General features: G+C 36.5%; 1 protein-coding gene across 2 annotated transcripts; it reads right to left on the minus strand.

The window, feature by feature from the left end:
• Nucleotides 1-801: 801 nt before the first annotated feature.
• Nucleotides 802-114,693, minus strand: NDUFS4 (NADH:ubiquinone oxidoreductase subunit S4). 2 transcript variants are annotated; one of them, XM_008692541.2, is made up of 6 exons: nt 114,545-114,693; nt 69,286-69,364; nt 38,563-38,735; nt 25,889-25,962; nt 6,285-6,388; nt 802-1,129 (listed from the first exon to the last, which is right to left on the minus strand). In XM_008692541.2, the coding sequence occupies exons 1-5, from the start codon at nt 114,640-114,642 to the stop codon at nt 6,285-6,287; spliced, it is 528 nt and encodes a 175-aa protein (XP_008690763.1). In that variant the 5' UTR covers nt 114,643-114,693; the 3' UTR covers nt 802-1,129. The 2 variants fall into 2 exon arrangements, with proteins under 2 accessions (XP_008690763.1, XP_008690765.1); XM_008692543.2 differs by lacking the exon at nt 802-1,129 and adding an exon at nt 1,995-2,149.
• Nucleotides 114,694-144,179: the final 29,486 nt, after the last annotated feature.

Raw genomic sequence — 144,179 nt, forward strand, 5'->3', positions numbered from 1 at the left:
AAAAAAAAAAAAAAAAAACATGAAGTGGGGTGCAAAGTTCAGAGGAAGAACTCTGAGCTACAGATGAATAGGAAGTTATCATGATGATGGTCTCTGTGTGTGTGTGTGTGTGTGTATGTATGCATGTTGGACAGTGATCTTATGTGCCTCCAGAAGTGATTGAGACTATAAAATCACTAATTACTGGTTAGTGATTGGTTATTGATCACTTGGTTCAAGTGGTATATATCAGACTTTTCCATCATAAAAGTACTTTTATCTCTTTTGGTTAGTATGTAATTTATGGGTTGATATTTGAAATTGCAACAATTCTGTTTTCCCACAAAGTTTCACCAAATTGTTTTAGCGTTCTTTGGATTGTTACCAGAATGTTTAACCTGAGTCTCATCATGAGGAAAAAATGAGAGAAATCCAAATTGTGAAACATTGTATGAAATGACTAGCCTGGATTCTTCAAAATTGCCCAGTGTCAAAACAGCAGGTGAACTGTTCAAGATTAAAGGAGACTAAATTCAGGATTATTGACTGGGTCCTGGATTTTAAGAAAAGCAGTGCAAAGAACAATATCGGAGCAACCTCACAAATCTGAATATTGTTAAAACTGTACCAGTGATCAGTTTTTTTTTTACTGTGACAATGTTATTGTGGTATATAGAAGAACGATGTCTTTTTTCAAGAGAGACACACCCCAAAGTATTTAGAATTGACATCATGATCTATGCACCTTACTTTTGAATAAAAGTTATGTGCAGGAAAGGAAGGAAAACACATGTGACAAAATGTTAACCAGAAAATTTAAGTGAAGGGTATATGAATGTTTATTTTCAACCTTTATTTTAATAATAAAAATTTAGGGAAAATTCCAGAGAAAAGAAAGGACTTTAAAAATATTACCAGTGACCTTTAGATAAGGAGAAAACCTATTAAGTTATAATACATTATAATAAGTTATAATCACATATCTTTGTTAGCAAACTTTATTATCAAAATCAGCAAAATCAGCATGATGTTCTTCCTACCATAATGAAATCTCCTGGACTTCTTTTTGTTAAATTGGTAACTGGAGACAGTGAAGCTTTTCATCAGGTTCCCAGAGTTGCCACAAATTCCAGCATTCAGTTTCCTCAGCCTAAACGTAGCCCAACCAAGATCCAAAGCACAGATGTAATTATTTCTATATTTATGGGTGATCAATTACATCACAATTTAGAATCTATTTTTTTTTCTATTTTGGGATTTAATTTTCATTATCCATGAAGATTTCATATTTATCTTTCAAAGAAATCCACTGTAATGTACAATTAATTTTTTCCCAGTTTTTGAGAATTTATGGCAGATTATTTAGGATAAAACATAAAACTGTTTAAAAAAAACCTGACTCCTAAAACTTAAAGAAAAATAACATTTAAAAACAACTCTTTAGAAACACTTGCCTAGCTTTGTTGGTGGAGCATACGACTCTTAATCTCGGGGTTGTGGGTTTGAGCCCCACGTTAGGAGTAGAGATTACCTAAAATCTTTAAAAGTAATAACTCTTTAGTGCCTGGTGCAATTTTTAGCTGAGTATAAACATCATCGACTCAAGTGGCTATTGACTAGAGTTCCAGTAAATATCCACTAACAATTTCAAAGGCCTATCAACTGAAAACTAAAAGAGAGTGGGACATAATCAGCTTTGGTTTATATTCAGAATCCTCTAAATAATCAAACTAAGCATTGTTTATTGAGTTTTCTCATGAATGAGCCTTTGTGGAAGACACTGAGAAAGAAACTACAATTCTTACTCTTCTCATTTACAGTATGGCTGGAGAGATAAGTTCTATTTGTAAAAATATAAAAGCAACAAATTAGAAAAATCATGTTGAAAAGTTCAGTTGACCATTTAATATCATGTTATAGAAAAATGTCATGGGAAAACATATACTCAGTTAAAAACTGACACCAATTCAATTTTGTTTTAAAAAATGTATGTACAATACAATATTATTACAATTTGTTTTATAAAAGCAACATACGTATATGTAGAGAATAGAAAAAAACTGGAAACATAGACACCAATTATATAATAATGGTTTCTTGGAATGGGAGGAATTTGTGATTATATTCATCTTTATGACTTCTATGTAGATCAGGTATTTCTGCAACACTTCTGTAATCAGAGTACAAATATTTTATTAGATTTTATTTATTTGAGAGAGAGAGAGAGCTGGGGGAGAAGCAGAGGAGGAGAAAGAATCTCAAGCAGACTCTACGCTGGGCATGGAGCCTCACTCAGGGCTGGATGTCACCACCCTGAGATCATGACCTGCACCAAAACCAAGAGTCAGAAACTCAACCAACTGAGCCACCTAGGCGTCCCCAGAGTACAAATATTTTAAAGAAAGAATTCTAAAACATAGTTTAAAATACAAAGCAGTATTTGCTAAGCACCAAATTGTTCTGTCATTGAGTTCTTTTAAGACCAGTCTCATAGGACTGGAGTCCTCAAAGATGTCTTCCTACAAGAGACAGAATTCCTACACAAGGGGTTGCAGTTTCCTGTACATGACACAGTAAGTGCTCAGCAAGCAGTTACTCCGATTATATCATTTGATGCTCACTTATCCCGTTAGGTAGGTACCTCCATTTTGGAGATGAGGAAATGGAGATTTAGAGAAATTTAATTAACTTTATAAGGACCACTGAGTTAGTTAAGTGGTTGAACTAGAATTCAAGCCCAAGTAGCCTAAATCAGTCTTTACTCATACAAAATGACTAGCAATTGCTGGCAGAATATAAGCTCCTACTTTAGGTCTACAAGTAACATGACAGCAGGGACCTTGTCAGTCTTGTTCCACTGTGACCCCAGGGTGTAACGTAGTATATAACGTAGTATATAACACATAGTAGTCATCAAGTAAAAAGTTACATTAATGAACAGATCACCTTTTGTCACTATGGTTTACAACCAAAACTAGGTAACTGAGAGGTTCAGATTCAGTCAATAAAGGCAATACCTTGATATCCACAATCAGAATGATAGCACCAAAATTTTTAGATTAACATAGTGGGAAAAAGTAAGACAAATTTGTGTTGATAGTACACTTTAGGACTATTGGTAGACTGTTTTTTGTAAATTTACATACAAAATCCCTTAGCATAAGACATAGACTATAAAAATGAGAGATGTCCAGGTAATTCTTTTCAGATTTGTCATACTTACCCCAAAAGGAAAAAATCTAGAAAACAACAAATGGGGGCCCTTTGGTGCTAGAAATAAATTATAAATTATACTAAATATGAACATAAAAGTCACTGCATCAGCAGCACCTATAGAGAAATGAGAAAGATGGAAACAACCCAGAAAGAGAGGTGCATTGATTTATTATGCAAATAAGGACCAGATATTACAAAAGAAAAGAACAATACTGAATTTTTCAGCCAATGCACGAGGTTGCCTAGGAAGTTAGTTCTACCGAGTAACAGAAATAAAGAGTGCTATGTTATATTAAAAACCAAAGTGAAAGTGGAATGCTAGGGGCGCCTGGGTGGCACAGCGGTTAAGCGTCTGCCTTCGGCTCAGGGCGTGATCCCGGCGTTATGGGATCGAGCCCCACATCAGGCTCCTCCGCTATGAGCCTGCTTCTTCCTCTCCCACTCCACCTGCCTGTGTTCCCTCTCTCGCTCGCTGTCTCTATCTCTGTCGAATAAATAAATAAAATCTTTAAAAAAAAAAAAAAAAAAAGTGGAATGCTAAATCTCTTTTAGAAGAAAACCTGCTTGTATTGCCTTACTGTATGGGATACAAACAGGTTTCTTTTACTGTGCTATTGAAGTATCTGTGGAATTTCTTAATAGCTATATTTTAACATTTTGCAGAGTTTACTTGAAATAAAATTCTAATTAAAGTTAAGTAGAAGTTAAAAAATATGTATAATTTTCAAGCTTAAGATGGAAGGTATGAATTGTAGTGTATAAATATTTATAGTTATGTATATTTGATTATACAAATAATATATCCTTATAGTAATATATTCAAACACCGTATTAAAAGTTGAAACACCCAGGGTGCCTGGGTGGCTTAGTTGATTGTCTGCTTTCCACTCAGGTCCTGATCCCAGGGTCCTGCTCAGTGGGGAGTCCTGCTTCTTCTCCCTCTATCCTTTCCCCCAACCCCCGACCCCCATCCCTATGCGTGTTCTCTCAAATAAATAAAATCTTTAAAAAAAGAAAAGAAAAAGTTGAAGGGGGGCGCCTGGGTGGCTTAGATAGTTGAGCATCTGCCTTCAGCTCAGGTCATGATCCCAGCGTCCTGGTATCGAGCCCTGCATCAGTTAGGGAGCCTGCTTCTCCCTCTCCCTGCCACTCCCCCGACTGTGCTCTCTTTCTGTTTCAAATAAATAAAATCTCTAAAAATAAAAAATTTTAGAAAGTTGAAAGACCCAAGACTCTCCTCCTCCCAATCGGTGGTAAAATCACGTTACTAGTTTCTTACGTATCTTGCCTGAAATATTCCAGCTGCAGGTGTGTGTGAGCACCTGCTGCCACACCTCACCCCCAGATGTTATCTACTATTTCTCTATTTTTCTACTTAGCAGTATATCTTGAACATCATTCCAAACTGCTCGTAGATATTTCTTGTTCTTTATAATAGCTCTGTAATACTCCATTTAACTCCATTCCTCTTCTAATGAACATTTAGACTGTTCCAACTTATTAGCTATTAGAAACCATTCTGTAATATATTTGTACATTCACCTCTGTGTATATCTATGGGCTATTTGTCAGGATGAGGATTTTTAGAACTAAATGGAATACACAGTTTTTGAAAAGAGACTGCTCTTCAAAACAATATTACACAAATTTACACTTTGATGTGTTTTCTTTGTTGGGCTAAGTCAATGTGCTATTAATGTTTTTATGAAATGTCATTGTGAGAAAGTAAATAATTAGTATGTAACTCTTGTAACATAAAGAATTATTAGCAATCCAAAGAAATCATCTGCCATCAATCTTATAACTGAAGTAATTAAAAGTATGGGATGTGAAGACAAACATGGGTTCAAGTCCCAGCTTTGATACTTAGGATCTGTGTGATTTTGAGTAGGTTATTTAGTTCTTTTAAGCCTTGATTTATGTGCTTGCAAAATGGGGGAAATAACAGTGCCTACTTAACAAAATTATGATGAAGATTAGTGTACAGAATGATTACTGAAGAGACAGACAGGAGTATGTGCTTGATAACTCATACTGGATGACCTAAGAGATTAAGATGTAACAAGAACCTATATCCATGTCTATTTTACAAAAACAACAGTGAATACAAAAAGATCTCTAATAACGAACTGATTATTTTCTTGGAGTCTTTCAATTCATAAGAATATAAAATTTTCATCTGAACCCTTCAGAGTCATAAATGTCAATTTCTGGGCAGAATTTAGTATGGAACACAATTCATTCAGATTCAGACTCAAACTCAGAGAATATAAAGTTCTAATTAGAGAACCTCAGAGGCTCCTGGGTGGCTCAGTTAAGCGCCTGACTCTCGATTTTGGCTCAGGTCATGATCTCAGGATTGTGAGATCGAGCCCCATGTTGGGCTGGGTGTGAAGCCTGTTTAAGAGTCTCTCTCTCCTTCTTCTTCTCCTCCCCAACCCCCCAAAATTAGAAGAGAACCTCACTATTAAGGAGATTGGGTTTATTAGATAGCAGTGTAATCTTGAACTTCTCTAACCTCAGATAAAACAAGAGAATTTCTAAGATAGCATTATAAATAATGATGGCTGGTAATTTATAAACACTATTAACTTGAGAATGGCTATAAAGAACGAAGTGCAAAACTTCAATGTTGCAGCTGATGTCAAGCATTCCTTTTAATAGATTTTTTTTTTAATATTTTATTTATTTATTCGACAGAGATAGAGACAGCCAGCGAGAGAGGGAACACAAGCAGGGGGAGTGGGAGAGGAAGAAGCAGGCTCATAGCAGAAGAGCCTGATGTGGGGATCACGCCCTGAGCCGAAGGTAGACGCTTAACAGCTGTGCCACCCAGGCGCCCCACCTTTTAACAGATTTTAAGCTGAAATTTCCTAGAGGTATGATCACCTCAAATCTCCTCTATAAATAAGAAATTGAAACATGTTCACTTTGAGACATCAAAAAACATTTAAAAAAAGGCACCACAAAATGTATTTGTGGTTAAAGGTCAAATTTATTAGGAGATTGAGATGTATTATACATGGACTATAAATACTGCACAGCTGACTTTATTCACAGTCAAGCACAGAGATATAGTCAGTGCCAACCTATTTTGTGGATACTCTTGTTCTTTTGTTCCAAGAAAAATTTGCACCATAAGACTTGGACTTGGGTTTTGGAACCTTCCTCTCTTCAATGTCATAGCTCCACCCTAGAAAACAAAAACAAACCCACAGAAACAAAATTAAGGAGGATACCTCAAGAGCACAGCAAGCAGAAGCTTTCATAAATTTAATGTTCATTTATCATGAGGAATACATGTTGGCACATCTGAAATATAAATACTTAGTAATACTTCCCCTTATAATCCTGTGTGACAAGGGGGTCCAAAATATTGCCTGAAGATGATTTACTATATCTCAAAAGTGTAACCCATGATGTGACTTCTCCCTACTCAATATTCCTTATTCAATTACTGATGCTCACATATTCATGTAAAATTTTCTGTTTCTCTATGTGGTTTAATATGTGTCGTCTTTAATAACTGCAGTGGGAACACTGAGCAATATATAACCTCACTGTTCTCTAAAAGCTCACGCCTTCACAACAGTTTAGATCTCACTCAAAGCAATACAGAAAAGCATACATGGGTATATGTACATATCCATGTACAGTTACCTATATAAATGACACAGTCAGAGCAGGCCTGAAAGATAATTTGGTTTACCTCTCTGGGCTTTGACAGGCTACTGATTAAATTAAAACACTTTTTCAGCATTTGCTTCAAGGGCTATCTACTTAGAATCCCATGGAAGTACTTGATAACAACGCACATTCTTCAGCCTGACCAAAGGCTCATTGGATCTAATTTGTGGTAGGGGCTTGGGAATCTGTACTTTTAACTATTGATCCTAGGAGATTTTTATGCATAGAAAGTTGAGAACTACTGGCCTAAACTGTCTGCTTCTGAAAGTCTTTGTATCTTCTCTCCAAAGCCCTTCTCAGTGTTTTATAATTTTAATGGATTTATTCACGTCCATGTCTTCTGCTTTAAGTTCAGTTTCTCAGTTCTTCTAAGGTATAGAGAACAACCCTTTAACACCCTCCTCGTTGAAAATATAATTAAGTCATCGTTCTATTCCCTAGTCCAAGCAACCTCTGTAACTTTTCTTCATAAGATTCATTTTCCATCCCTGTAATTTATCATTCTATCTGAGGACTTTCTTCAAATAACTCATCTTGAAACGTTTGATCCATGGCTGTTGAATCATGCAATCATGTATAAAATGTCCAAACTATTACATGTCTCATTAAGTAAACTTCTTGATCTTGTGAGTTGTTATGAGTTCTAGTGCCTCTTGGTGGGTATAGTATTTGCTGCCACAAAAGCTTATATTTCAATAGCCCCTTAGAATGCAATTTTGCCACAAAGTGAAGCCTGTAAAAATCAAGTCATCAAAGTATACTGCTACTACTGCTTATTTTAGTGTCCAGAAGAGGAAATAATTAATAATTCCATTGCTAGAACTCCATCTTCAAAGAAAGTCCAAGTGCTATGAGGAAATTGAGAAGCAGGAAAGCAAATGAAACAAATGGTTTAAAAATACAAACGAAACATCAGAATCCAGCAGAGAAAATATTGATTCAATTTACTTGCTTAAACATAACCTTACTTCCTTTCATGGAGTACAGTTTTGACTACTTTCTAATCCATTAAAATAGAAAAAAAATCAGAAACCTATGTCTGACTTTAAGAGGACCTGAACTCATAAAATAAGTACATTAACAAGCGGCTATTTGCATTTCAAAAACTTTACTAACGGGCCTAAGAATAGTACCTACTTCATAGGTTGTCATGAGGATTAAACAAGCTTGTTAGTGTGAATTGCTGAGAAAACACGTGGCACTTAACAATCATTTACTGAGTTCTAGGAAAAAGGTACTTTTCTAAAACCTTTATATGAATTAATATTTCCTTTATGTAACTGAGGAAACTAAGGCAGCAAGCGGTTAGGTAACTCACACAAACTAACTCGGCTAGGAAGGGACAGAATCAAGATTTAAACAAAGAATCTGATTCTGGAGCCTCTGCCTTAACTAATGTTGTGTCTCTTGTGGTTTACAGCAAGCACTTGATAAGCTATTCTTTCTGTCTCAAATTTGATTTGCAACTTTCTAGTAACACATCTTCTATATGAAGTGAAGCATTAATGTAAATAAAATTTCCATCACACTGAAACCCATTAATTTTGAATTAATTACAGAAAGGGATTTTGGTAAGCAAATTAATACTGTGAACTGAACATGATAACTTTAACATTATAAACTTCTCAAGCATTTCCTACGTTAACCAGCAAATGATGCTGTTAATTATTAAAAAAATAACAAAGCAGGTATAGCAATATTTACTGAGCATTTGCTATTCCTTTAATAAATATTACTGACTGCATACTCTGTGTCACGACTGCTGAGACACCAGAGGTAAAGCAGTGAATAAATTCCCGAACTTCAAGTTAGCAGAAGAGAAATTGGTAAGTAAATGCATGGTATATTAGGTGCCAATACAGTAATACCTATGATTAAAAATACATATTTTATGCTAATGAGCACTAAAGAAAAAACATTTTAAAGAGGATACACAAGGAAGCCCTCCCTCCTTGAGAAGGTCACATTCGACTGAAGACCTGAAGGAGATCAGAGTTAGCCGTGCGGATGCCTGGGAAAAGAGCTTGAGGCATGTTCTAAGTCCTCTGCTAAGTGCTTTAAATGTATTTGTATAGAATTTTAAAACTGAGATCATAGGTTGCTTGGCTTATGAAGTAGCCATTATATATATATATATACCCCAATTTTATATTTAATTATTTAGGAAAAATAAAGCACAGAGAAGGTAAATATGCAGCATAAAGCTACATGGCTAAGTGGCAAAGTCAGGGTTTTAACCGAGGTTGACTTTAAAGCTATGTACCTAGCTACCTCATAAACTGCATTTCTTTAAAAGCATCTTATAATTGCAATTTTTATTTATTTCACCCATTTCCTTTCAATCTTTGTGATTTTGTAACTTCCCCTCCTTTATTTTTATAAATGTGTTGAAAAGACTGTTTCAAGAATGCCTGGAAAGTAAGACTATGTCTGCCATATGTCCAGCCACCCCCACCCCAGTTGTGGAGAAAGGAAAAGGTTTCTAGTGTAGATTCTACGTCTGGTTATAATGATTGTTGGTAAGTTATCCAAGGCCTCCATGATCTCTTCTTGCCAAGTGATGGGTGAGAAAACCTATGCTCCCTTTCCATCCCTACTTCTAAACACACACTCTCCAGTCCAATAAAAGAGGAACTGAAGAAGAAATGAGAAAGTACTTGGTCATATTTAGGAATTGGTATTATACACAAACACATACCTGATAATCACTCTCTCATTTACATGGTTAATCTGTTTTTCAATCACCAGGGAGAAAAAAATTTTTTTACTGTGTCAGAATGCAGACATAGCTCTATTACCTGTTTTGTTCATGGAGTCTCAAAATGCTGTCAGGGTCACTGCAATGTGAGAAGACTGGGATTTTGTACACATAAAAGAACAACTGGTTTGGGTTTTCTCCTGGTAACAAAGGAGTGACCTGGCTCTTGGGAATCGTGAGCCAGATTATAGTTGCTGTTGATGGTGATAACAATAAATAGAAGTATCATTCTAGGGACAGGAATGTGGATGGGCAAAGGACCTTGGGAAAACAAAAACACACATGGAAGAAACTAACATTTGCTAACAGTACCCATCTCTATATTATTGCTCTACCACAGCCACCCAGGATTATTAGGATGTATGGGGGAAAAAATCTCTTTTCCTCACATTTTTCTGTGGGAAACAACTTTGTTGCCAAAGCTGCACAAGCAACTAACACGCTTCTCTGATTAAGTAAAAGGAAAAGAGGGGTATGAGGAAGTCTAATGAGAACTCACAAGAGACTGAAACTCACCTCAGAGTCTACATAAATCTCCTTTGGATTTTCTATCCATCACTGAGAAAACTTTTCTACTATGTAGGACTGATGCTAGGATGAAAATTTGCTTTTTTGGGGGAAACTCTGTTAAGAATCTGACCACATTTCTAAGCATCCTTCTCCAAAGTGTTTACCTTACAATGCGTGGATAAACGATTTTATTGGTTGCACTATACTTCATACCACAATCTTTCCCAAGTTATTTTTTGTAATATTGTGGCAATACAAAGGCTACTGGAGCAAGTAGTGAGCTTTAGCTAAAAAGACAAAATAACCATAAGAATAATAACACTTAAACATCTGTACTTAATGGATAAGTTCTGTGAATTGTGCTTATCTTTTCTACTTCCTATGTGAAAGTTGTTCTTAAAAAGAAAGAACCTAATATAACTTGCAAGAAATAGAACATAAAAATTTAAGAATGGAATTTTGTGAAATGTTGAGTTTCTGTAAGAATTTTTTCAACACTAAGTTTTTTTTTAAAAAACTTAAGTTTCTGAATGAGATCACGGAAGTGAAAACACCTGCATTCTCTGAAGACTCTTATACAAAATCAAGGTGTAGTCTATGACAGTGGTCCCAATATGTCGTTCTATTAGGACACTGAAAACCAGCCTTTACTCTTCTCAGCTGTGCAACAGAAGAAGATCAAAACAACTGAGTCCAAAGCAGCTGCCCCAGGGATGGGGAAAGCTCCTAGGGCTGCCTTCGCTTCCCACTGAGGAGAGCAGCCATATGGCACGGATTAACCACAAATCCAACCACCAGCACCTAAATGATGAGAAGCTGACTCCCTTTGCTGTTTCACACACTGGAATGCTTTCACAAAGATATTTTGATCTTTAAGCCCTAGTATCAGAGAAGTACCTCTGGCAAATACTGTAGTAAACTTGAAATGTGACCTATAACATATCACGCTCAATTTCTTTTTTGGAAAGATGCCCGTTTGTTTTGTTGATCTCTAGACTGTGGCTGAGATATTCTACTTCCTATGATATGAATGTTTGGTGTGATCTTTCAAAGGCGCCCAAAAAAGCCCAAAACTCAAAAATCAAAGAGCGAAAAGCATCCACAAAAGGCCTCTGAACAAAACCTGATCATGACAATTAACTTGTGAATTCTATGTATGGGACAGAAAAATTAATTCCACTCACTTTTATTTACAGAACTACTTTATTTATGGTTCAGTAATGCAAAAATATAGAGAAATGTTCATCAGTGCTTTTACTGCTTGTGAAATGTGACCTCTAGTAACCTTGGTTCAAGTCCTATAAAATGTCTTTCTCCTGTAATAATCTAATCTCAAACCCTGACATTAGTTCAGAAGTGAACAGTTTAATGGTTTTTCCTACTGTCCATCTGTGTACAAAGCAAGAAGCACTGCATAATTTGGCACAAACTGACATAACTGGCAGTCACTGCTAACAAACAGAGGCATAGGATCAGAATAGAAAAGACTTTGGGAAGCCAAAGCAAGGTATGTGGATACTTGGGAGGTTTCAAGGGTTTTCACCAGTCTATGCACCCATATTATGCCTGGGTAAAAGCAAAGCATAAACTTTTAAAATATAATTTAAAGGGGGCTGGGAGGCTGTGACGGTCTTTGAGGAATTTCATTTTAGAAGTCCCTTTACTCGGGAATTCCCAAGTACCTAATATTTGGCAGGGGAGGGGGTTCAGATTAATTTGAAAGTATCTTAGATCTTCTTTTAGAAAATATTATGGAGAAATAATGGGTTAGGATACACTGGCAAAGCAACTCTTTCCACGAAAATTATATAAAATTATTTAAACAAGCAAATACAGTGAAAATGTGAGGCACCTGAAATATTTATTAGATTAGTAACACCCTACACCTGCCACAGCTGCAACACCTCAAAAAAAATCCCACCTTTGATGTGATAGTCAATGGCCCCCTTAAATTTTATCTTTTCAAATAATATAGTTGCTATACAGTATTATTTTTATTTCCAAAGCAGTAATTGGAATCACATTATTCAGAATTTGCCACAAAATAAAATGGTTTGTGTTCCAAAAGTACATGTGAAAATCAGTCATTAGAAATTGAGAACACATTTTTTTCTAGAGAAAGAGACTATACAACAGTGGTAAATGTCCAAAAATCACTCTCAGAGATTTTGATGTAATTGGTTTGGGTGTGGTCTGTGCATGGGATTTCCAAATCCCATTTAACCCATAATACACTAGGAACCTCACTAAGTTACCATGTATAACATTATCTCTACGAGAAAAATTATTTCAGACCTCCAATAGGGAATCTAAATATCTCTTCCCCACCCCAACATGTCTGTCTATCTCTGTCTCTCAGGAGTCTCAGCAGTTCAGGAGTCAAGCTGAACATTTCTCTGGCCACAAAGACAGCCAGTACCTTGGACTGGGCACTGAGAAGAAAGAATGACAAAGAAAAAAAACTGGGGCTTCAAAAGAAAATTATGCAGTGTCTACAGCACACCAGATCTTAGCCCTGATCATGGTCTTTGAGTTATTTTGAAACCCTGTAAGATGTAGGTACAAACAGTCCTCATAACTTGTGGATTCTGTATTTGTGAATTTGCCTGTTCACTAAAATTTACTTGTACCCCCAAATCAATATTCACAATGCTTCCGTGGTCATTAGTGACATGCACAGAGCAATGAAAATTTGAGTCACTCAACATACATGTTCCCAGATAGGGTCAAGCAAGGTAATAATGCTCTGTGCCTTCTTGTTTAAGATCTCATACTGTAAACAAATGTCCTTTTCATGGTCTATTTACAGCGGCATTTTTGGCATTTTTGTTCTTCTTGTGGATGATTTTGCTGTTTACAATAGCCCCACAAGTGTAGTGCTCCAGCACTTCCTAGTGTTTCTTAAAGGCAGGAAGGCATGATGTACCAATATATATGTTAGATAAGATTAATTCCAGCCTAAGTTACGGTGCTGCTAGCTATGAGTTCAATGTTCATGAATCAACAATACACATTAAATAAGGTGTTTTTAAACATTTGAACAGAATCATATTTTAAAAAGATTACATATGTATTGATTGGTTGACGAAATTTTGTGATCATAGTCTCAAAAGAATCTAACTTTGTATTTTTCTTAGGAGCAATATTTCAGTACTCGTTAATTTCATGTTTTTGGTGACTTTAGAGATCATAACTACCCTTGAGTAACAAGAACCAACTGTAAGAGATATATAAATTCTGTCCTGCCTGATTACTTCCCTGCCCCCTCTGGAAAAACCAGTTTTGTCTCCATTTGTAATTCATCTCAATGTTCCTTTACTCTATATAAATTTGTGCCGGACTGACTTTTCCTTTGAACTGCTTATAACATTTGCCTGGTTCCCTCATTTCATGAGTAAAATAAATTCTTAAAAATGTGTTCATCTATATCTATATTAGAGTCATGATTTTATCTTTTTCAGGAAATATTCTTTTCACAATTTTGGAAGTCCCACTGAGACACCTAATAGATTCACCAAAGCCTGGCAAACTTCTTCACCAGAAGTGGTGCATCTTATTTTAAGCTCAGGTATGTCTTTTCTTGGCCCCAAGAGGCAAACACAAGAGAATTTTGCTGACTCCCTGTTTTTCTAATTTTAACTTTGTACTAAGTTTGGGAATTGGTTTTAGAAATCTATTCTCTAAATAGGATGAAAAGAGACCGAAAATCTGGTCTATTGGTCTTTGTGGTCTACTTGAGCTCAAACAAATGAATAATTTGTACTCACTGTGAAGAGAATAGCTCTTTAGTATGGACCAGTGAATTTCTTAATTCACTGTTAACTGTTAACCCAAGCCTGAAATTTTAGAACTGAAATTATAAACTGTGACTACTGGTTTGTCTACATGTCTGTTAATTCAGAAGGGTCTTTACTTCTCATTATATATGTATGGGTAATGTTTTTCTACCACGGTATGTTATTAATGAATTAGATCGTAAAACTCTGTTTTGATTGGCTTATAGAAAAAATAAGTGCTTATATAAGAATACCCAAAATTCTTAGAAAACAAGGAAACTCAACTTCTAAATATTCTTAATGTGCTAGATTTTAAAAAGATATTCTTGGGGTGCCTGGGTGGCTCAGTCAGTTAGGCATCTGACTCTTGATTTTGGCTTAGGTCATGATCTCAGGGTCGTGAGATTGAGGCCCAGTGGGCTCTAGGCTCAACAGGGAGTCTGCTTGAGATTCTCTCCCTCTCCTTTTGCCCACCCCCATCCTCACCTCTGCTGAGGAACTCTCTCTCTCTGGGGGGCAGGTAAGCATTCTTATAGACCTACGGAACTTTTAAGAATTCAAGATCAAATAACATAGGTGAATCTTGGGGCACCTGGCTGGCTTAGTCAGAAGAGCATTCAACTTTCGATCTCAGGGTTGTGAGTTCGAGCCCCACACTGGGTATATAGATTATTTAAATGAATAAATAAAAACTTAAAAATATTCTTTCTAAACATATATAAATTTACTGATCAAATAAGCTAGCATTACTTCTGTTTAATGTTTATAATCCTAAAAAATATAAATTTCTTTTTATCCAAAATGATTCTTTATTCTGGTCATTTTAACTAATTGGTAACTAAGTTTTATAGTATGTCACCTTGAAAATTAATTTCTAAGATCTTAGATTAACTTAAAACCTTAGATGATGTTAATGGGTATTTATTAGACACTTAAGCACCTAGATCATTTCTAAGAATACTGAACTACTGATTACTAAGCAAAAATTTAAGTTTATATACTTTTGGAGGTTTTATCTTTGGGTTTGTTAATGGACACATTCATTTTTGCTGCTTGGAGAAGTTCGACTATAAGACTACAACTACATGGTTGTAGAAAGTTGTTATGTGAATTTATAAGTTTTGCTAGTTTACTTAAATATTAGCGTGTAACGGTTTTCAAGGATCTCAGTTTTCTCTATGAAATCAGAGTAACTTTGGTTAAAAGATACAATTAAAACATATGAAATTCTCCTAAGAGCAATAGTGGCAAAGAGGTATATAACTTTGTATGCAAGGTAATGAGATGTGTTTTTGTTTACCAATGGAAAAAGAGAATAGTTAGTATAGAGGCCTCTTTTAGGCAACCAACTTGAATGACAGAAACTTGATCAAGGCAAAGGGGCCCACAGTGACCACCAAGCTGAATGCAAAGAGGCTTTCACTAAGCGACCCACCTGGAATAGCCATAGGCCTTAACTGACCAATTATAACCAGGCACAGTTCCAAAAATTACCAAAAAAGGGAAAATTCCATACTCTCTCACTCTGCCCAATAACTGTGGTCCCTCACCACCCCCTTATCCCAATCTTTCCTTTGCTATCTTGCCCACCGTTTGTTCTGCCTTGGGTGAATTCTTACACCTCCCACACTGCAGCCACCATCCTATCAGGTCGGGTCACCCCACAGTTAGGTCCTAAAGTAAATGTTCAGAATGAGAAAGAGAATGGTGAAGGACAAAACCTGCATGGATGCTGAAAATTATATAAGATTTGCAAAAAGAAAGCTTTATTTGCCTTACAGTATGTCCAAAAAGTCTGAGAAGTTATGACATGTATTAAAATCCTAGCAAAGTTTGCTCAGTTTAGGTGGGCTTATTTCATTAGTTCACTATTTACTGCCTCTACCTACAACATGAAGGGTTATTCCTTTTGTTTAATCTGCCTAGATTTCAAAGTTTCTGCCGCTTACCAGAATAACCTCATATGCCCACTTTAAGTCCTTAATGACTTCCTTACGAGCTCAGGATCTTTACAGTCATGTTACCTTTTATGTTTGTAAGTTTTATCATCCCTTTGAAAAGAGCAGTCAAGTACTGTTTGTCTCACACCCACGATCCTATTCCTATCCTAAGTGTGCAAATCCACTGACATTTTTAAATTTTTGCCTCCCCAAAATAACAGCCTAAATGTAAAATAAAAGATTCAGAATATCTTTGTACCTAAAACTATTTTCAAGATTCCCCAGAAGGCCTCTGGACTATCACAAGGATGTATTCTTTCAACCTCGTGAAAAGAGAGATACTGGAAATAATTAGGTTTCTTTGACACGATACTATTGATGAGTGGACTGTAAGAGTTATCAGAAGAGATGCTTAACCCTCCTGAGGTTAAATCTATATGGGTAAAATGTTATTAATATAAATATTTCAGAAATTTATGCTATATGCTAAGTATAGATTCTCAGTGCCCTCACTGTCCATGTTTTATTTATCAGGCTCTGGTACCGCTTTGTCTGATATTAATACAGGTTATCAGAAACAATTTCAGTTATCTTTAAAAACATCAACTTGGTTGCATCTTCTGTAGTTTGGATCTCATATCTCCCAGGCCAGTTTGTGTAAACTGGGAATCCGTATCACATATCAACGGAGTTTGATCAATATACAAATGTTTAGGACCTTCCTCAGACTTACGGAATCTCTTCACTTGATTTTCTTGACATATTCCTGGTAATATTCTTACTACATGCTTGGCACATTAAGGGTATATTACATCTCAGGATTATTATTCTCTGTAAATATTCATCCATTTTTATAAGTTAGATGCACATTCACTGTCTTCTTTGAAACCAGGCTTTAATACTGATTACAGATATTTTGTATATAACATTTCTGGTATGACTTTAAGTTGCTTTATTCTTGTTATGAATGCTTATATTTCATTTCTGAAATTCACCAGTAATGTCAATTACGGCCATCTTAAATCTTTTATTACTTAGGGATAAATTTTTTTGTTTTACTCTGATGCTACCCTGAAAGCTCCTGAAATCAGTTACAGGCCAGAGTGCTTTGTCTTCAAAGACAGACAGCCTCAGAGCTCCATGGAGAAGGACTGTTAGGTATTCTTGGGTACAGACTTATGATGGCATAAATAATTATAAGACCATACCAGTGGACTGAGTCAGGATTTCCAGAACTCTAGTTGAGCTGCAGATGAATTTATGATCCAGTGAAACAAGAATTAATTATATAGGACTGAATGCACTGATGAGGGCTGAATGTAGTTTCTGTTTGGAGTATTTCTGATATTGTTTCAGTGTTCTATTTTCTGGGCATTTAAGGAATCCTTTCCCTTTTCTCCTGAGGTATCTACAATTTAGTAGATAGTGTTCTGTAAACTAAAATTTGTATCATTTGTAAATGATATTAGTCTCCCTGCATGACCCCTACAGAATTCGGGAACTCTTGTTGAATATTCTTATATTCATGGCAATACGGTTATTTGTACATGTTCAATATGTCCTCCTTTCTATGAGAAAATTAGTGTAAACAATGGTTATGTAACAAAGGCCATACCTAGATTGACATATTTGACAATGATACTAATATAATCAGATACGCCCAGACACTATTAAGAAACTAAAGTTGAAAAAATCCTTCTAGGAAAGTGGCATGGCATCAGGCTAACAAATTGCAAAGTTCCCCAAGGTGGTAAGGAACATTTTTTGAGGATCTTAGGATATTTTAGGGACCCTGAGAAGGGAGGAAAAATATGCCCAAATTAATAGGCATCACAGAAGAAATCTGGTGCCAAGTTAATAGTTGTGAAAAGTCTAATCTGAGATTCCCTATGAAAAATTTCAGCAAACTTAAGAAAGCATATAAGGTAAAGAGCAGCAGAACTGCTGCCCCCGAAAATGCCTTTTGGCATAAGGATTTTGAGCTGGTTAGTTTTAAAAAACAGTAAACACAGGGAAATCTCTGAAAATGAAGAAATTGCCCTTTTATGAGGGACATTTACATTTATAAGGGAAATCTCCATTTGTAAAGGTGTCTCCCACTCTGTACTAGGAAGGGGAGGATGACTAAAACTCTGGAAATTCACCAATGGAGAAGCTGTGGAATTAAATCTGCATAACAATTATATCCTTGTTTATGGTTCTTTGCCTGATAACCTCCCAATGCTCTCCCCAGCGCCTGCTCCCCAAATCTTTTGTCTTCAGCTGGAGATGGTATTTAAGGTGGTGGCAAGGGCCATTTTGGAGTTAACAGTTCTCCCTGGTATACAGGAGGTATACATGTTATTAAACTTGTTTGTTTTCCTCTGTTAATCTTTTAATTATAGAGGGCAGGGGGTCTCAGCCAAGAACTATAAAGTTAAAGGGAAACTTATTTATCCTCTCCTACAGTTGCAAATTATTCATTCTTGCTATACCTAAATAAATGCTCAGGCCAAATATTAGCCCAATATTTTGTGATCATAAATAATCTTTGAGATTTTTTTTAAATCACAAAAGAGGAAGAGTGGGAACAAATTGTTTCAGTAGAAAACTGCATTATCTTATAGTATGCCCTTTCCCCGTCCAGGTTATCAGATTTCAGCTTAACTCCTTGTCTTTCAGCTATTTTACTTCTTTTTAAGTTGTATGACTGATAGATATGCAAATTATGTCCTGTGTCCTACTGATAGTGATTTAATTAACTACCCCTCCCCCACAAACCTCCATCTGTCTCCATTTGCATTCCTTTTTTCCACATACATTTGTGTTTTGACTTTTACTTTCAACTGGTTATAACATCTACCTAGTTCCTTATAACACATGGATAAAATAAATCCTTTAACACAAATTTTTATATCTGTAGGAGTCCTGCTTCTTAGCTTTCGAAACAAAGCTGTCTTTTTAACAGATGAGTGAATGTGAGGTTGAGCCCTCATTAGAAGGTTTAAGTTAGGTGGAAATCCAGACTTAGTTGATGGGTCTACTTCTGGAATAATTCTAAAACCTGGGCTGCAGCTCCAATTACCTCCTTATTTTCCAGAATCCAGGGCTCGACCTGTCTGCTTCCTCCCCTGCCTCTACCTTCTTTTACTTCAGAGGCGGGTTTTCCTCCCCAATAGACCCAGTATGGACAGAATGCAGTTTCACAGTTTATCCTCTGTCCTCCTACTCCTGAAAGAAACCCTCCTCTATTTTGAGAATTTCAAAGAGTTTTTACAGCTAACAACAATGAGAAAAACACAGGGGGTAAAATGACCTACCAAAGGAAAGTCACAAAGTTTCAAATCAGATCAAACGGGGAAAAGGCCATTTCTGGTTTTCATTAGCATGTAAATGGTAGTAGATCCTAGCCTTCTACCAACGACATTTTTTCCACAACTATCTTACTCCTCCTCTCTCCGTGATGCGGCTTCCTTCTCCACCCCGCCCTCAACTCTATCATGAAACAGTAGGAAAGACAAAAGCCACAATGGGTGAGAAAGGTGGGTCTTTTCAGTACACAAAGAACTAAAGTGAGGTTGATCTACATTTCAGAGGAAACCCCAGATACTCTTTTCTCTTTTTACAAAGAAAGGTTATCTTTGAAGAGTTCCTCTGGAATATTTGCTGAGCTCAAAGAGAGACCTTCAGGATGAGGCCCTGGGGTTAAAGCCAAAAGACTCAGGGGTATTTATATTTTCTTTACTTAGTGTGTATGTTGGGGGAGGTTGAAAAGTAAGATTTGGGGGAGTGGAAGGTAGGGAGCAGGGGGGGGGAGCCACAGGGAGGGCATTCAGTCTTTTCTTTCCCACTCCCTAGTTTCACAGAACCAGCCCTCTGATGAAGCGAGATATGGTGAGAAGAGAGACCCAAGCAAAACAGAAGCAGGGGGGTAGTTACAGGAGTTATTAATAGCAGGAAGAAGAGAACTACTTTTAGTCTCAGAAATTATATATTCTTACATAAAATTCTTATGTAAAAAGATGAACCTGCACAATACCTTATATGGTTAAGAAATGAAAAATGGGTGATTAATGGGATCTTGTGGTATAACATAGTTCTCTTTTAGCTATTCTATTTCATTATTGTATTACATGTAACATAAGAGTTTCCACTTATCCTTGATTCATACTGGGTAAGAATAGAGAATAGAACTATATTTCTCAAAAATATAAAAGTGAAGTTTTCAAAGTTGGATAAGGTTTTCATATTTCCTACATTCATACAGAATATATATTAGTGAAATATTTAGAATATGTATAGAATGTATATTCTGTGCGTTGCTAAGTACTATATAGATCAGTGCTATCCAATAGAAACATAATGTGAATCACATATAACTTTAAATTTTCTTTACTTTTTTAAAGTTTATCTATTTATTTATTTAAGTAATCTCTACACCCACCAAGGGGCTCAAACTCACAAGCCCAAGATCAAGAGCTGCTCTTCTGACTGAACCAGACACGTGCCTCAGTATAATTTTAAATTTTCTAGTAGCCACTTTAAAGAAATATGTAACATCTATTTTAATCATATTTTTCTAGCCCAATATAGATTTAAAATATTATCACTTAAATATGTAATCAATACAGAAACTTTAGATAATTTTTATACCAAGTCTTTGAAATACAGTGTATATTTTACACTTACAGCACATTTCAGTATGAACTAGGCACATTTCAAGTTCTATACAGTCACATGTGGGTACCATATTTGACAGTGCTGACCTAACTAAGGCAAAAGAAAAAAATTAAATTTCCTTGAAACAGGCAGAGTGACCCTCCTCGGGGAGCTTAGCTACCTCGATGTTGACACTTTGCTAAGGGCGAATGGCAATCTTATCCCGACCCCCCAGGATCCTGTAAGTCTTCTTTAAGATGTAAAAATTCCTTTGAAAACTTCCTTTATCTCTACCCCCCAAGATACTCAGCAATCATCCTCCAAGCATATGGCCCACTGATACACATCTGAAGGGTCTCAGGACTGAGTTTTTATCAAACAGTAATAAATGACCTTTTCCTAACAATAGCTAGCCCCCTCAGGATCCTGGAAACCTTGTTTCCAAAATTCCTTGGAGGCTTGTGCTGTCCCTAACCCCCTCCCAACTTAAAAGTATATAATCAGTCATCCATCACAACCCCAATGCAGCTCTTTCTGCCCAAAGGTCCTGTCCCCATGCTTTAATAAAACCACCCTTTTTACACAGAAGACATCTCAAGAATTCTTTCTTGGCCGTGACTTTGAACCCCAACCATTTCTTGTATCATAATCAATTTTTTAAGATCTACTAGCAGCATAGTATCATATAAAAAATACTGAACTTGGAATCTAGGAACTTGGGCCTTATCAATTAAGAGCTATGTGATTGATCTGGGTCTTTTATTAATTTCTAGGCCTCTGTATCCTTAAAAAAAAAAAGTTTAGAACAAATAACACCTTGGAAAACAGCTCTAACGTTACGAAATAATCATCTTACGTACACTGGAATATACTTAAGTTTATCGGTTAAACTCAGGATAAGCTCCACATTAGAGAAACACTGGTTGTATTTTACGAACACACTAAAATATAAGAAATTGCTAATCATTCTATAATTTTCTTTCTCCTGATTACTAGAGGGAAGTAACAGTTCTTCTGAAAGACCGAACAAGTAGCCAAATTAATTTAAAGTGATTTTTAAAACATGATTTGGAGAATAATTTATAACATCACTAAATGTACAGTTCAAACTCACCAAATATTTACTGAGCACATTAAAAGATGAGTGGGACTGGGTGTTTATTTTTTCCGTGTAGGTGCTTATAATCCAGTAGGCAGAATAAATTATTACAGTTTGAGTACAAGGACATGCCTTATTTAACTACGGATCCCCAAAGCCTAGCCACCACTGCCAGCAACAATAGTGTCTGATGGAATGAAATGTAATAAATACAAAACCGTACTATAAAAGCTGTAAGAAAGGAAAAAAATTATTGTGTATGTTAAAAGAAAGAGAAAGCACATCCAGTAAGGGGTGGGAGATGGAAGTGGGAAAGGGGAATAAGAAAAGGGAGCCGGAAAGAGTTAATGTTTAAACTGTATTCTTTATAAAGGTTAGATTGTAGTTCTTGGCAGGAATAAGGATGAGAAAGGGAACAACAGCATGAGTAAGTTGTAGATGTAAGAAAATATATAAGAAGCCTGGGGATAAGGGCAGAACAAAGAGTTGGGACAGAGTAAAATAAAGCTAGGTCAGTGCTTCAGTGATGTGTTTATATTCTGAAGAACTGTGGTTTTTGTTGTTGTTTAGATTTTAAGTAATCCCCACACTCAACGTGGTGCTTGAACTCACAACCCCAAGATCAAGAGTTGCATGCTCTACCAAGCCAGCCAGGTGCTCTTGTGAAGAACTCTGATTATCAGTTGAGAGTATATCTCTTAAGCAGAAGCCCTTTAAGATGTTTTAATAAAGAGTAGTTTGGATTTAGAAAAATGTCACAGAAGCAGGGGTCTTGCTATTAAGACTGTGTGTATATGTGTATTTTTATACAATGGTTTAGATCCTGGGTTAATAAACATTTTCTGTAAATGGCCAAATAGAAAATATTTTTAGACTTTGGGGGCCTTATGGTCTCTATTACAACTATTTAATTTTACTATTGCAGTTGAAGAGCAGTTACAGACAATATATAAATGAATGAATACAACTGTGTTCAAATAAAACTTGTTCATTCACTTACAGGTAATGACCTTGTTAGCTAATGTTACTTAATGTCTCTAAAACCTCAGTTTCTTTGATCTACAAAATGGGGATAATAACTGTTCCTGCTTCACAGAGTTGCAGTGAGGATTAAATAGGACGAATGAAAAGCACTTAGCAGAGTGACAAACTCATGCCTTAATGCTTATGAATGTTAACTTTGTGGTGATGATACTCATTACCTGAGTCTGAAATATAATTAGAAGGCATTAAAAATTTCTAGGAAGAAAATGAATCTGAAAATCTTGTTCTTTATTATACTGATTCTCTATAATACAATCTTTTATGTCAAGGAAACTGATGGTCATGACTTTTTTAAAAAACCATTTAAAAGTAAGGAAAACAAGAAACCCAAAAAGGGGATGAAATGTGTATGTTGTTCACTTTCAGAATAGTCCCTGAGTATACAAAATATCTTTTTTTTGAGGCAAGGCAAAGATAAATATCTTTTTTATCCTAACCTCCTGTTTCTTGACACTAGTGAAAGGCAAACATTTAATACTCCTAAATGGATAACTTTTGCCAGATATTTTGTTTATTATCAACACAGAAACATCTTTATTAACAAAAACATATTTTCCCTCTAGACCATATAATGAATAAGTTAAATAAGTTACTGGGCTAGAAAATAAAGAAATAAAACTATATGAGTTGGCCCATGAGCTTAATATCCTTAAGTGTACTTAGTTTTTGAGTATTACCCAATCCAATTTCTCATTTCAAAGAGGAAGGAACTTGACTTGCTCAAGATCTCCTGTAAACAGTTATGGAATGAGAATCCTAGTCTCTGAATCCAATAGTTGTCAATATTAGTAACAACTTCTAAACCATTTCTTTCTAATGCTTTCACTAACCAGAATATTGGTTTCACCCAACCTTCCATTAGCTCACAACAAAATGATGTTAGGTGTGGGGGGAGAGGAAAACCTTTAGAATGTCCCCACCACTATCTACCTACCCAAGAGAGGCAAATCAGAATGGATAAGATGTGGGTAATTTGGAAAAGATCCTCCACCCCATGATTCTGTACCATTTCAAAGATTTGCTTAGACTGGCTGCCTCAATAACTAGAGAAACAGGACGTTTATATATATAAAGTCTCTTTACATATAATGATATATAATGCTGAAGGTTAGATAAATGAGGCAGATCATAAGTATTATAATGAATTCAAGAGTGGAATAATCAGTGAGAACTCTCCCAAGAGATGAGACCAGCTTCAAATTCCTGAGTAGAGGAATGTGTTTTAGAAAGTAATTTTACCACATTATCACATGTCCATTATATAGATATTATGCTAGGTGCTGGGGACAAGGCAGTGACTAAGATGGATGTGGTTCCTACTACCTTGTAGGTTAAAATTCCTGATCCACTGTTAGCCTATAGTATTATACTATCCACTAAGCTTTTTCAAGTTATACTGCCTATTGACTTTGATAATGTTCCTCAATTTTCTTTTCCAGGGAGGCAGAAATCAGAGTGGGAAAGGACGTGATTTCAACAGCAGCAGTGGCTAGTTCACACCTGCATTTCACATGGCAACTGTAGTCATGCAGTCCTGGTGACCACTTAGACATTAACCAGAGATTTAACAATTTAATTAGATTTCCTGTTATTAAACTCACATTACAGACCTCGAATAATTTTCAAGGTGTCAGACATGAAATATGGCAGGCTGCAAAGATGGAAAACATTAATAGAACTGTTTATGATAAGCTATATTACAGTGTAATTAAAAAACAATTTGATTTAAATCAAAATAATATTTTAAAGACTATGACCACTTTGAGAATAATTATGTAATTAAGAAATTTCGAAACTGCCAAGAACATGTTTTAATAAGGAGCTTCACTTAAAAATTTTTTTAGATTTTATAAAGTCTAAAACGAATAGGATAAACTTATATACAATAATAACTATGTTCTTAACTATGTTCTAAACACTTCTATTAACTAATTCAATCCTCATAACAATGCCATTGTACATAGGAGAAAATGGAAGTACAAAGACATACAAATAGTAAGAGACCAACATGGATCCAAGCCCAGGCAGTTTGGCTTCACACTCTTAATCATAAGCTATATAATACTAAGGGTAAAATATTTAAAAAGCAAATATCTTAGATAATAACCTTTATAGTGCTTTCACTTTTATATGTCAAATATGCTATAAAATACTAATAATCTTTTACATATATTGCCTTAAAGTAAAAATATACTTAGACATTATGTCATTCAAATAGATAACTCAGATTCAACTTCAACTGACCACTTAGAACAGAAGAATGCATTAGGTACAATACACAGTAGTGCTTGCAAATCCAAGAGAGAAAAACAGCAGAAATAGCAGATGGAGAGAGGTAAGGGGAAGAATGCATAGTTACTAAGCATGTATTATGTATCAGGTACTAGACTAGGTACACTATGAGTTAAGTATCATGACTTCAACAATGAGAAAATGTTAAGTCCATTATGAAATTAATTCAAAATCATGTAGCTTCCGAGTGGCATAATAAGGATCAGAATTCAGACTGCACTGACTCCAAAGCCTCTCTTCACTACCATGTTGCATGGCTTAATAGAAAATGAGAAAAAAAAATTTGTATTTTTGTTGTATCAATATAAGTAATAGTTTTAGGTGGCTATCTCAAAAACTAATACCCTCTTAGGCTGCATTAACCTAATTGTAGAGTTGAGATTACGCTCGGTACTATACCCACCATATCTAGAAAAGTGGCCCACAGACATCAGGCTTACGTGAAATTTTAAGGTACTTTATGGAATTTTAAGGTAATTTAAGGAAAATTTAAGAATAAGGTAATAACTATTATCCAAGTAATCAAAGAGCTATTAGGTAGAATTATAGATTTGAGATTTTAAATCAAAGTAAGAAAGAATAAACAGGTCTCAAAACTGGAATAGGCTGCCTTATGAGATGTTCAAGTAGAGTTTAAAAACCAAATATAAGTGATTTTGCGGAGTGGGCCATGAACAAGGAGGCGCAGAAATAGTTTTACTCCCTGCCTCTATTTCTAATTAGAGCATTTTGGCTTTGTTTACATGTTATGTGGGCATTCCATTTTAGATATTTTTTTGGAGGGGGGAGGTGTTCTGATGGTATAAAAAAATCTAAAAACCAATGGATTAGACATACTATAAGATTTCTTTCAACTCAAATTCTATATTCCTGACTGGTTTTGATTAAGGTCATAAAATCATATCTTGATTTCATTTGTCAAAGCAAAACAAAAATAGACCAAACATACCATTTTTTTCTGCAAAGGCAGCTGCGTCTTCTTTAGTACTGAAGGTTAGAACCATGTTGGACAAGGGATCAGCCCTGTAAGAAACAATTTTTTTCCAGAATTTAATATTAAGCTTTGGGGGGGGGGGGAAGAATTTATTTAAATAAAGTAAAATGTTTAGAAAATAAATAGTTGCTATAATATAAGGTAAGTATACTACTGATGAAATACCATATTTTAAAACTGTTAACTCTTTGAATATCTTTTTCCTGTATTAAACTGAGATTTTCTAACCTGTACTGTCAAATTTAAAAATTTGTAACTGCAAAGACATTTGGTAATTTTTAGTCCTTAATATTCAACTCTTCAAAAAAAAAGAAAAAATTAAATTGAATTAAAAAATCCCAACAATTCTCAAATTGACCTTATAAATTCAATATCAAGAAATTTACTGGTGAGGGGCGCCTGGGTGGCACAGCGGTTAAGCATCTGCCTTCGGCTCAGGGCATGATCCCGGCGTTATGGGATGGAGCCCCACATCAGGCTCCTCTGCTATGAGCCTGCTTCTTCCTCTCCCACTCCCCCTGCTTGTGTTCCCTCTCTCGCTGACTGTCTCTGTCTCTGTCGAATAAATAAATAAAATGTTAAAAAAAAAAAATTTACTGGTGAGTGCAATTGTCAATACCATCATTACCCCAAAAAATAGATGGCAATAACATATAAATGAATCTTCCATCATTATGGACAATTAAGCATATGGCCCCTTCATAAAATAAAGCCCCAAGTATTAACATTTGAGTTCTTCAATCTAGGATAGTGATGTTTACAAATCTACACAGAACCTTCACAAAATACCACATAATTTCAGAAATATCACTCTTATTAGTACATTTATAAGAAGGTAGAACACTGTTTGCTACAAAAGTTTATTATGAATCTCTCAAAGATGAATACAGCATTCTGTGAGACATCGTTTAGAAATGTGGAAGTAATGGGGTGCCTGGGTGGCTCAGGGCGTGATCCCAGGGTCCTGGGATCGAGCCCCACATCGGGCTCCCTGCTGGGAGCCTGCTTCTTCCTCTCCCACTCCCCCTGCTTGTGTTCCCTCTCTCACTGGCTGTCTGTCAAATAAATAAATAAAATCTTTAAAAAAAAAATGTGGAAGTAAAAAAGAAGACTTAGGAAGTAATATGGATAATGGGAAGATATGAGATATGCAGAGGAAAGAATATACAGGAAGTAGCCCTCACTGAAATGAAGATCCACAAATTAATGCTGATGAAATTCTAGTCCTCTACTGGGGTTACTGTTCTGAGCTCCTATGAGATCCCTATAATGATATGTATTCTTACCATACCCCCTCCTCCACCTTGTAAGAAAAAGAGCTTCAGAATGGTTAGTTGTATTAGTACCAACAACAAATAATTTTATACTTATCCCTCCTTTTACAAAGCACATGATCTCTCAGTTGATAGTTTAGATAAACTATACTGAGAACAGAAATGTCAACATAAATATGATCCAGTAATTTTAAGATTTATTTGACAGAGAGCCCCCCCCCCCCGCTTTTTTTAAAGATTTATTTATTTGAGAGAAAATGAGCAGGAAGGTGAGAGGAAGAGGGAGAGAGAACTTCCAGCACATTCCCCACTGAGTACGGAGTCCAACACAGGGCTGGATCCCACAACCTCAGATTGGGACCTGAGCTGAAACCAAGAGTCAGATGCTTAACTGTGCCATCCAGAGCCCCTGATCCCATAATTTGATGAGTGTTGACATTCATGTTAGCTTAGCTGAGACCAGGAAACACAACAGAAAAACTGTAGGAAAAACTCAGGAGCCAAGAGCTCTATAATCTGCAAAGGTGGTACAGCCTTTATTATTCTCTATTTAGGAAGAATTACATAGGTTGAACAGTTAACCTGTATCAATAAGCCACCATTTTTCCAGCCACTCCACTTCTATCCTTCTCATTCTCCATCTCCTATGTTTTGAAGTTCTTTTCTAAGCCACAACCAGCTTTCACTTTCTTATCCTTCCCCAAACTACTATAGTTTTCTAACTAATCTTTCCTTCTCCTCGACTCCGATCTACCTTCAGCATGTTGCCAGATTAATTTTCCTAAAGTTTGACTCTCAAACTCACTGTCCAACTTTAAAACTTAGAAGTTTTCACTGTCTACCAAATGAATTTCAAAATCTCCTACACTTTAGCATTTGAGCACTTCTACAATATGATCAGAACCCACTTTGCAATCTTCTTTTTAATTATTTCCCTTGGAAGTAACCAACTCGTCAAACAGATTGCTGAGTGCTCCTCTAAATGCAGCCTATACGTTCCCACCAGCTCAATCTGTTCCTTCCACTAGGAATATAGAGAGAGGCCACTGTATCAACATATAGAAGTCCATCCCAACCATCTCTCGTGATTTACAATGAATACTAATCTTTTCCACGAAGTCTTTTACATCCTATCCTCCTCCAATTATAAATAATCTCTCTTTTCAATCTTTAGTAAATATAATTTGTACTTATATTTTTAAACTCTGTTTTGCTCACTTCCCAATTACTGAGGTTCCAATTTGGGTAATGGCAGATTTACCTGCCATTAAAATCAGATTTATCTGCCTAATAATTCCATAATAAACTACAGACAGAATAAAAAAGCCCACTGTTTGAAGGGAACAGAGTAACCAAAAGCAGGAATGAAAATGGGAGACAATTCAACTTTTGAAGGAAGGGAACCACATTGGATTAGATCCAGTTGAGAGTTTTTCCCCTAAAGGTACTCTCTAGTCCAGACATTAGGACCATCAAGAACTCAAGCAGAAAGATAGTCATCAGCACAAGGAATCTGGAGAAGGGGGTTTAGTATTGCCAGAGCAGCTGGAAAGTTAGGGGAGGAAAGAGTGAAAAGGAGGCACGTGCAGAGAAGAGAACTACTGAACCGCACACAAATGCACAAGGCTCTAAAAACAATAACTGAGAAGGCTGAAAGAACAAAGCAGAGATTTCAGCAGCTGTTTTTTGCTACAGGAGAGACTGAGTTTGGAGTCTCCAGTTAGAAGGACTTAAGAACCTTGTGCTTTCCACCGAAACCTCAAAAGGGCCATGCCTTTTTATTATTTTATTTTTTTAAGTAGGTTCCATGCCCAGCCAGCATGGAGCCCAACCTGGGGCTTGAACTCATGACCCTGAGATCAAGACCTGAGCTAATATCAAGAGTGAGACACTCCACCAACTGAGCCACCCAAGCGCCCCCATGCCTTGTTATTTTTAACACTACGTTCTAGGACTAAGACCAGGGTAAAACCGAAATGCACCCAACCTAACAAAGCATAAAATAAATCCTCCAGAAATTCAAGGTAATCTATTCATATTTTAACTGTCTTCTGGAACACAACTCATCACATTATCAATGTCATTAAGTGGATAGGCATAAGGATAGAAAATTAATGGAATGGTACTTTTTTTTTTCTTTTCCTTTTTTTCAGAATGAAACTTCTTAATAGAAATTGACTTGATCAGGGGTTAGTTATGCATATTAATATGAAGTCACAGGTTCACCAAAGATATGTACAAGAATCTTCATTTTACTATTATGCATAATAACCCCAACTGAAGACTGTTACAAAAAGACAACAGGCCCAAAATGGAGTCATTTGTACTTAGCCCCAGATCAGCAAATCAAGACTTCACAAGACTCCACTTTAACCTAACTGCAATTTCAATTTCTCTCAGGAATGCAATCTTAAACTAGTCAGTCTGGAATACCAATCAGAGAGGAAAAATAATCTGCTCTTTCCTTGTCCTTGCCCCCTTTTGCCTGTAAGTCTTTCATTTCCCACAGCATTGAGAAGCTTCTATTTGCTAGACAGAATGCTGCCGGATTCATGAATCATTGAATAAAGCCAATTTAATCTTTATATTTACTCAGCTGAATTTTGTTTTTAACCAATTTAGTGGCAGTAGTGGGATGTGAAGCAACTTTTTGACGGCAGAGACAATCAGCAACAGGTGTGGCACCCACAAACCTTTTTGAGTTGAGTTCTTGGTCTTTTTCACCATTTCCAAGAGCCATGGGTAAGTTCTTTTTGATTCTGAGCTCCACTTTCTTTGCATCAATCCCAATCTAACTGGCATACCAGTCAGTTCCAGGTTGGGAGCTGCTGGTAGTTCACGCCACAATTCTGGAATTCTGGTTTAATTGGTGGAAACCTGCAGTCCTTGATTCTGTCCCAAGACCCATGTGGGAACCGTTAGTGGCAGCTGCAGTTTCCCACTGATGTGGAGCCTCCAGTCCCCATTTGTTTGGTGTTTGCTAGTTCAATCCTTTCCCCAGTCCAAGATTCCATGATGGAAATTATTGGTGGTACACACAGGACTATCTCATGGCCAGGACACAGTAACATCTCTTGGTTACTGCCAGTATATTAAGGTATACATGTTTGTTTTGTGTTGTGTAAAGGTTAATGCTAATGTGGATCTTGGAAGCCAGCAAGCTGCAAAAATTGGTGGGAACATGCTGAGCACTCAAAAACTGCTACAGCACTCACCACCTAACTCAAAGATTCCCATGTTAGCATAAGTTGATTGCAGAATGGGTTAGATGGACGCTATATCACTGCCAAACTCAAGAAAATTTCTGTGCAATGAGAGACACTGCAAAATACCACAAAATCCCCAATGCAGCAGCACATCGGGTTTTAGTTTGGCTCTGAGAGACCCAAAGGCTTAGCTTGGGGGGGGAAAAAAAAAGGAAAAAAAGATCTTTAAATTCTAAAAAGTTAAGCATGCCACCTTCTGGCACACCTGCATATTTTGTCTAAGAATTATAGTCGCAGATGCTATAAGTATCTACAAAAATGTCAAAATTTTGTTAGAGACAACCTAGAATTACAATAGCCATTATGGGAAATGTTCCAATTAGATGAGATCATTAATTTAAGAAATGCACTTAAAAACAAGGGTTCCTGAACTGAACAAATAGAATGGGATACATATTTTAATTGGTATTCAGAAGCTTGCAAAATGCATCAAATTGCTTCATTAAAAAAATGAAGCAAAAGGCTAATGAAAAATTAAAGACACTTAAAAAAAGACAATAAAACTGACATGATTCCTATTGCTCCCCTCTAATCTTCCTTTACCTGAGTATTCAACATTCTACTAATCCTTTATCTGAACTGCCTTTCCACTCTGAAGAGACTATTAAAAGGTTACCTTTTATGATAAAATCACCCAAGGCTGCAGGGTGACTCACTCCTTGGTCAAAGACCAAACTAAAAACCATAGTTAAAGAGTTTCTTAAACCCAAGGAGGACCCCCAAAGTTTTCTGAAGAATTTATTAAGAGTCATTATGAGGGCCTATGTCCCCAGGCTGCCAGATCTTGTCAGTTTGTGCACATGCCGGTGGGACCTGGTGAAGCCCAAAAATGGATGCAGGAAGCAGGATGGTGTAACTCCAAGGATGATATCCAAGATCCTTAATCCTCAACCTGCTCCCTTTGTGGACTAGGAAAGGTCTACAGAACAGCCAACTGATCTTAAGAAGCCATGCCTAGAATCTTCCCTGTTCACAATGATTGGTAAATTATTCAAAGATGAATCTGCTGCAGACTTTAAGTCCACTTGGAAGCTCTCTTCTATAGCATTCCAGGGCTCCACATAATAAATGAGGTCACCCAATTTGCTCTAGCTGCCCTATTTGTAAATGGATTATCTCCTGAGATTAGTGGATTGATAAACAAGCAGAAAACAGGATGGGAGACAACTGACTGAACTTGTGATCATAGCTGAGTACTTTGAAAGGACTTGGGAACAACACCACAAACAAAAGTCTGCCAAGCTACTGGCCTTACAGCTACAATAGCTCCAAGGTCAGGCACCTAAAATAATATCTGGGTCCCCAATCAAAACAATGGCCCAAGGGTTGATGCTTCATTTGTAATCAACTGGGACACTGGAAAAAAAGTATCCTCAAAGCTCCTATGCAAATCTGTCAATATCAGCTCAAGTGAAGCAAATGTTTCCTCCAGAAATATTAGTAAAAAGCTTTAGCCAACTGAGGAGGCAATCTTATTCCATTTACTAGAAAAACAACTTAGATCCAACTTCTTCTATAACTAGTGAGTTTTGTATTACTGTACCTGATTCATGGGAGTAATTTTAAAATAGAAGTTATAAATTCTCCATTACATCTCTCTGTATGTCTACGTGGGTCTAAATATTTGTGTTGCAGATAGATTATTTTTTTTAATAATTTTTTAAAGATTTTATTTATTTATTCGACAGAGATAGAGACAGCCAGCGAGAGAGGGAACACAAGCAGGGGAAGTGGGAGAGGAAGAAGCAGGCTCATAGCGGAGGAGCCTGATGTGGGGCCCGATCCCATAACGCCGGGATCACGCCCTGAGCCGAAGGCAGACGCTTAACTGCTGTGCCACCCAGGCGCCCCAGATTATTATTTTTTATCTCTAGATGGTATTGGTAAAATTAATTTGTAAAAGAGGTCTATTTAACTGGTTTAAAGAAAATTAAGCACCTTTTTGAATTAAGGTATTCCTAAAATTCTCAGATATACAATAGAAACTAACCCAAATGCTTTTCATATTCATGTGATCTGGGAAAATATTCAGCATCAAAGCTAATTTAAGTTTGTTTGTGTAATTAAAATAGGTCTTTAGAGTTACCAATAGTGAATATAATGCAGATATACAACTTTTATTCTACTTGGATTTAGTAGTCAAATATGTTCACATTATCGCTGTTACAAAACTTGTCAGCAAGAAAAATAATATGATGAATTTTCATAAGTTATCTAAACATACTTATTGAGAATGAGTGAATTAAAAATTTATTTTAGAGCACGCACATGCATGAGAGGGGGGAAGGGCAGAGGGAGAGACAAAATCCCAAGCAGACTCCTCACTGATTTTGGATACTTGGGGCTTGATTCATGACCCTAGGATCACGAATGGAGCCAAAACCAAGAGTTGGACACCTAACTGACTTGAGCCACTCAGGTGTCCCGAGAACGAGTGAATTAAATAGATGTAAGCAGGATAAAGGTTTTCAGATGAATTTTTAAAATAGCTTCTCCAAATCTTTTTGTTAACCTGAAACCTTTAAAGTTGTGCTAGGTTAAGTGATGGAGGATCATTAAATATATAGATCATTTATAAATAAGATAAAAAATTAAAAAATACTGAATATAGGTTTATCTGCTTTTGGCTTCCTATTAGAGGAACTAAAAGTACCTGGATCTATCAGTAAACATGTTTTGTGCCTGAGAAATCTACTATGAGAAAACATGCATTTCCAGAAATAATAAGTATTTAAGAGTCTGCCAGGGGCGCCTGGGTGGCACAGTGGTTAAGCGTCTGCCTTCGGCTCAGGGCGTGATCCCAGCGTTATGGGATGGAGCCCCACATCAGGCTCCTCTGCTATGAGCCTGCTTCTTCCTCTCCCACTCCCCCTGCTTGTGTTCCCTCTCTCGCTGGCTGTCTCTATCTCTGTAGAATAAATAAATAAAATCTTTAAAAAAAAAAAAAAAAAAAAAGAGTCTGCCAATCCACAGAGTGCTAGAGTAAGAGACAATTCATAACGGTTTACTTCTTTATTTTCATTAAAAATTAAGATTTTTAGGAGCACTTGTCTGGCTCAATCAGTAGAGCATGCCAACTCTTGATCTCAGGGTCATGAGTTCAAGCCCCACGATGGGCATGGATCTTACATTATTTTAAGGTTTCTAGAGTTAAAAATTCTAATATATGTAATTAAAGCCACTAAATTTTGTGGAAAAGGAAATCTGGACAGGAACATTAGGCATGGTCAAGATTGGCTAAGATTAGAATGAATTTAAGTGAATGTGTTTTATACTAAACTAGTGTAGGGGAGCCTGGGTGACTCAGTCCGTTAAGCATCTGACTCGTGATTTTGGTTCAGGTCATGATCTCAGAATCATGAGATGAGAGCCTGTGTCAGGCTCCACGCTGAGCATGAAACCTGCTTAAGACTCTCTCTCTAAATGTAAACTAGTGCTAAATTAGAATGTGGTTCTCCCTCTGTTAAACTGACAAAGTTTTCTTGGACTACTGGTCTGCTTTTGATAAGAGACTAAAAAATTCTTTTTTTCTTTACCTTTTTAAGTAATCTGCCTAGAAAACAAAGATTTTATCTTCTCAAAATAATTTCCTGTGTCTCATGTTGTTTTTATCAGGTCTTTAATTACTTAAGAATACTGAATCTTCCCTATTAAAACAGCTAAGGTTATTGTTTTATAATGACTTAACTTTTTCTATTTGCCTTCCAAGTCTTTAATTGTCACTATGGTTAACTGGATAACTGTTGTTTCACAGTTACCTATGATCCTACTTGACCAAGTGTTTTCTAACCTATGATATTTTTGATCAACTTCCCACAAATCAAACTCCAAATGAAGTATTTTTGACCTTGAACTAAATTTAGGATTTTCTAGAGGGTCCCGGAAAAACTGGAAAAGATTTGTATTCTCTCCTTATAAAAAGAGAGATGTTAAACTAATTAGGCTTATTTGGGATGTTAAATGACAGGAGATGCACTGTCAAAGTATAAAGTCTTCTTTATGTTGTATTTATATAGGTATGTATTGTTAAGTGTTCTAAAAATTATACAAAATTCTTAGAAATCTGATGTCCTGGTATAATGTTATCATTTTTTAAAAGATTTTAGTTATTTATTTGAGATAAAGCAACAGTGAGAGAGCAAGTGAGAAAGAGAGCATGAGCGGAGCAGGGAGAGGCAGAAAGAGAAGCAGGCTCTCTGCCAGGCAGGGAGCTCGATGTGGGGCTCGATCCCAGGACCCAGGGATCATGACCTGAGCCGAAGGCAGCCACTTAACCAAATGAGCCACCAAGGCGCCCCTAATGTTATTATTCATAATTTCACTTATTATCTTAAAATGTTGTGTAACACAGAAATAACCAAATTTCCTTGTCAATTCCATTATAAGAGACTCTTCTCAGATCTTTAACCACAGAAATACTTTAAAGTCCTACGTCATTCAGCGAGATTGTTTTACTCTGATGCTTAAGTGTTCCTGCAAAAGTGCTACATTTTTAAGGAGATTCATGGAAAGGATTTTGACAAGGACGGGTTTCGTTTTTTTTAAGATTTTTATTTTTTTAAGTAATCTCTATACCCAATGTGGGTCTCAAACTTACAACCCCAAGATCAAAAGTTGTATACTCTACTGACTGAGCCAGCCAGGTGCCCTGACAAGTACAAGTTTCTGATAACTAAAATCATAAAACTGAACTGGGTAGGAATTTCCACATCTATTTATTAGAAAAAACTGGATTCGAGAATTACTAACATGGCAGGCCTCACAGGCAACTTTCAGGGCCTTGAGTTCAAGCCCCATGTTGGGCATAGAGCCTACTTAAAAAATAAAGAATTAGTAACATGGGACTGATTGAGGAAAATTTAATTTTTATCATTTCTTGTTTGAAATATTGCTGGTTCTTTAATGTTTTGTTTTTCCCGGTTTGGCAAAACTTTTTATCTTAAACAATTTATGACTTACAACAATTTGGTAAAGTACACCTTTGTAAATAAAGATGAAATTCTTGAGTATTCTTTTTTTTTAAGTAGGCTCCATGCCGAATGTGCAGCCCAAAGCAGGACTTAAACAAACAACCCTGACATCAAGACCTGATCTGAGATCATGAGTTGGCTGCTTAACCAACTGAGCCACCCAGGCACCCCATGAATATTTTTTTCATAGTAATATAGTTTTTTACATAACTTAAAATCTGTTCTCCTTATAACAAGACACGATTGGAAATATTGGCTATGTCACCAAGCCTTTGACTGGAATGGTTTTCAAGTAAAATCTGATGGCCTGTCCCTCAGAAGCTTCTGAGAGCTCAAAGATTCCTTATGAAAAGTTCCAGGAAAGCAGTCTTCAAAAAGAGCTTATATGATCAGTCACTATTCTCACTGCACTTATATCAACAATCAGGCCAAGTTTACTGCAAATAAATTAGTTTTACTATTATCTTTGGTTTAAAAAAAAAAGTGGAGCTCATTGTATAGGGTAAGATAATGTTTGCACCTTTTAAACGTTAGATTCTGGTCCTATTAACTGTTTTTGAGGTTTTATATGCCTGTAAACTGGACTACATCCTGAATTTTTTTAGTTCCCTCAAATATCTGGCTATGCTCTCTCTCTCTCTCTCATGCTCTCTCTCTCAAATAAATAAAATCTTAAAAAAAAAAAAACAAAAGCTGTGAGAACTTCAAAGTGGTAGCTGGGAATAATGCTAATGCCTTAAATTTTAATCATCTCTCTCAGTTAAACTGAGAGTCTAATCCAAACGGGGGATGGGAGGGGATTGTTAAAAAAAAAAAAAAAAAATCAGCCCAAAATGGAGTCACTTGTGCTAAGCCTCACATCAAAAAAACAAGACTTCATACCTAAACTAACTGTAGTTTCAACCTCTCCCAGAAATGTAATCTTAAACTACTCAATCCTAGAATTTCCTAGTCAACAATAGTATGGTAATCGACCCAAAAGACCCCTTCTGTCCCCAAGAAAGACGAGGTGATCGTGCTTTCCTTGTCTCTACCCCTTCTGCCAATAAAAGTCTTCCATTTGGGGGTGCCTGGCTGGCCTAATCAGTAGAGAATGTGACTGACTTTTGATTGCAGGGTTGTGAGTTCAAGTGCCATGCCGGGTGTAGAGACTAATTAAAAATAAAATTAAAACAAACAAACAAACGAAAAACCCCCAGTCTTCCATTTTGTATAGTTCTTTAGAGCTCCTTTCTATTAGCTAGATGGGATCCTGCCTGATTTATAAATCACTGAATAAAGCCAATTTGATTGTTAAATTTATCAACAAAACTACCCAAATGCCATTAATAAACAGTACAATGGATGAGTCTTGCATATAGAAGAAAACACTAAATCTCATGTGACGGAAAGAGTAATCACGACATTTCAGGGGCGCCTGGGTGGCTCAGTTGGTTAAGCATCTGCCTTCAGCTCACGTCATGATCCCAGGTCCTGGAATAGAGCCCTTTCCTGCTTCAGGCTCCCTGTTCAGCCAGGAGAGTCTGCTTCTCCCTCTCCCTTTGCTCCTCCCCCCGCTCTTGCTCTCTCTCACACTCTCAAATAAATAAAATTTTTTAAGAAATGAGTAATCATGGGGGCGCCTGGGTGGCACAGCGGTTGGGCGTCTGCCTTCGGCTCAGGGCGTGATCCTGGCGTTACAGGATCGAGCCCCACGTCAGGCTCCTCCACTGTGAGCCTGCTTCTTCCTCTCCCACTCCCCCTGCTTGTGTTCCCTCTCTCGCTGGCTGTCTCTATCTCTGTCGAATAAATAAATAAAATCTTTAAAATAAAAAAATAAATGAGTAATCATGGCATTTCAAACACTGAGTATGGACACCTAAAGAACTATGCCTACATACTATTTTGCCAAATAAAATATAATTCTATTTTTTAAAAGATTTTTATTTATTTGAGAGAGAGAACACGCTCCAGCAAGCAAGAGTGGCGGTGGAGGGAAAGGGAGAAGCAGATTCCCTGCTGAGCAGGGAGCCTAACACGGGGCACAATCCCAGGGCCCTGGGGCCATGACCTGAGCCAAAGGCAGGGGCTGAACCAATTAAACCACCCAGGCGCCCCTATAATTTTATTTAAATTGGAACATGGCACATGTTTTTAACAAAAACTCTCCCAGGTACTTTGATAAGAAAAGATGTTAAATATCATCCTTTTCTAAAATAGACATAATTTAAATGGATAACCACTTTCAACTGCAGACTGGACACATACAGTGTTCTAAGAGTCTCAATAAGACTGATAATTTTCTATCTTATCTGGCTATTTTCTCTAGTAGCAGCAGCTTTTAATCAGCTAGAGGCAGTCCTGCTATTTAACATTTGAGTTTTATTCCACCACAGAGATTTAGGTCACTGCTTCACTGGTGCCACAGAATTTATAACCACTTTATTCCAATGTTCTGTAAATGCATTTGTTAATCACAAGATCGCAAGAACTTATAAGTTTCCCTCAAAACAGTTAATTTCTTTTTTTTTTTTTTTAAGATTATTTATTTATTTATTTGAAAAGAGAGAGACAGCCAGGGAGAGCAGGAACACAAGCAGGGTGAGTTGGAGAGGAAGAAGCAGGCTCCCAGTGGAGCAGGGAGCCTGATGCGCGGCTCAATCCCAGGACCCTGGGATCATGCCCTGAGCTGAAGGCAGACGCTTAACGACTGAGCCACTCAGGTGCCCCAAAACAGATAATTTCTAAACTATTCTCCTTACAAACAAATGACAAAAAAATTAAAAATAAACAAAAGTGTTATTAAATTATTAACACGATTCATACATCATATCAAACTAATATACATCATTTGGGACCATGCTAACAGTGCTCACACTGTCAGCCATTTGATCCAATAAACAGTACTCTGAAAAGACTGTTTCTAGAATTTATTGTGTTGGGCCACACTTACATGAATACTAAATATATACACATGTAAATGTAATATATGTCTGTCACTGAACATGGCACCTATACAAATGGTCTCAAAAAGTACTATCAAAGCATACTCTACATGAAAAAGTTTACACTTCAATATATGTACAAGGAAAATTTACAAAGAGCAGAAAACAATATTCACATTAAACCAAAGTACTCACGTTGATGCCCAACCCATCAAAGGATTTTCCCATCGCTCCCTGGTATCAAACTCCATCTTCCATTTCTTTGTGTTATTTACTCCAGACTGCATGTTATTGCGAGCAGGAACAAAGATCCTGACTTTTCTAGTTTTGATATGCTCTTCTGGAACACCAGTTAAAGTAGTGATATCCTACAGAAAAACAAGCAAACACATTTCTAACAGCCCATATACACTCTGATGTACTTTTGCTGCTTTGTATATTCATGCAATTCTATTCAGATTTATAAACTGGGGGTTTTGTTTTGTTTTTTTTTAGATTTTATTTTTATTTATTTGAAGAGATAGAGACAGCCATCGAGAGAGGGAACACAAGCAGGGGGAGTGGGAGAGGAAGAAGCAGGCTCATAGCGGAGGAGCCTGATGTGGGGCTCGATCCCATAACACCGGGATCATGCCCTGAGCAGAAGGCAGATGCTTAACGACTGCGCCACCCAGGCGCCCCTGGGGTTTTAGCTTTCTGACTTCACTACTCTTTTACCCTATAAATTGTTATTTTGATATCCGGAAAAGGTATATTGGGAGGAGTGTTAGGGTACAGTGGGAAAGGGTTCATGAAAAAATTTAGGTCCCTTCTGTCCAACAAAGCATTGGTAATTTCTGAAGAGTTTGCTGGTAGAAGAGCCTGTCATCAGTAGATTCTTATTTCTTGAGCTGGTGTAACTAGTAAGCAGAGAAAAAATGTGAATGGATATTAAAAGGAGATATAAAAAATTAATAACTTTTAAATAGGAAAAAATCTATTACCAGTGATTTCTGTGTCAAACTGCTTACAACGCATTTCCTTTAGAGGAAGGCCTAAGCCTTTTGGTAAACAAAACCAATTAACAACTTTAATTAGGATTTTATTTCCCTTTGGTGAAATCTACTGAAAAGAAAATAATACATCAAATCTATTCTGAAAAAGTAAGCCAAAAAAGTCACACAATTTTTGCAGAAATGTGAAATGAAAACAATGGTAACTTTCTTGACTCTTCTTAAAATAATTTTATCCAGTAACAAATGCTCAAATGATAAATGCATGTAATTTTGATGCCCCAGATTAGACCTATTTATCAAATATAGTAGCAATCAGGACACAAAACAGTAAAGTAATTCAGAGTTTAGGTCTCCATTCAGTAATGGCAGAAATACTTTATTTGATCAAAGTAAGATCATATCAGCGTTAACCATATTCTTATAAACAAAGCATAATAACATCATGGTTCCCTTAACTTTAAATAACTGGTTAAAAACAACACAGTTAATATGAAAATGATACCAAATTTGTGAAAACCAGAAAATTTTGTGAATTTCAATTTCATTGTAACATATCCGCTAAAGAAGACTAATGTTTATTTATAGTTCCACTCTAAATGCTATGGGCCAAGTAGTGTTAATACTTGGTACTGCAATATGTACTGGGAAAATACTAAGTGTATTTCTGACTGCACTCATCTTCCTACTCACAGATTTTTAAAAATTGTTTAAAGTTATTTTAGCTGGCATCCAATCTTCTGCTTAACATAATACCTTTCCACCTGCACCAATAATTAATGAGGTGGGGTTACTTTGTCACAGCTTGTCTGTTCGGAGAAACTACCAAAATAATCCATATAAATATTTATACAAATATGCACTTCAAGGATGTACCTACATTTTAAAAGTTTCTTTGCATACAGGATAAAATAAAAGCAAAATAAGTGCAACTGGTTCATAATTTTTAAACGTATGAATGTTAAGTTTTAACTGATAAACTTTGTCAAGTTCAATTTCAAAGAAATTTCAGGAATGATTATACTTGATGACTTTCTGAAGCGTATTTCTCTACTCAAGAGCTGAAAGAGACTCCTGGGAAGTCCTAAAAAATCTGTCACATTAATTTATTATTTAATATTATGTATCTTTATATTAAAGTCATATTTCCTCAGCTAGAGTTGAAGTGGGATATAAACAAACAATGTAAGTGTGTTACAAAATTACAGGGTGAGGCATCAGTTCCAAATTCCACAGCAAACCCTCTATAGCGAGTTCATAAAAACTAAAGCTATAAGTTAGCTACTCTTTAAGACTTTCAGGAAAGGAAACATATTAAACTCAACACTAATTAGCTCAGGAAGATGAGATTATAGGAAACATTTACTTTTTCTTTATAACTGTGATGTATATATGCCAAAATAAGAAAAAAGCAATAAAACTTTTTAAAAAGGAAATAGCATTTCTTGATTTGTACTATTAACATAAAAAAGGACAATGATTTTTTTTTTTTTAAGGATGGAAAATCTCTCTTAAGTGGCTATAAAATGTTGCTAAGCTCTTTTTATTTTGAACAACTATCTATCAGTGCTTCCATGGCTTCTGAAAGAATGGCATTTTTTTATTTATTGATACCATTCCCCAATTTAAAGTTGGCACTGGCACAAATAAGTTCCTGAATTTTGAAGCCTAAGTTGTCCTGACACAGAATCCCTGTTTTTGCCTGCAGAAGACATGTAAGGTACTGCAGCCGAGTTGAGCTGCTGCCAGAGACTGAGGATGAAAAGGCTTGGCATCTCTCACATACTTGACACCTAAAGGGCACAGAAGCTCTAAAATTCCTAGTCCCTGTAGGCACACTCTTAGTCTAGACAAACTGATTTCTCACACTTTTAAAATGCATTACGACACTATTGTTATCATTTCATCCACACAGCTTCAGCTAGTGACAGAAGAACCTGTCCTTTAAGCCACATTTCAATGGGCTAAAAGCTCCCACTCCAAGATTCCATTAAAACAATGTAATACTTGAAAAGAACTATGAGGCACTATGTTGAAATCTTTACTTGTGTTTTGAATTCTTTGCTCTCCCTCAAAATAAATAATAAAACATCTGCAAACTAAACTATATTGAACCAAAGACATTATCTCTAGATTTCTACTTTGGTATTGCAATATGGATCACCTGTGGTTTAAAAAAAAAAAAAAACACTTATAAAAGATACAAATGCTTTGAAGATGTCAATATTGTCTTTTACAGATTTCTCACTTTATTGGTAAAATATTTATAAATAATAATTCATAATTTTCTATTACTACAAAAAAGCTAAATCACATTGGATGAGTAAGAAGCCTTCAAGTTTTTACTTGAAGAAACTCAAGACTCATCAGCTAATAATTACCTATAAATCAAGTTACCCTTTGGATAATATACACTAATTTACTGAATTTTAAAACTTTTAATTTTTAAACAGATTAAAGCATAAAAATTATTAAAGAATGTCACTATCTTAAGTTTCACAAACACCATCTTAGGTACAATAATGTGATTTTAAGAAACAGTAATGATTTGTAGACTGAAGGGCAATCAAATATTTGCTACTGAAAAGATGCGTATCATAATTCTGAAGTTCCACTCTTTCAGCACCATCTCTTCCACAGTTTTAAATTCTGGAAGAGCTTACAGCTGACTTTCTATTTCACAGGTCTAGTTAGATGGAAGAAGAATTAAAAAAATCATTAAGAAAGTATATGCCAGCATATGTAAATGACCTTTATTCTTTCAAATACCAATTTCCATTATAAAATATTAGTTTTCCATATAAAAACTGTATGATTCGGTTATCAACTGTCCCCATTTATGTTGTGTGAATTCAACTTTTTTTTTTTTTAACAAAGGAAGCAGGGAACAAGCAATGGGAAGTTGGTGTCAAAATGCAGAAAAACCTCCCAGCAAGCTTCTTGCAACCACCCAGGATTTAGAGTCTTGCTGGTCGCTCTCTTTTCAATACCAGAATTTCACACATTTCAATGACTATTATGACTTCAAAGAATCAAATTTTCATCATTGTCCGTCATCTGCCGGTTGATTTGTATAAAGGAGTTCTTCTGCATGCACTCCAAACAAAAGCCTCCTTACTTTTGTGGCTATATATCAAGTTTAAAAGTTTTGTTTGTGACAGTTGTGTCTTTGGTAAATTAGGGTAACACTGAAGGAGTGCAGCTGCTCTGCAGGAACCTCCTTTTTGGCACCATTTCACTTAAATAAAAACTGAATAATTAGCTTCTGCCTTTATTAAACCACAAAAATGCCACTGGCCTTAGTAATTACTTCCAGTTGCCCCACCCACTTAACCTTAATAGTTTACACTTGTCATAAACAGAAATAAATGAAAAAGGTTTTTGCGACTTTGGGGAATTTTTGATACATCTCCCAGTACATCCAGAAGAGCCAAAATTTTAACCAGGCTTTTTGGTAATAAGTTCACTAAATTGCATGTATGGATCAAGACTGAAAAGTTTTAATAGAGCACATACTGGAACATTAAGTACAAATATTGTCATAGAAACTTGTTCTACTGCAAGCTTTTAGTTACCAATTATGTATTTAAATTTATTCCAGGGCTAAAACTGATCTAAATTTGAAGACTGCGTTTATATTCTACTTCAACCATGAAAGATTTTAAAAAGAAAACAATTTTAGATCTGTAATAAAAACTTCCTTTCAAGTACCCTACAGATACTTAGCACAAGAAACTCATTAAATGGTCTCATAAATAATGAAGGACATTTTACGAAATAAATTTTACAATTCGAAAAATATAGAGTTGACAGCATAACCAAATGTATTTACTTATCACAGAAGAACTTTAAGCACTTCCAAAAAGTCAGTAGCCATAAAAATTGAGATACAAATAAAAATTGCAAAAATACATTGATGTGGTAATCCAACCAGGTGATGAAACTAGTGTTGGAATGTAACATTACATTTTGCATGCTGGGCAAGGCTATCATGAAACCAAAAGTTAAGTTTTAAATAAAATGTTAAGATAGAAATAGTAACATGCAAATGACTGAAAATCATAAAACAAGTTAAAAACTAAGAATTAGAGACGTTTCTCTATCTCAACCTATTTTCATTACCTTCTGAGCAGGAGCAATGGTTAAAAGCAAAGGGCTGAGTCAAACTGGGTTAGAAGAATCCCAACCTTCAACTGTGGGCAAATTAATAAACTTTTCTTAATTCACCATCTATAAAATCAACTAAATGAGGTAAAATGATGACTAACGTCTCAGACAATAAAAAGAATGTATTATCTCATTTACTCAACATATTTTTCAGCACCTCCTATGTATTAGTTACTGGACACAATGCTCAAAACAATACAAACATCATTTCTATCTTCATGAAAATTAATACTGAACTTTTTAAAAAGGACAGGGTGAATAAATAATAGGAAGCTGGCGTTAAGATGCAGAAAAATCTATCTTCCTTGAAAACTGAGTTAGTAACCAAATTACAACAAAGGGTTTTATAATTAAAGTCAGTAAGTTGCTTCAAGTCTGGAGAGAAAAATGCAGCTTTTTAAAAGAGCTGAATATCCCATTTGTTGTCTACATCAAAAATACTGAGTAAAATATATGTTAAATTGGTTTTATTAAGTATGAAAACATACTGGTAAGCCTATGACATTCATAAAATAGAATAAGATATAATTTACCTTTATTTGTTTAACTCCAAATCAAAGATCCTACTATGCCAAGTTAATTATGCCAGAGGCTGCAGAGCATGTAAAGACACAATTTTTTCCTGAATAAAGTTTACAATTTGTGCACCCATGGTGGGGGTTATGTGTGGGGAAATAACTAAATAATCATACTGTGAAATACAATATTGGTTAAGAGGAAGGAAGTATAACTCAGATAAATCTGGAGGAACCCCAGCCACCATTTGCTACCTGTGCAGTACTGACAAGCTGTTTAAACTCTGTATGTCAGTTTCCTACTTTAAAAACTGTATCATAGAGCCTATGTCGTAGAACTGTTTGGAAGGATTGTATCAGGTTTTAAAGGTGAAAAAGTATCAGAAAATACCTGACCAAAGAGGGACAAAGAAGGTGATTCCTTCAGGATACTTATGATTTTAAAGATACTGGTGAACATAGTACCAGTATTAAAGAGAAATTTATAAAAATATATCCGTATGCTTAAAACCCTAGCAACTGTTTTCTTAACTGGTTTACCTACCAATAATTATCTATATACATATCCACTTTACATAGTTATAATATTTTGCATTGATTATTTTTAAGTATCACATCACTACCTTTTTTTTTTTTAAGATTTTTTTTTATTATTTATTTATTTGACAGAGATAGAGACAGCCAGCGAGAGAGGGAACACAAGCAGGGGGAGTGGGAGAGGAAGAAGCAGGCTCCCAGCAGAAGAGCCTGATGTGGGGCTCGATCCCATAACGCCAGGATCACGCCCTGAGCCGAAGGCAGACGCTTAACCGCTGTGCCACCCAGGCGCCCCACATCACTACCTTTTTTTACATGTAGTTACCCAGTGTTCATATTTGTTTTAATGGTCTCATTAAAAATCTATGAAGTTGATATGTCACACTGTCTTAGCCAATTGTGTCAGTCAGCCCTCTTGCTAAACTATAGACACCAACAGTTAATCAGAAATAGACAAGACCACTTAACTCATTTTCTAACTAAAATGCATTGTGCTTATTTCTTATTGCACTTTCCTGAGTCACTGACAAAGACATTTTGTAATGACTGAAACATTCCAACCACCAGACCAGAGAAGCCCAGATAGCAAAGGGAATACCTAGAAGACCACTCCCCACACATCCCCTTCCCAGCCCAGACAGGATCATGGGCTAAACACATACTGACTGCTACCCAGGATCGTATACTCTATGCTTGCTTTCTTGAATGGAACCCCCACCCCCAAACTCTCCCATTTTGCCAGCAGAGAGGCTGTTAAGGCTTGGGCCTGCCACTTCCAAAGGCTGCTGGCACCTAAATTAAATTTCTCCCTTTCTCTTTCCCAAACCCTTGTCTCTTGAGTTACTGGCTTCTCTTGCAACAAGTTTGTTCAGTAATAGTGTTGGCAAACCCAGCCAGAAGTCATGCTCTGATTTGTCCAGCCCCCTCAGGAATCCCTGGGACGGAGCAGTTCGCTGAGGCAGTGCATGAGGACACACCCATTTATTTCCTGAGTTAGTGGCTATGATAAATCAATCAGCAACAATTCCTCATTACTGAAAAATCAAATTATTTCATTATTATTACCTTTCAAGTATACTACAATGAAAATCCCAGTAAACTAATTCCTTTAATTGTCGCTGACGGCAGACTTGACAAAGTCGAAGGTTTTAAGAATTTTCATGCTCCCTGAAATGTTATCAAATTACTTTCCAAAATTGTGATCAAATTTTATATTGCCACCAACAAGGTAAGCCAACCTCTACTTACTCTCTCAAGGTACAGAAACACAGGTATATATTAATTGCCTTGAATTTATTTAGTGTGTGTTTTCACACAAAAGTATAAAGGAGAGGATGAGTTTGGTGTTTGACGCATAAAAACATACCAAAAAATTAGCAAAATTTCCTCTAAATTACCCCAAATGATGTTATGTTACTTTATAAGAGCAGCTACCAGAAGAAACCAGAATGAGAAGGTAACACTCACCTAAAATCTAATTAACTGCCCCAAATATAACTGGAATATCATACAAATATATAATCTCTTTGTAATTATAAGGACCAATGGCAGGCCACCTCAAGATAGGCCAGTTTGGCATGAACATTATTTTGAACTAAAAGCAATTAAAACTCAGCAGATTTAGGAAAAGTTCTTTATTTTCCCCTTAACTGCCTGCTTATACCCGAAAGAGAGCTATTAATGGATTCTTCTTTACCCAAGAACCTTATCTATATAATGAGGCAACTCTGGGGTTTTTTTTAAACATCTCTTCTTACATTCCCGCTAATGGTCTTTCTCCCCATTGTATCCTCAGACTCCTACCCTCTCCTTAGCTCATATAAGCATCACATTGCTCCATGTCTTTGGAATTCCATGTCTATGTGAATTGCCATGTGTACCCTACTAAATTTGATTTTCTCCTGTTAATCTGTCTCATGTCATCTTCATTCTTAGTTCATCTAGAAGGACCTTGAAGGGCAGAATAAATTCTTCGTACCCAACATAATAGTGCAAAGATGGCAAATATTTTCAGATTTGTATTGTACATAGTTCTATTCTGTAGTACATGATTTGACATATGGCATAGCCAAAGCAAGTCTACTAAGCTGCTGTTTTATGACAGAATGCTACAATCTTTTTTCAGAATGCTAGAATTTTTAAAAAATGATATAGAAATAAACTTCTCTCCCTCAAATCAGGAAAATTCATTGGAACACTCAATCACTTTTATAAGAAAACACTTGAAACAATCTTTGTTTTCTATTAACTTTGAAACAATTGAAAGTTACTAAAAAAATCATGCTTCACAAATAAATGATCAATACTGCCTCAGTGAAGACCAGTATGCTTCACTGAAGCATTCTGCGTTATTAAACTAACATTTTTTAAGTTAACAAGAAGAAAGTTATAATAATAATGATCCACTTTTTAGTAATGAAAAAGACTTTTTTGTTGTTGTTGCTTTTTAATCCAGTGCTCCAGAAGACTTTGGATTTTAAATCACTAAGTCATGTAGCTATATCGGGCATGTAGGAGCTTTTTAAATAATATTTTAAATAATATTTAATAATAAATAATATTTATATATTAATATCATATATTTAATAATATTGTTAATATCATTAATAATATATTTTATTAAATATATTCCTTAATAAATATATCATTAAAATTAATAAATATATTAATAAAATATATAACAATATATTACTAAAATAATAAAAGGACAAAATTAATTAATTAATTAATTAAAGGACAAAAAAGTATAACCACAATATACTTGGAACTCACATAACATATCACAGTTTGTAAAGATCCAATTTGTTATTTTTTAATCAAATAGTCCTCCTCATACCCTGGTAACAAATTAAAAGGTTGACATACATACAACATACATTAAAAATTATTACAAAAGCCATGGCAGCAAAGAACTAAATAGGAAATAACTGTTGAATAAATATCAAGGCAAAGCAATAGAAGGTAAATAAACTTCTTAAAATCAAGAGATGTCTTAAGCAATAAATGAAATTAATTAAATCTGGAAAGGAAGCTGGAAATAACAGAAAATAATGAATCCAAAGATAAATGCTTCTGGTTTAATAAAGCAACATTCAAGAGGCAATGATGTGAAAGCCAAACTAGATTGTGAAGAGGCACATAAACTGTGTAAGACAATTCCTTGTTAATTTACTGTAAGAATAAAAGTGAAAGTACCCAACAGAAGTCTCCTTTCTGACTTAGGAAATGATAGTCAGTCAACTGACAATATTAGTGACGACAGGGACCCCTAAGAAAATAAATACATATGTGCACATGTGTTTACATGTGCCTACATATACATTCACCCTTAAACATTGTGTTGTAACTCAAAAAGCATATATGCACATTCTTTTAATAAACTGATAATAGGGCCAGTGCATTTTCTTTGAGTATAGGTCCAATGATTAAATTCCAAGTGTCGTTTCTTCCACAAGCTACCAAGAAAATATGTCACCTGCAATTTATAGTTTTGGTTTCTTAAATGTGAAGTTAGAAAATAAAGACATTTGTGAAACACTCTGAGTCCAAAATCTGTTCAGAATTTTGTTATTTCCTTTTACATGACAATTTTTTATAATTGTTTCACCTCCACCTAATTTGATCGAAATTGTTTATTAGAAATTCATCATTGTCTTTTCAAAGTATTCAACAGAACTGTCACAGAAAGAACTCTTTGTCCCCTATATAGCAATCAGATCATAGTATTCAATTAAATTATGTAATTACAATTTCAAGTAAGACTGGCGTAGAAACTTGCGGAAACAAACACAACTGAGTCTTGGTAAGCATATGACTCAATTACTGAGAGCTGAAGTCTGGTACTATACTAAAATGAAACCTAAATTAAGCCATGGTATGTGGTGTGTTGGGGTGTCAGTATGTTTTAAAGAAAGAATTGAGAGAATCAGTAACTGAACAAATTGTTAAAGGTAGGTTAAAAAAAGTAAAAGATTCATTAACGAAGCCATTATTGTAAAAGAATTGTCACAATGTAGTAAGTACATGGACTTTCACTGCTATACATGATGAAGTAATTGTTACCAGACTTGCTCTTGCATATAAAACTAGGAAAGTTTTTTTTTTAAGCTTTTATTTGTTTGTCAGAGAGAGAGAGCAAGCGAGCGTGAGAGCACAAGCAGGGGGAGTGGCAGGCAGAGGGAGAAGCAGGCTCCCCCGTCGAGCAAGGAGCCCAATGTGGGGCTCGATCCCCTGGGATCACGACCTGAGCCAAGGGCGTCCCAAAACTGGAAAAGTTATTTTAAGCAAATTTTCAGATATTGGACAACTGTATAGTAGGCAGAATCATACTGTAATCCCTGAAAGAAGAATTCATGATGTAGTCCTTAACTGTCTCAGCTTTATGCCTGGAAGCGCATGGCAGACAACTGTGAAGCCCAAGCAGAACATAGTGGTCTCAAAGCAGAGAAGGTAATCAGAGTTTAGGGCTGGTGAGGTAACAAACATTTGTGAAGCAAAGTTCTGAAGAGCAGCAATCAGGCAAGGTAAAAGGTATCCAAATTAGAAATGAAGTAAAATTATCTCTGTTCACAAATTTACAGGACTCCATATACACCCACAAAACCTGTTAGAGCTAATGTACAAGTTCAGCAAAGTGGCAGGATAAAAAAAATAATACACAAAACCTGGTTGTGTTTCTAAATGCTACCAATAAACAATATGAAAAGAAAATTAAGAAAAAAAATCCATTTACAATTGTATCAAAAAGAATAAAATACCTGGGAATAAATTTAACCAAGAAGGTGATAGACATGTACACTGAAAACTACAAAACACTGCTTAAATAAATTAAAGAAGACAAAAATAAATGGAGGGAGATGAAAAGGCTGCGGCGCCTGGGTGGCTCAGTCGTTAAGCATCTGCCTTTTGGCTCAGGGCGTGATCCCGGCATTCTGGGATCGAGCCCCAGTCAGGCTCCTACGCTGGGAGCCTGCTTCTTCCTCTCCCACGCCCCCTGCTTGTGTTCCCTCTCTCGCTGGCTGTCTCTCAGATAGATAGATAGATAGATAGATAGATAGATAGATAGATAAATGGAAAAACATGCCATATTCATGGACTGGAAGACTTTATTAATAAGATGATAGCACTACCCAAAACAATCTACAGATTCAATGCAAACTCTATCAAAATCTCAGTGATGTTTTCTGCAGAAACAAAAAAATTCATCACAAAATTCATATGAAATTTCTGCTTCAAAACAAAAAAAGAACAAAGTTGGAGGATTAAAATGTTTTGATTTCAGAACTTACTACAAAGCTGTAGTATTTGAAATAGTGTGGTAATAAGGACAGTTATGGGCCAAGGAAAGAGAATAGACAGCCTCCAAATAAACTGCTGCATATATGGTCAACTGATTTTCAACAAGACTACCAACACCAGTTTCCTTCAAGGTTTATTAACAGTGAAGGGAGAACACCAAAGCAGAAAGGAGACTTTGGGTACCTTCCAGAGTGTGAGACTCAGCACCCCTCTTCCGCTCCCTGAAGACCTTTCTCCCCTTCGACAAATATTGTATGATTCTACTCATTAAGAAGAACCAACGATAAGCCCACTCACAGAGACAGATAGTATAATAAAGGTTATCAGAGACGTGGGGAAGTAGGTCATGGGGAGTTATTATTTAATGGGTTCAGAGTTTCTGTCTGGGATCACGAAAAAGTTCTGGTAATAGATAGGTGATGGTTGCACATTTTAAATGAGCTTAAGGCCACTGAACTGTACACTTAAAAATGGCTAAAATGTTATGTATATCTACCACAATTAAAAAAAAAAAAGAAAATGGAATGGCATCTTTAAAGTGTTAAAATAAAAACCTTCAACCTAGAAGAATAATGAGAAGGTTTTATGGACAGAACGTCCATAACATTCAGTGTCCCCTAGCCCCATAAATTCATGTATTAAAGGCTGAACCCCAAATATGATGGTATTTGGAGACATGATGGGCCTTTGGGAAGTAATTTGGGTTAGATGAGTGATGTCAGGTCCTTATAATGAGATTAATACCCAAATAAGGAGAGAAACCTGAGCACCTGTTTGCTCACGCCCATCCACATGCTCACATTCACTCGCATTCTCTCTTCTCTCTCCCCTTCCCCTACCCTCTGCCATGTGAGGACAAGGTAAGAAAGCAGCCATCTCCAAGCTTTGGAGAGTGTCCTAACCAGAAAGCAACCAAGCTGGCATTTGGAGTTTAGACTTCTAGCCTCCAGAGCTATGAGAAAATAAATTTCTGTTATATATACCACTCAGTCTATGGTATTTTGTAATGGCAGCCTGAGTAAGGTCTTTCAAAAGCAGAGGCAAAATGAAGGAATTTCCAGATACACAGTGTTCAGAGATTTTGTCCCAATAGATCTGCACCATAAGAAGTGTTAAAATGAAGTTCTTCAGACTGAAAGATACCAGATAGACATCTGTATCTATATGGAGGAATGAAGAACATCAAAAATAGTAAATTAGTGGGTAAATATAAAAGATTTTTCTCCTTGTTTCTTAGTTTCTTTAAAGATACTAAGATTGTTTAAAGCAATATTAATAATTTACTATGAGGCCTGCAACACATTTGGAAATAAGATGTATGTAAACATTAACACAAAGGACTAGTGTTAACAGATGGAGGCAGTATTTCAAGGTTATGTCACATGTAAAGTGACATATTACTAGTTCATGCAGAATGCAAAAACTTAAGAATGCATATTGTAATCCCTAAAGGAACCACTAAAAAAAAAAAAGAGGTACAGATAGAACATTGATACAGGAGATAAAATAGGTTTCTAAAAATGTATTGAATCTAAAATACAATGGAAAAAGGAAAGGTGGGGAAATCAGATGGGAATTAAAAGGCAGAGATCACACATTGACAGAGATATACTACATCAACAAAATGAAGGATAAAAGTTGTATGATCAACTCAATAGATGCAAAAAAGGCATTTAAAAACTCTCAACAAGTGAGTATAGAGGGAATATATCTCAACATAATAAAAGCCATGTGACAAGCCCACAGCTAACATCATACTCAATGGTGGAAAGCTGAAAGCTTTTCCTTTAAGATCAGAAACAAGACAATGATGCCCACTCTTGCCACTTCTGTTCAACATAGTACTGGAAGTCCTAGCCAGAGCAATTAGGCAAGAAAAAGATATAAAAGGCATCCCAACAGGAAAGGAAAAAGTAAAATGGTCACTGGTGATTGTCAGAGATGGGGACTGGAGTGAAAGAAATGGGTGAAGTTGTCCCTCCCTCACAAAAAAAGAAAGAAAAGAGAAATCACATGGAAATTAAAAGGCAGAGATTGTCAAGCTAGGTAAAATAAAAGCAAGAGCCAAATATATACATATGCAAGTGACAAACTTTATTTATTTTTAAAGACTTTGCTTATTTGAGAGAGAGCACAAGTGATGGGGAGGATCAGAGAGAGAGAAGCAAATTCTCCGCTGAACAGTGAGCGTAACGCAGGGCTTGATCCCAGGACTCCAAGATCATGATCTGAGCCTAAGTTAGATGCTTAACCGACTGAGCCACCCAGGCATCCCTACGTGTGCAAGAGACAAACTTGAAATATAAGCTCACAAACAGGTTAAAAGTAAAGGGTTGAAATATGATGCACCATGCAAAACGGGAGCAGTTACATTAGTATCATCAAAGTAGACTCCAGAATAAGGATTAGTACCAGGAAAAGAGGAACGTTACATAAGGGATAAAAACATCAATTCATCAAATACACATAACAGTTTTCAATGTTTATGCATCTAATAGTAGAGCTTCAAAATAAGTGAAACAAAAAAGTGACCAACATAAGAAACACACAAATTATAGGTTGAAATGTTAACACTACTCTCAGTAACTGAAAGAAGATATAGATAAATTAGGAAGGATGAAAAAAATTTGAATACTATTAACCCAACTTAAAACTCAACTGAAATTTATAGAATATAGAAAATTATAGAATATAGTTCCAAGTATACATGGAACATTCATCAAGGTAGGCCACACTTTGAACCATAAAAAAAAAAGTCTCAGGAAATTTCAAAACTGAATTCAGAGTGTGTTTTTGACTACAACAAAGCTAAATTAAATCAGAATCAATAATAATGTAGTTCACCAAATAAATGACAAAGAGAAGTACTATAGAAATTTTTAAGGATGATCACCCTGCAGTGTTCTGGAAAGGTGCTGTAACAAGAATGAGAAAGAATATAGACTGACATATAAAATAGGGAGAATGTTTCATATATAACATATATGAACATATATGAATTTCATATATAACAAACTCTGTTAAAATGTATTATAATAGTAATAGCAGTAGTACTGTTATGCATTTTATATATATATATTTATGATAGAAATCTCATCAACTTGCATATCCAGAAACTGATAGTACAATGATAGCTAACTTCATAACGTTGATCCTCAGAACGTACTAAACTCTAAAGTACTTTCAATGCATTTAAGTATTATGTGCTTTTCTTGTTTTCTAATTCTTAGACATATTAGGTAGAATCTGTTATACCCATGTGCCAGCGTCTGAAAGGCATCCATAGAACTGGACCACGTATGCTAGGAAAACAGCACAGGCTATGAAGAGGCATAACCCTAAAATTATATAGAGTTAATTAGTAAAAACCTCTAGAAGTATTCTGTATCAATTATCTTTAGGTATTAAAAAATATTTGAAGTATTAAAGATACTAGATTTAGTAATCCCACTCAAAGAATCAATCCTAAAAAAAAGATGTTATCAAAGATTAAACTTAGGTATGAAGTTGTTCATTCTAGCATTGTGTATAATTGTGAAAATTTTTAAATAATGGGAAGTGTAACAATAGATGTTATTATTGTATAGCCATACAATGGGAGACTATATATCCATTACAGTTATACCTTTGAATAATTTTAGAGATATTCACAATATAATGCAAATAAAATGAAAAAATAGGACATCAAACTATAAAGCATGATTTGTGTTATATATAAATACACTGAATGTTGGTGTATTTAAATATTCATATAAAAATGGAGCAATATCACCAAGACTGAAATTAAAGACAATTTTAATTTTCTTTGTACTTTTACATTTCCAGGTTGATATTTCTACAATGTACATATTTTACTGCTAAAATCAGTAAAGTTTTTAAATTACATACAGTTTAATGACTGAATTTAATGTACAATAAAATGAATAAGGCCTTTAAAAACTTTTTTGGAATAATACTGTTTAAAATTCCCATTAAAAAATAGGTTATAAAAGACTAAAGAAATTTCTCATTGAAATGATAATTATATATCAATACATCTACACAACTGATTGTTAGAAACTATGTACTGAGACAGTAATATCAAAGATGATTAAGTAAAAATGCCACAGGCTGTTAGAAAAAGGCAAGTTACACAACAAAAATTATTAAATACACATACACATACACACACAAATAAACACAACTGATATATTAACCTAAGACCATTGTAACTGAGGTCAATATTTTGCTCCAAGATCCCCTAGCACTCAGTGTCTGAGTAGAAATGTGACTCAGAATAATACTCCAAATTACTTCAGATTCAGTTATGGATAACAATCATTAATTCCAGTTTGCTTCTCTCTTCATACAACTCCACATGGGGGGAGAGGGAAGAAAAGACCTTTCGTTGAATGATAAAATAAATAAGATATTGTATCTCTTCTTGTTTAATGTAGATATTCTCAATAAACTTCCAAAACAAATCCGAAAAGGTGTTTTCATTTTATAAGATGAGGACATGGAAGTTAAATAACTTGCTCAAAGTCTTAGAGCTAAAAGAAGGGATTTAAAGATCTAATGTTGTATCTATAAATCAGTCCACAGTCTTTCCAGTCTCTCACTAGGGTGAAAATGTCAAATAATATAATGTACAAATCATGGTGTTTCTTTTCCCAGTTAGTAAATGTCTTCAAAAATCTTATACATTCTCAAAGGGGGAAATAAGGCAATGAGAGAAGAAAAGCTATTAGAGGGTAGGGCCATCTCTGTCTCTCCTTTCTAGGTCTGGTTTAGCTCTCCCAGCATTTTGGGAGAAGGAAAGAAGAAAGAAGTAGGAAGAAAAAGGACAAAAGTAACAGAAATGTAGAAGAAAGGAGAGAAAGAGAGGAAGAACAGGAAGAGTAGAAGAGACATAAAGGACTGGAAAAAGGGAAAGAATGATAATGTCCATAGCCGTATTTCTTTATAGCCAGTTGCTGAAAAGGGAAAATGACAGTGGTGAAGGAGAAACACAAGCAGTCAGAAAGACAGAGAGATGACTGCCAGCTTCAGAGACAGCAAAAATGAACAGAGAGTCACAAAGACAGAGGGAAATAGCTATACAAACACTGGAGAGAGAAACAAATCGCAAAAAGCAGAGAGAAAGAGGGAGAAAGGAAGGGCAGAGAGAGAGAGAGAGAGAGAGAGAGAAGTAGAGTCAAAGTTAAGATGAAGACAGACAACCATCACCACTGGCCCACACCATCAGGTGAAGCAAGGCACGGAAGCTTAAATGTATTTGGGGCTTTGTCAGCACCTACTTGGTGGACAGCAGCTCAGTTAATTTATCTTCCTTCACAGTGATAACAGATCTCCACTTTCTCTCTCTTTTTTGGGGGGTAAGGGGAGGGAGAGTGTGGCAGGGCCAGAGAGAGTGGAGAATTAGAAGAAAGAGATAAATTTATTATTTCAGGTCCCAATATGATCTTTAACAAAAAACATTTCAAATTCAGAAGATTCTTTTTAATAGGAAGAATCACTGAATTGTTAAACCATATGTAAAAAAATCTAAAATGCAAAGACAAAAACAAGGATCTTTTTTTAAGTGGATGTTAAAAATTCAATCAGTTGTAGAAAACTTCATGTAGGAAACTTTATGAAAACTATAAAAATTATTTCATGAACATCCAAAAAAAAGGCATAGGAGTGAATAAAAATGGGAACAAATGAACCACTTCCTTTGAGCTTCTCTGATCTTTAAGCATTACACCTAAGTAATTCTCAAGCTTTTTTGATCAATAAATCAGATCAAATCACTTTCCTACTTAAAACCCTAAAATGGCTTCCCATTATAATTAAGATAAAAATTCAAACTTCTTGCCACCAACCTAAAAATTGTACCTGATCCGGGGCGCCTGGGTGGCACAGCGGTTAAGTGTCTGCCTTCGGCTCGGGGCGTGATCCCGGCGTTCTGGGATCAAGCCCCACATCAGGCTCCTCCGCTATGAGCCTGCTTCTTCCTCTCCCACTCCCCCTGCTTGTGTTCCCTCTCTCGCTGGCTGTCTCTATCTCTGTCAAATGGATTAAAAAAAAAAAAATTTAAAAAAAAATTGTACCTGATCCAATCCCTGCCTACCTCTTTGACCTCATTTTGTTTCACCTCCCTCTTCTCATTACGTCACTGCTTTCCCTCTCTTGACTACTACCAGCTGGTTTACACTTTGGAGCACGAGCTTCTTCCTCTGCCTGGTATGTTCTTCTTGGATTCTCACTTAGCCAACTCTTTCTCATCATTCAGATCTTTGTTCAAATATCGTACCTTCTCAAAATGGCTTGCTTTGATTGCCCTATAAATAACCCCTATTCTACCCAAACCCCCAGTTACTCTCTATCCCATCACCTTGCTTTTTTTTATATAACATTCATTAATCTATACATACATTAATTATTTAGAAAGTTGGCATATGCTTACACATGAGAATACAAGCTTTAAGGGCAACAATGTTGTTCCATATTTATATCTATATAGATGCTCAAATAATATATATAGGTGCTTAATAACGGTGCCATAGACATACATATATACATACATACATACACACACACATTCAAAAAATGGAATAAACAAATGATAAAGTACAGTAAGATTTTAAGCTATAAATAAGAGAGAAGTAAAAAAAAAAAAAAATCCCTTGCAGGATCTTCACAAACAACTACAGATTGTCATAGTTAAAAATTCCTAGCCCTAGGGGCGCCTGCGTGCTCAGTTGGTTAAGTGCTCAACTCTTGATTTCGGCTCAAGTCATGATCTCAGGGTTGTGAGATTGAGCCCTCTGGGGCTCTGTGCTGGAGGTGTAGCCTACTTAAGATTCTCTGTCTCCCTCTCCCTTTGCCCCTCCCCCTGCCTCCCTCTCTTAAAAAAAATCATAAATATAAATAAATAAAAAGAAAACTAGCCCTAGAGTAGTTTTACTCTCTAAACACTCCAGGCACAGGCCTCATCAGCCGTATTTGAATGTTTAATATATTATGATGCTTATTGAACTAGGAACCTTATTTTAATTTCTTAGATGTCAAATCTCAAACTACTCAATTAGGTCTAAAAATCTTTTTAACTGACAGATTTTAATTATAATATACACTTAGTAGTCATTGTAATAGATGCAAATCTGTACACTAATCAGATCCTCAGTTCTTGAAATTACATTAGCGTTCTCAGGCCAACATATGTCCCATGTGTTGCTTAGAGAAAGCCAAGATCATTTTTTATACCTATTTTAGTGGAAGCATTAAAATTTAAAAAACCCACTCAGTTACTAATATGCAATATACTCAAAGCTGAAAGAAGTATTAAACATGAAACAGGAATGGAACAAAAAGCCTATTCATACACTCTTGAAAGTATGCCTTATGAAGAAGCAGAGTTTTGTGAAGACAGTACACTGCATACCATAAGGGTTCCATATCACTATCCTTTTTCAAACTTCCTCATCTTGTAAAACATGAATGATATTTGCAAGCTTGCAGTGGTATTTTAAAGAGTTAGAATCAGCACAGACTAAGTCATATAAAATTAAAAAGCCTGAACATAGAAACAGAATAGTTTGCTAGTCTCAAATTCTGAGGTCTGCATTCTCTTTTCCTTTGCTCTAATTCTATTCCCTGAGATATATGAGATAAAGAGAAAAAAGTAACTACTATCAAAAGATGTTACTATTTTCTTCACTTCCTCTCACTTCTGCATTCTTTAAGAACTTACTATAATATGATGAACATCAGGCCTTAACAAGTTTGAAGCAGATATTTGGAGAAATTCTTGAGTTCTGCAATTATCTGGGTAAGCTGGACAATTAAAAAAGCAATAACTCTAAAAACAAAATACTCTTTCTACTACCAAATAAGCAACAATCAAACAACCCACCTATATTCAAACACAAAACATCATGTATCTACATATTCTGATACAAACACTGATGATTCTCCTCAATTATATTCAGTCAAATGAATTCCAAGGAGATAACATACAGCTTATGTACCTTGAATTCATTATAGAAAAACAGATAATGCATTTTCACATATAAATTGTATAATCTCTAAAATATGACCAAAAAATCTTAATCAAAATCCAAACAAGTAAAATATTATCAATTCTACTTTATTGAGAGCCAAAGCTCCTACATAATAACATGCAAGAATTTTAAATTCGTGAAAGCAAGTGTCAAGTACTACACACAATTTCCATACACAGCAGGTAGTAAAGCAAGAAAAGAACTGACACAGTAACTCTCCTTAAAAGAGACATACAATGGAGAACTGTTATACAGCCCTAGCATACTACAGATCTATGCATTAAAGATGTTGTGGCTATTAACAGTTTAAACCTTTACTGTATTTTGCTAATTGGTACATAGAACTTTAAAGCTTTTGAAAGATAAAACAGTCCAGTCAGTTCAATTCTCCAGCATTGTTCAAGTATTCCAAGTAGGAACAAAGAGGAAAATAAATCTGCTTTAATTGCTGAAGAATCACAGATAATAGAGATGGCTGAATACTGTAGAGGAAAGATCTTTTGTTCCTTAAACAATTTTAATATAGAAAGATCATTCTCTATTTTAAATTAAATGGTTCCTGCCTGCATAAAAATTATTAACATCCATTTCCTCTGTAAGCATGTAATAAGTACAAGTTTTATATAATGTGATAATATGTGAAAGTAACTTATTTTAATTAGGAGTGTTTCAGACAACAAAATTACATACATAATTTTATTTAAAATAACTATATAATAAATGATTTGACTTGTTTTAATCAATATTAAATGTAAGAGTTAACTGAAGTTGTTTTAAAATTGATATGTTATTAACGAGAGTAGAAGTATTTCTATTTTAAATGATCAATTTACTCTATTTAGATAAATTTTCAGTAATTTAAGAGCATGTTTCATCTGTAAACATAAAAATAAGCTATTTTAACATCAGCCCATATGCTTAGGTATGTATGTCCTGTGACAGAAATATTAAATGCAATTTAATAACCTTCTAAACATATAAACAATCACTTAGTTGATTAATATTATTGGTACAAAATACATTTACTGATTAACTTATCTCAAATGTGTAGGAAGAACATTTACCTCTAAGCCCTACCGAATCTACATTTTTCATTACTTCACAGTTTTTTTTTTCACAGCTTTTGATATTTTCCAAAATCAGTATCTCTTCCCCCTCCCTTCCCTTTCTCTCTCTCTCTCTCCGTCTCTCCCACCCTCTCTCTCTCTCTCTCTCTCTCTCACACACACACACACACACACACACACACACACACACAGTGCCTAAAAAAAGGCCAATTAAAGAATGGCCATTTCACTATATAATTTACACTTCTAAATCATTAGTCATTACTTCTTTAGAATTTTAAGCAGTAGTATTGCTACAATTTTAAAGGCTATTCAACAATTTTTTTCAGTAGCTAAGGGGTAGTGTAAAACCATAGAAGTACATTGTAAAAAAAAAAAACTATAGTTGTTTTTAAAACATAAAACTATATTGCAAACTAACATTTATATTTAGTCAATGCTTTTTCTCTTTTTATTTTAATAGTCTCATCTGAATTACAAGAATATAAATAAGCATCTGTAGACTGAAAAACACGAAGAAACATTATTCCATATTTAGTGAAAGTCTTAGAGAAAAAAAAAACCCCACATGCTAAACTGCCACCATGGAAGGTTCTCAAAGACTGCTATTCTTTGATGTAAAATGAAATACTACTTAGTGAATAAAACATAAAAAACTCCTGTCTACCCTTCAAAGAGACATATCCTTTGACCCAGTGCTCCAGACTAAAGCCTTGAAATTTTTGCACAAGAATGCCGCGTGAGGAAAGTCCAGACAAAACAGACACTTGAGATGCTAGAAGGCTGTATAACCCCAAATGCAGACACTAGTCCTTCCAATAATCTAGCAGAGATAGCGCTGCCATGCACCAAAAGTAATCTCACCAAAAGAAAACTGACCCTCCCACCCCCACCCAAAAAGCAAGCAGTCAAAGCAAATCTAAGCCTTTAACTTAGGTTTATCTTTTCGTGCTGGTCACCTCTTAAGGACTGATTTTTATTTCAAGTTTGCAGACTTATAAAAAGTTTTCATCTATAAACTTTTAATACATTAGGAAGAAACCAACATAAAACATAAAACAAATACTTGTGTAGCAAACATAATTGTTTCATTTCTGAAGGCTTGCAAACATCATTCATTTTTACAAATTTCTTAAAGCAAGTTCAAGCAATGAAAAAATTCTAAACCTATTAAAGTGACAAAAAAATTCTATTAAACAACTTCTTGCTGCTGACAGACACTTCTAAAACAGCAATATTATCACCCAGTTGACTGAGTGTGCTACTAATACCATGTACTTAATCAAACGGCAATTATATACAGCAAATTATCAGCAAGTAACAAAGCTTTAACTGCTGTGTTACTGCTCTTTGGAAGAAAATGTCAAGTAGTAAACAAATTTGTAACATTCAAAACATTGACTCTATTTTACATACACACCTTATTTTTAGAGATATAAATACAGACTACTTAAAATCTCCAAAATATATTAGGATCTTTCATTAATAGTGTATATTGCAATTTCTCAAGAAAAAGCTTTAAAATGATACCCATTCCACACACCCCCGCAACTTGAGTTGTATTACAGACTGCTAAATAAAGTTTCCTTTTTCATATGCATTTGTGTTAAGGATGCATGGGTAACCATAATACTTTTGTTAAGATTTAAAACAGGTAGTACTTAATAGATTTTAAACAAAATAACTAAGCACCTAAAAGAAAACAAGCCATTCAAACTCACATATGTGCCTGGCACACACAAGTGCCCAAATATTTATTGAATAAATAAATGAAAAATGAAGAAAATATGTCAGCCAACATAATTTTACAAAATATACTAATGTACAAGCTATTAAAGCTCATTTCACATTTTTTATTAATAAACTGAAACAATTCTTACATATTATGAGGGTATTTTTCTACTTTTGTATATAGTTAATATAAGGTAAATAAAGAGGTAATAAAAATGATTAAAAACAAACAAAAAAACAAATCAAAGACATACCTACGGAGGTTTAATGTATGCTTTGGCTGTTTTGTGGGGGAGCACCTACACAAAATCTTTAAAGAGTACTGAAAATTTAACTTCTTTTTTACATGTTCATGGGACTTTGGTTTTCATCAAATGCACTGAAAGGAGATGAAGGTAAGGTGGCATAAAAGAAGAAAAGTTACTCTCTTAATAAAGCACAAATGCAAAGACATTCTTTACCCAACCTCCATGGCACAGCAACTTCGGAAACAAAAACTAAGGACCAAAAAACCATTTGCAAGCTTCACTTACTATTTTTAGGAAGTATTTCATATTTGGAAATAATAATGGTGTAACCCACAAAAAGCTTTTTTTTTTTAACACTGAGCTTCTACATAAATGGACAAGATTATTTTAAAACGCTGTCATCTACTTTTGATATTTAAAATTTTACTAGTTCTTTTATCAGTAAATGAAAAAGTTTATGCAAAAGAGAAGACATTCTTAAGACTGACCGATTAGAAATTTACCATGTACTCTAACAAAAAATGTATTATTAACAGTAATCCAGGAAATAGAATTTTATTCTCTAAAGATTTTTTCTCTAGTATGTCAACACTGTATATAGTTCTAAAATTAGGGAACAGATTCTTTACATTAGAAAATGTCAGGCAGATTTACCCCCTCCACATTCTATGTCTTAAAAAGAAACGAGAAAACATGTTATCAATATACAACTGATGCCCAGAACAAAACATTTTATTAAATTTGGCCTGTCAGATGTGATAGCAGAAAAAAAAAAAAATTAAGCTTCATTTGATTAACATGCTGTTTGAGCTAATCTAAAAGTTAAAAACAGCATATATTTAAGATGAAAGAAACAAAATACGACTTGATAATAGTACAAATAAAAAAGGATCTTAGGTTTTAGCTCTCCATGAAATCCACACTAAGAAGTATGAGAACCTAAATTTTAAGTTGCTTTACTAGAACTGCTGAGATTAAAAGGAATAGAGGTAATAATTCCTCCCATACCCTGCACCATACATCTGGAGTATCATAAGAAATCCTGGCTACAACATTTAAAAAGGATTCAGTCAAACTGGGAAGTAATCAAGATAAAGAATTAACTGGAATTCATGTGAAATGAATCAAAGCCCTAGGGATGTTTAACTCAGAAAAGAGAAGACTTAGGATAATAACTATCAAACATTTTGGCCTCAGCACTCCCTTATATGCTTAAAAATTATTGAGACCCCAATGAGGTTTTATTTATAAGAGATATATCTATAGATACTTACCGTATAAGAAATTAAAATGGAAAAAATTTAAATATATACTTAAAATAAACTGATTATATATCTATATAAATAATATTATAATGAAAAGTAACTCTATTTTCAAAAACTAAGAGTGGCAATGATTTGCATTTTTGAAAATCTTTAATATCTACCTTAATAAAAGACAGCTGAATTCTAACATCTGTTCCTGAATTCAGACTGTTGTGCTAAGTTGTCTTGGTTTCAATAGATGAAGAAAATCCACCCTCAGATATGTAATTAGAAGAGAGCAATATTTTAATAGCCTCAATATTTTCTTTTTTTTTTTTAAGATTTTTATTTATTTATTTATTTATTTGACAGCGAGAGACAGACAGCCAGTGAGAGAGGGAACACAAGCAGGGGGAGTAGGAGAGGAAGAAGCAGGCTCCAGCAGGAGAGCCCGATGTGGGGCTCAATCCCAGAACTGCAGGATCACACCCTGAGCCGAAGGCAGACGCTTAACAACTGAGCCACCCAGGCGCCCCTAGCCTCAATATTTTCATACCCCGTTACATTAAGTCCATTGTTCTTTCTTGCACTTTAAATGAAATTTTACCAATGCATGATTTTATAATATCATACACTGGTCATATGGAAAATACTATTTCATAGAGGTATGCACATCTTCCAATTGTTAGCATATTTCATTACACAATATTTTAAAAATTTAATACCACCACCAATCCTATTAGAACAGTCTTTAAGTATTGGAAAGATGTCAAGCTCAATCAGATTAAATGGTAGAATCAAGTTCTACAAAAATTCTGATTTTCACTTGAAAGCTTGCAGTTTACCACTGGCAACACTTCTTGAAATTAGTTTTTGAGAAAATGTCTTCCATGTACTGAAAATTGAATAACCATCATTTGCCTGTCATCTGTTACTGTTTTTTCACTTAAAAGGTGTTCCATGAAAAATGTGACTAAGTTCAGTTTCCAACAGCAACTCAACCATACAGGTGCTCTGCTTGAGACAACAGTAGTACTTTAGTATGCACCAGAAGTGTTTTATGCATATGACTTCTGTTTTGTTACATGGAACATAAAAAGATGTTTATGCAGCACTGAAATTTTTTAAAGTAATAATTTTTGCTGTGATTCATCAAGGACATTAAGTGAAACTGGGTTTTTTTTAATCATGAATGCAAGAAAGCAAAGAATAAAATGACTAGTAGCACAGATGTACGAAAATTGCTTTTGTACCTTAAATGTCAATGTCAACACATCTTTGTATAACTTTTAAAACAGTCTGATTTGTGGACTCTTATGAGGGTCTTGGGCCACCCCCCACCTCTACCCTGCCCAGACCATTCTTTGAGAACCACTGAGTTAGGATGACCAAAGAGCTGTTTTCAAATACACAGAAGGCTGTCATGTAGAAAATGGCATGCCCTGTATATTAGGGCAGACCTTGAACCAATGGATATTAGTTATAAAGAAGCAGATTAGTGGGGCACCTGGGTGGCTCAGTTGGTTAAGCGTCTGCCTTCGGCTCATGTCAGATCCCAGGGCCCTGGGATACAGCCCCGCATCGGGCTCCTTGCTTGGCCGGGAGCCTGCTTCTTTCTCCCTCTCCTCCCCACTCATGCTTTCTCTCACTATCTCTCTCTCTCAAATAAATAAAATCTTAAAAGGGGGGGGAGCAGATTAACACCAAATTAAGAAACAATCTTTTCCCCTTTTAAAAAAGTGAGATGTAGTTTATAAACAAAAAAAAATTTATCCTTTAAAGCTTACAGTTCTATGGTTTTTTTAAACAAATGAATATAAATGAGGGTTTTATGGGGCCCCTGGGTGGCTCAGTCAATAAAGCATCTGCTTTCGGCTCAGGTCATGATCCCAGGATCCTGGGATCTAGTCCTGTATGGTATCGGGCTCCCTGCTCAGCAGGGGGTGCTTCTCCTTCACCCTCTGTGCTCTCTCTCTCAAGTAAATACATAAAATCTTGAAAAAACAAAAACAAATAAGAATTTTGAAAAAAGAATCAATGCATAATCAAGAAACAGAACAGTTCCATCACCTCCCCCCCAAATTTCCTAATGCCCTTTTTAGTATATTCTGCCTCCTACATCCAACCTTGACAAAGTGATCAATTTTCTATCCCTAGAGTTCTGCCTGTCCTAGAATGTCAAATAAATGGAATCACACAGTAGGTAGCCTGTGAGGCTTCTTTTACTTAATATATGCACTGGAGATTCATCCAGGTTTGTTATTAACTGGTAAGTAAAAGTTTATTGTCTAGAGGTACTGAAGTATAGCTGGGGTGTTTCCAGTTATTGGAATTATGAATAAAGCTATTAAAAACACTTGTGTGCAGGATTCTGTGTGAACACAAGATTTCATTTCACTTGAGTAAATATTGAGAAGTGAGACTGCTAGCTTATATGGTAAGTGTATATTTAACTCTATAATAAACTACCGCACTGTATTCCAAAATGGCTGTCATTTTGCATTCCCATCAGCACTGTATGAGAGTTGCAGTAGGTCTGCGTCCTTGTCAGTATTCGGTATGGTCAATATTTTTAAGCCACTCAGATAAATGTACAGTGGTATCTCTGCAGTTTTAATATTCATTTCCATGATTACTAATGAAGTGGAACATCTTTTTTTACGCTCATTTGCCATCTGAATATTTTCTGGGTAAAGTGCTCATTTTTATTTGAGTTAATGTATTATTTAGTTGTAGTGTTGTTGATTTTCTGGATACAACTCCTTTATCAGAAATGTGTTTCATAAATATTTTCTCCCAATCTGTGCGTTGTCTTTTCATTCTCTTAACAATCTCTTTCAAAGACCAGAAATTTTTGACTGTAAGGAAACCCAACTTCATAATTTTTTTTTTAAAGTAGGCTCCACACCCAGCATGGAGCCCAATGTGGGGCTTGAACTCATGACCCTGCCATGAAGACCTGAGCTGAGATCAAGAGTCAGACACTTAACCAATTGCACTTAGGTTTGTATCTATAAAATATGGGGCGCCTGGGTGGCTCAGTCGGTTAAGTGTCTGGTTAAGTGTCTGCCTTCGACTCAAGTCAGGACCCCAGGGTTCCAGGATCAAGGCCCACGTTGGGCTCCCTGCTCAGCAGGGAGTCTGCTTCTCCCTCCCTTTCTGCCCCTCCCCCAGCTTGCGCTCTCGCTCGCTCACTCACTCTCTGTCTCTCAAATAAAATCTTTAAAAATAAATAAATAAAATATATGTCTAACCCAAAATTACAAAGAGTTTGTCCTACATTCTCTTCTAGAAGTATTATAATTTTTAGTTTTACATTTAGAACTATGAGTTTACATTTAGAACTCTGAGTTAATTTTTGCATATGGTACAAAGTATGGACGAAGGGTTTTTTGTTTTGTTTTGCATTTGACTATATAATTGTTCCATCTTCATTTGTTGAAAAGACTATTTTTTTCTCAGTAAGAAATAGCTTTCTAATAATTATGGCTGATTAATAATATAAAGAGTAGCCTCAAGAGAAATGAGTACCAGTTAACTGGAAATTTTTTGAACAGAAGTTTGAGAACAAGTTGTTCAGTCTAATAAAAAAGGATAGAAAATTAAATTATTTTTCCAAATCTCACTCTATGAAGTCCCCCAAGAAAACTGTCTTGGAGAAGGCTTACAAGTCTTCCTTCATGTTCCTAACCCTTACCCTCCAGCAATTCAGCTTTTATCTAGTTAATCACTTACCGGATTTCCCCATAAAATTTCTCTTGAATAAAAAGCTGAACAATCTTTTAAATGAAAAATAACCGGATTCAGTAATATAACTAGGTAACATCTAATGTTATCCTCTGGTTTTAAACTCCTAGGACCCATTTTCCAAAAACCACAAAACTTTATCCCCAACTAAGTTTAGTCCATGTGCTTAAGCCCTGGGCTATAACAGGAATCACCTATATTAATTTTAATGTATTATGTAAGAATATCCCATAGAAATCATGATAATGGCCAATTCTCTTACCTTACAATTAAGATTCTTTCTTTTATCCAATATCAGGTACAAATATAATAGTAATCTAGTGCTGAGTAGTTAATTAAAATGGTATACTTGGGGGGCGCCTGGGTAGCGCAGTCGTTAAGCGTCTGCCTTCAGCTCAGGGCGTGATCCCGGCGTTCCGGGATCGAGTCCCACATCGGGCTCCTCCGCTGGGAGCCTGCTTCTTCCTCTCCCACTCCCCCTGCTTGTGTTCCCTCTCTCGCTGGCTGTCTCTATGTCAAATAAATAAATAAAATCTTTAAAAAAAAAAAATAAATAAAAATAAAAAAAAATAAAATAAAATGGTATACTTGGCTAATAAATTGGTTTACATTACATAATATCGATGTGAAAATGCTGTTTCCACATCTCCTTCTAAAATACTTATATTCACTTCACATTTTGAAATATTTTTATCATTAATGTTGATATACAGTAGATCCCCCACTCCTGCACCACCCCATCCACAGTTTTGCTTTCTGCAGTTTTGGTTACCCATAGTCAACCACCGTCTGGAAACTAATGATTCTCCTTCTAACATATCTATCTGAAGGTCAATAGTAGCCTAACACTAGTTCACAATGCTTACATCATTCACCTGACTTCATCTTATCACGTAGGCATTTTACATCACAAGGGTGAGTACAGTCCAATAAAACATTTTGAGAGAGATCACATTCACATAACTTTTATTAGAGTATATTGTTATAATTATTCCATTTTATTGTTGTTAATCTCTTACTGTGCCTAATTCGTAAATTAAACTTTATCATAGATATGTATATATAGATAAAACATAGCATATATAGTACTATCCGTGGCTTCAGGCATCCACTGGGGGTCTTGGAACATACCCCTGTGGATAAGGGCTGGGGGGGTTACTATATATTTTTATAATAATTTTTGTTCAAAATGCAAACATAATCAACTCCAATTGCTCAATATTTCTGGAAGTACCCTTCAGCCATTTGTCTTGTCATTATGCTATCAACTGAACCTTTCATCAAGTAGGTAGTGTGTGGAAACAAAAAGACCTGAAACCCCTATCAACATTATGTTACCTATTTGATTATCTAATATTTGCATTTTAATATAAACCTAAACGAATGGTTAAAACTCATGTTTGAAAATTACCTATGGGTTTCAGTTATCTGTTTAAATATTACTTCAGTAGCTATGAATAATTTATAAGTAAGACTTGAACTGATTTCAGCTGGAACAGACATTTTGACTAATACACTTCAAGAAAGACATAACAAAGCTGGAAAAAATCTAAACAGGGCAACAAAATTCACTGAAAGTATGCAACTGATTTAATGAGATAAAAAACAAAACTCAAAGCAGTCTGTATACCTCTCTGGTATGATTCACACCACCTTGTTTAGAGAACTAGATTGCTACCTCGCTTATTCCTCAAACTAGAAAGAAGAGAACTTAAAAGCATTACTAATTCTACAAAACTTGAAAATCTTATAAAGAGTAAACCCCACAATATTAGAACAAGAAGAAAATTTCTTGGGGTTTAAAAGATGGTCACTGGAAAAATTAAAATAGTACCCTCATTAATTAATCAATGCATGGCATGTGTAAATCATCCTCCTCTTACACTCAAACCTGTCTCACTTCTTTTATACTTGACTAAGTAAGCACGTGTTGTTTGATTAATATTTGAAGAAGAAGTAGAGGGTCCCTGGATAAGAGCTAGGGGATTGGTGAAAAGCATCTAGGCAGAGTGAACTGGAATGTGAATGCCCTGAAGCAGGGAAAGGAACAGCAAGTTCCAGGCTCAGTGTGGCTGGAGCACAGTGTATATAGCACAGTGGTACAAGATAAACCCTAGAGAGGAAGGCAGGACTTTAATCACGCAAGACCTCAAAACCCATGTAAGGATTTTAATGTTTACTTTTAGGTCAGTAAGAAAACCAATGGATCATACACAAGAAGTGACAAAACCAGTGTTTAAATGACAATTCTGTTTATCCTTTGGAAAATGAATTAAAGGAAGATTAAAGTATCTATAGAGATCAATTTAAAAACTACTGCAGCAATCTAGGTGAAAGATGATGGTAGCCTAGACTAGGATGATGCCAATGTCAGCAAGCAGATCTAAGAGACAGTTTAAAGATAAAACTAACCAGCTTTAAGCATAAGATCGGAGTTTTCCAAACTACCTATCCATTGTCTGTCTGTTTACTCACCTATTTATATATCTGTTTATATCTTTAGTGGTATAAACAGTGTTTAGATCTTTAAGTGTGATCTATTAAATTATGCTTACAGAGTCAAAACTGAGTGATAAAAGAATGTACAACCAGAAGAAGAGTAGTTAAGAAACATACCCATCCATCTGATAATGGTAAACCAGATAAAAAAATGAAAAAGCACGTTTATACTATTACACATTTTTACAAGTCTTAGACATTACAAAATTTATGCTATTTTACAATATAAACATAAATAATAAGTTACCTCTAAAGTAACATCACACATAGAAAAAATGTTTAAGTGATGGTTACCATAATTCTATCCACTACTGATTAACAGAATATTATTTATTTGTTGCTAGTTGTAATCTCTCATGCATAATGTAGAAATGTAACATGTGTGTGTATACACACATATATCCATACAGTAACAACAACAATTGGTTCCATAGAAACCCAATATACTTAAGTTTAGGTACTACCTGGTTAAGTGTCTTACAACTTAATTAAACAGGAGTATAGTGAGAAAAAAAACTATACATATTCATTTATATTTATATTAATATTCATGTTCAATTCATATTCATTAATTTAAAATGTTCTGATTGCTACTTATCAACACCACAAAAATGAAGCTTTTTGTAATTTTAATCTCTTAATATCTGCATATGACTTAATATTGTGTATAATGCTTAACCAAATTATATTTTTGTAATGAATATTTTCTCTTATAATTACATACAATCTAGAAATTCAAATTCAAATCACTCTCCTGGAAGAACCCAAAACACCATTCTGAAAAGCTATTGTACAAAAAGAACCCTGAAGGCAGAATCATAGCCGTGTATAATAGAAAATTCTTACCAATTTTTCATCAACTGTTATGAGTTGCATGTCTCGAGCTTGGTCCTGGGCCAACCTCCATGTGGAAGTGCTTAGCAACCTGCAGTGCAAGACTTTAAGTTAAAAAATGATCCATGCAATGAGAAAAGAGAGGCAGACAAATCTTACATAAATGAGCTACTTTAACAATATCTGTCTTATAAAACAAAAAAGAATAGAAAGAAAGAGAAGAGGGCACAAAAATCCTTTTTCTCCCCAATTAGTTCTGTCTGCTGAGTTTTTGGCAGACTCACTTAGGAGTTCACAACAGGCTGCACTTCATGTCAGTCTATAGGCTCTCTGTCACAGAAAGGCCATCAGTGACAAGTACCATCTCCATGAGTGTACAGTAGCTAGTCTGCCACTACCAGGAAGAAAAATGCAAAGCTGTATCAACCCTTCAGAAATGCAAAGCTATATCAATCCTTCTGGAATGCTGATTCCTAAATGACCACATCAGAAAGAAAAAGAAAACTCTCAATCATATTCTTCATGGCCGAAAATAATATTATAGAATTTAATTATATAATGTTAACAAAGTTTCTTCACTCTAATTTCAAAACGAAAGTAGTTTAAATAGAAATGATTTCTACGATCATGTTAACTAATGTTATTAGTTTAGTCCTGTATCCCATTCACAGAATTGAAGAAAGTCTAAAGAGTGAAAAACAGAAATATTAAGTAAGAAATAAAATGGTCACTGAATCTAGCTCCTTTATATTAGCATCATCTGACCCTCATTCCAAAGAAATTACTTAAAGCTATCAGGTTTGTTTGTCTGACGTCATATAAACACCATACTCTATACTAATTAAAAGTCATACTGTCACTGTTTGTTAAATTTAACATTTTACATTTTCCAAATTATTAAGCCAACCTAAGTAGATTTCTCTTTAGAAAATTAGCTTATACAATCATGACTCAAACTTCAAAACCAACAGAATATACAGTATTAAGTTCTTTCTTCTCTATTTCCTTTAAAGAATTTATTTATTTATATGAGAGAAAGAGAGAACAAACACAAGCTGGGGGAAAGGGCAGAGGGAGAGCAATCCCAGGACTCTAGGATCAGGACCTGAGCCGAAGGCAGACGCTTAACCAACTGAGCCACACAGGTGTCCCAAGTGCGTTCTTCTTGAAATGAAGTAAAACCTCTATCATAATTTTGACACAACATGAACACTAATATTTGATGCAAAACCTCAAGCAAAAGTTCAACTTTCAACAGCTGTGGTGTACACAGCTTTAGAGAAAGTCTACCTACTAATGGCATAATTTAAAGATAACTGATAATACAAAAGGCTTTTTTGCTTATATATATTTTTTAAAAATCTGTCAGTTATTTCCCCAAATTAATATAATTCCTTACTACTTTAAATACCCTGCTCAGAAATACATATACACAAAATACATCTATATGGAAATTATTTTAAATTATTTATACAAACAGTTAAAATACATGTGTTGGTTGTTATATTAAAGGAGTATAATTAGCACTTTTTAAAATCTATTTACTCTGGAAATCATTAAGACCAATAATATGACAATAAAAACATTCTGAATACTCTTCACCAAATCAATATATTATAAGAAAAAAATCAGGCAATGATAAGGGAACTCAGGAGAACTTCAAATATGGAAATATTAAAAAACGTACTACATTTCAAGAAAATGAAGCTGTAGGGTTCCTCTCATGAAGAGAAGTGCTAGATTAAAACTTCAAAGTTTTCTACATAGATTAAAACTCTATAATCCATGAAGTGTGTAACTTCGGATTACACAGTGAATATGATTTAAACAATTTTCTCTTAAATTGTACAATAAAATCTTATTGTATATTAGTCATAAACTAAAGCAAATTTTTAGAAGCATATATAAAGATGTATTTTTAAAGTTTTAGATTTATCTCCAACTAATCAGAAGAATGAAGCTATATATCACTTTCTGAAAACAGATAACTTTTATAAACAGATACATAGATGAAAAACCATCTCATATTTTTATCATGCTGTATATAAAAGACAACACAATAAAAAAGTGACAAAAGATGTTAAGTAAAACAATCCTATGAGAAAGAGTTAAAAATCACAAAACTTTTTGTAAGAAAAAACTTTAAAGATAGGCTAGATTGCAAAGTAATCATAAATAGAAATTTTTATTATTTGAAAATATATATTCATAGAATTTATCACAGAAAATTTTGCCTAAGAACGCACACATAATACGTGCATATATATATGTGTATATGTGTGTGTAGGTTTCACTGGGTCATGTGCAAAGTAACTGCTCCCTAATCACGGAAACAGCAATTATTTTTAAAAAACCAAATCTCGGATGTAGAGAAAAATTTTCCTCCGATTATAAATAGTTAAGGTAGCAACAGAGATCTAGAGTCAATTACAAACACAGCATTTAATTAATTATACCTACAAAATATAAGCTACAGTTAATTTTAGATTAAATGTAAATTATATAGCAAATATCTATTTGCTGATTAGCCTTTAAAGAATGTTACATCAGTAAATTGGTAGCAGTAAATGAAGTGTTTATTAATAATATAAGAATATAAAAACATTAAACAAGAAATAAAACCTAGAAAGTATACAGGAAAAAATGACAGAAAATATAAAAACTTCTAAACCAAAGATACTATAAAAGAAGATGAAAGATAACGAACAAGGAGAAAATATTTACAATATAAAACAGTAAGGACCAAAATACAGGTAAAAGAACTCCTAGAAATCAGTAAGTAGGGATAATTCTTTATTTTTTTTTTAAGTAATCTCTACACCCAACATGGGGCTAGAACTCTTGACCCCAAGATCAAGATTCACAATGCTCTACTGACTAAATTAGCCAAAGTAGAGATACATCTTAAATTTCAAGAGGGAGTCACACAACCAAAAAACCAATTGCCTAATTAAAACTGGGTAAAGGATGGAAAAGGACTTGAATGACGTTTACCCAAAGATCTATATGTAGCCAATAGTACATAAAGAGATGCTCGACATTACTAATTGTTAGAGAAATGTAAATCAAAACTACAATGAGATATGACTTCATACCTATTAGGATGGTTATCAAAAAAATAAGTGTTGGTGGGATGTAAAAAAGGAGAAAATAGTGCATTTCTGATGGGAATGTAAAATCATGCAGTGTGGCTATGGAAAGTTCCTTAAAAAATTTTAGGCAGTTCCTTAAAAAAATTACACATAGAATTACATGATTCAGCAATTCCACTTCTGGATATATACCCAAAAGAATTAAAAACAGGAACTCAAATAGGTATTTGTACACCCATGTTCCTAATAGCACAATTCCCAATAGCTAAAGACAAAAATTGCCAAAATATTAATAATCTTATGTTATTGGGCAATGTATTACAACACTTAAAAGTATACATGTAGAAATGATTAATACGTAATCATCAGTAAATAAGTAGCAATTTGAACTTTGCTATTTGGTACCTATTTTTTGGAAATTAGAAATTTTATTTGCCTCATAAACTTGCCTTTCTGTCTACCCACCTGTTGTCTTAAGTGGCCTTTTCACATTTCCAGGTTTCTTAGGGGTCAACTTTAATTCTGAGCCCAAAGGATAAACTATGAGGGCTGTGATTATTATTATCAATTACCATTAAACTGAGCAAGCCATTTATTATATCTAGTTTTTCTGTACAAGTTTCCCATAAGAAAATGAGATATCCTGGAAATGGAAAACAAGAGATCTTATTTCTTTTTTTTTTTTTTTAAAGATTTCATTTACTTATTCAACAGAGATAGAGAAAGCCAGTGAGAGAGGGAACACAAGCAGGGGGAGTGGGAGAGGAAGAAGCAGGCTCATAACGGAGGAGCATGATGTGGGACTCGATCCCAGAACGCCAGGATCACGCCCTGAGCCGAAGGCAGGCGCTTAACCGCTGTGCCACCCAGGCGCCCCAAGAGATCTTATTTCTAACTCTGGTTTTAGTACCTACTATTTCTGTCTATGAGCAAATCACTTACCCTTTCTGCACCTCAATTTCATTCTTTGTAAATTTGTAAAATGAGGACTTGTTGCTCTGAAGTTTCTTTTACTGATGAGTCTCGGTGATTCTAACAAGTGGAACTGAGTATAGTTCTACTTCGTTTTAATAATCCCTTATGGAAGTGCTATGTAATAATAACTCATAATCTGTTTTTCTTTAAAACCTCAAAGAGTTAAAACTTTCAAAATCATATATACCACATTTGTTTATCCATTTATCTGTTGATGAACATTAAGGTTGTTTCTGGTAATGACATTCATGTGCACGTTTTTGTGGGGACATAAGCTTGCAACTCATTTAGGTAACCACTTAGGAACACAACTGCTGAACTGTATACTGAGACCATGTTTAGCTTTGTAAGAAACTGCCAAACTGTATTCCAAAGTGGCTGTACCACTTGTGTTCCCACTAGCGTGAATGAGACTCTCTGTTGCTCCACATCCTTGTCAGTATTTTGGTGTTGTTGGTTTTTTCTATTTTAGCCATTCTAATAGGTGTGTCGTGGCATCTCACTGTTTTGAGTTTTCAATTCCCTGATGAAATATGATGTGGAAAACCTTTTCATATGCTTATTTGCCATCTGTATATCATCTTTGGTGAGGTGTCTGTTCAGACCTTTTGCCTATTTTTTAAATGGGTTGTTTTCTTGTTGAGTATGAAGAGTTCTTTGTATATTGTAGATACAAGTTCTTCATCAGATATGTGTTTTGCAAATATTTTCCTCCAGTCTGTGCTTGTCTTTTCATTGTTTTAAAGTATCCTCCACAGAGCAGAAGCTTTTTAATTTTAATGAAGTCCAACTCATCTATTTTTTCCTTCATAGACTTTGCTTTTGGTGTTGTATCTTAAAACTCAGAAGCAAACCAAGGTACCTAGAGTTTTATGTTACTTTCTAGAAGCTTGATAGTTTTGCTTCTTACTTACGTTTAGGTCTGTGATCCATTTTGAGTCAATTTTTGTGAAAGGTGTAAGGTCAGTGTATAAATTTGTTTTTTTGCATGTGGATATATTCCAGTTCCACTTAATGAAAAGATTATTCTTTCTCCACTGGATTGTCTTGTTCCTATCTCAGAGATCAGTTGACTATATTTGAGTTGTCTGTTTCTGGGCTATTGGTTATGTTCTATTGATCTATTTGTCTATTCTTCACCAATTCCACACTGTCTTGATTACCATAGCTGTGTACTAAAGTCAGTACCATTCCTCTGACTTTGTTACTCTTCTTCACTACTACATTGAATATTTGGGGTCTTTTGCCTTTCTATATAAGCTTAGAATCAGTTTCTTGACATCCACAAAGTAGTTTGCTGAGGTTCTGACTGAGACTGTTGAATTAAGTTTGGAAGAACTGGCATCTTAACAATATTGAGTTTTCCTGTCTATATATATTCATGAGGATCTTTGACTTCTTTGACTGGCGTTTTATTTTCCTCGTATACATCTTGCAAATACTGTTTGTACTACTTCAAAATACACTCTTAAAAAAGTCTTAATGGTGAAAAGAGAAAAAGAAACCATTTGCAATGGAAAATAGTAGATAAGAATAAGAATGAACTGTACTGATTCAAGGTACTAACACTATTCTCCCTTTGAAGCAAACTAACTATCAACTAAGGAGAATAAAATTCCCATATCCCTTGTAGCAGTTTGAAACATGGCTCCAAATTTTTTTGACCCTCATCCCTCCCATCAAGAGCTGCAGGTCCCCTATTCCTAGAATCTGAGCCCTGTGACTGCCTGATCAATATAATATAGAACTGAGGCTATGTGTATTTCCAGGCTCAGGCCTTTAAAAACTAGCAATTTCCATTTCCTGTCTCTTAGAACATTGCTTCTTGGGATATTCATTCTTGGAACCCACCTACCATGTTGTAAGGAAGTCCAAGGTGCCCCACAGAGAGATCCACATGAGGAGAAGCAATAACTAACATCGCTTTGCCGGCCATGTGAATGATCCTCTAGCCCAAGTTGAGCCATCCCAGCAGACACCATGTGGAGCAGAGACAAACTTCCCTGCCAAAACCTGCCCAAAATGCAGATTTGTGAGCAAAATAAATGACTGTTGTTGTTTTAAGCAACTGATATTGGGGTAGCTTGTGTCCAACAATAGATAATAAAAACATCCCTACAAATAAGTGAAGATGATTTTATAAACATTAAAATTGAACCAGTAACTTCAAAAGACCAGAAATGAACTGATCAACTTCTACACAGAGTAAAATTCCTAATCCTATATAAATTATTAAGGAATCTGGGGCACCTGGGTGGCTCAGTTGTTAAGCGTCTGCCTTCGGATCGGGTCATGGTTCCAGGGTCCTGGGATAGAGCCGAGCATCAGGGTCCCTGCTCAGCAGGGAGCCTGCTTCTCCCTCTCTCACCCCCCCCCCCCCCCCGCTTGTGTTCCCTCTCTCGGTGTCTCTCTGTCAAATAAATAAATAAAATCTTTTAAAAAATTAAGGAATCAATTAATCCTCAACCTTTCGATTAAAACCAATTATGTCTATTGTTAATTTATTGGAAATTGAATTATAATCCAAATTCACATTAAATCAGAAAGTGTTTTTAGTTCCATAGAGAAGTGTTAAACCTCCAGAAAATATTACTAAGAGTTCTAACTGAAATATTAAAATAAAAACATACACATTCTCCATGTCACAATAATTATCTCAGGCTTAAAATATGCTAGCATTTGGGTCAATCACCTTCAAGTTAATGATCTTGAAGCTTTTCAAGATCTTGAATCAATAGAGAAAACTTAAACTGTCGTAATACTCTACTCCCTAGACAGAAGCAAGAAAGAGGTAATTGTTAATGGAAAAAATAAAGATGAGGGGTCAAGGGACCATTTTATTTACTTATTTTTAGATTTTATTTATTTGACAGAGAGAGAGAGCACAAGCAGCGGGAGCAGGTGGCAGAGGGAAAGGGAGAAGCAGGCTCCCCACTGAGCAAAGAGCCTGATGCTAGGCTCAATCCCAGTACCCTGGGATCAGGACCCAAGCTGAAGGCAGATGCTTAACCAACGGAGCCACCCAGGTGCCCCCAAGGGACCATTTTAATATTCTGTGAAAATACGTGGAGTGAAAGGAAAGGCAAGGATGTTACAAATACTCTGGTTAAGTTCAGTAGAAATAACAATGAAAATAACATAATCTATTCACAAATAAGTTCCTTGATTCTAATTCAGATTTACTACAGAATTTCTAATCTTTACCTACAGGACTTAATATTATCTTAAAGTCTTCCACTGGTCAGGTGAGTAAAAATTAACAATCTCCTGTTCATAGGTATCCTTTTCCCCATTCTTCTGAGCCAGGTGGAACTTGTAGCACAGACTAATAGCAGTCATGCCTCTGGACCCAACTCGGCCAAAAACTTAAACTAATCCTTTGAGTGCCATCCAACAGATAAAGGAAAGATTTGTGCAAGAGGGATAAGGGTAATTATGCTTATATAACAGACTTTGGAATGAAACTGAGGAGTAAAAGAAGGAGAATGTGGGCAAGGTTTTGGAGAGTGATAATGAAGAAATTGGGAGGGCATGACAGAAAAGGTAAGGGAAAGGAGAAACAGATCTACCCAAATTTGTAACAACAGGTCATCAAAATAAATAGAAATAAGGAGAAAATTAAGGGAATAAGAAACAGGTATCATGCTGATGATAGCAATTATATTACAAAACACAATGAATACATGGAAAGTTCACATTTAGGAAGGTCAAATCATTGAGCTATACTGGCCAATAAAAAATAACTACTGGTTTGGAATCCCTTAAAGGAAGGAACTGAGTTGCTGTACTTCAGAATATCTTGTAAATAACTGGAAGCAAATTTACCATAAAGATTTCAATTACTGATCTACAAGTTAAATATAATAATAATTCTAACAGAATTTTTATAAAATTAGATAATTCTCATTGGAAAGAAAAAGTCACAAAAATAACCAAGAATGTTTTGAAAAACAACTAGAAGGCAGGATCTGCCTTGCCAACTAATACGCTACAATAATTAAAATATGGTATTAACACAGGCACAGACACACAGATCAAATAAACAGTACAGATGAAAGTACAAAAACAGATAATATAGATTTGTAAATCTATTATATAATAAAAGAGCAATTTCACATTAGCGGTGAAAGGATGGACTATTTAATAAGTGATACCGAAACAACTGGGTAGCATTTCATGGAAGAAAAATGTTTGACTCCTGTTATAAAATAGTTATATCATCTACCAAAGAATTCCAGATGGATACACACACACACACACACACTGTGTTGTATGCAAATTACTAAAATAAAATATAAGGGTTTTTAAAATAACATTTGGATGGAAAAGTTTTCTTAACCAAGACATAAGGCACAATACCCATAAACTGTGAAAGAAAAATAACTTCTGAACAACAAAGGGTACTACAAACTAAAGGAAATATCAGAGATAATAAGTACAGCCTACCTAGTGGTTAAAACACTAATATCTAGAATATACAAAGGACTCTTAGAAACTAAGGCAAAAAATCACCTAAGAAAGGGAGAAAGAGAACAGAGGATATATGATATATACATGGCACATATTAATACCAACTCTATCAATAATCACTTTAAGAATAGTCTAAAAACACCAACTGAAAGAGAATACATGTCAGAATGGATTAAAAAAACCAAGAACCAATGATATGTTCCCTAAGAGAAACTCATTTTAAATATACACAGACAGATTAAAGGTGAAGAAATGGAAAAAGATATACCATGCGAACAGTAATCAAATCTTACTGCAATAGCAATATTAATCTCAAAGTAGACTTCACAACAAGGAAAATTATCAGGAATGGGGCGCCTGGCTGGCTCAGTCGGTAGAGCAAATGACTCTTGATCTCGGGGTCATGAGTCTGAGCACCATAGTGGGTGTAGGGATCACTTTGAAAAAATTATCAGGAATAAGAAGGGGTATTACATCCTGAGAAAGCAGTCAATTCTCCAAGAAGACATTAACAACCCTTAAGGTATATATGCCCAACAAGAGAATGTCAAAATATGTGGGGAAAAAATCAAAAGAGCTACAGGGGAGAAACAGATATTCATTATTATACCTGGGAGACTTCAAAGCTCTTCTTTAAAATAAAATAAAATAAAAGATTTTATTTTCAAGTAATCTATACTAATAGTAACTGACAGAGTCAGCCAACAGAACACCAGTAAGGATACAGTTGAAATGAAGACCATCAATCAAGTAGATTTAACTGACATTTACACAATACTTCACCCAAAAACAGCAGCATATACATTCTTCTGAGATCACATGGAACATTCACCAAAATAGGTCACATTCTGAGCCATAAAACACACTTTAAAAATTTTAAACAACAGAAATCACACAATGTATGCTCTTAGTCAACAATGGAATTAAACGAGAAACCAATAACGGAAAACTGGAAAATCCCTAATTATTTGGAGATTAAACAACATACTTGTAAAGAAATTATGGGTCAAAAGAAGTCTCAGAAATTTTAAAATATTTTGAACCAAATGAAAATGAAAATACAGCTTTTCAAAATCTGTGGGATGCAGCAAATGCAGTGTTTAGATACTTAGCAATTAATACATACATCAGAAAAGAAAAGGTATAAATTCAATAATCCAAGGTTCTACCAAAGGAAACTATAGAAAAGTACAATATAAATCTAAGGCAAGCTGAAGAAAAAATTAATAAAAATTATAGCAGAAATCAATGAAATTGTAAAAAGGAAATTGGTAAAGAAAAATCAACAAAACCAGGGCGCCTGGGTGGCACAGCGGTTAAGCGTCTGCCTTCGGCTCAGGGCGTGATCCCGGCGTTCCGGGATCGAGCCCCACATCAGGCTCCTCCACTATGAGCCTGCTTCTTCCTCTCCCACTCCCCCTGCTTGTGTTCCCTCTCTCGCTGGCTGTCTCTATCTCTGTCAAATAAATAAATAAAATCTTTAAAAAAAAAAAAAAGAAAGAAAAATCAACAAAACCATAACCTGTTCTTTGAAAAGATCAGAGGAAGCCATAAATCTCTGGCCAGGATAACCAAGAAAAAAGAGAGAAAATTACCATATCAAAAACAAAAAAAAAGTGTCATCACTATTGACACTATACACATTAAAGGGATAATAAAAAGTATTAAAAATACCTGTATGCCCACAAATGTGGTAACTTAGAGGAAATAAACTAATTATTTGAAAAAATACAAAATACCAAAACTCATACAAGAAGAAACAATCTGAATAGGCCTACAGCTATTAAAGAAATTGAATCAGTAATTAATGACCTTCCCCCCCCCAAAAAAAAAGAAAAAAAGAAAGCACCTAGCCCAGACAGTGCTTCTGCCAAACATTTAAGAAGAAATGATACTAATTCTCTACAATCTCTTCCAGAAGGGAACATGTCTTAACTTATTTGATGAAAGCAGCATTACCTTAACCACCAACACCAAAAAAAAAGGGGGGGGGGGGACCACAGACCATTATCTCTTATAAACATAGATGCAAAAATCCTCAACAAAATAAAAAGATTTATACAACATGACCAAATGGAATTTATTCCAGGTATGCAAGGCAGGATCAATATTTGAAAATCAATTAATGTAATCCAGTACATCAACAAGCAAAAAAAAAAAAAAATCACATGTTCACATTGTCACATAAAAGGCATTTGACAATGAGGCGCCTCGGTGGCTCAGTCAGTTAAGCATCTGGCTTTGGCTCAGGTCATGATCCCAGGGTCCTGGGACTGAGCCCCACATCAGGCTTCCTGCTCAACGGGGAGCCTGCTGAGCAGGGAGCCTGCTTCTCTCTCTCCCTCTGCCTGCCACTCTCCCTGTTTGTGTTCTCTGTGTGTCAAATAAATAAATAAAATCTTAAAAAAAAAAAAAAGGCATCTGACAAGATCCAATACCCATTCATACTAAAAACTCTCAGCAACCTAGGAATAGAGGGGAACTTCCAAAACTGATAAAGAACATATACATGAAACCTACAACTAACATACTTAATGGTGAGTAACTACTCCTAAACTGGGTAAAGGCAGGATATCCCCTCTTGTTACTCCTATTTAACACTGTAGTATAAGTCTTAGCTAATAGTAGTAAGACAAGAAAATGAAATGATAAGTAAGCATGTTAGGAAAGAAGATATAACACTGTCCTAGGTTACAGAGGACAACACCGTCTATAAAGAAAAATCCTAAATAATTAACAAAAAACAACCTAGAACTAAAAAGTAATTATAAGAGCAATTTGTGAGATATGTTAATATACAAAACCAACTGCTTTCTTAAATCACCAGCAATGAGTAACTGGAATTTGATATTAAAAATGCAATACCATTTGCATTACCACCAATAAATAAATAAATATATGGAAGTAAATGTAACAAAATACATACAAAATCTATATAAAAAACTAGAAAATTGATGAAAGAAATCACAAAGTATCTAAATAAATGAAGGTACATCCCATGTTCGTGGATAGGAAGACTCAATATTAGTAAGATGTCAATTCTTCCCAACTTGATCTACAGATCTAACACATAACAAAATTAGAGGATTAAACACTGATTTCAGTCTCACTACACATTATCAGTAACCCAGATAGTGTGGCACTAGCAGAAGAATAAACAAACAGATCAGTAGAACAAAACCAATAGCCCAGAAACAGACAACTCAAATATAGTCAACTGATCTCTGAGATAGGAACAAGACAATCCAGTGGAGAAAGAATAATCTTTTCATTAAGTGGAACTGGAATATATCCACATGCAAAAAAACAAATTTATACACTGACCTTACACCTTTCACAAAAATTGACTCAAAATGGATCACAGACCTAAACGTAAGTAAGAAGCAAAACTATCAAGCTTCTAGAAAGTAACATAAAACTCTAGGTACCTTGGTTTGCTTCTGAGTTTTAAGATACAACACCAAAAGCAAAGTCTATGAAGGAAAAAATAGATGAGTTGGACTTCATTAAAATTAAAAAGCTTCTGCTCTGTGGAGGATACTTTAAAACAATGAAAAGACAAGCACAGACTGGAGGAAAATATTTGCAAAACACATATCTGATGAAGAACTTGTATCTACAATATACAAAGAACTCTTCATACTCAACAAGAAAACAACCCATTTAAAAAATAGGCAAAAGGTCTGAACAGACACCTCACCAAAGATGATATACAGATGGCAAATAAGCATATGAAAAGGTTTTCCACATCATATTTCATCAGGGAATTGAAAACTCAAAACAGTGAGATGCCACGACACACCTATTAGAATGGCTAAAATAGAAAAAACCAACAACACCAAAATACTGACAAGGATGTGGAGCAACAGAGAGTCTCATTCACGCTAGTGGGAACACAAGTGGTACAGCCACTTTGGAATACAGTTTGGCAGTTTCTTACAAAGCTAAAACATGGTCTTAACATACAATCCAGCAATTGTGCTACTAGGTATTTACCCAACTGAACTAAAAGCATATGTCCACACAAAAATCTGTACAAGAATATTTATCACAGCATTATTCATAATTGCCAAAAACTGGAAGCAACCAAGATGTCCTTCTATAGGTGAACTGATAAACTGTGGTAGAGCCATACAATGGAATATAATTCAGTGAGAAAAAGAAACTGGCTAAAGAAAGTATTTGCAAAATACATAATCTGACAAGGGATATTCAGAATATAGAGAGAACCACTAAAATTCAACAACAAAATAACAACTAACCCAATTCAAAAATGAGCAGAGGACTTGAAGAGACATTTCTCAAAGGGAGATAAACAAATAGCCAATAAACACATGCACAGCTGTTCAACACAACACTAGTTATCAGGGAAATGCAAATCAAAACCAAAAGACACAACATGATACTCATTAGGATGATGAAGGGGAAGGGAAGGGAAGGGAAGGGAAGGGAAGGGAAGGGAAGGGAAGGGAAGGGAGCAAGTGCTAATAAGCAAGGATGTGAAGAAAATGGAATCACTGGAGGGAAATGTAAAATGGTATAGATGCTGTGGAAAACAGTATGGCAATTCATTAAAAAATTAACAATTACCATATGATCAAGCAAGTCTACTTCTAGATACATATCCTGAAGAACAGAGCAGGAACCTGACTAGATATTTGTTCACTAATGTTTATAGCAGCATTATTCACAGTAGCCAAAAGGGGGAGGAAACCCACAGATGGATGGATTTAAAATAATTTAGTATATATATACAATAAAATATTAGCCAGCCTTAAAAAGGAAGGAAATTCTGATACATGCTACAACACAGATGAACCTTGAAGAAATGATAGGTGATATAAGTCAGTCACAAAAAGACAGTGTATGATTCCACTCATAAGAAATACCTAGAGTAGTGAAATTCATAAAAACAAAAAGTACAATGGTGGTTGCCAGGGACTGGGGGGAGAGAAGAATAAAGAGTTATTGTTTAATGAGTAGAGAGTTTCAGTTCTAAAAGACAAAAAAAACGATCTGGAGATGTATGGTAGTGATGGTTGCACAGCAATATGAATATACTTAATGTCCCTGAACTACACTTAAAAATGGTTAAAATCGTAAATTTTGCATTATGAGTATTTTACAATATTTTAAAAAGAATATGCCTTGTAAAGAAACTGTTGACATGTTTACAACCACTAATAAGGAGGAATACACACATACAAGTTTGTCAAAGCCAAAGATTTATACCTATGCCTAGAAAAAGCTTCTTCATGTATGTATAAGTATATATAATCATATAATCAATTAATGTAGATCTATATATATATAATCAATTAATGTAGATCTATATATATATATATATATAATCAATCACTTCTTCACAAATTTTTAGAAGATCAAATTGAACTTTAATATAATCACTCTCTATACTGCCTCAGGTAGCATAGTTTCCAAAAAGACTCTCTAGTATATGTCTCTGTAACACAAAATAAGTTACTTTACTAATATACTTAATACCAATTACTATCCTAGTGATTTTTCAGACCATTGCTTTAGTACCACTTTTCAACACGTTTTACATAATAGACTACACTTATGTTATCAATAGATAGTGGTTAAAAGCAAAACTTCTTAATGTATTTGTGAAGTTATAAAGAACAAAACACAAGGAAAAGTAAGCCCAGATGAACGAATTAACTGTCAAATAAGTAACTACTAGCCATTTTCAGTTCTCTACCTTGTTTAACTTTTAGCATCAAGATCCTTAATTTATCACAATAGTATCACTTCATAGGTATTATCTTTAAAAAAAAAATAGATCCTACTAATCAACCACACAAAATTCTCTATGTTCGGGATGCCTGGGTGGCTCAGTCGGTTAAGCATCTGCCTTTGGCTCAGTCATAGGCTCAGGTCATGATCCCAGGGTCCTGGAATCAAGTTCTGCATGAGATTCCTTGCTCCCTCTCCCTCTGCCTGCTGCTCCCCCAGCTTGTGCATGCATGCACGTTTTCTGACAAACAAAATCTTTAAAAAGTTTTTTTCTATGTTCCTCACAAGGCTTATGTGTTAATCATTATAGTTGTGCCCAGTAATCTAGTTCTCATTCCAAACACATGGTAAGATTACACTTCACTGCTATATCTAAAGTTTGGTGTGGGCATGTGACTTACTTCAGCCAATGAAAGAAAAAGAAGTGACACTACCTACTAGCTTTAAAAGTCAGTGTATAAATGCCTATCTCTTTTCCCCCGTCAGAGAAACCAACAGTGGTTAGTCTCAATCCCCAAGTGAGGACAAATAGTGGAGGAATAGAACTCTGGCTGTCCCACTAGGGCCATGAAACATGAACAAGAAATAAATCTTTGTTCGTTTAAGCCACAGATATTTTTGGGTTTAGTATCTTGACTGATACAGCTTGATAAGCAATTCTCTATACATGTACTTCTCTAAGGAATGCCATATGAGAACTTAAGTTGTATGATGTCTGTTTCACATTGACTGAAGTTGGGAGTATTACATATTGAGAGTTTACTATTTTCAAGTGAATCAAGATGTCACTTTTAAAAAAGCATGTCTTTAAGGACAACACGATTTATTTTCTTAGAGCTCCAAAGCTTAGACGGATGAGCTATGAGATGATTTGCTTCATACCAGCTTTAATGCTACTGTTTCATCTTGGACAGCTTACCTATTTAAAAAAACAAAACAAAACAAAACCCTATGTATTTTATCCTCATTTATCTTCACTTTGAAGTATTCCAACTTGTTGCTTATTTCCTTCAGGTTAGGAATCTTTTGGTTTAAAACTTCTAACTGCCATAAAACCATTGGGATTATGTTTGTATCATAAATATGTATTTAAAAGATAATAAACAATAAATTTGATCACAGAAAATGTGCTGAAATTACAAGACATGAAAACTGAACAGATTAGTATTCATCATCTAGCAATATTCCATCAAAAAGATAGCTAGTTGGTAGGTGCTGCTTACTCTTCAATTCAAAGATGAAGAATCTGTCCCTTAGCAAACCTGGCACTCGGGCACACAATTTCTTAGAGGCTGATGATAACATGATTAAGAATAATTACAAATACACTCAGAAGAAAAAAAATCACTAACAATTTTTTTTTAAACTTCATGAAACAATTTGGAAAACGGTCACATAGTGACTTCAGAATCAGTCAGACCCATGTTAAAATTCCAGATCTGCCATTTAAGAGCAATATAATCTTGAACAAATTACTTCACAGCTCTGCACCTCAATTTCCTCATCTGCAAAAATAAGGATAATAATACCTCACAGAATGACTGGCAGAATTAAACAGCATGTTAAGTAATTGGCATGGAGTGCCTGCTATAAAGAGAAATGTTCACTTCTTTCCCTCTAGTAACAAAATTACCAGCTCACTTACGGGAAAGAGAGGAAAGGGAACCCTACAAAAGATGAACGAACACATCTTTTCCAGAGGTTCTCAGTTTTCTTTTTCTGTCCAATTAACTACAAAGCACTACCAAATCCACTGATCCTATCCTTATTCCCTCCCACCTTGACTAATACATCAATCACTTAATTGGTCTCCCTGACTCTAGTCTTATTTCCTTAAAGGCATCTTCCACATCACCAAGTAATTATGCCCAATCATTCCACTCCTTTGCTTAAAATTCTTCATTGACTGGTGGTAATTTATCTTAAAATATGCAAGCATTTAGGGATGGAGTACCTGAACTTTGATAATTTACTTTCAAGTAGCTTAGGTAAAAAAGAATATATGTGTTTGTACATTTTGCTCATACACACACACACACACACACATGCATTTTGCTTACCAAAACATACGATAGATAAAAGCAAAATAAGCAAAAAACACCAAAATCTTAACGATGGTAAATCTAGGTGGTAGGTTTATGGATTCACTGTAGTCTAACTTTTTTATATATGTGAAGATTTTAATAAAAAGTTGAAAAATTGACGGGCACCTCGCTGACTCAGTTGGTGAAGCATGAGGGTTGCAGGTTTGAGCCACATGTTGCGTGTAAAGATTACTTAAAAAAATAAAAACTTAAAAAAAAGTTGAAAACTGAAAGAAAATGAAAAATATTAGTATGCTCTACTTATGGAAAAATGGAAAGGAGTAAAAATGTATTTGCTTGAATACACACAAACTCCAAGCATTAGAAATTAATAACAATTATTTCTTGGGGGGGTGGGAGAGCAGAGGTCAATGAGCAAACAGAAACAGAGATAAAAAAGACTCTTACAATTTACTTTACATATACAAAATTCTATGACTGCATTATCTTCAAAATATTACATTAAAAAGTCATGTTGACCATATTTTTACTCACTGCATGTGGTTACTGTGAGGATTAAATGAGACAATGTATATAAAGCTTTAGTAAGTGCTTGGCACTTGGTCAAGACTCAGTAAATGTTAGCTAGTCCAGCTGTTGAAGTAAGAAAAAATAAATCTTCAGTATTAATAGTACCATCTAATATGTACAAGTTAATTTTAATCTACACCCACAAATGGTTAGCTGTGCTCTCCAGAAGTGGCTACTTACTTATGTGGTCTGAAGTGGTGGGGTTTGGAGCTGACGGCCAAGAAGGAATTCTTGAGACATCTTCGGTGCAAAAAGGTGTTTTGTTTTGTTTTTAAGACTTTATTTATTTGAGAGAGAAAAAGAGAGAGAAAGTACAAGTGGGGGGAGGGGCAGAGGGGAAAACAGACTCTCTGCTGAACCCAAAGCAGACGCAGGGCTTGACTCCAGGACCCCGACATGACGTCATGACCTGAGCCCAAGTCAGGAGCCTCAAAAGGTGTTTTTTTAACATCTTCTCAGTAGCATGGGGGACAGGATCCGTGGGCAGAAAGAGCTGCACTGGGGTCATATGGAATGGCCGATTATATACTTTCAAGCTGGGATCGGGTCAGGGATAGCACTAAAGTCTCTAAGGAATTTTAGAAGCAAGGTTTCCAGGATGCTGATGGGGGCTAGCTATTGTTAGGAAAAGGTCACTTACTAGTGTTCAGTAAAAACTCAGTCATGAGATCCTTCAGAAATCTATCAGTGGGCCATATGCTTGAAGGATGATTACCAACCTGTATCTTGGAGAAGAGAGATAAAGGAAATTTCCAAAGGAATTTTTATATGTTAAAGAAGACATAAAAGATTCTGGGGGGTTGGGATAAGACTGCCTCTTGCCCTTAGCAAAATATTAACATCGAGGCAGCTGAGTTGCTAAAGAAAGGTCACTCTGCCTGTTTCAAGGACTGGTCAATGGGCTGTTAGTAGTAAGGAAATTTAATTTTTCTTTTGCCTTTGTTCCCATATCACTTATGAACATGAATTCCAACTATCACTATCAAAATTTATATCAAAAGATTTTTTTGACTGGTGTAAAGCAAGATTGAAATTATTTTTCTTTGGATGCCTGGGTGGCTCAGTCGGTTAAGCATCTGCCTGGGATCAAGTCCCACATCGGGCCCCTTGCTTGTTAGGGAGCCTGCTTCTCCCTCTGCCTGCTGCTCCCCCTACTTGTGTTCTCACTCTCTCTGACAAATAAATAGATAAAATCTTAAAAATATATTTTTTTCCTTGATAAAATGAGTATTTGAAATACATGATTGCTAGGAAAATTACATGGGCACCACTGAAGAAAGCTTAACAATTTAGCAAGCTCAGCAGCCTAGATTTTTAGAACACTCAAGGTCATATGGGCCTAGGATCTCCCACTTCAAAGAATACACTGTTTGGGCGCCTATGTGGCTCAGTCAGTTAAGGATCTGACTTCTGCTCAGGTCATGATCTCAGGGTCCCAGGATGGAGCCCAGGGCCCTGCTTGTCCCTCTGCCCCTCCCCCTGCTCATGCTTGTGCACTCTCTCTCCCTCTCTAATAAATAAATAAAATCTTTTAAAAAAAAGAATACACTGCTGTCTGACATAATCATTCTTACTATCAGACTACTGCTATTATCTATCTTTAGTGAACCAAGTCTCTCACCATAGGGCCTGTAACAAACCTCTTCATGGAGAACCCTGTTACCTGACTTGACAGCACACCATTCTGCTAACACACACACACACACACACACACACACACACACACACACACAAAACACACAGGCCCAAAATGGAGTCATGCTGGGCCAAGTCACCAAACTGGGGCTTAATATCCAACTACTTGCAGTTTCAACCTCCCCCAGAAAAGTGGTTTTAAAATAGTCAGTTTGGAATTTACTGGTCAGCACCAACGAGGTAATATGGGCCTCTCTCCATCCCCCAAAGGAAGATCAGATAATCAACCTAATAAGACACGCCCCCCCCAAAGGTGACCTTACCCAAAAGAATCTTTTGTTCTCTTTATAACCTCCTTGTCCTGCTTTTAAAAACCTTTCCCTGGGGCGCCTGCGTAGTGCAGTTGTTAAGCGTCTGCCTTCGGCTCAGGGCGTGATCCCAGCTTTATGGGATTGAGCCCCACATCAGGCTCCTCCGCTGGAAGCCTGCTTCTTCCTCTCTCACTCCCCCTGCTTGTGTTCCCTATCTGGCTGGCTGTCTCTCTGTCAAATAAATAAATAAAATCTTAAAAATAAAAATAAAAATAAGATAAAATAAATAAAAAATAAAAACCTTTCCCTTTCTGTACCCTCTGGAGCACCTTTCTACTTGCTGGCTGGCATGTTGCCTAATTCATGAATCAATTAATAAAGCCAATTAGATCTTTAAAATTTCCTTGAATTTTTGTCCTGTAACAATTGCTACCATCAGAAGTTGTTACCATCTACCATTAGTGAGCTAAGGTATCACCTCCCAGAGCTACTGAGAAGATTAAATCAGGTATAAATGATAACAAGCACTCAGCACAGTTCCTGATCTATTTCAAGTAACACTATTAACAATCATTATTATTTTTGAGAAACTACATTTGTTAAACTAACAATTCCATTTAGAAGTTTTAAGTTTTGAGGGCACCTGGGTGGCTGAGTCAGCTCAGTGTCTGACTCCTGATTCTGGTTCAGGTTGTGACCTCTGGGTAGTGAGATCTAGTCCCACATTGGGTTCTCCACCCAGCACAGAGTCTGCTTGTTCCTCACCCTCTGCTCTTCCCTCCCCACCCCCCGCTTGCATGTGAGCTCTCAAATACATAAATAAAGTTTTAAGTTTTTATAGATTAACCCTAAAAAGATTCATACCCACTCTAAGACACAGATTGAAATACACAAAAATTTTCAGATTATTTTAATCTGAAACAATTCATTTACCAAAATAGCTATAGTAGATGTTTGCTACTGTGTCCTGTATTAGAGCAGTAATTTTTTGAAATCAGGTAAAGAATTAGTAATAAATTACTGTAACTAACAATGAGTTGTTAATAAAAGAAAAACTGAAAATATTCTGTACTAGTTTAGCAAAAGTGCCATACTGAAATACAGTATTATTTTTAAAATAATGCATGCTTGTGTAAAGTTAACAGACCTATTAATTTGTTTAAATAAATTCAAATAAGGGCACCTGGGTGGCTGAGTCAGTTAATCCCTGCATAGAGCTCCCTGCTCAGTGGGGTGTCTGCTTCTCCCTACTCCTCTGCCACTAACCCTGCTTATGCTCTCTCACTCTCTCTGCCAAATAAATACAATGTTTTTAATTAAAAAAATTTTCAAACAGAATCTAAAATGTAACCAAAAGTGTAAAATACAATCTAGACTTACATCATTTCATAAACATAACACAACAAAATATATATGCACAAGAGCACAAAAGGCCACATAAAAAGAAAGACACACACACAACTTCATAGTGGTTAGCTTAATAAAGAAAATAGGCTGCTTATGATTCAACTAATCATTTTATAGGCCTTCATACCATTAAAAAAAAACAATCACTATAACATTTACCTAAATCCAGTCAGTAAAACTGTAGACTGATAAATCTGAACAAAGTAATTAAAAAGCCCACTGACTTCCTTGAGAAAATTATTTAGCTAAACCTGAGACCAGAGACCTAAGCGTATGATGTTTACATAAATAGTCATGTGAATATATAATTTGATTCCAATCACTAAACTAATATAATCAATAAGAAAGTGAGACATGAAACCATTACTTTTTCCACTGACTTTTCATAATTACATTCCATCTTTTAAATATATTCACCTAGGGGCACCTGGGTGGCTCAATCGGTTAAGCTTCTGACTTTGGGTCAGGTCAAGATCTAAGGGTACTAGGGACGCCTGAGAGGCTCACAATCCCAGGGTCCTGGGACTGAGTCCCGCATCAGGCTCCTTGCTCAGCAGGGAGCCTGCTTCTTCCTCTGCCTGCCGCTCCCCCTGCTGTGCTCTCTTTCTTTCTGACAAATAAAGTATTAAAAAAAAAAATCTCAGGGTCCTAGGATCTCCCCCCCCCCCCGCTCAGCGGGGAGTCTGCTTCTCTCTCTCTCTGTCCCTTCACCTATCCCTGCTCCTGTGCTCTTGCGTACTCTCTCTCAAATAAATAAAATCTTTAAAAAATAATAAAAATAAAAATATTCAACTAAAGAGGATTTTGTTTTAATTGAAGTATGACTGATATAAACTGCATATTAGTTTTAAGTGTACAACATAATGATTCAATATTTGTAAATACTGTGAAATGATGACCACAGTTAACATCTATCACCATATATTGTTACAAATTTTTTTCTTGTGATGAGAACTTTTAAGACCCATCCTTTCAGCAACTTTCAAATATGCAATACAGTGTTATTAACTGTAGTTATTATGTTATACCTTAAAAAGGTATAAAAAGGTATAAAAAGATGCCTTAATTTTAAAACATTTTTGGTTATGTTGATGAATAGCCAGGCAATGAAATATTCTTTGGAAAAAAATCTAAAAGATCTGGCAAGAGCTAGTAATACTTCAACTACAAAATAGTATATCTATGTTCAAAAAGCCCAGCTGAACTTTGTTGACTATATATATATTTAAGAATGTACATCAAGATTCTAATGCCTACTCTCAATCAAAAATCTATTGAGGGACATGTAGGTGGTGCAGTGGGTTGGGCATCCCACTTTTTTTTTTTTTAAGATTTTTTATTTATTCATTTGACAGAGATAGAGACAGCCAGCGAGAGAGTGAACACAAGCAGGGGGAGTGGGAGAGGAAGAAGCAGGCTTCCAGTGGACGAGCCTGATGTGGGGCTCCATCCCAGAACGCCAGGATCACACCCTGAGCCGAAGGCAGATGCCCAATGACTGAGCCACCCAGGCACCCCGGGTATCCCACTCTTGGTTTCCGCTCAAGTGGTGATCTTGGGGTCTTGAGATCAAGCCCCACCTTGGGATCATGATCAGCTCAGAGTTGGCCTGAGATCCTCTCCCTCTGCCTGTCCCGCCCACTTATACACGTGTGCTCGCACTCTCTCTCTCTAAAATAAATAAATCAATCTTTTTTAAAAAATCTACTTAAACATCTACTATGTCAGGGCACTTGCCTGACTCAGTTGACAGAACATACAACTCTTGATCTTGGGGTTGTAAGTTCAAGCCTCATGTTGGGTACAGAGATTACTTTAAAAAAATAAAATCTTAAAAAAAAACACACACAGGAAGGAAGAAAGAAACATCTACTATGTCTTATGCACACTGCTGGACTCAGTAGCTGGCTTTGAAGATTTTTATTGGGGAAAGGCAGACATATACACAATAATATCAATGTCACTACTTTGAAAGTTAGTGGTAATTTCTATGATAATGGTATATTTAGGTGCTTTTCTATTTATGGAAAAACAACTGTATTGAGGAGTGGTAAGTGTGATAGGATATGGAAGGACTGTCAAGAAAAACTTCCTTAACAATTTTGCCTGAGCAGTCAATGCTGCAGGATTAAGAAGGAAATTTAAAAATGTTTAGCGTATTACTTTGATTCATTCACATTTAGTGCCTATTATATATGATACAGTCTTGGAAAACATGCTCATAATTTATTTTAAAATTAGGTATAGTACCACAAAATCAGTAGTTTAAACTTTAGTTGAAAAGTCATGAATTCTTTTCCCAAAAATGCTTATTTTTCCACCACTGCTTCTTATTTTGCCTCCTCCCAACTCCCTCCCCGTAAATTAAACAATATCTACAATATTCCAAAATGCCTTAAACACTAATAGATTCCATTTTTTTTTTAAGATTTTATTTATTTCAAACAGAGAGACAGTGCACAAGTAGGGAGAGCCTGAAGTGGGGATCAGGACCCTAGAATCATGACCTGAGCCAGACGCAGACCCTTAACCGACTGAGCCACCCAGTCACCCCTAGATCCCATTTTTTAATTGATTTTATTTCTAAAATAAATAGAACTGAACAAATTTAAGTAAAATCATGTGGTCTGTTTAATGTGGACTATAACAGCAGAACGTGTAGTTCTCAACCTTAAAAGTCAGGGTAGGGGCTTCTGGGTGGCTCAGTTGTTGGGTGTCTGTCTGCCTTTGGCTCAGGTCATGATCCAGGGGTCCTGGGATCAAACCCCACATTGGGCTTTCTGCTCAGTTGGAAGCCTGCTTCTCCCTCTCCCATTCTCCCTGCTTGTGTTCCCTCTTTCTCTGTCAAATAAATAAATAAAATCTTAAAAAAAAAAAAAAAGTCAGGGTATATTCTGTTTATCAAGCATTCTGCCATTCCAAAATCTGTCGAATAATAGCTACGGAGCTATTTTTTTTTTAAGATTTTATTTATTTATTTATTTATTTATTTATTTATTTATTTGACAGAGAGAGAGACAGCCAGCGAGAGAGGGAACACAAGCAGGGGGAGTGAGAGAGGAAGAAGCAGGCCCATAGCGGAGGAGCCTGATGTGGGGCCTGATCCCTTAACGCCAGGATCACGCGCTGAGCCGAAGGCAGACACTTAACGACTGCGCCACCCAGGCGCCCCAACCCAGCTATTTTCTACAGAAAAATACTACTACTGGCCATTACTTAAATTTGCAATACATGTTCATCTTCTCCAGTCTTTCTTGAGGAAAATTCCGGAGTCCTAGTAAAAACCCAAATCACACAAAAATCTGTCTTTCTGACCAAATTCCACTTATACATTTTAGTAAATGTTGCCTTAAGATAAAGTCTGCAATATTACACAATATATGGAAGAAGCAGAATATGTCATTAACCTGTAAGTCGTCATTTTTTCAGTAATCTCTGACATCAGTGCCCATGATAGTTACATTTAAAACCCTAAACAGTTATTTCATAAGGAAAACAAAAATCTAAAATGCCATCCTGCTTAAGGAAATGCTATGAAATATTTTTAAATGTTTATACTATTCCATAATCAAATGAGCCCACAGATACTAACTGTGAGTATCTTGTTCTTTGCTAAGGACTGTGTTATGCTGTGTAAGCACAAAGGTGAAGAAACAGTTCCTGCTCTCAAAGAACTTCAGTCTACTGGGAAACAGAGACAAGGAAAAAAGCAATCATAATGAAATATAACAAGTACTAAAATAAGAGTTAAGAACAGAGGATTCTAAAACATAAGATTAGTATTATAGTCTAAGCCTGTAAATTCATAGAATGCTCCTTATAGAAAGTGATGTTTAAAGTGCCACCTGAAGGATGAATAGGACTTTAATAGGCAAAGGATCCTGAGGTAGGGTCAAGGCAGGGAGGACAGAGGTGAAAGAATAAACAGTCTAGGCAGGCAGAACCTTAATTGTGGTGGGGGGGGAAGGGGTAAGGGGGGAGAGAGAGACAGAGGGGGACAGGGCAGGAGGGGGGGCAGAGCACGAGCAGTCAGGGATTACAAGCAGTTTAGAATCACTAAAATATAGTTCATGTATGGCTGGAGATTGGGCCAGAGTGAAAATGATGAGAGGATGAATGCCAAGGAATGAAAAGAAGATACAAGCACGGAATATGAAGGACTCTGTGGCATGCTGAGAAGTATGGACTTCATAGGCAACATGGAGAACAAATTAAGACTGATGACATGGAAACCAGTTAGGAAGTAGGATGACAGTAACTACGGCTGCAGTAAGGATAGAAACTGAGAATTAGGAAAATGAATACTAGGACTGAATGACTAATTGTAAGAGGCCTAGGAGAGGAAGGAGACAAGAATGATGCATAGGTTTCTGGCTAGATAACTGGAAAGGTATTGGTAACAGTAACTAAGGCAGAAAATGAGTGGAGTGGTAGAAGAGATGATGATCATCAAATTGTTTCAGATATGCTATGATTGAGAGGCTGTGGAAAATCCAAGTGGAGACATCCTGATTAGATCTAAGGATCTAGAAGTCTAGACTTACAGAAAAGGATGTAGAATCACACCTTAATGGAAAGTAGGTCCTAAAGTCAGCATGTTAAGCAAAAACTACAAAGAGTATGGGGTGCCTGGGCAGCTCAGTCGGTTAGGCATCTGCCTTTGGCTCAGGTCATGATCCCATGGTCCTGGGACAGAGTCCTGCATTGGTCTCCCTGCTGAGCAGGGAACCTGCTTCTCCCTCTCCTGCTCCCCCTGCTTATGCCTGCTCTCTGTCAAATAAATAAATAAAATCTTTTTTTTTTTTTAAATAACTTCCAGGGGCACCTGGGTGGCTCAGCGGGTTAAGCGTCTGCCTTTGGCTCAGGTCATGGTCTCAAGGTCCTGGGACTGAGCCCCATGTCAGGCTCCCTGCTCACCAGGGAATCTGCTTCTCCCTCTGTCCCTCCCCCACCCATGCTCTCTCTCTCTCCCTCTCAAATAAAAAAAGTTTAAAAAAAAAGAACTTCCAAAAAAAAAAGTACATATGATGCAAATGAAGTACATTTAGGTTTTAGTGTAAATAGATGGTAACCGAAGTAGTGGTAGATAATCAGATACAAAGAGATCATATTAGTTTTCTACTGCTGCTGTAACAAATTACCACAAAGCTGGTGGATTAAAACATAAATTTATTCTCTTACAGGTCTGGAGGGCATTAGTCCAAAATGAGTCTCACAGATTAATAATGTGTCAATCAAAACTGGTTCCTCTGGAGACTCCAAGAGAGAATCTGTTCCTTGTCTTTTTTAGCTTTTAGAGGCTGCTGGCATTCCTTAGCATATAGTCACATCACTCCAGTTTCTGCTTCCATGGTCACATGTCCTCCTCGGACTCATTCTGAGTCCTTCTTAAGAGAACCACTGTGATTACATTGGGCCCACCGGGATTATCTCCCATCTCAAGATCCTCAACTTAATCCTATCTGCAAAATCCCTTTTGCCATCCAAGGTAACATTCACGGGTTCTGAGGATTAGGACATGGATATATTTGGGAAGAAGGGACAACTATTCAGCCTACCATAGAGAGTAAGCAAAGAATAAAGGTATTAGTAATTCTCCAGCTTTTTTTTTTTAAGATTTTATTCATTTATTTGACAGAGAGACAGCTAGCAAGAGAGGAAACACAAGCAGGGGGAGTGGGAGAGGAAGAAGCAGGCTCCCATCGGCGCAGGGAGCCCAACATGGGGCTCGATCCCAGAATGCTGGGATCACGCCCTGAGCTAAATGCAGATGCTTAACGACTGAGCCACCCAGGTGCCCCTGTAATTCTCCAGTGGGCCCACATGAATTCACTGTGCCATTATGCTTCCTAAAATATATATGTTATATATATTCAAGTGTATATAAAATATTATATAGTATAAAACATTTTTAAAAGAATAAAGAGCTATTAAATCAAATGAGAAATATTGACAGCTCAAGGAATCAGCAAAAGATGATGGGCCATTCAAAGGTAACTGAGAAGGAGGAAAGCCAAAGTATAAGTCAAAGGAAGAATCTTTCAATAATGAGAAAGGCATCTCTTTGGATTGCAAAGGTCACATAAGATAAGGACTGAGCAGAGCTTATTAATTTAGCAACAGGGTCACTGTCGACCTTGATGAAAGCTATTTCAGTGGAATGGTGGATGCCAAAAATAGATGGCTTGAGCTGAGGAGTGCATGGGAGGTCACAATCTGGAAAAAGCCAGGTGCAGATAATTCTTTTATATACTCATGAATAAAATACTGTAAATAAACAAAATCCAGGTTGCTCTCACAATCCACGAAGAAGAACTAGAATCTAGGTAAGATTTATGAAAGGAAAAAAAGAAAAGTGAGGAAGGAAGAAAGGAACAAAAAGGAAAAGAAAAAAGCCATAAAACAGTAATAATGATGATGTTGAGGGGCGCCTGGGTGGCTCAGTCCTTAAGCGTCTCCCTTCAGCTCAGGGCGTGATCCCAGCATTCTGGGATCGAGCCCCACATCAGGCTTCTCTGCTAGGAGCCTGCTTCTTCCTCTCCCACTCCCCCTGCTTGTGTTCCCTCTCTCGCTGGCTGTCTCTCTCTGTCAAATAAATAAATAAAATCCTAAAAAAAAAATAATGATGATGTTGATAATAACGTTATTGTTATAATTTATCAGGCACTTAGCATACACCAGGCACTGCCTTAAGGACTTTACACACTTTATGAAAGAGAGATTATGATGTCCATTTTATAAAACAGATACAAGGTAGGCAAAGAGCTAGAAAGTGGCATAGGTAGGACTCAAATGCAGGTGGAGCTGACTCCAAAACGTGTGCTCTGTTACGTCAGACTGAAATGTTTGACTGGACTGATACATGAAGTGAAGTAGAATAGTTCAAGTATGAGGCTAAGAATATAGCCTGGCAGCATGGTTAATATCAGGAGTTAATACGGCTATCTCTGGAAAGCAGTTTTTCCTGCAGTTTGGGTCAAGGACACTAGTAAGAGTTTATTAAGGGGACTGGCCAAATTAACAGTTTGAACTTGAAGTCGAAAGATACATTTGAAACCAAAATAAAAACTTGAGCCCTAATGAGGGGTCACTTACAAGCAGTAACTAAGATGTACTTAAACCATGAATTTCAAGCAACAGAATAACCATGTTTTAAGTCTCAAGGGAAGAGGAAACTGAAATTTGTAAAATAACCTCAGATGCATGTTATATCCATTCCACAACCAACTATGCACTGAAGTGGTAGCTGAAACACATTAATAAGATGGAAGACAAAGCTACCACCATATTAACAGTCAGAGATGACAGTGTCCCTGGGACAGGAGCAAGAGCCTAAAATGCAGCTGTAGGAAAAACATTTTAACTATCTTTGAATCATTCAGGCAGTATCAGTGAAAATATATGCTCAACCCAGAGAATGAGATTACGTAAATTACCAGCCACTAGCCTTATTTGTTGACATTCTCAAACTCAAAGGAAAATCTGTAAGTTGATCTTTGACTGTCAAACTTGGATGTCAACTACCTAGTACATAGTACAGTATTCTGCCATCATGAATTCCTCAAACATGATATTTTACAGAAGAAACCATCTCTTTCCTAGAGAACTTCTATTACTATTTAGTTAAGTGAGTTGTAAGACCTCAGTTTCCCAATCTTTTGTCATGTCCTTGAGAGTACTGGTAAATAAAGGAAATTCCATAAATGTGAATTATTTACAACCCTAGGAATAAACTATAATTGTCAACAGATCATCTAAAAAGAGATCATTCACTTTCATGACACGAAATTACATACATAAAGCAATTACCTCAGTGCTTAAGTGCTCAATAAATAATAGCTACTAGAATTCTTATTATTAGCACCCTCTAGCAAAAAATCAATTATAGAGACCCTTGAGTTATAAGGAAGCCTGTAACCAACACCTTCAGGGCTCATGTCACACCCCCTTGGCCCACGTGTCATTTGCCATAGCTACAGAAACTCAGACTCAGGTTATCCACCAATATTCCATGTGGAGTGAACCCATAAGCCTCAGGTCTTCAGGAGCACAAGTACAGCTCAAAGTACAGAAGAGTTAATACCTTCAACCACAGGTGAATGAAAACCAGTGGATAAACGTTCAAGCCCTCCATCTTTCAAAAGGACAATACTGAGGGGAACTCTAAATGCTTCTTAGGAGGTTCCAGGAGGAACTGAGCCTCTATTGCTTACAGCACCAATCTCAGTATCACGCTTTTTTCTTCCTTCCCTGTCTCCCAAACTCCTCATTCTAGTTCCTAGCTCAACTCAAATAAATCACCTACACCCATATCCCTGACCCAGACTCTACTTTAAGAAATACCAATCTAAGACAAAGTCCATCCACAGACCCAAGAAACGATCATCTAGTCTTTGCTTGAATACTTCCATCCTACACATTCATCCTAGAAGCAAATGTTCCCAGTAAAAGCCTGTAGAAATGCAGTCTTTTAAGAGTAGAAAAAAATATAAATATTTGCTGAATGGGTGAATAAACTTTAGCAAGCAAAATCCCAGAGTTCATTAAGAAAAAAGGTAAAAAGGGGCACCTGGGTAGCTCAGTCAGTTAAGTGTCTGACTTCGGCGCCGATCCCAGGGTCCAGGGTCCAGGGATTGAGCCCCATGTCAGGCTCCACACTCAGCAGGGAGTCTGCTTCTGCCTCTACACCTCCCCCTGTTCTTGTACTCTCTCTCTCATGTAAAGAAAATCATTAAAAAAAAGAAAAGAAAAGAAAAAAGGTAAGAAGTCAGCCTACACAATATATACACATATTTGTTCCCTAAAGATCCCTAAAGATACCTCAATATAAAATATTCCTATTCTTAATTTTTGTTCAGGGGGCCTAGCTTTCATTACACCTAATTTCTAGAGTTTTTATATATACATATAAGTAGAATTACAAACAATGACATAATTATTATATAAACCCTTGTCTGTTTAATATGACTCACTATTTCCCCAAGATTTTTGTTTTTTTAAAGATTTTATTTATTTATTTATTTATTTATTTATTTATTTGAGAGAGAAAGCACAAGTGGGAGGGGCAGAGGGAGATGGAGAAGTAGATTTCCCACTGAGCAGGAAGCTGGACACAACGCTCCTGGGATTGGAGCCCCACGCTGAAGGCAGATGCTTAACCCAATGAGTCACTCAGGCACCTCTCCCCAAGATTTTTAAAACTTAGTACCAAAGAAAAGGATTTTTAGTCCCTCCCTGGTGATAAAGACATGAGATATAAGCCTAAAAAAAACTTTCATCAGCTATGATACCTGCCACACAGGAAAAAAATCTGAAGTAGTAGCTGTCACTCAGAGAATGACAGAGACAAATTAGAACGAGCCTGGTAGCTGTCTAGCTCCGGTCTCTAAGACCAGTTAGCTGTACCCCTGCCCTTTCCATTGCTTGGTAATATAAACCAATTCCCTCATCTCGCATAAGCTGGTCATTTGAGTATCTAGGTTTCTGTCACTTGTAACTGATAAAGGGCTAACATAAGAGCTGGTATAAACAAAACATCACATAAGATCTAATACTCTCTATAGAACGGCTACAAAGCATGGGATCCATGAATCCCTTAAAAACAGAACTCTGATTTTATATATATATATATGTATATATGAGTATTTATTAAAGGTACTAAAATTTTCACCAGTTACTCAAAATAAATCTGACTACCATATCGTCTAAAGAAATTAAGATTTAGGGGTGCCTGGGTGGCTCAGTCATTAAGCTTCTGCCTTCGGCTCAGGTAATGATCCTAGGGTCCTGGGATCAAGCCCTGCATCAGGAAGCCTGCTTCTCCCTCCCCCACGCCCCTTGCTTGTGTCCTCTCCCTTCCTGTCAGTCTCTCTGTCAAATAAATACATAAAATCTTAAAAAAAAAAAAAAAAGAAATTAAGATTGGTTGATGGTCTAAGCCAATGACTTAATGTATATCTCTGCCTATTTATACAGGCAACAAACTTCCATCTTTTATTAAATACCATAGTTTTCAACCAAGGGCACATGTGTTTTGAGATTCTGGTATGTTAATTCATCCCTTCCTTCTACAACAGTTGAGAATCAGTGGTTTAGAATCTACATGAAGAACTTTTTTGAATCACTTTTACATCTTTTAAGTCTATTCAGATGTGCTAAAATACAAGAAATATTAGAATTTAGGGACGCCTGGGTGGCTCGGTCAGTTAGGCGTCTGCCTATGGCTTGGGTCATGATCCCAGTGTCCTGGGATCAAGCCCCACATCAGGCTCCTTGCTCAGTGGGGAGACTGCTTCTCCTTCTTCCTCTGCCTGCTGCTCCCCCTGCTTGTGCGCTCTCTCTCTCTGTGTGTCAAATAAATAAATAAATCTTTAAAAAAAAAAAAAAGAAAGAAAGAAAGAAAAGAAAAGAAAAATTAGAATTTAGCTTTAAAAAAAAATCATCCTAAAATGTCTGGTCCTGGTAAGGTGTAGTTAAGCACACTCACTCTACCCTGTCTCTCTCACCGAATGGCAACCATAAACTCAGGATAGAATACATAGAACAGCTTTCTGAAGACTAAAAAGCAAACAGCAGGCAGATCAGGGAAGATCACCAGAATTCGAAGTACCACTCAACCAAATGTGAGTTTACCATATTTTCCCTCCAGTATCCCTTCATGTAGCTAGAAATTAATAATCTTAATGCAGCTGGAAACCCAGGAGTAAGCACTTCTCCAGAAGAATCACTCTGACCCAAGGAGCTAGAAAGAGAATGGAAATGAACAAGAGTGGAAATTGCCCATATTTTTCTTCTTTTTTTCTGTTCTCTAAAGCACCACATACACAAGCTACAGGCAATCTGTGGCCACATGGAAACCTGCAAGAGCCAACATTTGAGGGAAGGAAATCTTCTTCCCCGTTTACTAAAGCTGTGATTCTAAGAAGGTAGGACCAACATCTACTGTTTTGTTCTGTTTTGTTTTGTTCTCGGTCTCTCCATCCCTTAGCCCCTGACTACAGAGCAGAGTAACAAGAGCCACAAATTTCTGGATTGCAACTGAAAAGGGAAACCCAGAGAACTGGGTTTTCAGAATATAATGCAAATAAACTTGAAATTAGTTAACAGAAAAATGAGAGGAAAATCTTCAAATACTTGTTAATTAAATAAAACTTCTCTAAATAATTCCTGTATCAAAGAAGAAGTCTCAAGAGAAGAAAATATTTTAAACCAAATAAAAATAAAATATATCAAAATTGTGGCATGAAACCAAAGCAATTCAAAAGAAAACAGGAGATGAAGAAATACTTCCTAGCTCATTTTATGAGTCCAGCATTACCCTGATACCAAATCTAAACAGTTCAAGAAAGAAAGAAAGAAAGAAAGAAAGAAAGAAAGAAAGAAAAGGAAAGGAAACGAAACTACAGGCCAATATCCTTCATAAACATAGGTAAAAATCCTCAACAAAATATCAATAAATCAAATATGGAAATACATAAAAAGGATTAACAACAGGACCAACGGGGGTTTATCCTGAGAATGCAAGCCTAGTTCAATATTTGAAAATCAAGCAATACAATGCACAATATTAACTATCTAAAGAAGAAAACCACAGAAATACATCAATTGATGCAGAAAAGCCATTAGGCTAAACAGAACACCCATTCATGATAAAAACTATTAGCAAACTAGGAAAAGAAGGAAACCCTCAATCTGATAAAAGGCATTGAAAAAAAAAAAAACTTTAGCTAACATTATACTTAATGGTGAAAAACTGAATGCTTTCCCCTAAGATTGGTAAATGGCAACAAAGTCTACTGTCACCACTCTTACTTAACATCCTCTGGGAAGATGAAAAGAAACAAAAGGCACAGAGATTGGACCAGAAGAAATGAAATCGTTCCTATTCACAGACCACATGATTACCTACTTTTAAAAATCCCAAAGAATCTGCAAAATACTTATAGGACAAGTAAATTTAGCAAGGTTATAGGATACAAAGCCATTACACAAAATCAATCCTATTTTTTAAGTAAGCTCTATGCTCAATGTGGGGCTAAAATCACAACCTCGAGATCAACAGTTGCATGCTCTACTCACTGAGCCATCCAGGTGCCCTAGAATCTCCTATTTCTGCATATAGCAATGTACAATTAGAAACTGGAAATTTAAAAACCATGCAATAAATAAATAAATAAATAAATAAATAAATAAAATGCTATCTACCATAGCTCCCCAAAACTGAAATGCTTAGACACAGATCTAACAAGACATCTGTAGGATCTGAACATTCAAAACTAAAAAAAAAACTGATGAAAGAAATCTATAAATAAATGAAACACATCATGTTTATAAAGTGGGAGACTCAACACAGTAAAAATGACAATTCTTGTCAAATTAACCTATAAATTTAAAGCAATACCAACCAAAATCCCAGTTGGATTTCTCACAGATATTGATAAGCTGATTCTAAAATTTAGATGGGGGCGCCTGGGTGGCTCAGTCGTTAAGCATCTGCCTTTGGCTCAGGTCAGGATCCCAGGGTCCTGGGATCGAGCCCCGCATCAGGCTCTCTGCTCAGCAGGAAGTGTGCTTCTCCCTCTCCCACTCCCCCTGCTTGTGTTCCCTCTCTCGCTGTGTCCCTCTCTGTCAAATAAAAAAAAAAAATTCTTAAATAAATAAATAAAATTTAGATGGAAAGGCAAAGAAACTAGAATAGCTAAAAACTTCTGGGGAAAAAAAGAGAATGAAATTGGAAAAAATCACAATCACTCAATTATAATACACATTTACTATGAAGCTATAGTAATCAAGACTTCGTGGTACTGGCAAAGGGATTCTGTTCAATGCAACAGAATGGAGAATACAAAAACAGATACAGACAAATATAACCAAATGATTGTTGATAAAGGTGCAAAAGCAATTCAATGGAAAAAGGATAGTCTTTAATGGTGCCTGGCTGGCTTAGTCAGTACAGCATGCAACTCTTGACCTTGGGGTTGTAAATTCAAGCCCTATGTTGGACTAGAGATTACTTAAAAATAAAATCTTTAAAAAGTAAAAAAGGTAGTCTTTACAATAAATGGTGTTGGAACAAGTGTACATTCACAAAAAAGTTAGCCTCAAATTAAATCTCCCACTTTATACAAAAATTCACTCAAAATAGATCATAGATCCGAATGTAAAATATTAAACTTCAAAACTTTGAGAATACAAAAAAATCTTCATGACCTGGGGTTGTTACCGAACATACAGCTGTTAACTCGGGAAACACAAGGGTAAACCCTGACACTGCCACAGCCATCTGCTCCTCCTAGGGAATTTCAAGGGGGTTTGCCAACAGTATTTCCAACAAACACAGATAAACTCATCGAAAGAAAAGCCAGTAACTCAAGAGACAAGGGTTTGGAAAAGAGAAAGGGAGAAATTTACTTTGGGTGCCAGGAGCCCTGCGAGGTGGCAGGCTTGAGCCTTAACCAACCTCTGCACCAGCAAGATGGACACCTGGAGTTTTATAGAAAGAGTTCAGGGGGATATGGACAAGAGAGCAGGCAGAGAGTGTGTGATGATTACGAGTGGGGGTCAGTATGTGTTCAGCCCTCAATCATGGGCTGGAGAGGGGATGGGTGGGGTGTGGTCTTCTCGGCATTCTGTTCCTAACCAGGCTTTTCTGGTCTGGCGGTTGGAATGTTAAGGTCATTGCAAAATTTCTCTGTCAATGCCTCAAGAAAGTACAATAAGAAATAACTGCTGGGGTCTATAGTTGAGCAAGAGAGCTCACTGACAGGGTTTGAAAAAGTTCTTAGGACAACAAAAATACAGTCCATAAAAGAAAAAAACGAGTAAAGTAGACTTAATCAAAATTAGTAACTTTTACTCTATAAGATACTGTTAAAAGAATGAAAAGAAAAGCTACCGGTTGGGAGAAAAAATTTACAAACCACGTACCTGTCAAAAGGCTTATATCCAGAATATTTCAAGACCTCTCAAAGCTCAACAATAAGGAAACAAACAGCCAACGGGCGCCTCAGTGGTGCAGTCGGTTGGGCATCTGACTCCTGGTTTCCACTCAGGTCATGACCTAGGGGTCTTGGGATCGAGCCCCACGTAGGGCTCAGCACAGAGTCTCCCTCTCCCTCTGCCCCTCCCTGCAGAATGGGTGCGCTTTCTAAAATAAATAAATCTCTAATAATAAAAAGGAAAACAAACAGCCCAATTTAAAAAATGGGCAAAAGATATAAACAAACACTTCCCCAAAATTCAACATCATTAGCCATTAGGGAAATAGACATAAACCACAAAGAGTTAGCTATCACAGAAATAAAAATCAAAACCACTGGATACCACTTCACACTCACTAGGATGGTTATAATAAAGAAAACAGTAACAAGTGTTAGCAAGGTTGTGAAGACACTGGAACACTTATTCATTGCCAGTGGGAATATAAAATAATGTAGCCACTTTGGAAAGAGGCTGGCAGTTACTCAAAAGGCCAAACAGTTATAACATTATCCAGCAATCCAACACTTCTGCATATCCCCAAAAGAATAAAAACATATGTCTGCACAAAAACTTGTATATGAATGTTTCATAGGTCATCATAATAGTCAGAAGTGGAAACAACCCCAATGCCCATCAACTAATGGATAAATAAAATGTGGTATGTCCATACAATAGAATATTATTTATCAATAAAAAGGAATAAAAGTACTCATACATGTTACAACTTGGATAAACGTTGAAAACAGTATGCTAAATAAAAGAAGCCAGTCACAAAAGATCACATGTGATTCCATTTGTATGAAATGTCCAGAGTTGGCAAATCTACAGAAACAGAAAGTAAATTAGTGGTTGCCTATAGCTAGGGCAAGGGAGAAACAGGAAGTAACAGCTAGTGGGCACAGACTTTCTTTTTGGGGTGATAAAAATGTTCTAAATTGACAATGAATGGTTGCACAACTCTGTGAATATACTAAAACCCATCAGATTTTACTTTATGTGAGTGAATTTTATGGCCTATAAATTATATCTCAATAAAGTTGTTACTTAAAAACCACAACGAAGGGACAGATGCCTGAGTGGCTCAGTCAGTTAAGCATCTGACTTCAGCTCAGTTCATGATCTCAGGGTCTTGGGTTCAAACCCATGGTGGGCTCTGCAGTCAGTGGGGAGTCTGCTTATCCCTCTGCTCTCTAATAAGTAAATAAAATCTTTTTAAAAAATCAAATAAAAAGGGGCGCCTGGGTAGCGCAGTCGTTAAGTGTCTGCCTTCGGCTCAGGGCGTGATCCCGGCGTTTCCGGATCGAGTCCCACATCGGGCTACTCTGCTGGGAGCCTGCTTCTTCCTCTCCCACTCCCCTGCTTGTGTTCCCTCTCTCGCTGGCTGTCTCTCTGTCACATGAATAAATAAAATCTTAAAAAAAAAAATCAAATAAAAAATAAAAACAATGAAGTATCATTATACATCCACTAAAATGGCTAAATTAAAAAATACTGACAATATCAATGTTAATGAGGATGCAGAGAACTGAAACTTCCCACATGCTGGTGGGAAAGCAAAATGGTACAACCACTCTGAAAAATGTTTTAGCAGTACCTTATAAAATTAGACATATATTACCAATGACCCAGGAATCTCCCTCCTGGGTAGCTACTCTAGAAAAACGAAATCATGTTCACATAAACTCCTGTACACAAATGTTTATTTATAATGGCTCTATTTATAACTGTCAAAAACGAGAAATAATCCAAATGCCCTTCAAGGGGTGAAGGGATAAATTGTGGGGTACATCCACACAATAAAATATGTACTACTTAGCAATAAAAATAATAGACTACTGATAAACACAACAACTTGGGATGAATCTCATTATGCTGAAAGAATCCAATCTTCACAAGATGGTATACTGTATGGTTCCATTTATATTACAGTTTCAAAATTACAAAACTTTGGAGATGAAGAAAAGATAACTTGGGGCACCTGGGTGGGCTCAGTCCATTAAGCATCTGCCTTTGGCTCAGGTCACGATCCCAAGATCCTGCATCGGGCTCCCTGCTCAACGGGGAGTCTGCTTCTCCCTCTCCCCCTGCCCCTGCTCCTGCTCTCTCTTCTCTATTTTCAAATAAATAAATAAAATCTTTAAAAAAAAAAAAAAAAGATAAGATAACTTACTGCCAGAGATTATAAGAGTTGAGAGGGAAAAGATGAGGAAGTCTTTCAGGGCAATGAAGTCTTATGGTATCCTGTACCCTGACTATTGTGGTGATTACATAAATCTATACATGTATTAAATTCTAAAAACTGTTCACCAAAAGGAATAAGTGAATTTTTCTTTAAAATTTTACTTTTTTAAGATTTTATTAATTTATTTGACAGAGAGAGCTAGAGAACACAAGCAGTGGGAGCAGCAGAGAGAGAGGGAGAAGCAGGCTCCCCGTTGAGCAGGGAGCCCTATGCAGGGCTCAATCCCAGGGCCCTAGGACCATGACCCAAACTGAAGGCAGACATTCAGCTGACTGAGCCACACAGGTGTCCCTTTCCTTTATAATTTTAAAGATAAAATTTTAAAAATCCCAACTTGGTGTCAACTTTTCTCTTTAATTCAATTTTAGCTAAGTTATCACCTCTGATAATCTCATTTAGTTAAAAGTACAGTATATAGCTCAAAGAAAGATAGTGGAAAAATGGAATACATCCTAAGGAGTACCAAGAAATAGTGAAGCATCAGGAAATCTGGTAATAAATTAATAAAGGCTAAAAAAAAAATTGGATATGTTAAGCTTGGAGCATAGACTTAAAGGGGAGAATGAGTAATGACAAAGGTTTTCAATTATCTGAAAGGCTGACATGTGCAAAGGGGTTAGAATTTTTCTGTATAGTATTAAAGGGAAACATCATTTACCAATGAATCCAAAAGTACAGAGTGTTTTCTAGGGCTACCAGAAATTCGGCATTTATTTCTCAATTGTTAGATAATCAAGAAGCAGGAAATTCTAGAAATTCTTGCATTAAACAAAAGGTCAGGCAGAATGATCCTACAGTTTTCTCCGAACTCAAACACTGTATGAATCTATGAACTGTAACTTCTGGAGTTAACCTAGCAAAGCAGAAGGCACTAAACATCTACAAAGGTAAACCCTCCTGCCAAAATATCACCTTTCATTGCATAAAGGTAAATATTATAGAGCACTTCGAGTTCCAAATTTTTAAAAAGACTAAATACAAAATCTTAACAAAAGCCATATTGAGACCTATTTTATTTCCACAAATCTGATTTGTCCTAAGGATATTAAAATTAAACTCGAATTACTAATGCCTAATTAAATCTAATTTCATTAGGCTAAAAAGACAAAAGTTACAAATATAAATTTCATGCAAATTTCTATAAGTATAGTGAAGAAATCTCCTGAAAAAGAAGTGTTCTTTCCACACAAAAAGTGGTAGTCCTCAAAAGAGCCAAAACATCTGCATTCACTTTAAAGCTCATCAAGACAGACTGACATTTTTAGGAGAAGCATATGGCTTGCTGAACAGTCATCTAGAACAGGATCTTTTGTCTAGTAAACCCTATTCAAGGACCATTTACTTATGTATGGAGTGGCTAAATAAAGGAAAGAACATATTTTCGAGTCCTAGAAAACACAAAGAAATAAACTCTTCATCTAGCTTTGTTAAGGATATAGCAAAACATATTAGAAAAGCAGCCAGATCTTTAGTCTCAGAGACTGTGCTCTCAACATCTGAAACAATTCTAAGAAAACACTGAAACAAAAGAACTCTAGAAAACCATGCAACTTTCTTAGAGAACTATATCTAGCCAAAGACCACCTCCCTAAAAAAGGCATTTCCATTTTAAAGGATAAAACACTTTCTTCTTAAAACTTTGAAGGGCAGAGTTCAACAGCTGTGCTATATTAAACCTGAGCCTTTCCAAAAGGAAGAACGGGAGTCTCTAGAGAGTGAGTAACATGGCTCGCTTTCTCCAAAATTATCAAAATGCCTGCTCTGCCTCAAAGCAAAATTTCTCCAAGAAAAACCCTCCATACAGTACATGGGTGAAAAGCATAAAACTTAATTTAGATTAGGGAACTATGCAAAAATGGAAGAATTTTTGCTTGTTTCTGGAAATCTCCAACCTCTCCCCCAAGGAAAAATGCATTTTGAAGTCTTTAAAGATACAGCATGGAAACTATTTTATTTTATTTTATTTATTTATTTTTTGGAAACTATTTTAAAACACACGAACACAAACAGTAGTTTTCAGCCCTCGCTGTGCATCAGAATCTCCATAGAGCTAAGCCTCAACCTGAGCTTATTGAACTACTATATATTGGGGTCGAGGCATCCGAATTTTTTACGCACACAACAGTTGATTTTGATGCACAGCAAGGGTTTAAAAACCGCTAAACTGGAGTAAGATCCCAGAAAGGAAAAAATTAAATCTAATGAGTAAAGGCAAAAAAAAAAAAAAAAGAAAAAAGGTCACATTTGACAACTAATTAGTTCTAAAGAACCTAAGGTTGTAGTCACCTATCAAAATAAGACAACAGAAAGAAAATTTGAAACAGGAATTCTAACTCGCTCTCATGCCACTACTTAAGACAAAAGACTTAGAATAGTTTGCTAAAATATCCAAATATTTAGATGAAAGTCATTGTGAAGAATCTTGCCACTCCATAATTCAGGTACAATAAGGTTCCACAAGGGTCTTTGGATACTGCAAACTAAAAAAAAAAAAGTTATCATAAGAGCTCATGTATTATATGTAATTATCTGTCAACCTTAAGAAAGCTCAAGGTTTTAATCACAGCAAAATAAATTTCAACCATTATCAGAGCTTCATTAAGCCTACTTTGTTTTACACAAAATCCTAACAGGTTTATTTGCTTGGTATTCAAACTCATGATAAATGAAAAAGGGTAGGGAAACTACTAAAGAGAAGCAGACCAGTCAAAGGAAGACACAAAAACACTATTAAAAAGCAGACAAAAGAACTCAGAACGTATAGCAAACACCTGATAGTTTTTAAAGGAATCAGAATACAATAACTGTTTTTCCTAATGATCACTGGATTAAGAAAAAAAGAAAAATATGTTGTTTACCTTGTTTAATACATTCATCACATGCATTTTTTTAAGAGGGTAAGAAAGTATAATAATCAAGTCACATACACAAAGTTTCTCACCAAATATAATTACCAAACTTAAGGGAAAAAAATCCTTACTACAAAAAATAAAACAAAAAAAACTAATTTCTCTATTGCAGACTCTCACCGTACAAAAGAACAGCAGAGTGAAAGTAAAGAGCATCAGTTTCTCAAATAAAGACATCTTGCTAAAAGAAAAACAGAGAAGACACTGAGGTTTTAATTTACTATTACAAACCTGTATTTCTCACTACTAAAGTCAACATGTTCCTTTGGACTGCTAAACCGGACTATTTCCTAGCAATGTAATTTTTAAAATCTGTTTTCTCATCTGTATGTTTCCTCATCCAAAAAATGAGAAAAATAAGAACACCTAAGTTCACAAGATTACTGCGAGAAATACGTAAGATGATGCAGGTAAAGCATCGGCACAATGGCTAACACAGAGTGAGAAATAAATGACAGCTATTAGGTAATTTGTGCTCAGAACAAATACATAAAAAACGATTCTCAGCTTTCACCAAGGAATTTATTTTAGAAGCTTCTCCATTTGAAATTGTCTTATTCTATATTCACCCCATACCCAAACAGAGCTCATGTATTACAAAGGAATCAAACTGCTCCTTCTTTCTCCATTAAGACCAATGTAACATTAACTTTTAAAACCTTCATGTAAAGTGGCTTGCAAAATGCAAGTCTAATAATCACATTTAGTTACTATTATTTCAAAAGTTATCATGTTCCATGAATACCCTTTCCCAAGTAAATTCATTTCCACTTCTTTTTTAAAATTTGAATATAAGAGTCAGGACACTTGTCAAGAAAATTTATGAGTACAAAAAAAATCTGTAAGAAACTTCAATCCAGAAGTATAACACAGTTTTAGGTCAATATCCTAAACTCAGACCGCCTCAAGTAATTAGAAAAGAGTATGTGTTGCAGATACTTTATATTCACATTTATGTAGGTTAGTGCTTCCTTGCCTTTCAAGGATGAGGCTACTAATAGAAATACTACCTATGGCTTCCAGCTTTTCCTCACAATCACAAATCTCTAAATATGCATTTACTCAACTTTTTTTTTTTTTTTTAAGATTTTATTTGACAGAGAGAGAGCACACAAGCAGGGGGGAGCAGAAGAGCAAGAGGGAGAAGCAGGCTCCCCGCTGAGCAGAGCCCGATGCAGGCCTCCATCCCTGGACCCTGGGATCATGACCTGAGCTGAAGGCAGACCCTTAACAACTGAGCCACCCAGGTGCCCCTGTATTTACTCATCAGTGGGTAAACATTTACCTATTATTTGTGTGCCATTACATGGGTGCCATGAAGTATGCAAAAATAAGTAAAAATTTTTTCCAGCCCTCCAAAAAGGCCTGTGCCCTCACTACTGATACATCAGTCCATGTGCTAAAAACTGCTCATTAACAAGTGTGTGTAAAAAATGTGTCAGTATAGGTTGTTATATGGAGGCAACCAACAATCCAAACATCTTTGCAACTTACAACAAAGATTTATTTCTTAGTCACTTTATATTTTATATAACCTGTTAAGAATCAACTTCTAGCTTTGCTCCATGTGATCTTCATTTCAAGATCTAAGCGAAAAGAAAAAAATCCCACCTAAAATGTCCATCTCATAGGCAGAGGGAAAAGAGACATGGCAAAACATGGGACAGCTCTTAAAGCTTCTGCTTGACATGGTATATTATTGCCAGTAACATTTCACTGGCCCAAACAAATCACTTGGCTAATGAGGCAGTGATGTATAATCCTGTCACAGAGAGCAGAAGCAAACATTTTAAACAATAGCAGCATCTACCACAATATCTATCACAAAGATTAAAGAAAAGAAATATATTCAGATATTCAAACCAATAAAAGTAGTGTTTATTTATGTAAGGTTTAATATGTGCCAGACACTATTCCAATATTTATTAGTACCAAAGTATTTTATTCTAGGAAGAACTCAAGATGTTTACTACTGAAGAAAACAGACCAATCACGGGTATTTCTTAATGAGGAAAATAAGAAAAACAATGAAACCTATTAGAAGACATTTTAGAGGTGCCTGGGTGGCTCAGTCGGTTAAGCATCTAACTCTTGATCTCAGCTCAGTTCTTGATCTCAGGGTCATGAGTTCAAGTCCCACCTTGGGCTCCACACTGGGCATGGAGCCTACTTAAAAGAAAAAAACTTTTAGAGATATTTCAAGCTCACTAAACTTAGCTTTGACATGTTTCAAAGACAGCGAAAGTAGCTGCACTTCAGAGAGGAATTTATTCAGCTTATCTGAAGTAGAAGTCAACGACTGGTTTTGAATGTCCTAGATGTTTCTCAAATTTGGGCTGAGACAGTTTCCCGGCAAGGTGTAATATACACAGAACTCTTGTCAACATCAGGACTGTTGGGGCGCCTGGGTGGCTCAGTAGTTAAGCGTCTGCTTTCGGCTCAGGGCATGATCCTGGTGTTATGGCATCCAGCCCCGCGTCAGGCTCCTCCACTGGGAGCCTGCTTCTCCTCTCCTACTCCCCCTGCTTGTGTTCCCTCTCTCTCTGGCTGTCTCTCTCTGTCAAATAAATAAATAAAATCTTAAAAAAAAAAAATTAGGACTGTCAATTTTAGCACATCTTACTCAGGAGGGTCCTGGAGACTCATTAATTTCATACTAGCTTATCTAGTGCTGAAAAAGGAAATAGGGCAACACAACAGAGCCAGAGATAGGAGCATAAAATAAGCCTCACAAAAAAAGACCCATACACTTAGTCCCCACCACATCATTAATACCCTGTGCCAACCCTAAGGAACTGTATTTGAGGTAAATACACGACTCAGTTCAAAATGAGAAGTGATGGGGCAGCTGGGTGGCTCAGTCAGTTAAGTGTCTGCCTTCAGCTCAGGTCATGATCCCAGGGTCCTGAGATCAAGCCCCGTGGCAGGCTCTCTGCTCAGGGGAGAGCCTACTTCTCCCTCTTCCTCTGCCTGCAGCTCCCCCTACTTGTGCCCTCTCTCTCTCTGACAAATAAAATTTTTTAAAAAATGAGAAATGACAAAACAAGGCTAGATAAGTTATACATGAATAGGTTAAAGAAAACAAAAACAAAAACCACTGTATCAAGCATGGAGTCCAAAGTATTGCTATTCTGAAAGAGAGTACCATTTTATCTAGCTTTTAGATTAAAATCCTAAGTAGTTAAACTTACCCTGGACAATTCCATAGATAAGTCAGGGAAAGTAAGACTAAATGTAGGCCATTAATCCAGGTAAATGAGAAGCACGTGCAAACTAAGACACTCTAGAGCATGAGCTCAATAACTAGATCAACTGAATCATCTACACTGTTTAAATAATTTTTCACCCTTATGTATGTTGTTGGGTTTTTAGGTTTGCTCTTGTTTTTTTACTGATATTCTATAGTTAATTGCATACAAGCTAATGTAACTGCGTCTTTCCTTCTACTGATCTTTCTTCAATATTTGTTCACTACTCCCCTTCTTACCAACTATTCTACTCTCCCTCATTCTATTCCAGTGATCTGAAATGTTATACTATTTGCAAATGTTTTATAAGCACTACAATAAAATGAATTTTAGATTTAGATTATCCAATTAATTGGTTCTCTTTCCACCCACAAACTTTTCAGGTCCTCATTACCTCAGAATCATAATGGAGGGGCGCCTGGGTGGCACAGCATTTAAGCGTCTGCCTTCGGCTCAGGGCGTGATCCCGGCGTTATGGGATCGAGCCCCGCATCAGGCTCCTCCGCTATGAGCCTGCTTCTTCCTCTCCCACTCCCCCTGCTTGTGTTTCCTCTCTCGCTGGCTGTCTCTATCTCTGTCGAATAAATAAATAAAAATCTTAAAAAAAAAAAAAAAGAATCATAATGGAAAGAGAAAACTTAAGGATGAAAAGCCAATAATACATAAAAGAGAAGGGCTATAAATTTGCCTCAAGATGAGATGACCATAAGCTCCTTGGGTAAAGAAAGTGTTATAGAAAGTAAATAAATAGAGGCACCTGGCTGGCTTGATCAATAGAGCATGAGACTCTTGATCTCGGGATTGTGAGTTCGAGACCCTTACTGGGTGTAGAGATTACTTAAAAATAAAATTTTGGGGGCGCCCAGGAGCGCAGTTGGTTAAGCGTCTCATTCTTGGTTTCAGTTCAGGTAGTGATCTCAGCTGTGATCTCAGGATTGTAGGACCTAGCCCTGCATCAGGCTCCTGGCTGAGACTCTTCCTCCCTCCCACTCTGCCCCCCCCTATCTAAAATAAGCAAATAATCTTTTTTAAAAATTAAAAAATAAAATTTTTAAAGTGTGAAGCAAAAGTCACCTTATATGATGTAATATTTTATTTTCAAATCTCTTCTAACACATTTGGAAACAGAAACTCTTCAAATTTGCATAACTTAGTACCAATTATCATTTCCAAAATCCAGTATCTTAACTTCGACTACAGTAGCTGACAAAATGGCTGGAACTTAAGCTTAAATATACAGTCATGTCTCAGTTAGCCATGTACCAGTGGTCCCTTCAAATTTGTTTTGAGTTCTATGGCTACTATGAATGCATTACTTGGGAATGCAAAATCAATCTCCATAATCTCTAGAACAAGAACTAACCTGTATCACCTGTATCATCGTCTAAGTCAATCTGTGGGGCATTTTAGAGAAGCACTTTCCATTCTTCAAGTTACCCAAACGTAAAAACAGTTAACTACAAACTTGCTTACCTTTACCCAATCTTAGCATCCTTATTTTTCAAAGATCGTATACTATGTACATATCCATTAATGCCTTCAAAGCTTTTCATAAGCCACTGAGGCTACCCAGAACATTCTCTTCTCCCCACCTCACCAACACCCACTATTTAAAACCTTAATAAAAACTTAACCTCTAGAAATCCTTTCTAATTAAATAACTCTAGTTCTAACTCTCTACATTCCCTTTATATTTTAATATAACACTAGCATTTGACTAGACCAATTTTTAACCACCCCCATCTGTCCATACAGTGCTTCCACGTTATTCCAAGCACTTAGTGTAGTTTCCTGAGCATGCATAAAGATATTCAATATATGCCCACGTTTCTAATGAGCAGAGAAAATAGCGATAAAACATAATTCTTCGCAGATAAAAATACTAGTATGTGTGTCTGTTGTGTTAGTAACAAAGTCAGGAAAATTCGGAAAAACAGGGAAATCGAGAATTAAGTAATGCAGTCGAAAAAAAATCACCATCACAAAAACGCTACAAAGCAGAACAATAACAGCAACAATCTCTGAATTACTGTGAAGCTTTAATAAAATTCTGGATAGGAAACTTTCCGACATTACCACCAGCCTTTTAAAAATTACCTTCCAATATTACTAACAGTGATATGTTCATTGACAATGAATTCCAACCAAGAAGTCTAATGAAAAATAAAACAATCTTTCTGCACAGAAAACCACTAATACCACTTAAAGCCGTGTTAAGGAAGAGAGGGATTTAACCTTCCAACAAGGACTGGAGTGATGGACAAACAGGTGAAAAATGGAGGCGTGCGGAAAGTGGGGAGAAAAATCAGACTCCTCCCCTTCTCTGGGGGCTAGAGCTCGGCTCGCAGACCCGGAGACCACCTCACCCCACGGACCCTCTCTCACAGCAACAGTCCAAAAGCTTCCAAGAAACCATACGTCCTCCTCCCCATCCCCGCATTCACGCCCCCCACTCGCCTGGCCAGCGCCCCTGAATCGCAGCTAGTCCCAAATTCGCCCGCCCTCTCCGGAGGAAAGGGTCAGCAGAGAACGCTTTCCCCGCGGCCTTATCCGGGACCCAGCCAGAAGAGACCTCCGCGAAAGTGGAGCGACCCCAGAAGCTTGAAGAAGAAGCCTGACAATCCTGTTACCTGATAGGAACCCTGGAAACGGAAATGGCAGCTACAGCCACTGCCCTTTTCCCCCACAACATTTGCCTCAGCGCCTCTGACATTGAGACCGCCGCCATCTTGCTGCAGGCAAACGCCAGGACGGATCTCCGGAAGGGACAAACTTCCTTCGTTCTCAAGACTGTGACCACAGTGTAATAGAGTGGGGTTTTGTTTACTTCATTTTTGTTTGGCGCTTTGTTAAATATTGGAGTTTAGAAAAGAGGTGAAAGGTTTGATTGAGAGATAAGAAGGAAAATGAATGGAAGAAAATGCAGCAGTGCATTCAGTGTAAATATTACCTCCATAAATCGTAATCCTTGTTCGTTGTTAGGACTGGTTATTTAATGAAAAGACACCGCCTCCCCCCCAAAAAAAGAAAACCTGGAAAATTTAAACACCTGCGACTCATAATTTTTTCAAAGGACTGAGCATATTTAGGGCTGAGCTCACTGGAAGAGCCAGAGGGCTCTCTGGATTCTTGAGAACGTAAAGTAGTACTTTCCCAAAGTGTTGCCAGATTCAGAATGAAAGCCCTCAGGAAAGGACTGTATTCAGTTTGATGTTCTCTAGTTGTAATGATCATAGTTTCCAGTTTGAACACATGGCCTGGCAAAGAGTTTTGTTGTTTTTTTGTTTTGTTTTGTTTTTTTTGACATGTGGATTTCAATGAAAAACTAATGGAACACAATATTTGATATCCTTGTCTTCCCAGCAAATTCTGAACATGGCGACCATAATCTGAACACCAAGAAGATGATTAATGCTTCATACATATAAAACAAAAATTATCTTCTGAGACCAGTGTTGGAAATATCTTTGTATTGTGGGCTACTGACCTTAAAAACAATGATTAACTGTGAATTATTTAAAATAAAAAGGTTGGGGCGCCTGGGTAGCGCAGTCGTTAAAGCGTCTGCCTTCGGCTCAGGGCGTGATCCCGGCGTGCCGGGCTCGAGTCCCACATCAGGCTCCTCCGCTGTGAGCCTGCTTCTTCCTCTTCCACTCCCCCTGCTGCGTTCCCTCTCTCACTGGCTGTCTCTCCGTCACATAAATAAATAAAATCTTTTAAAAAAAAATAAATAAAAATAAAAAAATAAAATAAAATAAAAAGGTTAGTTGGGGTGCCTGGATGGCTCAGTCTGTCAAGCGTGTGCCTTAGGCTCAGATCAGGATCTCAGGGTCCTGGGATCAAGCCCGGCTTTGGGCTCCCTGCTCAGCGGGGAGTCTACTCCTCCTTCTTCCTCTGCCATCAACCCACCCACTCACACTCATGCCTGTGCTCTCTCTCTCTCTCAAATAAATAGAATCTTAAAAAACAAGAAAAAGAAAAGAACTCCAACCCTATGTTGGGTGTAGAATTTACTTTAAAAAAAAAAAGTTTGTTTAAAAAAAGATAAAAAATCATAAAGAGAAAATACATGTACTATATTTATTGAAAAAAAATCCATGTATAAGTGGACTTGCATAGTTCAAACCCATGTTGTTCAAGGTTCAACAGTACTGTTTCCATTCTTATAATTTTGACATTTCAAGAATGTTACATAAATTGACTCATGCAGTGTATGACTTTTTGAGATTGGCTTCTTACACTCAGCATAATGCCCTTGAGAACCATTCAAGTTAATGCGTGTATCAACACTACATTCCTTTTTATTGCCCAGTAGCATTCCTGGTGTATTAGGATCCTCCAGAAAAGCAAAACCAATAAGATACACTTATGGACATACCTATTTGTTTAACCACTCACCTATTGCAAAATATTATGGTTGTTTCCTTTTTTTGGCTATTACAAATAAAACTGCTATGAACACGTGTTTTTTTGGGTAGACATCAATTTTGATTTCTCTGGGATAAGTGTTCAAAAGCACAATGCTGGGTCATGTGATACATGTATGTTTGTTTTTTAAAGAAACTGCTTAACTATTTTTCAAAGTAGCTATACCATTTTACATTCCTACCAGCAATATATGAGATACAGTTTCTCCTTATCCTCACCATCAGTTGCTATTTCACTATTTTTGATTTCAGCTCAACCAACATTAATAATGGGTGTGTCATGATATCTCATCATGGCCTTAATTTACATCCCCCAAATGGCTAATAATATCAAATATCTTTTCATGTGCTTATTTGCCATCTGTATATTCTATGCAGTTAAATATCTCATGTCTTTCGCTCATTTTCTAATTGCATTATTTGTTTTTTACTGTTACATCTTGAGATGTAACAGTATATTCCATATATATATTCTTTATATATTCCAGATATGAGTCCTTTATCGGATATGTGGTTTGCAAATGTTTTCTCCTGTCTGTAGCTTGTGTTTTCATCCTCTTAACAGGTTCTGTTGCTCAGTAAATGTATTAAATTTCGATGAAGTCTAGATTGGTCATTTTTAAGTTCATGGATTGTATTTTTAGTGTAATGTCCAAGTACTGTTCACCAATCCTATGTCCTAAACATTTTTTCCTATATTTTCTTCTAAAGGTTTTTTAGTTTTACCTTTTACAGTTAAGCCTATAGTCTTTTTTGAGTTAAGTTTTTAGTTAACAAGGTGTGAGGTTTAGGTCAAGATTCAATGTTTTGCCTGTGCATATCCAGTTGCTCCAGCACTCTATTTAAAAAGACTATCTTGGGGCGCCTGGGTGGCACAGCGGTTAAGCGTCTGCCTTCGGCTCAGGGTGTGATCCCGGCGTTGTGGGATCGAGCCCCACATCAGGCTCTTGCGCTATGAGCCTGCTTCTTCCTCTCCCACTCCCCCTGCTGTGTTCCCTCTCTCACTGGTTGTCTCTGTCTCTGTTGAATAAATAAATAAAATCTTAAAAAAAAAAAAGTTACTTACTCTTTAAAAAAAAATAAATAAAAATAAATAAAAAGACTATCTTTCTTCCATTGAATTGCTTTTGTACCTTTATCAAAAAATCAATTTGGCATTTTGTTTCTGCATATTATTTCTGGGTTCTCCATTTCAGAGGAAATTTTAAGCCCTAGGGTGGTATTGATGTTGGGTTAAATTTTAATAAAGGTGTTTTCTTTTTTTTTTTTTTTTTTAAGATTTTATTTATTCAGAGAGAGAGAGAGTGACAGCATAAGCAGGAAGGAGAGAGAGAGGCAGGCTCCCACCCACAGAGAACCTGATGCAGGGCTCAATCCCAGGACCCCAAGATCATGACCTGAGGCAAAGGTAGATGCATAACTGACTGAGCCAACCAGGGGCCCCTGGTGTTTTCTTTTTTTAAGGAGTAACTTATTATCTGTCCCAATGTTCATCAGGTCAACTTACTGTAGTAAGTTTGGTCTTATTGACCAAAACTCAACCTCTCCACCTACCACGTATTCTAGTCCCTTCCTTTTGTGAATTTGGAATCCACAAGGAAGACTTCACTGGTCTTGTCTTTCTACACAGCCTTAGATCCCAAATCAGAATTGCTAACAATACACTTCTGTAGAATCTCTGGTTCTCTTGACCTTCTGCTGGGTTCCCTCAGCTGTCCATAGTTGAAGTCCTTGCTGACCTCACATATAGGATATAGGCCCAAGAATGGAACAGATGTAACTTGTTATGTGCATTTATTTATTTGTTTTTTTACAATTTCACCTAGCTATAAACTCTACCACTAAGCTTAATAAAATGTCTAGGTCTAAATGCCAGTTTGATATTTCAATAGGTATATTAAAATTGACTTTACTTTTTGCTTGCATTTCATGTATGGTGACCAGAATCCTTCTGAGCAGCTCATCATTGCTAAACAAAACAGCAATTTTTTTTTAAGATCTTATTATTTATTTGAGGGGTACCTGGGTGGCTCATCAGTTAATTGTCTGCCAGAGTCCTGGGATGGAGCTCTGCATCAGGCTCCCTGCTCAGCGGGGAGTCTGCTTCTCCCTCTCCCTCTGCCTCTCTCTCTCTCAAATAAATAAATAAAATCTTTTTTAAAAATGAAGATTTTATTTATTTATTTATTTGAGAGAGAGAACACTCGCACAGCAGGGAGAGGGGCAGAGGAAGAGAGCAACAGACTCCCCACTAAGCAGGGAGCCCAACTCAGGGCTTGATCCTAGGACCCCAGGGTCAAGACCTGAGTGGAAGGCAGACACTGAACGCACTGAGCCACCCAGCTGCCACAACAAAACAGCAATCTAAGACACTTGTTTTACTACTAATTAGTACTCACTAACTTTATCTGACTCTTCAGTAGTTTGGCATAGCTTTTAATTCATTGAGTATCTTTTTTTTTTTCACTGAGTATCTTTAACCTCATTTCCCAAATGATATTCTGGGGAACACTACTTGTTAGACACATTAACAGGTGCTCCTAAAAATTGCTTCCATACGACTAGTATTCTAGACTTGGATATTCATAATATCTTTGGAGTACTTTTTTCCCCTCCAGCTCTATTGAGATATAATTGACATAGAACATTTTGAAAGTTCAAGGTATAAAACATGATGATTTGATATATGCATATGTTGCAAAATGAGTACCACAATAAGGTTAGTTAACACAGCCATCACCTCACATGGTTACCTTTGTGTGTATGTGTGTGTGGTGAGAATTTTTAAGATGTACTCTCAGCAACTTTCAAGTATACAATGCAGCAGTATTATTAACAAGAGTCACCGTGCTATTCATTAGATCCCTGGAAAAATTATTTATACTATAACTGGAAGTTTGTATCCTTTGACTACCTTCACCCATCCCTTCCCCAACATCTCCCCACTCCAGTAGCCCCCCTCACCCCTGGAAACCACCTATCTACTCTGTTTCTATGAGTTCAGTTTTTTAGATTCCACGTATAAGTTAATAAGGCATTTATTTGTCTTTCTCTGTCTGAGGTATTTCATGTAGCACAATGCCCTCCAGTTTCATCCATTTTGTCACAAATGGCAGATATATAGATATAGATATAGATATATCACATTTTCTTGATCTATTCATCTGTCGATGAACACTTAGGTTGTTTTCATGTCTTGGCTATGGGAAATAATCCTGTAATGAACATGAGGGTACAGCTATCTCTCAAAGATAATGATTTCATTTACTTCAGGTATATGCCCAGAAGTGGAACTGCTGAATCATATGGTAACCTTGGAGGAATTCTTTTTTTTAAGTCATGATCCCATTTATTTATTTATTTATTTATTTATTTATTTATTTATTTATTTTAAGTAAGCTCTAGGAGTGCCTGGGTGGCTCGGTTTGTCAAGCATCTGCCATCGGCTCAGGTCATGATCCCAGTGTCCTGGGATCGAGTCCCACATCGGGCTCCCTGTTCAGTGGGGACCTGCTTCCCCTTCTGCTGCTCCCCATGCTTGTATTCTCTCTCTGTCTCTCTCTGTCAGATAAATAAATAAAATCTTAAAAATAAATAAATAAGTAAATAAATAAATGTAAGTAAGTTCTATGCCAACTCAGGGCTTGAACTCACAACCCCGAGATCAAGAGTCTGTGACCTCACTTCCTACTGCTGTGGGTTTACTCACTGCATCTAGACTCACTGGACACTTCGCTATTCTCAGAACATGCCAGGCCCACTCTTATCTCAAGGCCTTTGTGCTTGCTTTTCCCCATGTCTGAAATATTCCCTTGTCTCTGTCTCTCCCTCTGTCTGTCTCTCTCTCTCACCTCCTTCAGGTCTTTGCTCACAAGTTACCTACTTTATCTAAAATTTTGACCCTAGCCCCTACACATCTTCTTTGCTTTATTTTTTGTCCTTAGCATTTTTGTAAGTTTTAGTACTTAATGAACTTTCTTTGATAAATATAAATTATAAGGGAGAAAAATCCCCCAGTAAATAAGGCCAATCTCCCTTCAGCTATGGACATAAACTTTTCTTTGTTTCCACAGAAATGCTTCCAGGAACAATTGTTCTAATTCTACAATAACTATGGATTAAATGAAGTAATTTTTATTTAACTTACAAAAATTAGTAAACTGTATAATTTTTAATCTTATTTCTACTTGGAGATTTGCACTGGGTTCCTCCCAGGTTACCACATTTCATTCTGGCCTCCAAGTCACACTCCCCCCTGGAAATGAACACGTGATCATGTCACCTGTGTGGATCCCTGCAATGGCTTACCCTTACATTGCCCTCAGAATAAAATCTATCCTGAACAGACAGGCTCCCCATGGCTTGTCCCCCATCTTCCTCTCTGGACCACTAACTGTCTTTCTGTCCTGCCCCAGGGCGTTTTGCAAACTGTGCCTGCTGGAGTGCTCTTTCTTGCCTCTTCTCTAGTTATCCTCCTCATTCAGATCATAGCTAGAGAATCACTCCCTGTGGTAGAAACTGTAGGTATCTTATAGACATTTCCCACCTTCCTCTTCCTCGCTGAGAGAGCCTGACTCCTACAATAGAGACTAGAAAGTGTAGGATAGTTGCTTTCCCATTAGCTCTTATAGCCAGCACATGAGCATGCCAAGGCCAAGGGGATCTGAAATCCTCTGTGGGAAAAAAAGCTTCTGAGAAAAGGAGACACACAAAGAGAAATGCCTCCTTTCCTGCCTTTGGATGCAATTGTATGAGGACATAAAGCCTAGAGCTGTGGCATCTTCTTGGCATCAGGGAACAAGCAGCAGAACCTACCCAATGAGAAAGGATGGAATTGTAGAGAGAGGAAAAGAGCCTAGGGCTTTAATGGCATTATTGAGCTTCTGAATCAACATGATCAGAATACCTCCTCCTTCTTGTTATAAGAAATAAGTGCCTTGAACTGTTTAAGCTTCCATCTGTTAGGTATCCTGCAGCCAAAAACATCTTTATTGATCCTCTTCCACAAGGAATATTTCTCTGACTTCCCTGACCACATCAACTCCTCTTTTTTGTAGATTGACCGAGCACCATATCTTTCTCCTTTGGAGCACCTCCCATGCTACGGTTTTAATGCAAATATAATCGTCGCTTTCTCCAGAATGTAATTTTTCTGTGGACAGGGATCATATCCATTTTGCTGATGATTTCCCCTCTACCTAGCCCAGGCCCTGACACATAATAGGCCCCAACAAAAGTGCAGAATGAATGAATTAGTGAGTAAATGAATCAATGAATAAATGAAGCTAACTGGAACTGTAAAAATGTGGAAAATGGGGGGGTGCCTTTCTTTTTGTTATTTTTGCTTAGATAAAGTTTGTGCAAATTATTTTTAATGTGGTTGCTCTCTCACAAATCTTATTGGTTTCTAATATTTCATCTTTGATCAAATGTCAGTCCTGAAGACCAGGTTGGAATGTTGGGGGTAGAGGCCCAGTGTCGCTGGCAGGAGACCTGAAACCATAAATCTACCTTTTACTAGACTTTCATCAAAAAAAAAAGTTTAATAACCCCTTTCATTTCCTTATTTCTCACATTTCAAATACAGGATATAGGTCTGAAATGAAACAGAAATAATTTGCTGTGTGCATTTATTTTATTTTTTTACAATGTCACCAAAACTATAGATTCAACCACTAGGATTAATAGATGCCTAGGTCTAAATACCATTTTATTATTTCAAATAGGAGTATTAAAATGTGAATTGATTTTACTTTTTCCTTGCATTTCAGGCATGGTGGCCAAAAGAAACATTTAGTTTAGACTTTCTGATGGCATGTGAAATTTACAGTGGATCTGAAGTTGTCTGGTTTTAATTTTTTCCCCTAGCACATGGGTCTTCAATAAAGCATCCAGAAGAAAATAAATTAAAACCAGACATTTCTATCAGAGGTTTCACATGCAATCGCTACAGACATGAAAAATTCCACCATCACTTATTGGCTACAAACTAATATTTTAAATCACATCTTATTTTTCAGTGCTAATTTAATTGAAAACCTTGAATTAATACCTTATCATCTTAGAAAATTATGACGTCTGGCAGGGTTGCTGAGGCTTTGACAACAAATGAGATAATTTCTACCTAGAGTGAAGAACTGCCACTTGAAATTACTTTTGAAAAAACAAAGGATACAAACAATCAAAATTCCTAAAAACTCAAGGAATTTTTCCATATAAATTTGATCACATACTTCAGCACAATCTGGAGTTCCAAACTTAAATTTTCAACTGCTTCTAGATCATTCGCAAACCTAACATGTAAAAAACCAAACTATTTATACTCCTTCCCTTTCTCTTACTCAAAGCATATCTGTTCCTCCCACCCAGTATTGTCTATCTTGGCTAAATACCATAATCTTTCTTCCAATATATGATGTTATCAACTGCAAAATGCATCATTATTTTCTGTACTATTAACTACAGAAAAATGGAGCAAGTAAGCCATGACACACTACCAATATATTATATATACTGATTTCAGAGAGGCAAAGTGTGGGGAAATGCACATTTTAGAAGCAAAGAAATACAGTAATTGCCTAATCTGATATATTTTCTTCCCTTTGTTCTTAGTACTAGAAGCCATTATTTATCGGTCCCTAGCATAAAAACTATTTTCCAGCCTTTGTATTGCTAGGAATAGCCATGTAACAAGTTCTGGCCAATGAAATGTAGAAAAAAGTATCATGTGACAACTTCTGGGAAACCTCCTTTATACCTAGACAGCAGTTGCTCCTCCTTTCCTCCCCCCTTCTCTTTTTCTATCATCCTGCTACCTAGCTATAAATGTGAACACTCAGATCCTAAAGTTGAGATCTCTATGATGAGCAAATAATGAGGTAGAAGGAGCCTGGATACACCAACCACCCTTCAATTCCATAAGAACTGCCAACCCATTCATTCTATCACCATTTATCTATTCTTCACTCCCTTATTGAAGACTTGCCCCCCTTCTCCAGATTAAATTCCCCAGCCAATTATCATGATGATTTTTTTTTTATATTCACAACTCCCTTGCACCTTTCTCAGTTTTTTGTACTCAACAAAACTGCCACCTAAATTAAGTCCAACTCTCTTTCTATCCTGTACGTGCACCCATGCAGCTGACCATGACTGGGAAAAAGCACCAAGCCGTACTGATTTGTCTCACTTGACCACAAACCTCAAATTAGCCCTTACCGCTATTTGGCAGTCATATTAAACTTTCCTATATTCTGTGTTCCTGCATTCTTAACCTCATTCTTTTCTCATTTTATGAAATGACTCTTTCATATCTTCTCTCTCCTCAAATGTCAATTACCTCTTCCCCATCCTTGCTTTTTTATATTCTTTAATTTTTTAATTTTTAATTTTTTAAGACTTATTTATTTATTGGGGAGGGGTGGGGCAGAGGGAGAGAGAGAGAGAGAATCTCAAGCAGACTCTGCTCTGAGTGCTGAACCCCACGTGGGGCTCAATCTCATGACCCTCAGATCATAACCCAAGCCAAAATCAAGAGTTGGATGCTCAACCAACTGCGCTACCTGGTGCCCCAGTTTTTAATTTTTTTTAATAATCTTTATGCCCAAAGTGAGATTAGAACTCACGACCCCAAGATAAAGAGTTTCATGCTCTATCAACTGAGACAGACAGCCGTTCTTATTGATGACTTTCCTATTTCACTGAGAAAATTGAATTAATCAGAACACTTCTTTGGACACCCACCACCATATCACTTACCAGCAGCTGCACTTGCCAACTCTGCCTCCCCCCAGCTACCACAGATGCACTGTTCATGCCCTTATGTAAAGCAAATCCCTCCACTTATGTACCAGGTTCCATCCCATCCACGACTATGTACTCGAGAACACTGTTCCAGTAATTCTGCCCCTTCTGTTTTATACCATAAATATTTTGTCATTTTTCAAAACATTCTCCTTAGTTTATAAGCATGCTGTCACTTCTCCCCTTTTATTTTATTTTATTCTTTTTTAAAATTTATTTATTTGGGGGGGTGCCTGGGTGACTCAGCCAGTTAAGCGTCTGCCGTTAGGTCAGGTCATGATCCCAGGGTCCTGGGATCGAGCCCCACATCGGGCTCCCTGCTCAACAGGGAGTCTGCTTCTCCCTCTGCCTCTTCCCCTGCTCATGCTTTCTCTCTCTCTCTCTCTCTCCCTCTCAAATAAATTAAATTAAATTAAAAGACTTTTAAAAAATTAAAAATAGTTTATTTATTTATTTTTTTAGTAATCCCTACACGCAGCATGGGCCTCTTCCAACTGTGCCAGCCAGGCAGTCCCATTTCACCCATTTTAAAAAATAAAATTTATCTTGACTCAATTTATCCCACCAACTACTGCCCATTTCTTTGCAGAAATAATCCTCTCGGGAGATGTCTATATACTCTATCTCCAGTTTTTCCATTCTCTCTTCAACCCACACGGGCATGTTTTCTCTCCCGTGTCTCCACTGAAACTGCTCTTTCAAGATCACCAATGTCCTCCATGTCGCTAAAGCCAATGATCCATTCTCAGACTTCATGTTAATTGACTTACCATTTGACACAATTGATTACTCAGTCCTTAATACACTCACTTCACTTGGTTTTCAGGACACCGTACTGTCCTCCTACTTCATTTGTATGCTCCTTCTCAAATTCCAGTGCTGGTTCCTCCTTCTTTCCCAAAGTTATTAATGTTGGAGCGTCCCAGGATTCAACCCTCGGTCTTCTTTTCATCAACCTTAACAATCTCATTCAGTCTCATGGCTTTTAAATCTCATCTACTTACCAACAGCTCCCAAACCGTTATCTCCAGCTCAGTGTTTTCTCATGAACTGAAGATTTGTACTTCCACTTATTTAATTTCCTCACTTAGATATTTAACAGATATCACAAACTTTACATGTCCAAAACCAAATTCCTGATCTCCCCAAAATCGGTTCAACCCACAGCCTTCTCCGTCTTAATTTTATCATTTCAGCTGTTCAAACTAAAAACTTTAGACTCCCCCCTCTCTCTTAGGAGTAATAGTTCTGAAACATGTTGGGATGTTTCTGAAAAATGATTCCATACTACAGACTGGCCACAAAGTCCCTATTTGTAAAACTGAACAACAGTCAATTAAAGACCTAAAAACAGGTACCAGAAACCACTTTAATGACTTTCAGCCATTAGCACTGAAAGATATCCCGATGAACATAAGGAAAAAAAATTTTGTGCAGATATTAAAGGAACTCATGCTGGTAACTCCTCACTACCATGCTTAAAGACTTTTGGCCACTTTGTATATCCCTAGTTAGATATTCTCAACATCATTGGAGTCTTCCATAATGCCTCTATTTTTCTCTCACCACAATAAATTCCTTTGGCTCTATATTCAAAGTACAAGTATAGTATGACCACTTCTCATAACTTCTATTGCTAGCTCATGGGTCCAAGCCACCATAACCTCTTGCCTAGAATGCTGCTAGCATCTTTTAATATGTCTCCCTTCTTTTGTCTTTGTCCCCTATGCTATATTCTCAACACAGCTGCCACAATGGCACTTTTAAAATATAAGGCAATTCACATCGCCCCTTTGCTCAGAACCCTCTGATGAGTCCTCACATTAGAGATGATCTGACTCTATCACCTCTCTTACCTATCTGCTCTTCTTCCTTCCTCACTCTGTTTTCTTCAGCACGCCAGGTGTTTTCTCACCTTAGGGCCTTTGCATTGCTTGTTCCCTCTGCCTGGAATACACTTCCCCCCAAATATCAACATGGCTAACTCCGTCCTCTCATAGGTCTTTGATCAAATGTCACCTTTTCAATGAAGGTTTTTCCTGACATAAGTATCAGTCAATGTCCTGCCAGGAAAACTGAAACTACTATTCCAAACAGAAGAAATTTAATTCAGGGAATTGTTTACACAGGTGATGGAACTATAGAAGAGCCAAACAAGGGAGAGCATGAGGCAACTCAGATATCAGAGTCAGCAGGAGCTGCCATCACCCCTGGGGTTGAGCACTGCAGGCAGTAAGTGGTGTTATCAGAGCTCCAAAGCTAGGGTGAACCAGTGGGATCTGAAACCACAGCAACAGACACTGAGCAGGAACTGGGACCAGGGAGGGAAAAGCAGTTTGATCGGAATGGAAATAGAATCATGGAAGAAGTGCCAGAGATCACGCCCCAAGCTGGAAAGGGGGGCAGATAAATACCCCAACTTGCCCTCCAGTCCGCCAGTGTCTTCCATTAACTGAACCTATCTAAAAGCCTGAAGTCAAGAGAACCTAGATGTTGTTCCTTATGAAATGGCAGGGCAGGGAAGTCAGGGAAGGAATCTAAGAGAAGCTGGCAAAAATTCAGCCTACCACCCTACCTAAAATTGCAAGATCCCAAGCCCCATATCTCTCACATACTATCAGAACCCCTTACCCTGATCTATTTTCTTATCTGTCAGAATTCCTAGTTGTAAGCAACAAAAACCTACTGCGATTGTAGGAAAGGAAGTTTGAAATGAAAACATATTGAGTAGCAAATAGAATCATAGGAAGTCTGAAGAAATGAGCTCAGTTAAGAAGGGGCAATAACGTGGAAAGCCAGAAGGAAAGCAGGACCCAAGCTAAAGCATGCCACAGAAGCTCGTTGTGTTAAATACAGACTCATGGCTGCTTTGTGTGTCATGGACACAAGACTCCACTGCTGGAACCAGACTGCTCTGTCCATGAAAACTGGGTATCACAGCTGCCACTACTGCCACCTGCCTCCATCATAGTCTCTGCTGCCCAGGGCCCTCAGGATCAGTGGCTCCCTATCCAAAATCCAGGGCAAATGCATCTGCGTGCCTGAGTCTGGGTATACACGTGTGGGCTAGGAAAGGGTATATGTTATTTTCAGGTTTCCTGGTGAGAGGTGATCTACACATCTCATCAATATTCATTAGGTGATAATTTCTAAACATACAAAAGGTATTCACATGCCAGGCAGCCAGAAAATTACAAATGTTCGTAATATATTTGTATATACCCCAAATTCGATGACTTTTTGCTCTTGGATACCCTTTACACTATCTTATCCTTTTAGAAAAGACCAATGCAACCGTCAAGACTTATCTTAACAGTTTCTTCTTTCATTCAGTGTCCTCCCTACCCCCACCCCACCAGGGGTATTCATCCATCAGACTTTCCTTTGCACCACTACTGCATATTACACAAGCTTCTACTGCACCACTATTAAAAATGAAAAAGACAATCTTATATACCTACTATGTGCTGGATAATGTGCTAAGTGCCTTACAAGGTTCACTGTATCTTTAATCACCCCTACAATGTAAGTACTAATGTTTTCTTGGTGCTGCACATGAGAGTATTGTACTTTACGGAAGACAAAGTGACTTGCACAAGCTGTATACCACTAGAAGGTGACAAGAACAAAATATGAAGCCCAGTCCATCCTACCCCAGAATCTACATTTTTAACCAAAAAGAGATCTACAGCTTTTAAAAAGTTTGTGTTTGTGTGTGTGTGTATGCACACACATAGAACCAAGAGTGGAAAAATGTTGGTAATTACTGAAACTGGTTAAAGGTGTTTAAGGATTTATTATACTATACTCATAATTTTATTTTTTTAAAGATTTATTTATTTGTTTTCGAGAAAGCATGCAAGCGGTGGAGGGTGGTGGTCGGGAGAAACACAAGAAGAGAGAGAATCTCAAGCAGACTCCCCGCTGAGCGTGGAGACCAACACAGGGCTCAATCTCACGACCCTGAGATCAGGACCTGAGCCAAAATCAAGAGTCAGACACTTAACTGACTGAACCATCCAGGCACCCCTTATTCTCTAAATTAAAAAAACTTAAAACCCATGCACACACGTCCTTCTGAACATTTTGTTTTCTGGAGTATTTTTTTAAACAAATCTTGGACCTCATATATTTTACTCGTTAATGAGCAGAAGTTTATAAAATTTATTCTAGGATCCTACCATTAAAATAACTCAGTTATGCTCAGTTTCTACTTAGTAGCTTCCCAGTACCAACTTACTGTGGAAGAGAAATCCAATTGGCCCACCTTGGGTTAGAGCTCCACTAGCCAAACAACTGTACTAGGTGGCAGAAGTACACGGGCGAGATAGGACTGCCTATGCCCATCACTTCAGAAAACCAAATTCTAAGGAAAACCGTGACCCAGGTAGATACCCCAACTTTTGCCTAGGAGATATAGGTTTTATTTTTTTCCTGAACTCAGAAAAGAAAACAAAAACTTTAAAATGTTCTTTTGGTAATGAACACAATTGGGTTTATTGATCATAAACAAGACTAACCCTGTAGTTACTTGTAGATCAGATAACATTTATCTCTGGTACATTTAATTTCTTGTATTAGTTGAGATGATGCAAAAGTCTTTAACAAATAAACCCTAAATTCTTTTTTTTTTTTTAAAGATTTTATTTATTTATTCGACAGAGATAGAGACAGCCAGCGAGAGAGGGAACACAAGCAGGGGGAGTGGGAGAGGAAGAAGCAGGCTCATAGCGGAGGAGGCTGATGTGGGGCTCGATCCCATAACGCCGGGATCACGCCCTGAGCCGAAGGCAGACGCTTAACCGCTGTGCCACCCAGGTGCCCCAATAAACCCTAAATTCTTAGTGGCTTAGCAAAATAAGCATTTATTTCTCACATGTCACTCTAAGTAGGTGTTCCCAGTCAGGCCCAGTAAGGGACCCAGGATTTACCTTACCTGGAGAACTTTGCACTCAGTAAGTAGATGAGAAAAGATACCAGGCAGATGATGTGGAAAGTTTTTAATCGATCAGACTTGGAAGTGGCATACATCACTTCTATCCACACACCGCTGGCCATGATTTAGTCATATAGTCATACTTGACTGCAAGAGGAATTCTGGGAAAAGTAGTGTATCTATGTGCTTTCAAGGAAAAGGAAATAGACTTTGGTTAACACATAATAGTCTCCGCCACAGTCTACTCCTCTGATTACTAAGTATCTCTTTTCTCCTTGCATATAGAAGACACTCATTTCCCTCCCAAGGAAACCAAACAAAACCAAGTTTCATACAGAGACTGCATCCAGATGAGGTTGACATTGACATACTAACTTGTAACCTACCAACATGAACCATAATTATGTCCCCCACTGCCATCAACATATACGTGCAGATTACAAAGGTGGAATAGGGACAGATAACTTCAGTAAACACTCCTATTCAGGAAAGGAAAGGATTCGAGATGCACAGCTATCAATATGCTTGACAACTTTGAAGTTTTGTTGAGCAGACATTATGAAGGTCCTTACCTTGATTAGACCTTGATTCTTTTCTCTAGTAGAAAGTCCCTTGTCCATTCTTCTCTGTGGTTTTTAGATCCTGCCCTCTGGGAGGAACTTCATTGTCCAATAGTCTCCATAGATACACCTGCAGTGTGCCCTTCTAGGGAGCTGCCCAGTTTTTACTGCTTGCTCCTGATATGCAAGTTTGGGCTTATAACTGTGTTCAAAATCACAGTACCTTTCTGTTTGATGTGCTTTTCGGTCAATTTCACATGTGGGTAGTCACATCTTAAAGTGCTTCCTAGGCGTAACTCTCAAGTTTCACTTATTTTTTGCTTCCTTGCCTCTTCTAGTAAATAGTCTTCCAGTTAAATGCAGCTACTGAGTGACCCTCCCTGATTTCTTGTGGAGCAGGGATAAGATGTCCCCACTGAGCTATTTCCCAATTATACAAATTGTTAGCAGATAAATGGTTGTGTTTTAATCTACTAAATTGGAGGTTGTTTGTGACACAGCAATAGATAATATATTATGTTATGCCATTATATTTTCTTTTAACTAACCAATTACCTTCAGGATACCTGGACTTGGAGTAGAAAGGCCATACCTATAATCTGATTTTTGCCTCAGAAGGAGTCATAGTAACACTATTAATATTTAGGCAGAAAAAACAGGTATAAACCATGACTATCCTGAACAAACTGGAACATAACAGTTGTTTTATGGCCCTTTGTTGCTCAAAACCTTTCCCCCCCCCCTTTAGTCTTTTTTCCCTTTCTGTAGGGTTTAGAAGTAGCTGACTTTTGCAATTTTTCCAGAAACTAAATTTCTGGACTCGAGTCTCTTTCATTTCTGTTTGCAAATGGTGATTTTTTTCTGAGCACATTGGTTTCTTGTGGTAGCTTGCGGAAGGTGGTCACTATGACTTTTCCAGTCACTTCTACCAGTGCTACAGTTTCAGACGTTATATGTTCTTCCTTCAGGCTACGGCTGGAGAGAGCTTTGCTCTGTGTTTTACTTCTAGATAACATGAGTCTCTACTTCCAGCCTCTGATATCAGTTTCCTCACTGCTTTATGCTCAACTACAAAGCCAATGTCACACATTTTCAATTGTTATTTCTGTCAGTATCCCACTTGCAATAAGAAATGTTCAATAGTTCAAAAGTGATCAAACTTTACTTCTCAGTCACATAAAGCCTAAAATAAGTGTTCCTGGTTGGGGTTGGGAGTGGGTAGTTCTCCTCTAAGCTAGTTCTATCTTGTGCCTCTGCCCTTTTTATGGTAAGTTTTCAAAGTCACCATGTTCTGAGTCAGGCTGGCAGATGGAGAAATGGCATAAAAGATCATGTGCCGGAGACTTTTATGGGCCAGCCCTGGCAATGAAACACATCCTATTAGCTGAAACTCAGTCATATAATTACACCTAACTGCAAGGAAGCCAGGAAGGGTGCAAGATCTAGCTGTGTGACCAGGAAAGAAGAAGAGGAAGAAGAAGAAGAAGAAGAAGAAGAAGAAGAAGAAGAAGAAGAAGAAGAAGAAGAAGAAGAAGAAGAAGAAGAAGAAGATATAATTACACCTAACTGCAAGGAAGCCAGGAAGGGTGCAAGATCTAGCTGTGTGACCAGGAAAGAAGAAGAAGAAGAAGAAGAAGAAGAAGAAGAAGAAACAAGTTTTCTGAAAAGCCAGCCAATCTCTGCTACACTAGATCACAGAAGTAACAAGATATCCTCAGTTTTTAGGTATTCACGCATTAGGAATAAAGGCAAATTTGTGAATAATGTAAATGTCAGTAATTTAAAAAGCATTGTGCATTGAACTTTGATGGGTATTTTCTCTCTACATTTGAATATGTGTGTGACTCGTATTCTTAGAAGAGCTCTCTCACCAAATAACATGCCCTATATAGATCTCATTCCTGTAAGCCTGAGTAACTGATTGGTTTCGTAATTTTGTCACCCCTCACCAGTTCTTCCTTTGGTAACACTGGCAGACGAATTTAAAATGCATCACCTTTTGAATCTTCTTTGAAGCTAAATGTTCTATTCCAATAAACTTCCCTATTGGCTTGCAGGCTAAATTTAAAATAAAAATAATAAATAAAAAAACTAATCAGTGTAAGATCAGAAATCATCTAGTCCACTTCATTTAATTCTCAAAGGATTGTTTTATACCTAATCTACTCTACTATGGGTGCTGGCAGTTAATAAGCACGAAAAGAATATATTCAAGATATGCAAAAGAAATCAGTGCTGGGTAATGAAGAGTTCACCATACCAAAAAAAAAAAAAAAAAAGAAAGAAAGAAAAAGAAAAAGAAAAGAAAAGAAGTACTACAAACATTTTTATAGTTAATTCAGTTTTGAAAACTTGCTTTCAAAGTGTGATTGTCACTGTTCTATGTAGAATTTTTAAAAATGAAGAACATGATAAAAGCTGTCAACAGTTTTTTCCAGACAGATTAGACTTGTCTTTTTAAATTCTTAAAACCTAATCATGAGAGAAGCTAGCAATTTTGTTTGCTGAGACTTCTTTTTTCTCATTGCTCCGAAGTTTCACTAAGACTGTACCTCTTTTCAGCCTTAAAGAATTGAGCAAGAGTCAATAGATTATATTACCAGAAGGAATATTAATTTCTGGAAGACATCAAGATTCCAAAGCTTGCCTTGAAATCATCAGTTAGTCACGTGGCCCAATTGCAACAATTGAGGAAAGCAGGATGGAGCTATCCCATGCCACTAAAAGGCTTAGCATACTAATGGCCCTTTGACACTACCAGCCATTCAGAAATCAGACTTTGTCATGCTGAAGAATAGACCACTCACCCCCAACAGGAAGCATTGGAGAGGCAAACGTGACAGTAATTCCCTGTCAGATGAAACTGAGGTATTGTTTCGGATTCCATCATATGTGAAAAGAATTACCCAGTCATAAATTTAAAATATTCTTTCTTTACCTGTTAGCCACTCCTTGTTAGAATTAAGTATCTGTGACGGGTTAAGGTTAACAATTTTGAGAATCTAGGTGGTTTTGAACAGGTTGTGAAAACTGGCATATGGCTACCTGCTATATTTTGATTATCTAAATATTGCTAAAGATTACAACTGTCTAAGGAAAACTTACCAAGATTCAAGTGTTTTCTACCTCTCTTTAGCTAATAGAAGACAGAAGATTGGTGTGAGAAAATAAAACAAAGTGGGAAATAATCTGCTTTAGAGTTATTTTTCTCAGTATTTATGCAGCTTTAAATGACCTTGTATTAACATGCAACAAAACACTAGAAACAATTCAGTGGAAAGCCAGCATAAAAACCCAGTAATGGTCCATGGAAACTTGGGGAGGTGGGGAACTCACACATTAACACATCAAAACTAATTTGAAGAGGATTTAATTGATCCGTGGGCTGTCAAAAGAAGACTTCAGCTCGTAAATTACAAGTGGTGTCTGCTCATTACCTTTTTTCTTTTAAAAACACAGCAGAGAGATATAATCTAGTGTTTTATCTGTTTATATTTATTTATTATTTTCTACTTTCTGTATTCAGGACCTTATTTTGTCCAATTATCTTGTGTTTGAATCATTTTTCAAAGGGGGAAATATTTATTTCAGGGAGATTATCTCTTGTTCCATGAAAGAGGAAAAAACAGGTTCAAATCAGGGAGACTTCATCAAAGAGAGTTGTAATCCCTATTGTGTCTGTGTATTCTTCCCATCGGTTTAGAGAATGTGATAAATATCTCTTTGAATCAAGCATTGGCATTTACTTTTTCAGGCTCCAACAATTTAAATGTGATGCAAAAATAGGATATTCAGATACAGTAATTTACTACATTGAGTTGCTTTTCAGTGTGAAACACTGCTTTAGTCCTTTTTAAAATTTCCTTTTTTGCTGGAAGTAGATTAAATTTTTTTCTATAATTTTGATTTTATAACTATGTTTTTGGGGGGAAAAGAAAAATAAAACAAGATCATTCTTTGTGATCCAACACATTTCACTGAACCCAAGAAATGAATAATTGAAAAAGAAAAAGAAGTCTTTTAAAGTTTCACTTAGCACTGAAAACCTTCCCCAAGATCCTCAGCTCCAGCTACATTATCTCACAAAAAGATGTTATTTTGGAGTTTTTGAACAGTAACTGGTTTATAGCAATATAAAATTTATTTTTCTTCATTGCTCAGTTACCAAAAGTTTTTAAAATATTTTTAAATTGTAATTTAGCTGTCCCGATCCTCTTGCCAAGTTTCCACATGGTTTTAATTCAATGTTCCCCAATTGGTATCTTTATTACTCCATGCTCCCCTCTTATTGAGGTATACTGGGTAATTATATTTTTCTTTTCTAAACAAAAAGAGTGATAAAAGTCAGGAATAGATTTGAAATTATGAAATGCTTTATTGAAAGTTTTTCTTTTCTTAATTTCAAAGACTGTATGAGCAGTTTTCTTAAGGAAGGAAAAAAATGTATATTTTAAAGGATAGCATCATCTGGGAGGATAGATACGTATTATAAATTTTGTTTTGTTGTCCTGGAAGAGAAGAAAAAAAACCACCTTATTTTAAAATTAAATTTCATATTGTGAGTGATTTATGAAATCTGGGGTTTACTCACTTTCTAGTAAGCATCTGTGAACATTTAAACATTTACAAAATATTTGTAATAAAGGTACAATATTGTCAAAATACCCATTAGATTCTGAGATACATAGAGTCTTTTGGAATAAAAAATTTATTTCAGGTTTACCCTTGATTTTTTCGATGTGCTGAAATGAGTTCTTAGTAATTATGTTTTGCTGACCTTGCCAGTCCATAATTGACCTTTTAAAATACTACTTTCTTTTTAGGACTTGAATGTACAAGAGGACTGGTAAAATGAACAACATTTTAAAAACTATGATCGAATACATTCTGTGACATTCTATCCTGCGTTTTCCTTCCCTGTTCTGTGATTTCCATCAGGTGCCCAGGCACCCAGGGCAAAGCTAGAGTCTCATTTCACAAGAGCAACTGTTCCCAGGGACACCAATTCCAAGAGTACTGTGCCTTCAGTACTGACTTCCTTCTCTGCTGAGATGATTAACCCCCCTCCCCCAACCCACCAGGCATTCAACCCACAAGAAAACTGCAGCTAGTCTCTTCCTGGAGCATCAATTTTTACTCTAGGATGAATACATTCAAAAGTCATTTGACATTAAAATTATAGCTATATGATGGAATAAAATTCAAAACTCTCATAATGTTTTAGTTCAAACATAAGACTTTAAAGAAACTTCAAGACTGCGAGAGAGCCTGCCAGCGATCTTCGCTCTGCAATTAGGATGCTTATGCAGAAAAGTGTGAGAAACACTGAATTAACACTCAGAAAGGTGCAATCCTTTTTTTTTTTCCTTTCCTTTATAGTAGTTTGTGTATACACCATTATCTTCAATGAGTTTTCCTTTACCAAATTCTTCTATCTCTAAAAAAACCCAGGGCTCTGAAGCCAGGACTTTTGAACGAGAAGACCTGGAACAGCAGAATGAATTCTATTGAAATCTAAACTAAGTGATGAATGGTGTTTCAAGGATATTGCATTACTGAGTCACACAGAGGGAAGTGACATTGTTATTATTGTTTTTCTTTTAAAAAATGAAAAGGTTTTTCCTACTTCTCAGTATATTTGTTTATTTAGAAAAAAATAAACAATATCAAGAAAGAAAAAGAAGGAACTAAAGTTCACCCCAGGAACATACCAACATGAGATTAATGTTGTTCACTGAACAAAATATTTATTCAAAGCTCACTGTATGACAGAGACATCTTTCTATACGCAGACACACACACACAGAATTTTACATAAAAAGAGACATACCATAATGCTATTCTAGTACTTGCTTTTTTATAGTAAAAAATATGTCACAGACAACAAATATGTCTATATAATCATTTTAAATAGTTGTCTAGTATTTCTTTATGCAGTGCTAGACTATTTACTTCACCCTTGTTGTTATGGCCTTTCTTAATTTCCTATTCCCACACCAATCTTTTGAGACTGAAGCTTTCTCAGGTTTACTCCAAAAATAAATATTTCTGTCATTTCACGATTTTTTGACTGAAGAACGCAAAACAGTCCTTGTACATATTTATGAGTTTATATATTCGTATATGCATGTATGTTTGCAATATGTATGTATGCTTGACATATGTATGTACTTATTTTTGCCATATTTATTTTTAAGTATTTAAAATTATCCTTTCCACAGGTTATGAAAAGAAAACAAATATCTTTACCAATCCATCAAATAATAGGTTATTTGCAAATCAAGCCTATATAAGTTCTCTACTTATAACACAGTTATTTCCTTTGAACGATGTGTTACGGAACTATAGCCACTGTCTTGAGGATGAATCCACCTAACTGGATCTTAATTCTCAGAAAAAATGCACAACTTCAGCATTGTCTTCCTTGGTTATTCTTGTCCCTTTCTTTGTGCTTCATCTTCTCATGGAGTTAGTCACCCAAACTGAATTTCCTCTGGGGAAACTGTATGCACATTTTCTGCATAATCTCTTGAGGTTAAAGGCTTTGAGGATCTTTGTACATAATGGAAGAGGAGAGTCCTTTGACTACAATTGTCTTAATCCTTAAGATGTTTTGTGTGTAGTGAATGGGGAAGCCATCATTTCTTCTAAGGCTTCCTGAGACAGAATCTGCAAGATATTTGCTTCTTGGTGATTTTATTGAGTAATGCATTGAATGGATGAAGTTAATAATTATTAAATAAGCACATGCTAAACAAGTTCCCTGTAACTATATTTTAAGGTTAATTGGTGCCCTCAGGTTATATCTAATTATATGTGACAACATTTCATAATGAAAAAGACATTTGTCTTGTTGAACTAAGTGATTTCTTTAGTTGATGATACGGGTTGAACACATCACTCCTGGCTGCATTTGGCATTTAAAAAAAATTTCTTATTGTAGGGGGAATTTTAATTTTTTCACCATACTTTACATAGAGATAGCCTTTTGCTTAATAATTTTGTTCCCAATATCTTGATCTTCAATCAGAGTTCATACAGGAGTCTCTTGTAAATGGAATCATAAAATAACTTCATGCTGTATGTAGCTAGATTTAACATAGAGTCAAAGGAACAGTCTCTCCTTTGTTTCTTTAATTGTTCCCAAAAGAAAATTCATAGACTCACATCTCTCCTACAGTTACTTAACCTGCAGAACATTGTCAAATATAATTGATATATTTAAGAACTTGGAAGCCCAATGGAGATATTGGATTTCTCTTTCTAGAATACTTTTTTTTTTTTAAGAGACTTTTATATTTCTCTAGAGTGCAACTGCTTGCCTTTAGGTAATAAAATGAACAAGGTGACTCCTTGAGTCTACTTTGGCCTCATAACAGGGTGATCCCAGCAGAGCATACCAGTTTTACTTATCTCGCTTATTTTTAATTTTCTCCAGAGATAGATGAAGCCCAGCACATTAAACAGGGGGTTACTCAAAAATCCCAGAAGTTTGATTTCCAGAGTCTATGTTTTTATTCTGTCTTGCTTTGGTTGTGGAGATATAGACAAATAGGATTTGAAATATTTCAGAAAGTAAACTGTCAATCTTCTATGGCTAGTCATGTATTCCTTCATTGTGACTCAAACTCCAATCAACATTTCCTAGGATTAAACTTGAAAATAAACTTAAATGACTATTAAAAGAATGCATGCTTATCATAAAATATTTTAAAGACATAGATAAGTATGAATAACTATGTGCATAATACTACCATCCAGAGATAATTATGATAGGCATTTTGATGCATTTTTTCCTAGTCTTTTCTCCATATGCATATAAATTTTTTTGCATATATATGTGACTCGTTTGTCTATATTTATTTTTATTTATTTTAATTTTTTTAAAAGATTTTATTTATTTATTTGAGAGAGAGAGAGAACATAAGCAGGGGGAGAAGCAGAGTCAGAATGAAAAGCAGGCTCCCCACTAAGCAAGGAGCCTGATGCGGGGCTCGATCCCAGGTCCTGGGATCATGACCTGAGCTGAAGGCAGATGCTTAACTGACTGAGCCACACAGACACCCCTGTTTGTCCATATTTAAATATATTTTCTAAGACAGATTCCTAGATATGAGATTACTAGATAAGAGAATGAATTTTTAAAAAAGATTTTATTTTGAAGTAACCTCTCCACCCAACATGGGGCTTGAACTTACAACCCTGAGATCAGGAGTCACATGCTTCCCTGACTGAGCCAGCCAGGCACCCACAGAATGAATATTTTTAGTGGTTTTAAGTCCTATCGCATTGTTCTGAACAGATTTGTAACAACGGATAGCTTCACCAGCTGTGGATATGTGTGCCTCCTGTTTTTTTGGGTCATTTGCCTACATTGAATATTCATTCTCACTAAAGCTAATCTGGTAGGTATCGTGGTTTGAATGGTGGCCCAACAAAACATAAATCTACACCTTAATATCCGAAGTCTGTGAATATTAACTTATGTGGCAAAAGAAAGGATTAAATTAAAGGTTTTGGGAAGAGGATTTATCCTGGATTATCCAGGTGGAACTTAGGTGCAAGCACATGTATTTTTTTTTTAAGATTTTATTTATTTATTTGTTTGTTTCTTTTTTAAAAATTTTATTCATTTATTTGAGGGAGAGAGAACACACAAGTGAGCGTGCACAAAATTACGATGTACGAGGGAGGGGCAGAGGGAGAGGAAGAAGCAGAGTCCCCACTGAGCAGGGAGCCCAACCCATCCCAGGACCCTGGGATCAGGACCTGAGCCAAAGACAGATGCTTAACGACTGTGCCTCCCAGGCTCCCCCACATGTATTTTTATAAGGGACAGGCAGAGGACGTTTTGAGGCAGACACACAAAGAAGAAGACAATGCAAAGGCAGAAGCAGAGACTGGAGTGAAGGGGACACGAACCCGCGGATACTATGCCAGCAGATGATGCGAGATGTAAGGAACAGATTTTTCCTGAAGCCCTCAGGGTTCGTAATGCGGCTTCGCCACCACCTTGATTTTGAACTCCTGGCCTACAGAATTGTGAGAATAAATGTCTGTTGTTTTAAGCCCCCAGGTTGTGGTGATTTGTTGTAGCAGTCACAGGAAATGTATGCAACAGGTAAAAATCACCTTTCAGGGGCGGCTGGGTGGCTCAGTCGGTTAAGTGTCTTACCTTGGGCTCAGGTCATGATCCCAGAGTCCTGGGATGGAGCCCGGCGTTGGGATCCCTGCTCCTCAGGGAGCCTGCTTCTTCCTCTCTGTCAGCGCTCCCCCGAACCCCTGCTTGTGCTCTCTCTCTCTCACTCTCTCTCTCAAATAAATAAAGTCTTTAAAGAAAATCATATTTCAGTGTTGCTTTCATCTGCATTCCTTCACCAGAGACATGGTTATTTTATTTTTAAAATTTTAATTTTATTATTATTATATTTTAAATTTTTTTGATTAAAAAATTTTTAAGTAATCTCTACACCCAGCATGGGGCTCAAACTCATGACCCCAAGACCAACAGTCTCATGCTCTATCGACTGAACCAGCCAGGTGCCCCAAGACATGGCTATTTTCAAATCTGTTATTTGATGAATAATAAGGCCGGATGAAGATAGGACATAAAGCAGAAAAGAGAGAAACCAGTTTGGAGGTTGCTCCTGTAATTTAGAAAAGAAAAACACCATGGCTTGAAATAAGATAGTGGAATGAGGATAAAGAGAACAGATGGGGGAAATGGCTGAAGTTTAAAAAGGCAAGCCCTAGTGATTGATTATATAAGACTGTGAAGAGGATGGGGATGAGGATAATGAACAACAGGGTGAGTGACTGTGCCATTTACTGAGATAGAAAATATGGAGGGGGAGGGGCGCCTGGGTGGCTCAGCCGTTAAGCGTCTGCCTTCGGCTCAGGTCATGATCCCAGGGTCCTGGCATCGAGCCCCGGATCAGGCTCCCTGCTCGGTGGGAAGCCTGCTTCTCCCTCTCACACTCCCCCTGCTTGTGTTCCCTCTCTCGCTGTCTCTCTCTGTCAAATGAATAAATAAAATCTTAAAAAAAAAAAAAGAAAGAAAGAAAGAGAAGAAAATATGGAGGGGGAGAAGCAGGTTTGGAGGGAAAGTAAAGAATTCAGTTAGAATGGCTTAAGGTGCCTGTGAGACATACATGTAAACATGTCTAGGGGGCTGCTGGCTATGGGGCTAGAGCTCAGGACAGAGATTTCGGCTAAAGCCATGCATGTGTAGGTCATCAGCATTTTGAAGCTATCCACAGGTATGAGGCTTTTCTAGAGAGAGTGTTCAGGGTATACAACAAACGAGGCCTGGGACAGAACCCTGAGCAACAACCTAACAGGGATGGTCAGAGAAAGAGAATCTTAAGAAGATAAGAGAGTAATAGAGGCAAATCAGAGAAGAATGGTTTTTAAGGCCAGAGTAACCAACAGCATCAGGCTGGCAAGGGACAAGCTTAGAGCCCCTTCGGAATCTGCCTCAGCTTTCAGGCTGGGACCAAGCTCTTCCTGGACAGCCTACAGCCAATGATGGAGCATGACAAGGGCATCAAGGAAGTCAGGGCATTTCTGCCCAGCACAGGGCTTTTTTAAGGAGCAATTTTTGCCCTAGAGCTTCCTGTTCAATTGACTGAGAATTTTTCAGATTTGCATCACCATCTGAATGCTTTCCATACCCATATCCGGCTTCCTCTCCCTTTCACAGTTCATAGGCACTATGCCCAAATAAACCTCTTGTACTCCTCACTCTGTCCACCTTTGACACGTGATCTTGAAAAAATTTCCATGGAATTAGAGGAATTAGAGGAAGCTGAAGAGTAATGCACAGCAGAGTTCAAGACCTTTAATGGTGAAGGAGGAGAGGATAGAAACTAGAGGGGGACTCAAGCCAATAGGGACTTGTTATTAAGATGGGAAAGGCATGACCTGTTTCAATCTGCTAACTCGAAGTGAGTGGAAAGGAAGGCTGATAGCCCAAGATCCCTGAGAAAAGTGAAAGGATGGAATCCTGAGCATAGCTGGATGGATTCAGCTGAGACAGAAGGAGAAATCACTCTTCCATCACGAAAGGAAGGATGAAAGGAAGGATGTGCAGGGAAGTTTGCAGATGCTGTAGCGGGCGAGACCACCCGCAGAGAAAGGACGGCAGAGGTGATAGACCACATGTTCAAGGACAGCTTGGAGGGTACATTGTAGCTATGTTACAGGATGGTTAATGGTGAAGCGCTAGAAGCATTCCAATTTCTGCAAGGACTAGATAGATGGAAGCATTCACAACCAACGCTTGTATCAGTGGTAGACACATGACCCACTGGAGTTGGACTATTGAGAGGAGAAGGTAACGAATGGACTATTTATAAAGGTTTGGGCAGCATATAAGGGAAACAGGAAGACGAAGTGCAAGACCCCAAGACTGGTAACCCAGGGCATTACTATTGGTCCCAGGACTAAAGTGGGGAAAAAGAAGGAACAATTACTGGAACTCAGAGACTGAGAAAGCCGCATGGAGAGGCTGGGTTTTAGGAGCAGGGACTTTTTTTTTTTTTTTTTTAAAGATTTTATTTATTTATTTGAGAGAGAGAGACAGCCAGTGAGAGAGAGAACACAAGCAGGGGGAGTGGGAGAGGAAGAAGCAGGCTCCCAGCAGAGGAGCCTGATGCAGGGCTTGATCCCACAACGCCAGGATCAGGCCCTGAGCAGAAGGCAGAGGCTTAACGACTGAGCCACCCAGGCGCCCCATGGAGCAGGGACTTTTGATAGGATAGGCGACACAGACATTCATAGGGACCCACAGGTAGGGAGCTGGGAGAATAAACACTTAGACCTCACTCTCCTTAATCCCTTCCATCTGTTTCTGGGCCACTCCCAACCAGAAGCCAGAGAGCAAAGGAATCTGTGTTGTGGTTCCCAACACATCAGCCTCCTGGGAACAGATCAGGGTGGGGAAGGGTGAATCTGGAGGATTATGATATACCCTATATTAAAATGTACCATAAAGCTACCAAAAAAAAAAGTGTGTTATTGGCTCACAAACAGGTTTACAGAAAAAGCTGGTGAGTCTAGAAACAGGACAAAGTATACATACATGTATTTATTATACAGTAAATTTGTATTCAAATCAGCGAAACAAAAGATGAATTTTTCACAAAACGATATTTTAACAGTTGCCTAGTGATTTGGAAAAGATAAGTTTGGGGCACCTGGGTGGCTCAGTTGGTTAAGCATCTGACTCTTGATCTCAGCTCAGGTCTTGATCTCAGGGTTGTGAGTTCAAGCCCCACATTGGACTTCATGTTGGGTGTGGAGTCTACTTTTTAAAAAAAGATAAGTTAAATCCCTACTTTTAGATCCCTACAAGCCTAAAGATAAATCAATGATTTAAATGTAAAAAAAACTTGAAGAAGAGGATGAGGGGTGAAAGGAAAAACAGAACTTGAAAATAAAAGTGTACATATTTATATTTCATTATTCAGATACTATCGCAGAAACTAGAAACACATTAAATTTTAAAACATCTTTATAGTAAAGAATACTATAGGGGCGCCTGGGTGGCTCAGTCGTTGGGCGCCTGCCTTCGGCTATGGTCATGATCCCAGCGTTCTGGGATCAAGCCCCACGTCGGGCTCCCTGCTCAGCGGGAAGCCTGCTTCTCCCTCTCACACTCCCCCTGCTTGTGTTCCCTCTCTCGCTGCCTCTCTCTGTCAAATAAATAAATAGAATCTAAAAAAAAAAAAAAAAGAATACTATAAACAAGCTGAAAGATGAATTAAAAAACAGAAAATTCACAACTCATGTTAAAAGATTAATAGCCATAATGCACAAATAAATAAATCTATTTTAAAAAAACAATTCAAAAAAAATCAGTGATAGGTTTTAACAAGCCAGTGATACATGAAAAAACACAATTGGTGGGGTGCCTGGGTGGCTCATTCACTTGAGCGCCCAACTCTTGATTTTGGCTCAAGTCATAATCTCAGGGTCATGAGATTGAGCCTGCGTGGGGCTCCGTGCTCAACAGGGAGTCTGATTAAGACCCTCTCTCCCTCTCACTCTGGCCCTGCCCCCCCACCCCGTGTGCATGCACTCTCTCTCTCTCACATAAATAAATAAATCTTAAAAAAAAAAAGAAAAAGAAAAAACACAATTGGTAAATAAAAATACACTCTATTAATAGTCAAAGACATGTAACTAAAAACAATCGTAAATATAATTTCCACATCTATAAAATTTTAAAGCACTGAAATGACCCGTTATTGTAGGAAGTGAAGGACAACATACCCTCTAATTCCCTGCGAATATATAAATCAATACAATTTTCCTTTAAGGCAAATTGACACAATTATCAAAATATAAAATGAATATCACCTTACATACCAATCTCACTTCTAGAGTTTATTCCAAGGGATAATTGTACAAGTGCAAAATGATATAGCTATTAGAATGCCCATTTTTGGCTTTGTGTGTGTGTGTGTGTGTGTGTGTTTAGCCTCTTTCCAATCCATTAATATGGAATTGGACAAGAAAATTAGGGTACAATTCTACAGTGGAATACTCTGTGGCTATTAACATTAGTATGTTTCTATATTAATTAATATGAAAATATATCCACAAGATTCTGTCAGTGAAAAAAACACATATATAGAATAATTCCATTTATTTAAAATTGATTACTAAGCATACTAATCTGGAATCATAATGTCTGGAAAGATAGTCACAAAATTGTTAGCAGTAGTTATCATTAGGTGTTGGTATTTTGGGTGCTTTTTCTTATTTGTTTTTTTCTGTCCTCTGAATTTTTAAAATGAATAGGTGTAATTTTACCATGTATATCTATATAGACACAGCTACAGTGATTTTTTTAAAAGATTTTATTTATTTATTTATTTATTTATTTATTTATTTATGAGAGAGAGTGAGTAAGAGAGGGCAAGGACAAGCAGAGGGAGGGGCAGAGGAAGAGGGAGAAGCAGACTCCCCGCTGAGCAGGGAGCCCAACATGGGGCTTGATTCCAGCACCCCGGGATCATGATCTGAGCTGAAGGCAGGTATTTAACCGACTGAGCCATTCAGGTGCCCCGCTACGGTTATTTTTATGTATAATGAAGGAAGGAATGAAATAGCTTATGTGAAGACTAGAAGCAATTTTTATGTAGAGAATACAGAATTTCAGAAAATACTGACAGTCCAAATCATGCATTTATGTCACCAACACTAGTGACGATATGGTATTCTCCAGTAGAGCTTACTGTCTCTATAGTCTAAATTCTAAAAATTCTCCTTTGAGGGGTGTCTGGAGATTCAGTCAAAAGAGCATGTGACTCTTGATCTAGGGGTCATGAGTTGGAGCCCCATGTTTTGCATAGAGATTACTTAAAAAAAAGAAAAACCTTAAAAAAATTTCTCCTTTGAATACCAAGAGCTGATCTCATGAACTCAGATTACAGAGTTTAAGTATAACCCATAGTATAAAGAGCATGGAGAACAAGATGGATGGAAATTAACTTAGGAAGAGGAAAGGAGAAAGTTTTATACTACGGGAGGA

Source organism: Ursus maritimus, unplaced genomic scaffold (genome assembly GCF_017311325.1).
Source record: "Ursus maritimus isolate PB19 unplaced genomic scaffold, ASM1731132v1 scaffold_15, whole genome shotgun sequence".
Taxonomy (NCBI): domain Eukaryota; kingdom Metazoa; phylum Chordata; class Mammalia; order Carnivora; family Ursidae; genus Ursus; species Ursus maritimus.

Bases quoted from the DNA above. Each gene is read 5' to 3' on its own strand.
- NDUFS4 (XM_008692541.2), bottom strand. From the start codon at position 114,642: ATGGCGGCGGTCTCAATGTCAGAGGCGCTGAGGCAAATGTTGTGGGGG. The intron at 25,963-38,562 runs GTGAGTACTTTG...TGTTTCTTACAG, and splicing joins TTGATGGGTTGGGCATCAAC to GGCTGATCCCTTGTCCAACA. The intron at 6,389-25,888 runs GTATGTTTGGTC...TTTGTTTTCTAG, and splicing joins TGCCTTTGCAGAAAAAAATG to GGTGGAGCTATGACATTGAA.